Consider the following 133,100-nt stretch of genomic DNA (forward strand, 5'->3'; position numbering starts at 1 on the left):
CTGATCTTTCTTATAACAGAATCAGGACTACAGGAAGAAAGATGTATGCCAGGCTGAAATCCCACGGAATCAGGACAGCGTCTACCAGTAGGGGATCTTCCTTGGGGACAGGGGACACAACTCTTTCACCTGTTTATCTTGCTGGCAAACAGGTCTATGTCTAGGACACCCTACATCTGAACTATCTGGTCAAAGATGTCCCGACTTAGCTACCACTCCCCTTGTTTTAGCTGATTGTGGCTTAGGAAGTCCGCATTGAGGCTTTCCTTTCCTTTTATATGTAGAGCTGTCAAAGAAAGGAGATGACCTTCCGCTAGCTATTATAAGTGATCTGCCACCTCTATCTAAGGTTTAGACCGAGTCTCCCCTGGTGATTTATGAAAGCCACTGACATTTGATTGTCGAGTGAATCCGGACATGCTGACCCTGTAGGGATACAAGGAATTTACTTACAGCTAGTAGTCCTTTACATAGTAACATAGTAACATAGTTAGTAAGGCCGAAAAAAGACATTTGTCCATCCAGTTCAGCCTATATTCCATCATAATAAATCCCCAGATCTACGTCCTTCTACAGAACCTAATTGTATGATACAATATTGTTCTGCTCCAGGAAGACATCCAGGCCTCTCTTGAACCCCTTGACTGAGTTCGCCATCACCACCTCCTCAGGCAAGCAATTCCAGATTCTCACTGCCCTAACAGTAAAGAATCCTCTTCTATGTTGGTGGAAAAACCTTCTCTCCTCCAGACGCAAAGAATGCCCCCTTGTGCCCGTCACCTTCCTTGGTATAAACAGATCCTCAGCGAGATATTTGTATTGTCCCCTTATATACTTATACATGGTTATTAGATCGCCCCTCAGTCGTCTTTTTTCTAGACTAAATAATCCTAATTTCGCTAATCTATCTGGGTATTGTAGTTCTCCCATCCCCTTTATTAATTTTGTTGCCCTCCTTTGTACTCTCTCTAGTTCCATTATATCCTTCCTGAGCACCGGTGCCCAAAACTGGACACAGTACTCCATGTGCGGTCTAACTAGGGATTTGTACAGAGGCAGTATAATGCTCTCATCATGTGTATCCAGACCTCTTTTAATGCACCCCATGATCCGGTTTGCCTTGGCAGCTGCTGCCTGGCACTGGCTGCTCCAGGTAAGTTTATCATTAACTAGGATCCCCAAGTCCTTCTCCCTGTCAGATTTACCCAGTGGTTTCCCATTCAGTGTGTAATGGTGACATTGATTCCTTCTTCCCATGTGTATAACCTTACATTTATCATTGTTAAACCTCATCTGCCACCTTTCAGCCCAAGTTTCCAACTTATCCAGATCCATCTGTAGCAGAATACTATCTTCTCTTGTATTAACTGCTTTACATAGTTTTGTATCATCTGCAAATATCGATATTTTACTGTGTAAACCTTCTACCAGATCATTAATGAATATGTTGAAGAGAACAGGTCTCAATACCGACCCCTGCGGTACCCCACTGGTCACAGCGACCCAGTTAGAGACTATACCATTTATAACCACCCTCTGCTTTCTATCACTAAGCCAGTTACTAACCCATTTACACACAATTTCCCCCAGACCAAGCATTCTCATTTTGTGTACCAACCTCTTGTGCGGCACGGTATCAAACGCTTTGGAAAAATCGAGATATACCACGTCCAATGACTCACCGTGGTCCAGCCTATAGCTTACCTCTTCATAAAAACTGATTAGATTGGTTTGACAGGAGCGATTTCTCATAAACCCATGCTGATATGGAGTTAAACAGTTATTCTCATTGAGATAATCCAGAATAACATCCCTTTAGAATTAGACAACAGTGCTCTTTCACTCTTAGTCCAGACCCCCTGGACTAAATCCCTAAGAAAGCTTCTCTGCCCCTTGAGGATATGGGGGCATTGAGGGATCCTCTCGATAGGAAAGTGGACATCTTTCTTAGGGGTACATGAGAGACATCAGCTGGGGTCCTGAAACCTGCAATAGCAGTAACATGTACTGCTAGATCCTTAATTATCTGGCTGGATTGCCTGGAATCCCAGTTAAAAGGACAGAGTGGCAAGGGATAACATCTTGCCCACTATTCCGCTTATGCGGGTAGCAGCAGCTTTCTTATCAGATGCTTCTACAGACTATACGGCTGGTGGCAAGGTCAGCTGCCCATTCCAATGCAGCCCATAAGGTCTTGTGGTTGCAGTGCTGGCCAGGGGATAATTAGGCCAGAACAAGATAGTGTACCCTTCCAGATACTGTGAGGAGGAGTATCTGTGTGGCCCAGTCTTGGATGATGTTCTGGATAAAGTGGGGGATGCAAAAAAAGGATTTCCTAGTCTATCCATTTCTTCCTACAGACAATCTTTTCAAAAGACGAAGTTTGTCTGAAGAAAGACCCCCAGGAAACAAGATAAATGGGAAGATTGCATAAGGAAAGGTAGAGGCTTCATGTTCGAAACTCCTTTCCAAGATGCCAGAAAATTGGGTCAATGACTCTCGTTCTGGGAGGGGGTAAAAGTCTTTCCTCCTTTTAACCTGCCTGGGAGGGAATTTCAGGCAGTAGCTGGATCCTTATCCTGATAAAAATTGGGCTGAAGTTCGAATTCCAGTCAGTCTCACAAGAAAGATTTGTTTGGACTCCCCCATAATCCTCACCAAGAGAGCAGTTGACCCTAGAGACAGATCTTGGACCGTTTTTCAGAAAGCCTTCCTCCTGGAAGTCCCTATCTTTCTAATAAACAAGCCAGATGGTTCCTTCAGGACTATAATAAATCTGAATGCTTTGAACCAATTCCTGAGCATTCAATCTTTTAAAATGGAATCCATTAAGTCAGCAATAAAGCAACTTTCTCAGTTGTTTCATGGCAGTCTTGGATTTGAAAGATGCTTACTATCATGTGCCCATACACATGGAACATCTGAAATACCTCAAAGTAGCAATAGCCATCGAGGGAGTAGGCAGGCACTATTAATTCAGGGCCCTCCCATTTGGGCTAGCTGTACCTCCTCCTATCTTCACAAAGGTGATTGCAGAGGCGATAGCCCATCTCAGGGAAAAGAATGTGTTGAATATCCCGTATCTAGATGACATCCTGGTAGTATTTAAGTCATCCTACCATTGTACAAGTCAACTAAAGGAGGTGATGACTACCCTAAAGGGACTAGGCTGGCTACAGAATCTGAAGAAGATCAGATTAAAGCCCCCCAAAATCCAAGAGTTTCTAGGGCTCCTGTTGAACTCGGAGGTACAGGAATGTCACCTCCCAGTAGATAAAATAGAAAAAAATCCAGAACCAAGTGTTGAAAGCCATGGAAGTCCTCTCCGTGTTCCTTAGGGGTGCAATGTCCCTCCTGGGTTATTTAACATCATGCTTTCCCTCTGTTCTGTGGGCCCTGTGGCATTCCAGAGTCTTACAATGGGACATTCTACAGAACAAGATCTCCCGTAGGTGGCACCTGGAAGGTAGGATGACTATCACTACACAAGGTGCAATCCCTCCAGTGGTGGCTAGATAGATCAAACCTGTCCAGGGTGGTTCCCTTGGTTAATGAACCAACCTTTACACCGGTTGTCACCACAGATGCAAGCCCCGGGTGGTGGTGTGCTCATCTTGAGAGGCTTTGTTATTGCCACATCCAGGTTAGGGACTTTGTCTCATAATGATGGAGAGGACTCGTCAAAAGCATATTTCCTTTTGAAAGGATGGGGGAAGAGGGCCACTCTTTTCCGGCTTTCTCCACTACTTCCAGACTTAAGACTGGATCCTTTCGTTTAACAGAAAGGCTTGACATTTTTTCTGATCTAGACCCCGGAACATAATGTCCTGCACTGATCTTTCCGGTCTAGAGTCCACTACACCCATCGTGGATCTGACTGCTTTAATTAGCCTATCCACTTCTTCAAGCGGAAAACAATGATGCCCTAAGCTGCTGTCTGAAGAGGAGGCAGACGCAGAGGTATTGACAGAGTCGTCCTCATAATCTGATGATGGACCTCAGGTCAGTGGTGAAGTTAGGAGTCACCTCTGCAACGGTCTGCCCTATGCAGGACTGGCAAAGCCTCTTTTGATATTTATCGGGTAATAACATCTTACAAGGTGCACATTCCTTGTGCTTAGATTTAGCCACACATTTCTTTCCCTGGCAATAAATGGCAAGAAAGGAACAAAAAAAAACCATTACCAAGTGAGCTTTCATAAAGATCACTTACCACCGTAACGCAATCAAATGGTATCGGTTTAAAGGGAGGACACATCTCAGCTGGAAGATGGTCTCTGGAGGCTGCAGATTCGTCCACTTTCCTGGAACTTCACTGACTGGATCTGCTACCTTTTGCAGAACCCCGTCTCGCTGTGGCCCGGCTACCGCCTCCATTGCCACCCACTCGTAGGGCTTCCTATCAGTCTCCTGTGGCTACCACTGCACAAGCAGCTATTGCTCAGAATCTGTCTCCATTCTCCTAAAGGGGACAGGTGAGCTTGGAAGCATCTGAACAGTGGGGCCAGCATATTTTTATACCGGCTTAGGTGTTCCTCACTGGTACTACCCAAATTTTTCTGGGATATGTGGCTCCTGCGTGGGCAACAGTGCACCTGCGTCATCCGGGCACATCTCGTTCTACAGACACGCCTCCTGGCTTGCGCCTGTCCATCATACGGAGCGTGCCTCCGGCCGCATCACAGGCCTGCATCATCACACATGCCCTGTAGCATGTGTCCCTTCCAGCCACCCCGTCCCGGTTTTGGCCACGCTACAGCCGACTTCTAAGCTGCGGGAAGGGTGGGACAGCACTGGAGCAGGATCACATCGTAGTCCGCCTGCCACATTATGAGCCATGCCAGAGAAGGTCATCACCTTCCTGGGGAGGCCACTCACCTACACATCTGTGAAAGTCCGCTTGAACCCACCGTGGCGCCTCCAGGAACCCTGCACCGGCAGAGGAGCCTTGAACCAACCGGCCAGCCCTGGGACAGGAATACTCCATTTTCTATCTTCTAACTCAGGTATGCCTCCACGAAATTCCCTTATCAAGGAAAGGAAACTGACTGAAGCAAGGAAGAAGTGCCACATTTTAAGTGTGTAGGCTTCTTGTCCTCGGTGGGCGGATCCCCTCTCTTGTGGTACTGTCATGGGTGATCGATAAATATTCCCTTATTTCCATTAAAGGTAGTCTGCCACTAAATTCATGCTGCCCGAACCACAGCTGGCAAAAATCAGAGCCTGGGCACATGATTTCAGCCAGATATGTTTTATTCTGAAACACTGCGACAGAGAGGAAACATAAATTGAAAAGCTGGCTGAGAACTATATGAAGTGAGTAGGAAAAATGCTGAATAAGCTGCAGAGGGAACCCCGGCTTCCTGGATCGCACCGGCCGATCAGTGCCGCAGCTGCATGTGTCGCGGCTGTGTGACAGGCACAACACATTCATGGAGAGCCTGTTTGTTGGGATTAAACTGTGGTAACCAACTTTTTTCCTCTCATCCACTTGCTCATGCAATGCTTGTCCTAAAAGGGACTTAAGAGCTGCCGTCAAATCTCCTCTGCCTTTCCTAATGAATATTTACCATACATTATGGGCTCACTGTCCTGTCCTAGTCACTGCACAGATGGCAGCACATAAGGCAAAGTGTGTTGCAGTAAAGGAGGCTTGTCGGGATTAGAGTGGCGCAATTATGGTAAAGGACTAGTTGGCAGGAGATATACATTGAGCGGACTACTTGCCTCATCAATGAACAATCTCTTTAGAGGATTGCAACCGGAGCTTCGTCAACTATGGGCATGTTAATCCAGACCGCCTCCATAACTGACATAGTGGGCAAAGACCTGCTGACACATAGTGAGGTCAACTACAAGACTTGGGTACCATTCCGATTCGTTACACCTTGTCACGGTGGGATGGCTACTACTCAGTAGTCACCAAAAAGTAGTGGACAGTCTCTAAAGATTTAAGCTGACATTCTGCTGGGCTGAAAGTCTTATACAGGTTATTAAAATCTATCTGGGAAAGAATGGAACATATATTGTGATAGTGAAGCATTTATTATACATTCAAATCCCATCTTTCCATGGGAAAAATACATTAGGAATGAGTTCATAACACACAGATACTGAAATAAAGCATATTACAAAGAACATATAAACCGTAATACTACATCATGCCAGATGTAATACATCCACTGTTACATTGTAAGGATGAGACAGAGGTATAAATGTATAGAAGAGTATTTAACCCTTACTTATGTCGGTACATAGGAAAGGGGGACATCTGTTACCACGTATGCTGATCTAGTATCGTAAAAAAATAGGTTTAAATTCACAATAATATCAACTTGTCGATTTAGGAGGAGGGTAAAAGTGTAGCAGCTACTTCTAAGGCTGCGATCTCATGAGCGTTTCCAGGAGATGTGCAAAGTTAGTTCATGGGAAGGTATGAAGTCCCCACTCACACACAGCTCCAGCAGCTACTGAAGACGTCAGCCAGGACACCACAATTGCTGTTTTTCTTTTTCAAGGCCTCATGCACATGGCAAGGAGGTTGGACGACCACGCAGACTCCTTTATGGCTATGTACTATGGAGCGGTGTGACCTCAATGACGTGAATAAAGGTTGTGTGTTATAGGGTAAAGATCACACTTGATCTAGAAGTATAAAACAGCAATGTATACACTTAAAGGAACCTTCAAAAGTCAGTTTTTCCACCCAATCTGCAACATTTCATATACAATGACAGGAAAAAAAAAAGGTTCTACAATAGTAATATTCTGAAGGTCTTCTTTACATTTTCTATAATCTATACCAAACGCTTCCGTGCCACAAGCAAATGAGTTGTTAGGAGTCCAGTGGGTGTTCCCAGTCTTCTGAAGAGTCTGGTATATTCAGGAGCTTTTGCAGCAACTTTTTCTCCCTGGAGTCGATTGACCCTACTGCCTCCACGATGCGCTCATCCCATGCGTGCACACCAGCCTGGCCCCAAGCCCCTGCAGTACGTTACCTAGCTCACTACACTTGCAGGCACCTCCCTTCTCAGGTTTTTTCCCATCCTAGCCCTCAGGAAGCACAAGTAGTGAAATAAACACTAGTGAACAATTACACACTTAGAACGCCAGCAGGAGAATTCTACTGTATGGGTTAGCCTTCTATATAACGGATACAGGGGGACTGTGCCTACTGTATACTCCATGGAAGAGCAATTTGGGTCTGCAAATGGACCTGAAAGGTTCTCCGTATAGGCCGACTACATACCAACATTGTGTCTTTTTAGCCGCCATACATTGCGATTGCACAGCATCCCCTATGCTTTCTATATAGCGGTGTGGATTTGCTATAGGCACACAATTGCATATACCTGGCCGTCTGCTCAGCACGACTATTTGGAATGGTCCTAGCAAACATTGGACACAGGATGGATTTATCCACGTTACATCACAACACAGAGGCAGTAAGGCTTCACAGGAAAGAAAATAGGAGAAAACAAATCACGCATCAATTCATTTTTCGTGTTACCCATTAACTAGTAGGAAGAGGACTATAATCCGGTTCTGCATTTTGTTGGCTCACACATCGTACATGACAGCCATAACTGGGTGCGTGCCCACAATCAGGAATTGCTGCGGGTTTGACGCTGCTTACTCGTAAATACACAGTCAAACCCGCGGCAGCCAAAATGTTACAGCATAGTGGATGGGATTTCTAGAAAAGTGTGCACAAACACCTGCAGATCGCCCACGGAGACGGACATGCGGCGTGTCTTTCCAGACTGCAGCACGTTAATGTCTCTTGCTGAGATGCTCAGTCTCCCCAACAGAAATTTAATCAATAAAAATGTATTGAATGCAGTAAATCTGCACGGTTCAGTGATCACATGGGGAATTACCTGCGATCAAGAGATGACAGCCAACATACACTGCGTCCAAAGCGCTGCCAATTCCTGATTGTAGGCACGTAGCCTCACTGAGTCACACAAGGTTTCAGATGGATGGATCCTATGTAACCGTTCTCACAGCGGCGCTACGCTGTCACATCACTGCAATGAACATCTGGTACGCCATGCTGGATTTGGCACAGATCTCAAATACATTTTTAAAGAACTTCAGCATGAGAATATGGCATTGTTAAAGTGGTTGTCTCCATTTAGAAAAACTTTTCCTATACGCTCCCGATGTCTATGGCACAGGCATCATCTTGAAAGCGCTGACGCCAATAATGGAGCTCAGTGTCTGCGCCGATGCTACGAGTACAGTACAGTTTGTTTTTTTCACTACTAATGGAGCTTATAGGAAAAGCTTTTCTGAAAGGAGACAACCCCTATAAGCTCAGCTTCTTCTTTGACATCAACTTTATTTTTAAATTGTACATTTTCCACCTTCAGAGTCAGTATTTTCTCATCTATCATAGCAGGTGACAACAAATGAACTTCTATTTCAACCCCAACTAGAGATGGTCACACAGCTCCCATAGATTCCTACATGGCACATCTGTCTAGATGTGAAGAAATACATTTTCCTAGTCTAACTAACCCAACCTGTCATTAGGAAATCTTCCAAAACTCAGCTGACAAACTTTGTGGATGGAAAGTTGTCTGACCAAATCTGTCATGGACGTGTACGCTGAATGATATGTATTGGCCACAAGTCAGCCCATGGCTGCCGGACGGGACTGAAGACTGGCCCATCAGGGTACAATAGTCGGTTGCATAAATTGCTCTCTAACATCAGTTTCTTAACATTAGCCACAAAGCAGCTAGGCCTTTTCGCCTGGAATCTGAACAATCAGGATCTTATTTCCTGACAACAATGTAGCATACTGAAACGGTCACGGTATAAAAGATTCTCAGACCTGGAATTTATTTTGTAATGAAGGCCGTTTATGCCAAATTGCATAATTCCTTTGTATGCAGAATATGAGGGATTACGAGTTTCCATCTGACACTAGGTTTCTGGGGCGACTACATTACAGTCCCCAAAATGCATTATAAGTGGGCTATACAGTGCTATAGAGGACTTAGCCCCTATAACAATCACACTATCACGGTGCTAGCTACTGGCACAAATCCTGAGAAAGTACGTTCATATGTAAATGAGGAGGCTTTGGTGCACCCATGGTGTGGCCAAGAGTTTGGCGTACTGTTACGCCTCCTCGTTTACATATTGGGGCCCTTCCTCTGCTTCTGATTGACAGTGGCCACTTCCCACAGCGAGCACTGGTTGAATGCTGCCAGTGTGTGTGAGCGGCCGTGTGTGCATGTAGTGGCCGGGTGCGTTGTCCTCCAAATCCTTTCTTCTGATGCTACACTTCCAGGTGTATTAGTGTACGACACCAGAAGAAAGGAGACAGGAGGAGAATGCGCTTGGCAGCACACACACACACACACGGGCAATGCTCACTCTGGGAAGCAAACAGGAGTGGGGGAACGACCGAATATGCAAATGAGGAGATATAACCCTACACCAAACTCTTGGCCACACCAGGGGTGCACTGAACCCTCCTCATCTGCATATGACTTAAGGTTTTTTTTTTTTTTTCTTAGGCTCAGTAACAAGTACAGTGCTAGTATGGTTGCTATATGGGACAAATCCCCTATAACACCGTATAACCTACCGTATTTAAAATGAATTTTGGGTGCGATGGGCTCCTTTTAAAATTATAGGAAAAACGGGTGTCAAGTTGTCAAACTTTCTGGCTTCTTTACTACTTAGAAAATTGTCTGACAACAAACTAAACATCCGCACCATCAAGATGACCAACACAACACACGTGATACATAGTGGTGTACTATGTGCCAGTATGAGGGAGTGTAGCATGGAGGTCGTGTAGTAACAAAATGCCAATAAATGTGAATAATAAAATGAGAGATAACTTACATTAAAAATTAACTTTCAGAAAAACAACTGCTCTGTAAATGTGGAAAAAAAACACTGAAGGACGATTTTACTGCACTTCATCATCCTGTCTTTACTGAACAATGAAGGAGCAAAGTTCAAATACTCAACGTTCAAGATGAAAAATTGCCCTCGCAGCTCGGAAAACACTGAACGCCATGGATTGTTTGTGTGCACATCGGCCCCAGGCTCCGGTTTATGGCCGTGTGACATAACCTGAACTAGTATACTGTATGGCCTAGGATCCCGAATGAAAGCTTACATCCTATAGCATCTGTGGGAACAACCATTCTCCCGGTGCAATGCTGTAAAAAAACACATTCTCCCCTTCTTACTCACTCAAGAATATCAACCTCGCGTACAAACTCAACAAGCTCTGATCCTTCATCTAGTAAGTTTTATAGGAAAAATAAAATTGAGGGGAATATAAAAGGTGGCAAAACCAAGGACTTTGTAGGCAGTCTATTTTACCTCTAAGGTTCTGTAGGACACCACAATGAACATCTAGACCAATAGACCCCGGCGGCGCCCAATGAACCACATTGACATAAAATAGGGTTTGTCACATTCTGCCAAGGTGTCAGTCATTTTAGTGGGAAAACTAGCGCTGTATGCATCACTGAACTTTTGAGAACCCGCATTAGTGGACATGGCCTGACCGGGTTCTGCCCCATACACGTAGTTCTGTTTCCATATAATGTTGGGTTAATGATGCCACTTAAACAACGAAGAACATTCAGAATATATTCTAATGTCCTACTGCAAAGGGTGAATCTAATAAAACAAAGAAAAATTAGGGTCAGAATTAAATAATTAAAAGTACATTAAGTTAAAAAGCAGGTCATTGCCCATGTTGGAGAGCTGCGTATTCTGGTTAGCTTGGTCCATTGTGCCTGTTAAAGCTGTTCCCCCCAGGTGGTTGAATTTGAACAGAATCCAAGAGAGGACGGAGGGCTTGTCCGAAAGGTCTGGAAGGGAAAAAATAAATAAATAAAATCAGTGATTAATTTCATAATAAAGGTTTTCCTTCCAAGCTAAAGTGGAGGTCTGAAGCTGCGGGGAGCCTACGAAATGTCCCTTTAAAGACAAAACAGAACAAGTAATTATGATCTGCAAAACGTACCCGAAAATAAAAAAATTTAATATATATTTTAAAGTATTAAGTTAAAGGGGCCGAATAATATTGCACGCCCCACTTTTCAGCTTTAGAATTTTCACAAAAATTTAACCCCTTCACCCCAAAGCCTGTTTTCACCTAAGTGACAGGGCCAATTTTTACAATTCTGACCACTGTCACTTTATGAGGTCATAACTCTGAAACGCTTCAACGGATCCTGGTGATTCTGACATTGTTTTCTCGTGACATATTGTACTTCATGATAGTGGTAAAACTTCTTCGATATGACTTGCATTTATTTGTGAAAAAAACAAAAATTTGTTGGAAATTATGAAAATTTAGCAATTTTCAAACTTAGTTTTTATGCCCTTAAATTAGAGAGTTATATCACATAATATAGTTAATAAATAACATTTCCCACATGTCTGCTTTACATCAGCACAATTTTGGAAACATAATTTTTTTTTGTTAGGACGTTATAAGGGTTAAAAGTTGACCAGCGATTTCTCATTTTTGCAACAAAATTTGCAAAACCATTTTTTTACGGACCACCTCACACTTGAAGTGACTTTGAGGGGTCTATATGACAGAAAATGCCCAAAAGTGACACCATTCTAAAAACTGCACCCCTCAAGGTACTCAAAACCACATTCAAAAAGTTTATTAACCCTTCACAGGTGCTTCACAGGAATTTTTTGAATGTTTAAAAAAATTGAACATTTAACTTTTTTTTCACAAAATTTTTACTTCAGGTCCAATTTGTTTCATTTTACCAAGGGTAACAGGAGAAATTGGACCACAAAAGTCGTTGTACAATTTGTCCTGAGTACGCCGATACCCCATATGTGGGGGTAAACCACTGTTTGGGCACATGGCAGAGCTCGGAAGGGAAGGAGCGCCATTTGACTTTTCAATGCAAGATTTGCTGGAATTGAGATCGGAGCCCATGTCACGATTGGAGAGCCCCTGATGTGCCTAAACAGTGGAAACCCCCCACAAGTGACACCATTTTGGAAAGTAGACCCCCTAAGGAACTAATCTAGATGTGTGGTGAGCACTTTGAACCTCCAAGTGCTTCACAGAAGTTTATAATGTAGAGCCGTAAAAAAAATTTTATATTAATTTTCACAAAAAATGATCTTTTTGCCCCAAATTTTTTATTTTCCCAAGGGTAACAGGATAAATTGGACCCCAAAAGTTGTTGTGCAATTTGTCCTGAGTACGCCGATACTTCATATATGGGGATAAACCACTGTTTGAGCGCATGGCAGAGCTCGGAAGGGAAGGAGTGCCATTTGACTTTTCAATGCAAAATTGGCTGGAATTGAGATCGGACGCCATGTCGCATTTGGAGAGCCCCTGACGTGCCTTAACAGTGGAAACCCCCCACAAGTGACCCCATTTTGGAAAGTAGACCCCCTAAGGAACTTATCTAGATGTGTGGTGAGCACTTTTAACCCCCAATTGTTTCACTAAAGTTTAGAATGTAGCATTGTGAAAATTAAAAAAAACATTTTTTCTTTCCACAAAATGATGTTTTAGCCCGCAATTTTTTTTTCCCCAAGGGTAACAGGAGAAATTGGACCACAAATGTTATTGTCCAATTTGTCCTGAGTACGCTGATACCCCACATGTGGGGGGGAACCACCGTTTGAGTGCATGGCAGAGCTCGGAAGGGAAGGAGCACCGTTTGAAATGCAGACTTAGATGGATTGGTCTGCAGGCGTCACGTTGCATTTGCAGAGCCCCTGATGTACCTAAACAGTAGAAACCCCACACAAGTGACCCCATATTGGAAACTAGACCCCCCAAGGAACTTATCTAGATGTGTTGTGAAAGCTTTGAACCAACAAGTGTTTCACTACAGTTTATAACGCAGAGCCGTGAAAATAAAAAATATTTTTTTTCCACGAAAATGATATTTTATCCCCTATGTTTTTATTTTCCCAAGGGTAACAGGACAAATTGGACCCCAAAAGTTGTTGTCCAACTTGTCCTGAGAACGCTGATATCCCATATGTTGGGGGGAACCACTGTTTGGGCACACAGGAGAACGCGGAAGGGAAGTAGCACTGTTTTAGTTTTTCAAAGCAGAATTGGCTGGAATTGAGATCGGACGCCATGTTGCGTTTGGAGAGCCCCTGATGTGCCTAAACAGTGGAAACCCCCAATTATAACTGAAACCCTAACCCCAACCCTAGCCCTAACTCTAGCCCTAGCCCTAACCCTAATGGGAAAATGGAAATACATTTTTTTACATTTAATTATTTTTCCCTAACTAAGGGGGTGATGAAGGGGGGGTTTGATGTACTTTTATAGCGTTTTTTTTGGCGGATTTTTATGATTGGCAGCTGTCACACACTAAAAGACGCTTTTTAATGCAAAAAATAGTTTTTGCATCACCACATTTTGAGAGCTATAATTTATCCATATTTTGGTCCACAGTCATGTGAGATCTTGTTTTTTGCGGGACGAGTTGACGTTTTTATTGGTAACATTTTCGGGCAGATGACATTTTTTGATCGCTTTTTATTCCGATTTTTGGGAGGCGGAATGAACAAAAACCAGCAATTCCTGAATTTCTTTTAGGGGGGGCGTTTATACCGTTCCACGATTGGTAAAATGGATAAAGCAGTTTTATTCTTCAGGTCAGTACGATTACAGCGACACCTCATTTATGTAATTTTTTTTATGTTTTGGCGCTTTTACACAATAAAAACTATTTTATATAAAAAAATAATTGTTTTTGCATCGCATTATTCTGAGAGCTATAACTTTTTTATTTTTCTGCTGATGATGCTGTATGGCGGCTTTTTTTTTGCGGGACAAGATGACGTTTTCAGCGGTACCATGGTTATTTATATCCGTCGTTTTGATCGCGTGTTTTTTTTTTTTTTTTGTTCGCCTGTATGATAATAAAGCAATGTTTTTTGCCTGGTTTTTTTATTTATTTTTTTTGCGGTGTTCACTGAAGGGATTAACTAGTGGGATAGTTTTATAGAGCGGGTCTTTACGGACACGGCGATACCAAATATGTGTACATTTATTGTTTTTTTTTTTATTTACATAAATAAATGGATTTATTGGGAAATGTTTTGTTTTTTTTTATTTGGGGATTTTTTTTTTTTTTTTACACATTCTATTTTTTTTATTTTTTTTAACTTTCTAACATTGTCCCAGGGTGGGATATCTCTGTATTAGATCAGATCGTTGATCTGACAGTGTGCATAGCACACTGTCAGATCAACGATCTGACAGGCAGCTTAGCCGGCTTTCCAGCGCCTGCTCTCAGCAGGCGCCGGCTAGCCAGGTCATTTCATGACCCGGAAGGAGTCCGGCGGCCATCTTGGATCCGGGGACTCCTTCCAGGTCACTGGAGCAACGCGATCTCATTGCGTTGCTCCGGTGGGAGAGCGCAGGGAGCCCCCGTCCCTGCGCGATCCCCCTCTATGCCGCTGTCACTACTGACAGCGGCATCAGAGGGGTTAAATGCCCGCGATCGGCGATAGCGCCGATCGTGGGCATTGCTGCGAGGTGTCAGCTGTCATATACAGCTGACACCCGCACCCGATCACCGCGGCACTCAGCGCGAGACCGCGGTGATCGGTGCGCCGTACTTGTACTGCTGCTGGCACAAATGCAGTGCCGGCAGCGCAGTACTAGTACAGCGAGTGGCGCGAAGGGGTTAAAATAGCCAATAAATTTAGTTCAACTTCACAATTGTATTCCACTTGTTGTTGATTCTTCACCAAAAATGTACATTTGGTATCTTTATGTTTGAAGCATGATATGTGGGAAAAGAATGCAAAGTTCCAGGGAGGCGAATACTTTAGCAAGGCACGGTATACACTGCTCAAAAAAAATAAAGGGAACACTGAAATCCCACATCCTAGAAATCAGTTCATGAAATATTTCTGTTGTAACTCTTAATTCATTACATAGTGGAATGTGTTGAGAGCAATAAAACATAAAAATGATCAATGTAAATCAAAATGAATATCCCATGGAGGTCTGGAATTTAAATGATACTCAAAATCAAAGTGGAAAATCAAATTACTGGCTGATCCAACTTCAGTGGAAATGCTTCAAGACAAGGAAATGATGCTCAGTAGTGTGTGCGGCCTCCACGTGCCAACGCCTGGGCATTCTCCTGATGAGGCGGCGGATGGTCTCCTGAGGGATCTCCTCCCAGACCTGGACTAAAGCATCCGCCAACTCCTGGACAGTCTGTGGTGCAATGTGACGTTGGTGGATGGTGAGGGACATAATGTCTGTTGTGAATTCTGTTGTCGGGCTCCCTCCTGTGGTCATGAATGGTACTTCGGCTGGTTGTCCATGGACTTCCTCTGGTGGGTGTTTCTGAGTTTCCTTCCACAGGTGACGAGGTTAATTCGTTAGCTGGCTGCTCTATTTAACTCCACTTAGATCTTTGCTCCATGCCACCTGTCAATGTTCCAGTATTGGTCTAGTTCACTCCTGGATCGTTCTTGTGACCTGTCTTCCCAGCAGAAGCTAAGTTCCAGCTTGCATTTCTTTGGTTTGCTATTTTTCTGTCCAGCTTGCTATTTTTATTGTTGTCTTGCTTGCTGGAAGCTCTGGGACGCAGAGGGAGCGCCTCCGCACCGTGAGTCGGTGCGGAGGGTCTTTTTGCACCCTCTGCGTGGTCTTTTTGTAGGTTTTTGTGCTGACCGCAAAGTAACCTTTCCTATCCTCGGTCTGTTCAGTAAGTCGGGCCTCACTTTGCTAAATCTATTTCATCTCTGTGTTTGTATTTTCATCTTTACTCACAGTCATATGTGGGGGGGCTGCCTTTTCCTTTGGGGAATGTCTCTGAGGCAAGGTAGGCTTTATTTTTCTATCTTCAGGGCTAGCTAGTTCCTTAGGCTGTGCCGAGTTGCATAGGGAGCGTTAGGCGCAATCCACGGCTATTTCTAGTGTGTTTGATAGGATTAGGGATTGCGGTCAGCAGAGTTCCCACGTCCCAGAGCTCGTCCTTTATTATCAGTAACTATCAGGTCATTCCGTGTGCTCTTAACCACCAGGTCCATTATTGTCCTGACCACCAGGTCATAACAGATGTCCCAGATGTGCTCAATAGGATTCTGGTCTGAGGAATGGGTGCGCCAGTACATAGCTTCAATGCCTTAATCTTGCAGGAACTGCTGACACACTCCAGCCACATGAGATCTGGCATTGTCCTGCATTAGGAGGAACCCAGGGCCAACCGCACCAGCATATGGTCTCACAAAGGGTCTGAGGATCTCATCTTGGTACCTAATGGCAGTCCGGCTACCTCTGGCAAGCACATGGAGGGCTGTACGGCCCTCCAAAGGAATGCCACCCCACATCATTACTGACCTCACATGTGCTCAGTGTGAACCTGCTTTCATCTATGAAGAGCACAGTGCGCCAGTGGCGAATTTGTCAATCCTGGTGTTCTGTGGCAAATGCCAAGCATCCTGCACGGTGTTGGGCTGTGAGCACAACCCAAATCTGTGGACGTCGGGCGCGCAGACCATCCTCATGGAGTCGGTTTCTAACTCTTTGTGCAGACACATGCACATTTGTGGCCTGCTGGAGGTCATTTTGCAGGGCTCTGGCAGTGCTCCTCATGTTCCTCCTTGCACAAAGGAGGTTGTTGCCCTCCTACGGCCCCCTCCATATCTCCTGGTGTACTCGCCTGTCTCCTGGTAGCGCCTCCAGCCTGTGGACACTACACTGTAGAAAAAGATAGCGTGAGCATAACTAGCAGGGGGTGCAAAGGTTAGGTTCCCAAACCATACAGACAGTAAGTAAAAAACCTAGCACTCAACTTAAATGTATTTAGCCTTGAAGAAACTCGTTAATCAGCAAGTAATAGCTGTAGATACTACATAAATAGTAGTGGACTAGCGGTGGACTCCGCATCTGGAAGCACGACTGCTCAAGGAACTACTATTCTGTATCTAGTATCTACAGCTATTACTTGCTGATTAACGAGTTTCTCCAAGGCTAAATACCTACAGAATAACAGATGTATATCTACCTTCTGCACATTAGTTATACGTAACTGATGAAGGTCGCTACGGACCGAAACGTTTTGTGTATACTACAATAAATATTACAGCAAATACATTTAAGTTGAGTTCTAGGTTTTTTACTTACTGTGGACACTACGCTGACAGACACAGCAAACCTTCTTGCCACAGCTCGCATTGATGTGCCATCCTGGATGAGCTGCACTACCTGAGCCACTTGTGTGGGCTGTAGAGTCCGTCTCATGCTACCACGAGTGTGAAAGCACAACCAACAGTCAAAAGTGACCAAAACATCAGCCGGAAAGCATTGGTACTGAGATGTGGTCTGTGGTCCCCACCTGCAGGACCACTCCTTTATTGAGTGTGTCTTGATAATTGCCAATCATTTCCATCTGTTTTCTATTCCATTTACCACAACAGCATGTGAAATTGATTGTTAAACAGTGTTGCTTCCTAAGTGGATAGTTTGATTTCACAGAAGTTTGATTTACCTGGAGTGATATTCTGTTTAAGTGTTCCCTTTACTTTTTTGAGCAACGTGTGTGTGTGTGTGTGTGTGTGTGTGTGTATATAGTTGCTAACTACCTGCCTGCTCTACCCAGTGTCGGCACGGTGGTTATTCACTGTTCCTGACGGCGATTCAGCTGCTCTACTTCAACAGAGCTGCTCTTCTTAAGGGCTGATGACGACAGGGTGTGACGGCTGATGTCAGACTGATAGGCAGCAGTGAGTTAGCTTTCCATCTTCATGACGTCAGCAGTCACTCCCCGTCAACAGAGCTGAGTGGAGGAGAAGACTCTGCTGTCAACGTGATGTCAGCGGAAGCTGCTGAATCAAATTCAGGAATGGTCAGTGACTGCCTTGTACCGGCAGAGATCGGCACAATACACAGATAGATAACTACCTGCCTTTTAGTTCTGAGACCATCTCACCCAACAAATGGGCGTTTTGCTCATGTTTTCACAATAAAGCCATATGAAGTAGTGGTTCAGCTCACACAGAGTTACCGGGGAAAATACTGGCTATTTGAAATATATGTTAAAATGCTCATTAGTCTATCAGGTTGTCAATGGCCACTCTGTAAATATCAAGTTATCATGTTAATAAATTGCTAAAAAGCAAACAAAAAACCCCACAGACAACATATATACTCACGTAGACAGGACTTCAGAAGGCAGCTCGGTGATATATGAGGGAATCTTCCTCCCCGTTAGAAACTGAGCGACTTCATTGCTAAAGGTGTTGCAGTTGTGATCAAACAAATGGTAGGACTCCCCACTGTGGTGACACAGAATATAACAGCGGCTATAAAAACTAGCATGGCTTAAGATATTAGGACCATCCATAATTTGCATAGTTTTAGGCGCTCGCTCAAAACACATTTGTTCAGAGCGGCCTATCACGTTCACTAATCAAAGTCATGTTATGTTTGTGTGTGTGTAGCCCATTCACTATCCCCATCTATTCCCCAACCCCTGAAGATGGCTGGACCATCATTGTAAATACATCATTGTAAATACACACCTGTACTTTGTATCTCCCCCACCTCATTGTAGATTGTAAGCTCTCACGAGCAGGGTCGTCTTATTTTGCTTTAATTATTGTATTGTTAACGTTGTTACTTATGACTTTTGTGTTTGAAACTGTTAAACTGTAAAGCGCTGCGGAATATGTTGGCGCTATATAAATAAAGATTATTATTATTATTTATGAATGACAAACACGACAATAGGAGCAGCAAAAGTGAACACACCCCGAAAAGGGATCAGACCTGGAGGAGTTTTCCAGTAAATTTCTTTTGTAGTAGGCGAGACTGAAACTTCCACAGGTTTAGAAAAAACAAGATCTGTAAGCTCTGCCTGCTCTGTATAGTGATCAGCTGAGCCACGCAGTGCCAAAGGGCACCCGAGCCACGCAGTGCCCGAGGGAGCCCGAGCCACGCAGTGCCAAGGGGCGCCACAGCCACGCAGTGCCAAGGGGCGCCACAGCCACGCAGTGCCAAGGGGCGCCACAGCCACGCAGTGCCAAGGGGCGCCACAGCCACGCAGTGCCAAGGGGCGCCACAGCCACGCAGTGCCAAGGGGCGCCACAGCCACGCAGTGCCAAAGGGCGCCACAGCCACGCAGTGCCAAAGGGCGCCACAGCCACGCAGTGCCAAAGGGCGCCACAGCCACGCAGTGCCTGAGGACGCCTGATGCGGTCCTGAAGGGAACGTCTGCACAGAACGGGTGCAAGTTTATGGCAAACTTCTCAGACATTACATTTAAGGATTTCCTCCTGAATACGAATGTTGTGATCACAACCAATAGTTTTGTTACTGTAGATGCCAATACCATTTTTTTATGGTGCGCAATATCTGTAAACCTTTAAAGGGAACCTGTTATTAGGTTTTTTTTACCCCACACTGACGCCATGTATGTACAGGAGCGGTGACTCAGATTACATCCTTAAGGTACCGTCACATTTAGCGACACTGCAGCGATATAGACAACAATGCCGATTGCTGCAGCATCGTTGTTTAGGTCGTTGTGTGGTCGCTGGAGAGCTGTCACACAGACAGCTCTCCAGCGACCAACGATGCCGAAGTCCCCGGGTAACCAGGGTAAACATCGGGTTACTAAGCGCAGGGCCGCGCTTAGTAACCCGATGTTTACTCTGGTTACCATTGTAAAAGTTAAAAAACAAAAACACACAGTACATACTCACATTCCGGTGTCTGTCACGTTCCCCGGCGTCAGCTTCCCGCACTGACTGTGTCAGCGCCGGTCGGCCGTAAAGCAGAGCACAGCGGTGATGTCACCGCTCTGCTTTACGGCCAGCCGGCGCTGACACAGTCAGTGCGGGAAGCTGACGCCGGGGAACGTGACAGACACCGGTATGTGAGTATGTACTGTTTGTTTTTTTAACTTTTACAATGGTAACCAGGGTAAACATCGGGTTACTAAGCGCGGCCCTGCGCTTAGTAACCCAATATTTACCCTGGTTACCAGTGAACACAACGCTGGATCGGCGTCACACACGCCGATCCAGCGATGACAACGACCAAAAAAAAAGGTCCTGATCATTCCCAGCGACCAACGATCTCCCAGCAGGGGCCTGATCGTTGGTCGCTGTCACGCATAACGATTTAGTTAACGATATCGTTGCTACGTCACAAAAAGCAACGATATCGTTAATGAAATCCTTATGTGTGAAGGTACCTTTATCTGTAGTAGTGAATATAGGTCGCTGTAATTTATGTATTATTTTGTGGAAAACTATTAGTCTGCTCTAAAGGTTCCGTTACACTAAATGACTTACCAACGATCACGACCAGCGATACGACCTGGCCATGATCGTTGGTAAGTCGTTATGTGGTTGCTGGGGAGCTGTCACACAGACAGCTCTCTCCAGCGACCAACGATCCGGGGAACAACTTCAACATCGTTGAAACTGTCTTCAACGATGCCGAAGTCCCCGGGTAACCAGGGTAAATATCGGGTTACTAAGCGCAGGGCCGCGCTTAGTAACCCGATATTTACCCTGGTTACCATTGTAAAAGTTAAAAAAACAAAACAAAAACAGTACATACTCTCATTCTAATGTCTGTCATGTCCCCCGGCGTCCACAGGGTTAAAACTGCTTTCGGCAGGAGCGCTGCTAATGCACGCGCTGCTGCCGAGAGCTTTCCATGCACTGTGTCATCACCGGCCGTAAAGCAGAGCGGTGACGTCACCGCTGTACTCTGCTTTACGGCCGGCGCTGACACAGTGCAGGGAAAGCTCTCGGCAGCAGCGCGTGCATTAGCAGCGCTCCTGCCGAAAGCAGTTTTAACCCTGTGGACGCCGGGGGACGTGACAGACATCGGAATGTATGTACTGTTTTTTTTTTTTTTTTTTAACTTTTACAATGGTAACCAGGGTAAATATCGGGTTACTAAGCGCGGCCCTGCGCTTAGTAACCCGATATTTACCCTGGTTACCAGTGAACACATTGCGGGATCGGCGTCACACACGCCGATTCAGCGATGACAGCGGGTGATCAGCGACCAAAAAAAGGTCCTGATCATTCCCCAGCGACCAACGATCTCCCAGCAGGGGCCTGATCGTTGGTCGCTATCACGCTTAACAATTTCATTAACGATATCGTTGCTACGTCACAAAAAGCAACGATATCGTTAACGAAATCGTTATGTGTGAAGGTACCTTAAGTCCCCATATCTTATATAGACTCCCGAACGTCTAAGGATCCATGTGAAATAAAGGTCTCCCTCGTCCGGCTTTGTGGGAACACAATTAGCACATGATGGCCACCTCTGACACCTCACACACCATCTTTACTATGGTAACGCAGAGAGTAATGTAGTGGAAGCAAAGGGCTGCTACCTCAAATGAGTGCCATCCTGTGACCGTAACATCTCTCACACAAAGTTGATATCCATTCATATTGCATCTCACATTTGATGGATGAAGGGGGTAAGGTGTGGTGTGCATGTACAATGAAGAAACCTCCCCACGGGGGGGACCCAGGAAATAACGTCCCACCCCATCCCCAATGCTGCACTGTGTCTCTGTCGTTGTTAAAGCCTAAAACTTTACTAGCTTAGCCTCGTTACCCTACAGAATCTAAGAGTCTACATAGAGCAGGGTGGGGAATCTTTTATCTGCCAAGGGCCATTTGGATATTTGTACCATCCTTCGGGGGCCGTACAAACTCTGCCCACAAACTACATCCTGACTCTGGCACTGGTGTCAGGACGTAATCTTTCATTGCATGCCCTTCAGTTTTCAGTAGTGAACACTGTGTGTGTGCTAACAGAGCAAGAGGAAATGAATGAGCTTGTGGCAATCAAAATACAGCTCCTTGCCCAAGAATGCGGTCCCTGAGAATCTGCCCGGGGGCCTGATAAAAGGTCATCGAGGGCTGTAAATGGCCCTGGGGTTCCCCACCCCTGACATAAAGACTAAGTGATACTTGCACATGAGACCTATGTGGCCTGCGGGCAGGGAGGACATTGTGTGCGTGACATTGGACCTTTTGGTAAGTGGCGGCAGCATTGAGCGTCCTGGGTGTGTGGACTGGTTTGGGGTACGTGTTGTGCTCAATCTTTAGCCTGAGTGAGGGGAAAATGCGAGATTGAGCTGCAAAGGACATCATGGAGGCTGAGAGAGGACCCCAGTTGTGGCACCTTTATATTAGGAATCTAGGCTTACGCTACAGCTCTGCTGCCTTTCTGCCCTGTTCCCCACCCTCCACCAATCTCATCAGTGACTGACAGGTCCCTCTTCTTTCTCTTCTGCTGCTCATTCCTGCGCTGGTTGTCCTGGTGAAGACTGTCCGGTACAATCTGTAAACTATGGCCGCCTAACAGGGATTGAGAATCTTCATCAGGACCTTACTGTACATGCACCGCGCCAGGGAACGATGGCACCTGCACTAGATCTCAGGCAGGGGAGGAAGGTGAGTGTAGTGTCCGACCGCCGCACTTGTGCATCACAATTCAACAATCGCTTTATCTAAACCGTAAACCCGGATGTCTACAATAAAGGTATAGATGCAATAGGCATTACAGAGTCTTTACACACATGGCATTAGTTTGGGATAGGAAAAACAAAATGTTAGGTTCCCTTTATCTAAATTCTTTAAAAGTATAATAATAATAAATAATACCCACAGCAATAAATGTTACGAACAAACAACACTGCTGATATTTTCTTTCCTCTGGTGACCAAACTACTGATCTAGTAGTCCTCCTAGTCTTTGTACTGCAAAACTCAGCATGTGACCGCTGCAGCCAATCAGTAGCCACTTGCTGTACTATCGGCGTTACGGTCCAGTGCTGGGGAGTGGATACCAGTGACGTGCAGCATGAGACTGCTGGGAGCACTGAATTGCTGGGGAGAGATTAGGTCATTTTTATTTTATAACATTTGGCGCCGTTTTATTCTTCGGAGATCCTACAAAAATGTGTCCTCCGTGAAGGAATTTCATGCAATGGCTAAGGAGCCTGTACTAACCTGCTGCCCCCTGTGTGATAGTAAGAGTCCGTCACAAATAAACCGCAACCTGGATTATCTGAACGTCATACCACTTCATGGCACAGGCTGCAGGTCATGACCAGAAAGGGTAGAACTCCTTACGCCAATTTTACTGCCGCCCCAGTGCCCCTAGTTTGTCTTGGTTTCCTCGGTGCTGGAGTGGCGGTGATTACACAGGAGAGCACCCATTAATGGTAATTTATACCCTCCTTCCTGTTACGTTTTGTAGAATCTCTGAAAAACCCTTCTCCAGGATCTCTGGGGAATGTGGGCAACAGTCGGCATACTAGGATAAGGTGTTATCTGAGCATGCTCCGGTGCTATTCGAGTGACATGTCGGGGTTTTCTGCTTGTAAGACAATCCCTGCATGTGATGTGGCTAACAGACATGAGATATGCAGCCGTGGGGACTTGAACATATTATTCGAGCGCACTGAAGAAACTAGACTAGCAGCCCAGATAACACTTTATCCAAGCACGCTCGTTCATCACTAATAATTATATAATTCTATAAAAGCAGTCTTTTATGGTCAGACATTACAATAAGTATTACAGAAATCTGGAACATGAGGGGGGCACTCAACACACCGAGGTGGAACGTACAGCCTTCAAAATCAAATGTCTATTAACCACCCCTTTAAAAATGGACTCTAAATTAAATCCACAGGATCACTTTCAAACTGATCAACTTTAAACCTAATCCATCCACATAGATTTCAATGATTTAACAAATGCATTCTGGAGAAATTATTTTTTTGTTGGACTAAAATGTTACGACGATACAACAATTTTTTTTTTTGCTAGCTAAAAAAGGATTGCCCCTGGATGCCTTTATTAAAGCACCACTCCAGCATTTTTTTACGTCACCGCTAGAGTGGCATCACTAATATGTTCCCTGCCACTAGTACTATACCCCCCAGCTACCGTCTTCTGTTATCAGTTCCAGTAGTCCTCTGCAGGTTGCGACCTGTCGGATCGCTGCAGTGCTTCTTTGCTGGGCGAGTCGGACATCATAACGCAATCTAAGACTATGAGAGCCGCAATGAGGGTCCCATATACTTACACTGAGAGCTTGTTACCGGTCAGTCAGGAGCTGCAGTTACAAGATGGCAGAACGGCGCCGCAGCAGCGCCAGGAAGAGCTGAAGACAGCGGCTGGTAAGTATATTACTAGGGACAGGGAACATACATTAGTGATACCACTCTGGCAGTGAAAGTAACAAATGAATTCCGAAGTGGCGCTGTAAATCATTGAAGTAAATGTGAATGTATAACTTATTAGAGGGATCAGTTTGAAAGTGATCCGGTCATCTTATTTACTGGATCCATTTCACAAAGATGAGATGACTGGACATGTGAACTCAGCTTCAGCAATGCAGAGTGTCATAGAAAATATTTAAAAAAAAAAAAAATCTCTGGAGGTCCCTTACATCCCCCCTCCCTTTTTTCCCCTCTTCTCTTTGCAATAAGGAAACAGGAGCTAGCCCTCAGCTCCTGTCATATAAAATGAAATATACAAAGAGATGTGAACCATCTTAACTAAAATGCAAGGAGTCCTCGTTATGCCCAGGTCACTAAACGAGGAGGTGTATTATGCAGAGACAGGAAAAGGCTTATTAGGTTTTGAGCGGCTTAAAGGAAAATTTCATACCCATTAGAAACAGCCATAGTCACTGAGCTTACCCATAAACAGGACAGTGGATCCCTTTTGTCTACAAGAATTGCATGTTGAATTCAGGTGACGCTAAGTCACTGCAGTTACAATAAGCAGCTCAGACAGTATGTCTCCGAAAAAAAATATATGAATATGGGAATCTCTATACATCCGATATTAATGAGGTGTAAAGTGTCTGCATCGGGGTTAACCAAGGAAACAGATATAGATTTTCTCATAAATATAATCCCCACCAAAAGGCCCCAAAGCCATAAGGGCCATATATCCACCAGCAGCTAGGCCATGTTTGGTCTCTAAGTATAGATAAAATCCCCAAAAATATAAAATCCCAAAAAACTATGACATCACTCTCAAGCTTCTGCGGCCGTCCGGAGAGGAGTTATGGCATACGTTGGGATTTCCTAAAGCCATGAAGGGCTGAGACCGGCCTACAACGTGGCCCATGTGAGGTAATCACAGGGGGGTGCAGGTGGGATTCAGGGTCTGATAAAAGACCAAGCTCGGTTATGATCTGTGTTCCTGTAGAGAGTTACACACCCCTGTATGCATGAATCCCGTTTACTGACGGCCTCTAGCGAAGCGCTCTCCTTCGGCTACACTAAACCGTCTCTGCGATTGGTGTGGTAAGTTCTCCTGATAATCCCTTTTAGTTTATGTACCTGTTTATGCTGTATTGTTTTCTCTCCCTTGCAACATTTTTGGTATATTTAAGGCCGGTTTCACATTCGCGTTTCCCTGATCTGCGGCGGGCTGCGGACTTCCTCCGTGAAGCCCCGCCCTCGGCCGCACCTCCGCCGCTAGCTCCGCCTACTTCTGCATGCGGCCCGCGTACCCATATTTAACATTAGGTACGTAGGTCGCGCGGCTGCATGCGGATGGTGCCACATGCGTCGTTTTGACGATGCGGCGACCAGCGTAGACGCAGCCTGTAGCTTTTTTTCCCCCCCACATCGCCAAAACGACGCATGCAGCACCATCCGCATACAGCCGCACGACCTGTGTACCTAATGTTAAACATAGGTACGCAAGGCCGCATACAGAAGTATGCGGAGCTAGCGGCGGAGCTTCACGGAGGAAGTCCGCAGCCCGCCGCAGATCAGGTAAACACTAGTGTGAAACTAGACTTACACAAACACGGCCTCCCTATGGATTAATATAACATTTAATAGTTCTGCTCCTTCTGTTCTGTAAATTACGGGCCATCGTGGAGTTAGCGGTGACCATACGGGGGTATATACACATTCTGAATGCCAGAATCTGGAGGTGTATATACACCGTACGCTCACCGTCAGTTTTCTGATAACCTACTGGTGTGACCGGCCTGGGGCCTTCTCCATTGATTGTCAGCCAATTCTGTCCGGACTATAGGGGGCAGCAGAGAGCGGGTGGTACTCGCGACCTTCCCGGCCTGGGGGGATTTGTGCGATTAAGAAATTCTTGGCAAATTCGCATAGTGGGCATCCCTGAAAAAGCTGAAGGGAGGAATCCAACGGAATATATTGAAAAATGGCTGTTAGAGACATTTGGAGATATGGCGCTAACAAAAGTGTTCGCGGTAGAAAGAGCGCATAGGGTCCCGCCGAAACCACCTGTCCCTGGAGCGAATCCCCGTACCATGCTCGCCAAAATTCTAAACTATAGAGACAGAGACATTATCCTGAGGAAGGCCAGAGACATGACGGATCTGACAGTTGAAGGTCAAAAGATTGCTATCTACCCAGACTATTCTACTCTGGTGCAGAAACAACGGATGATGTTCACGGGTATCAAGAGACGGCTGAGGGAATTGGGTGTGCAGTATTCCATGATGTTCCCAGCAAGACTGAGGGTGGTGGCGTTTGATAAAATTCATTTTTTCCAGAAGCCGGAGGACGCTACCCAGTGGATCGATATTAATGCTAAAAAGCTTAAAGGAAAAGGAGACTGAAACTGTGGGAAGAGTCTGAAGTTGTTTACTTATCTGTCAGTTGGAAAAGAGTCATGTGATTGACAAGCCAAGGGGTATGGGGGGGGAAGAAGGGAGCTGGATTATATCCAGTTAAAGTTAAAGGGATGATGTAATGGTTGCTGGGAAAGGGGGAGGAAGGGTTTGCAACATATTTTAAGTGTATGCAGGCTTCTTGTGTGTGCAAATAATTCTAAGTTAAAATGTTTTGAGAACGTTATTTTTCAAAATGTCTGAAATCCTGTTATGTACAGTGGTGGGAGGAGGGTTGGGAAGGTAATGCCAAACGGAGTGTTCGCTATGGGCGATGATGCCCCACTCTTGGAAAGAGGTGGAATGGTTAGATGTGAGGGGGGAAGGGTGGGAGGGGGAGTTGGGAGGGGGGGGGGGGGGGGGAGGGTAGTTAGACAGCCTGAGCTCAAAATTGATGATACTTATAGTGAAGATGAGCCAAGTGATGGGGACCCGTTTTAAGATTTTGTGCTGGAATGTGAGAGGCCTAGGGGAGAAATCTAGACGTGCTGCGTGTTTGCAATATGCAAGAGACCAAAGGGCCTCAATGATATGCTTGCTGGAGACGCATTTGGTAAGGGAAAAAGTGGATGTTTTGAATAGACGATGGATCCAGAGGGGATATCATTCTACCTTCTCCACGTATGCAAGAGGAGTCTCAATCTTGGTTCCAGCGGGAGTTCAGTATGAGAAGGTGAAGGTATATGTGGACGTGGAGGGACAGTATGTACTATTACGGTGTATACTGTATGGAGTGATGCTGTGTGTTGCCGCGATGTATATTCCGCCTCCCTACTCTAGCAGGAAGATTAGAGAAGTAATGGAGCGAGTGGAAAAATGGGGACCGACACCGTTAATAATTATCGGAGATCTAAATAACATCTGTGATGAATATTGGGATAAAAATAAAAATACTCAGAATAGGTCGGAGGGACACATAACAACATTTGGCACCTATATACAGGAGATAGGTTTGATTGATCTGTGGAGGGTTAGACATGTGGGGGAGAGAGGGTACTCATGTTATTCACCGGCACATGCCACACTCTCTAGAATCGATATGGCTCTGGGTAACAGGATCTTGGACACACTGGTTGGGGAGGTGAGATATCTGCCAAGGGCCTTGTCGGACCATAGTCCAATTGAAGTAGAGGTTAGATTGGAGGGGGCTCGCTCGCTAAGTGGGAGAGAATGGAAGATTCATCCTAATTGGTTACAGAGTATTGAGTTGGAAAGTATAGGACGGGAGGTGGCGGAATTCTTTCTCTTAAATGATGGAAGCGCCGACGCTCTTACAATTTGGGATGCAATGAAGGCGTACCTGAGGGGACTACTATTTAGGGACATTAGTAGGTGTAAGCGGAGGACGAGAGAGGTAGAAAAAGCGGCAGTTGAGGAGTTGAAGGAAGCAGAGGATGGGATGGCCACACTGGGAACCCCTGAGGCAGAGAGAAGAATGAAAAACGCACAAAATCATTTGGAAAAAATTCTGCTAGGCAAAGCTGAGAGGAAACGAGATTTCCAAAGGGTATTGTTCTATCAGGAGGGAGAAACAGTGGGACATATGCTGTCGGTAGTGGCTGCTGCTCAGAGAGGTTCTTCATATATACACTCTTTGGATTCTGCTAGTGGAGGTAAAATAACGGAAACACCTGAAATTTTGAGAGCCTTTGCGGACTTCTATGCAGATTTGTATTCCTCTCGGGTTGGTGAATCGGTCGAGGATGCACTGACTTTCTTGGAAGGTCTGGATTTGCCGAGACTGAGTGAGGCAGATAGGGAGAGCCTTGAGGCCCCTATCACTGAGGAGGAATTGAGTCGGGCATTGATGTCTATGGCCAATGGGAAGGCGCCTGGGGTCGATGGGTTACCCGCTGAGATCTATAAAGGGTTGGCAGAAGTGTTGATTCCTAGATTAAAAATGGTATTGGAGGAAGCTAGGTCTTGTGGGCGCTTGCCAGCCTCTATGAGAGAGGCCATAATAGTGGTCATTCCAAAGGAGGATAAGGACTTGGGGAAACCGGAGTCGTACCGCCCAATTTCTTTACTAACAATTGATGTCAAGCTTCTGGCCAAGGTGTTGGCTCTCCGCCTCTCTAGTGTTATTGCGAGTCTGGTGCATTCGGACCAATCTGGCTTTATGCCGGATAGATCAACGGCGATCAATTTGCGGAGGTTATATGTAAATTTGCAGGTAGAGTCTGATAACTGTGGTCGAAGAGTGATTGTATCGCTAGATGCACACAAGGCGTTTGACAGCGTCGAATGGGGGTACCTCTGGCAGGTGCTGGAATGTATGGGGTTTGGCCCGCAGTTTGTGGCCTGGATACAGCTGTTGTACTCATTACCATCCGCCAGAATTAGAGTAAATGGGGAGCTATCTCGTCCTATAGGGCTGGCTAGGGGTACTAGGCAGGGATGCCCGCTGTCACCCCTCCTGTTCGCGTTGGCTGTAGAACCTCTTGCTGCTAAGATTCGGCAGTCGGATGGGGTCCCTGGGTTTAGGTATGGCAAAGTAGAGGAAAAAATAGCGTTCTATGCGGATGATGTTTTGCTGTTCCTGGAGGATCCAGACAATTCACTAAGAGGGGCCGTTGAAATTGTTGAGAGATTTGGTACTGTGTCGGGACTAACAATTAATTGGGATAAGACGGTTCTTTTTAGAGTGGATGACGTAGGAGAGAATGTGAGTGAGGATGTTGGGGATGAGAGGCTGAAGGTGGTTTCCCAATTTAAATATCTTGGAATATGGATTTCGGTGCCGGTGGCGGAGTTTCTGCAAAGAAATTTGACTCCTGTTATGGGGGTACTCAAGGCAAAGGTAGAAGCCTGGAATAAGCTACATCTATCGGTCGTCGGTAGGGTAAACCTTATTAAAATGGTCCTTATGCCCAAAATTCTTTATGTTCTGCATAACGCACCAATTTGGATCCCTCGGGGGAAGTTCAGGCAGATTAATGCCCTCTTTAGAAGTTTGATATGGGGTAGACAATATCCACGTATTAGCTTGGAGACGCTTCAACGACCCAAGGAAGATGGTGGTTTGGCTTTGCCCAACCCGGAAATATACTTCCTTGCGGCCCAGGGCCAGCATTTGAAGGGCTGGGCGCGAGGGGCGTCATCCAGTGCAGTACAACAGCTATTGGAAGAGGTGACGGACCGACGACCGATGGCCAGGTGTTTGGAGGATGGCTCATTGGGCGCGCTGGGGAAAATATACCCAACCCTGTTCCTGATTCGTAAATTATGGAATAGACTAAGGCAGATTCGTGGGGTTACAGGGTTGACTAAATTCACACCGATATGGTCTAACCACAACTTAAAGGATTTTGAGGCCCTGGGAGGATTGATGGAATGGCAGAATAAGGGAATTTGCTTTGTTCACCAGATAATCCAGCAGCAGGAGCTGAAGTCCTTTTCCCAATTGCAGGAAGAATTTGGTTTGCGATCCACAGGGGAATATCAGTATGCGCAGATGAGACATGCCTTTAGAGCTCAGAATAAGAAGGCTGATATCAGGGTTCAAGATGATATAGTGTTGGAGTATGTGTGTGGTGAGGGTACTACAAGGGGAGTTATTTCCACTCTGTATAAGGACCTTATGCACACATTTCTGCTAGATTTCCCTATAAAGGCGAGAGCTAAGTGGGAGAGAGAAGTGGGGCCGATGGAAAATGAAACCTGGGAATCGGTGATGGAGTGGGTTCCGCGACTATCCTTGAGTGAACCATATAGGCTCTCGCAGCTATACATTTTGCATAGGGTATATAAATCTCCAGAAGTGCTATACAAAGCAGGATTGCGTGCCAATTCTGGGTGTCCGAGGTGTGCGAGTGAGAAGGCAGGAATATATCACATGATGTGGACGTGTCCGAGACTGGCTGCCTTTTGGGTGGTGGTTTTGAGCCGAGTTGAAGCAGCGTATAAGTGCAGAGTTGTTAGAGACCCGATAGTATGTGTGCTGGGATATGTGGAAGAAATTGGAGTTGACAATACTTGGAAGATTGCAATTGCTAGGCTACTCTACATGGCCAGGAAAGTAATAGCACGAAACTGGATAAACGCGGAACCACCTGTGAGAAGGGAATTTCTCCAATATGTTCAACATGGTCTAAAATTGGAAAAGGGGGTGTACAGTAAAAGGGGGAAAATAGAACTCTTTAATAAAATATGGTCTCCTTGGCTTGATTTGGATTGAGGAGTATAGGCGTCGTGTTTCCTAAGACCTGGAAGAGGATAAATTACAAGAGGCAGATAATGCCTCGTTGGGGTGGAGATTGAGACTGAGCTGTCTTATGGGGGAGGGGGGTAGTTGGGGTAATGTTGGGGTTTATTAAAGTAAGAAAATGTGTATCTGATATAATGCAATGTAAATGGCATTCTGTTGTTCTCCTTTTTTTATATTGTTAATAAAAATCTATTTAAATTAAAAAAAAAAAAGAAATTCTTGGCAACTTAAGTCCTGACACAGAGACATGGCGGCGGGGATACAGGGACAAACAGCGCTGCCCACCTGAAGCCAGACTCTGCCAGAGACGACAGGTACTCTAGAAAGATCTCCTCCGTCACTTCAGTGGTCCCCAGCTCTATGACATTGTCTGGTTCCCCCAGCATGGTTCCCCCCTAAGGAGAAAGAATTAAAAAGTAACAAGAAAGAAAAATTAATTTCACCAGTTCAATGACCAGCAAACTTTAGAAGCAGTGACAATGTTTTCTGCAGTTCTGTAAGACGATGATTCAGGATGCAGTCAGCCATCACGAGAAGGGAGAAGCCATTCACACTATTGTTAAAGGGATCCTGACACAGATACATACTGCACGGTCCGCGTGTATCACGGGGCGATGATCTCAGCCAGGTACGTCCGACTCTGAAACGCTGCAACGGTGGAGATGACAAAGCCTCCGGGGCCCGAGCCGCACAGCGGACAAGTAGATGGGCCCCCGGCGGCTCCTGCCCATCCGCTGCCCTGGAGTCACAGGCATCTGGACCCATCAATCACTGGCAGGGATCGGCCTGCCAGCTAGTTTCTTGGATGGCTTGTAAAGTACGTTTTTTCTTTCACAGTGAAATATACATGGCTGACGTCACACAGCCAGGGAGATGTACATTTCCTGATTTACAGGCAGCATGTATCAGCCGTCAGGGCCACTTTAAATTAGACTAAGACTGTCTAAAAGCGCAAAAAATAAGGTCGAAGGCCACTAATTGCAATAGTAAATGTGTAAAAATGTTTCCATGTACTAGATTTTTTGGAAAAGGGAATGTGTCAGCAGATTTTTCCTATGTAATCTGAGAGCAGCAGAATGTAGGGACAGAGACTCTGATTCCAGCAACGTGTCAATGTGTTACTAGTCCGCGTGTTGCAGTTTCAATAAACTCAGCGTTGTCAGCAGTAAATCACTACAGGACTAGTTGTCTCGTGCCATGTAGTCATCTCGCTATGTATAACCCCACTCACACCACTGATTGGCAGCTTTCTGCCTACGCACAGTGTACACAGGAAGCTGCCAATCACTGGTGTGGGTGGGGTTATACATAGTTTAGCACAGATAGCTCCTCTTATTCTTTACGGCAATACGTGTTTGCTATCATCCACCCGTCACTTGCCTACAACTGTGCACTAAGCTGCCCTAGCGCCCACAGAGAATAGCGACCATGCAAGTGGTTAGGCAGAAGGTGGTGGCCCTCTAACACCCCATCAATCCACCAGGGGGCGCAATAGGGAACCATAACACAGAGCTACAGAAGGAGTGCAGAGGTCTGGACCAGCGATCACACAATGGGACTAAGCTCTAGGAAAGACACAACAAATGGAGAGGAAAACTAAAAGTTATTGCTCCTGAAAGGCAGCGATTACAAATGAGTGTGGTGAGAAGAGATTACCGATCAGTGTAAAGATTCAGCAGAACCAGAATGGATGGGAAATCATTAGACGGTTTACTTAGGTCAGAATATTACAGGAGTATTTGTAGATCCAAGCCAGTGATGGGTCAAACATAAGAAGGGCACAACGCTCCATTACAATTTATCTTTTGACGGTCTTGGCTTGCAACAGAGAAAAACTGCAAGTGTGAATGAGGCCTTAGGGTGTACTTACTTATTGGATGTGATGTGCATAAGCAACACAAGACTGATATATAGATTATAGAAAATATATATATATATATATATATATATATATATATATATATATATATATATATATATATATATATATATATATATATATATATATATATATATATATATATATAATTGTCTAAGGGTTTTTGCGTCTGTCTGTCTGTCCTGGAAATCCCGCGTCTCTGATTGGTCGAGGCCGCCAGGCCTCGGCTAATCAGCAACGGGCACAGCGACGATGATGTCATAAAGGATGTAGAAATCCCACGTTTCTGATTCAGCGACGGGCACAGTATCGACGTAGATGTCATAATGGTTGCCATGGCGATGATGATGTCATAAAGGTTGCCTTGACCAATCAGCCACGGGCACAGTCTGCCGCGAATTATGGAATCATCATTGTCCATATACTACGGGGACATGCATATTCTAGAATACCCGATGCGTTAGAATTGGGCCACAGTCTAGTCTATATATATAATTGTCTAAGGGTTTTTCCGTCTGTCTGTCTGTCCTGGAAATCCCTGCTCTCTGATTGGTCGAGGCCGCCAGGCCTCGACCAATCAGAGACCGGCACAGCATCGACGTAGAAATCCCGCGTCTCTGATTGGTCGAGGCCGCCAGGCCTCGACCAATCAGCGACCGGCACAGCGACGATGATGTCATAAAGGACGTAGACATCCCGCGTCTCTGATTTGGTCGAGGCCGCCAGGCCTCGACCAATCAGCAACGGGCACAGCGACGATGATGTCATAATGGTTGCCATGGCGACGATGATGTCATAAAGGTTGCCTCGACCAATCAGCGAGGGGCACAGTCTGCCGCGAATTCTGGAATCATCATTGTCCATATACTACGGGGACATATACTACGGGGACATCCATATTCCGCCAGGCCTCGACCAATCAGCGACGGGCACAGCGACGATGATGTCATAAAGGACGTAGACATCTCACGTTTCTGATTCAGCGACGGGCACAGCATCGACGTAGATGTCATAATGGTTGCCATGGCGAAGATGATGTCATAAAGGTTGCCTCGACCAATCAGCGACGGGCACAGTCTGCCGCGAATTCTGGAATCATCATTGTCCATATACTACGGGGACATGCATATTCTAGAATACCCGATGCGTTAGAATCGGGCCACAATCTAGTCTATATATATAATTGTCTAAGGGTTTTTCTGTCTGTCTGTCTGTCCTAGAAATCCCACGTCCCTGATTGGTCGATGCCGCCAGGCCTCGACCAATCAGCGACGGGCACAGTATCGACGTAGAAATCCCGCGTCTCTGATTGGTCGAGGCCGCCAGGCCTCGACCAATCAGCGACGGGCACAGCGACGATGTCATAAAGGACGTAGACATCCCGCGTCTCTGATTGGTCGAGGCCGCCAGGCCTCGACCAATCAGCAACGGGCACAGCGACGATGATGTCATAATGGTTGTCATGGCGACGATGATGTCATAAAGGTTGCCTCGATCAATCAGCGACGGACACAGTCTGCCGCGAATTCTGGAATCATCATTGTCCATATACTACGGGGACATGCATATTCTAGAATACCCGATGCGTTGGAATCGGGCCACAATCTAGTATATGTGTATATATATATATATATATATATATATATATATATATATATATATATATATATGTATATGTATATGTATATGTATATGTATATGTATATGTATATGTATATGTATATATATATATATATATATATATATATATATATATATATATATATAAAATTGTGACTTTTTGACGATTATTAAAAGCTGCCCATCAGCCCTTACCGGCACACAGCTCGTGATGCCTCCTCCACCATAGAAGAATTCTTCTTTAAATGCGATAACAGATGTGTGCCTGCAAAACACAAAACAATCATTCATTTCCTATTTCTCCGATTTCCTGGAAGTCTCAGCTTGTATGGAGGACTATGTCAGCGCGGTCATGATCTGCCTCGTCACCGTACACTGACAAATACTCCCCCTGCTGGACACTGGGCTTATAGCAGGAAGCCTACTCATGATGACAACTCTTTTTAGGTCACAAACTACTTCCTGTGTGACTAGACAAATTCCTAAATGATTTTAATCCGAGAAGGAAAAAATCCCAAAGTTATAATAAGTAAACTTCAAGTAGGTACCACACTTTTTACCAATCAAGAAACTACTTGAAAATAAATAATTAAAGAGAAAATATCTAATATCTAAAGTTCAAAATGCTTTATTTGACACCACTAGAACAATACACAAACAACAAATTAAAAAAAACAACACTCTGGAGTGTGAGGAGGCAGCTTGGGCACATTCATCATGAGCACTGGTTAGTATATATATATATACTTATTTGCACTATGCACTGTCTAATACTTGCTAAAAGCTACCTTATGTGGAGGATATGTGCAATATATGAAAGGCCATTTATATTGTTTTTTTTGTTAGGCATATATATTGGTCTGCTCTTTTCCTCATTTACGTCCCACTGTGGATATAGGCCGATGCGGTGTTGTAGCTATAAATGACTTTTTTCCTTCTTGCTACCAGTACCTAAATATTATAAAAGGAAATATTTCTTTATATGCATTTAGTGATATTATGAATGTCCAAGACTGCCCCTCTTGTTTTTTTAATTTGTTTTTTTTGTGTATTGTTCAAGTGGTGTCAAATAAAGCATTTTGAACTTTTAGATAATTTCTCTTTAATTATTTATTTTCAAGTAGTTTCTTGATTGGTAAAAAATTCCTAAATGATGATGATGGCCACACTGCAGGTATTAGTCCACCGCCTCCGAGGGTATCTGGCTGAGGGCCCTATCTAATAAATCCCCCAAATCTATTTTTTCCCCGCTTGCACTGAATGGCTGCGCAGAAACTTAACAGAAGAAGTGCTGCCGACTACAGAGACAGTTCAGTTCTAAAGGGGATCTGTCAGCAGGATTTTATTATGTTATAGCACGGCATGATGTATGGGCCAGAGACCCTGATTCCAGTGATGTGTCACTTACTGGGCTATGTGGTGGTGTTTCAATAGTATTTTATCAGCAGGAGATTATCACTAGAGACTTGGTTGTCGTATGCCATGTAGTGCGCCTGCTCTGTGTAACCCTGCCCCCACCACCGACTGACAGCTTTCTGGGCAGTGAGAGAAAGCAGCCACAGTGGTGTTGGTGGGGTTATACAGGGCTTAGCTAGATCTGCAGCAGGGAAAACAGGGATTTTATAAGAACAACAAGCAGGCAAGTGACACATCGCTGGAATTAGGGTCTCTACAACATGCTGAAAAGTCTTGTGAATGGCAGCTAGTAATAAGAGGACTAGGAGCTGTAATCTGACGCTTCAGTGAGTGCTGTTACCAGTCCAGAACACTGCCACCTGGTGGCTACACTAAATACTGCCAGTCAGAAGCTCATCACCCTGTCATTGCTGATGGACAGTCATGGCTACAAGGCCTGGCACTAGCAGGGAGAGCGGGGGCTGCACAGGGCCCCCTGACCCGGCACCGCCACAGGGCCCCCTGACCCGGCACCGCCACAGGGGGCCCCTGACCCGGCACCACCACAGAGAGTGGGGGCTGAACAGGACCCCCTGACCCGGCGCCGCCACAGGGCCCCCTGACCCGGCGCCGCCACAGGGCCCCCTGACCCGGCGCCGCCACAGGGCCCCCTGACCCGGCGCCGCCACAGGGCCCCCTGACCCGGCACCGCCACAGAGAGTGGGGGCTGAACAGGGCCCCCTGACCCGGCACCGCCACAGAGAGTGGGGGCTGAACAGGACCCCCTGACCCGGCACCGCCACAGGGCCCCCTGACCCGGCACTACCACAGAGAGTGGGGGCTGAACAGGACCCCCTGACCCGGCGCCGCCACAGGTCCCCCTGACCCGGCATCGCCACAGGGCCCCCTGACCCGGCACCGCTACAGAGAGTGGGGGCTGAACAGGACCCCCTGACCCGGCACCGCCACAGGGCCCCCTGACCCGGCACTACCACAGAGAGTGGGGGCTGAACAGGACCCCCTGACCCGGCACCGCCACAGGGCCCCCTGACCCCGCACGTGTGGGTGCACACTAAATACATCAATGTAGTGAACCAGCAGCCGGCTGCCATGCAGCACAGGCCAGAGCCGCGCACAGTGATGCAGACACTCACCAGATGCCTTCCAGCTGTTTACCTAGAAGAAGCAGAACACAAGATGTCAGATCCGGGCTCACACCGCACAGTACCGGCCCCGAAGGACGAATTCTAGGATTCCCCACACCTGACTGCCAAGGACACATTCCACCAGCAGGTGGCAGCACCGAGCAGCACGACCGCGCTAATCACATCACCTGTCGCCGGACAGATCCATTCAGATGACATTTCTACAAGCGCACGACTTACCGAGCATGACCGGGCTGAGGCGGCGAGCCAGGCCCCGCGACAGGTCGTACACGTAGAGCTGCACAGGCTGTGGACTGAGGGTGTCTTCCATGGTGGCGCTACGAATCCTCACAGTCACCGCGGTCCGGGAGAACCGTCTGTCTGACAGCCCGGTAACACAAGGCGAGCTTACTCTTTGTTGGACACGCCCACTGCGGTGAGCCCAGCCAATCACAGTAGCCAGCAAGGATGCCAGTGCACGCAAACCGGAGGATGCCGGACACTTTCCTGTAGGACACGCCTATTTGCTATGTCATGACCAATCAGGGCAGCGATGTGTCAGGAGCCAAACGTGCTGAAGCATCATACCACGCCCCCTAGTGCTGTCGCCGGGTAGTGACGTACTCTGGTGGAGAGTCCAGGAAGAGACCAGCGCGTCCAGGAGGCGGTGAGTCCTTCCTGAGATACTGTGCCACTGCCCAGCACGGAACGCGACCGCAGTGTTACCTGGGAGCGGCGGCTGCAGCCTGTGTAGCCACCCACTCGGTCAGGCGCGCGCGTGCGCGGTTTGTTTAGAAATAACTTTGTGATCTGCTGAGTTCCATGTGACCAGTGCACCCGCTACCGGTGCACCCACTACCGGTGCTCACTGCTGGTAGCGGTGCACTCCCTACTGGGGGCCCTCCCTACCGGTGCTCTCACTGCTGGTGGCGGTGCACTCCCTACCGTTGCTCTCACTGCTGGTGGCGGTGCACTCCCTACCGGTGCTCTCACTGCTGGTGGCGGTGCACTCCCTACTGGTGCTCTCACTGCTGGTGGCGGTGCACTCCCTACCTGTGCTCTGACTGCTGGTGGCGGTGCACTCCCTACCGGTGCTCTGACTGCTGGTGGCGGTGCACTCCCTACCGGTGCTCTCACTGCTGGTGGCGGTGCACTCCCTACCGATGCTCTCAGTGCCGCTGCACTCGCTACTGGTGCTTTCGGTGATGGTCCTCTTGCTACTGGTGCTTCCACTGCCGGTGCACCCACTACCGATGCTCACTGCTGGTAGCGGTGCACTCCCTACCGGTGCTCTCACTGCTGGTGGCGGTGCACTCCCTACCGGTACTCTCACTGCTGGTGGCGGTGCACTCCCTACCAGTGCTCACTGCTGGTAGCGGTGCACTCCCTACTGGTGCTCTCGATGGCGGTGCTCTCGCAGTCTACAGTTGCTCTGGAGTCGGCAATCTGCGCCCAACACAAAAGGGATAAATAAAAAAAAATCTGCTACATAATTTGTCCTGAGCTTCCTGAGAGGCATCCACATGGAATAACATGGGAAGGCGCATGTTATAGCAGGAGGGACAGATAACAGGTGTATGCTGCCTCCATATGTGGGGGATACAGAGACTGTGTGCACATTATACAGGGACGCTCACACACCGCACAGTGATGATCTGTTCGTGCACTGGGTTTCCTTGTTCTTATTGGAAAGTGCACACTGTAGATTCAGACTTCAGGCTGCAAAACCAGGAAGGAAATGTGGCAATAAAGAAACGTGGTAACAAGGCAGAGTACGTGTTGCACCTTATATTTACTCTCGCGACGGCTTTACACCCTCCTGGCATTCTCTCAAGCATCTTCTCCTGGTAATCTTCCCCAGTGGCCTCCAGGGAGTAGGAATAGCTCCTCAGAGTCCGAGTGTAGGAGTCTGCAGCCTTCAGGTGTATTGCAGAGGCGGTGTTGGTGCGCAGGTCCATACAGCGCCCAGCCTTATTCCACACCTGGTCTGCGCAAGAATATGGCAACGACCACTCAGCTAAGTAGTGGGAAACAGGCCATCATTACTTTAAAACATGAATATCAGTCAATTTGGAAGAATTGCTAGAACATCGAAGGTATTCTTAAGTCAGGAAAATAGAGCTTTGGTAATGAATGATCTTTACAAACTCTATTGGAAAATTTCAATAAAAATACGTTATTAAAAAAAAAAGTATAGTCATGAAAACCATCAGTCACCTTGATGAAATTGGCAGGCATGAGGACCACTCCAGGAAAAGAAGACCAAGAATTACCTCTGCAGCAGAGGACAAGTTAATCAGAGTTGCCAGCCTCAGAAATGGCAGACTGACAGCACTCAGATAACAGTCCTCATAAATGATGCACCGCCATTCAGTAGTAGACTTCTCAGCATGAATTGGCCAGAGGAGGCTGCGAGAAGCGAGCCATTATGGTCACAGCTACAGAGGACTGCAAGCAAGAAGACCCTTGTTTGGGCAAGTAACACCAGGACTGGACGTTCTGATCAGTGGAAAGCTGTACTCTGGTCGCATGAGTCAAAATTTCATTTTTTTTTTGTGCCGACCACCATGTCTTTGTGAGATGCAGAATAGGTGAGTGGATGGTTTTTATATGTGGGGAGGTGTGATGGTATAGGAGTGTTTAACTCACATCGACGGGGGGTTATTCCGAACTGAAAATAGCCACCTGCCATCCCACCTGGTCTGCACCTAATGGTTTGTGTTGCAACACGACAGTGGCTCAAAACACCTGCAGGCTATGTAAGGGCTATGTGACCAAGGAATGGGGAGCTGGAAGCTTCCTCAGATGGCACGGCCTACGCCATCGTCCAACCTCAGCCCAGATGAGATGGGTGCAGAGTGACGGCAGAGCAGCCAACAAGTGCTCTGCGCCTCTGGGAACAAGGTCACAAGTGCTGGGAGCCATTCCAGGTGAAGCCGATTGAGACATTTCCAAGGGGGTGTAGAGCTGTCATCGGAGTAACCGGGGGGATACAACGAGGAATTAAGGTGTAACGCATGCTGCTTTATTTCACCTGTTTTTTTTTACTCCTTGACCCTTAGTGGTTTTGCTGCCTTCAGTTTAAATGTACAAAGTGCACATTCCAAAAAGGACGAGGTGCAGAGACAGGATTGTCCAATGGTTTGAATATTGTATATAAAAAAATGTAATTTGAGTATCCTTTCCCTGTTAGATGGGGACGGAACATGAAAAAGTATGACAATTGGGGAAGAAGCACTTACCTCATATACATGGACACTCACTTCCTTGGGCTTGATAGTAAGGGAATGTGCATAGACTCTGCAGTCTGTAGTGATGTACACGTGTTCTATGGTATGTCTGCCAGCCAATGGCATATCTTGAATAATGGTGGATTCAAGCACTATTGGCAGGGGCACTATGAAATACAGATAGCTACAGGGCCTGTGTGTGCTAATCATTAGGCACAATACTAGTGAGAGCCCCGAGGCCTGGGCTGGTCGTCCTCAGTACACACAGCGGGGATCATACTCCATTAGCAAAGGTAGATTAATAATTCAAATGGAAAGCACGTTTCTGAGGGCGCCACCTGGTGGCATGTATATGGCCGTGTGCAGCAGCAGACTTTCCTCCAGGTGCCCCTGTATTCTTTGCGGTACTCATCCATATCTACAGGACCGGGTGGTGCTCCACTTGTTTTTTCCTCTATCATTATTTCCTCTGGCTAAGTAACTCCTGAGCCCCCTCCCCACACGAAGACCCCCATCCCTGACGCGTAGAGACGTCTTTTTGTGTTAATTACTGAGTTTGTAGGTGAGTATGGTCCGCACACGTACAGCATCTGATAGAGCATAATAGTATTTTGTTTTACTGTAGGGTTTGCATGGAGTCAGTGAAACAAAAATTGAGATTGGAGCCATAAAGAGGGGCGATAAATGCTAAATGCCCTTGTCTATGGTTCCTTATTATCTCTCCATACTAAACAGAGCTGAAATATGTCCGTGTGCATGAGAGCAATTAAAACCTGATCTTTACTGTCCCATGGGACCGGACAGCTTCCGAAAACAAAAAACGTCCAAAACTCTTTTTACCACCACTTTTTCACGCAGACTCTGTTCAGAAACACCAATAAGGAAAAAATTATGGATAGATATATAGTGTATAGCCAAAATAATGATTAGCTCACAGTATTACCATATAAAAAAATCCATACAAAGAGAGGGGTTTATTGAATAAGTGCAAAATATTTTATTTCTAATAATATCTACATATATAAATTCATGAAGACACAAAAGAGCACAGTGAGGTCAAAAATACTCTTGTTGTAAAAAAATCACAGTAATAAGCAAGTGCTAGTCAAAAGATGGAAAAAACAGGGTATTTAGTTGATACGGTTTTTTTTGCAAAAAAATGTATACTAAGCTGCTCCACCAATCGTCAAGGTATACCTATATAGAGCAGTCCTAACTAATGTATATAATCCCTATCTGATGCATTTAAAAACCTGATCATCTGTATAGTACCTGTATAAGCAGGGTTCAGAGAGGGAATATCCATGTGGACATGCTGGATGGAACAGCTTTGATGCAAATGACCCATAAGGAGTGGTGGACTCCTTAGTCTTGTAGAAATAAGAGAACAATTGTAGAACCAGAAAAACACGGGCTACTTGCACAATGAACAAGTCTGTAGGAACCTGTTCACGCACCACCAAGAAACTTGAAGACACAAAAGAGCACAGTGAGGTCAAAAAATACTCTTGTTGTAAAAAAATCACAGTAATAAGCAAGTGCTAGTCAAAAGATGGAAAAAACAGGGTATTTAGTTGATACGTTTTTTTTGCAAAAAAATGTATACTAAGCTGCTCCACCAATCGTCAAGGTATACCCATATAGAGCAGTCCTAACTAATGTATATAATCCCTATCTGCTGTATTTAAAAACCTGATCATCTGTATAGTACCTGTATAAGCAGGGTTCAGAGAGGGAATATCCATGTGGACATGCTGGATGGAACAGCTTTGATGCAAATGACCCATAAGGAGTGGTTTTTGAAAAAAAAAATGTATCAACTAAATACCCTGTTTTTTCCATCTTTTGACTAGCACTTGCTTATTACTGTGATTTTTTTTTTACAACAGAGTATTTTTTGACCTCGCTGTGCTCTTTTGTGTCTTCAAGTTTCTTGGTGGTGGGTGAACAGGTTCCTACAGACTTGTTCAATGTGCAAGTAGCCCATGTGTTTCTGGTTATATATAAATTCATATAGACAAGGTGAGAGGTGGTACAAAAAATGACAGTCAAAAAACAGTGTGGATAGCTGAAAAAAGACAACCACACTCCTGAGAAGCACACCTGTCTTGGGGAACACGCCTGCAGCATGTAATAAAGTAGAGCGATCAGTGCTGCGCTCAGGGGGCCAAAAAGGGCCAAATTAAAAGACTAGATGGATATATAGCAGCCCGGCAAAGTACATCCTCTAAGCGTCATGATCACAAATTATCATAAATGTCAATAAGTCTTAAGTGAGATGGTGGTGAAGCAATGTTAGTAGAAACTAAGAAATCCTACCTTGAGACATTATGGTGGCAAGATCCAGGCGTGTCAGCAAGACAGGAGAAAGCCTCGACGCGCTTTTTACCGGCTTGGCTTCGTCAGGAGGCGCCTTGTCTCAAGGTATGATTTCTGTGTTTTAACTGTCATTTTTTGTACCACCTCTCACCTTGTCTATATGAATTTATATATGTAGATATTATTAGAAATAAAATATTTTGTACTTACTCAATAAACCCCTATCTTTGTATGGATTTTTTATATGGTAACATTGTGTGAGCTAATCATTATTTTGGCTATACACTATATATCCATAATTTTTTCCTTATTGGTGTTTCTGGTTATGGCTTAGGGGTATGTCCCCCCCCCCTTGGCCTTGGGGACATTTTTTGTAGGTTTTCAGACTCCGTTCAGAAGCCTCCTGAAAATCGCTAAGAAAGCGCAATAGAATGAACATGCGCATTTCTAGGTGAAGATGACTTCAGGCTTTTGAGAATTGTTTAATCTCTTCAGATTTAATGAGACACCAATCTGTTAAATGAAGTGATCTGACCATTCTTCCAATATTTTCTGCACAGAAAACGCTCGGTACTTTATAGTAGAAGTCAGTATGAAGGTTCAAAAGACGCCCAAAAGATGTCCAGGCTTCTTTTTTAGGCTATGTGCACATGGTGCGGATTTAACTCGGTATGTTCTCCCAGCAAAATATTAAATCGTTTCTACAAAAAAACGCAAAAAAAAATAGTTTTTGATTGTCTTTAAAAAAAAAAAAAAAAAGACCTAGCCTTACTATTAGCCCTCACACATGTCAGTATTTGAAAACCAACATCAGCCGTGAAAGCTATATAGAGAAACTATAGCAATTGACTTATTCATATCTTTTCTGTACTTTGGAGCCATTGCTGGCTTTGACTTATAAATACATAGTAACATAGTTAGTAAGGCCGAAAAAAGACATTTGTCCATCCAGTTCAGCCTATATTCCATCATAATGAATCCCCTGGCCAATTTTATGTGTACCTGGTAGCCTCTTTACGGCATCTCTCTTATACCAGGTCCTACGCTTGCCCTACCTCGCTGAGAATAAACGTCTCCATCTGAATGGGTGCATGTGAAATTGGCCATTTTTATGCGCTAAAAGCTCTCATTTTTCATATTTCTAGTGCAGTAATGTAGTTCAAATTTCGTGTTTTCAAGTTTGCATGTTCTAGCGCTGCAGTGTGCTGCCCTATTTACTTAAATATATACGAGTTGGCGACTCTGGGTTCAGCACCTGTTCACACTCAGTCTATGTTTGGATGTGCAGGTCACGTTTTTGAAATGTAAACTCCAGAACATAGACCTAGAAAAGGAGGAAAAAAGCAAAGACAAAAACCTCTTTTTTTCACCTGTTTCTGGTTTTGGCTTACAAAATACTGCAGTGTGAATGAAGCCGTAGTGTTAAGGAGACATCTGCCCTTGTATGACTGAATGTGAAGGCTACGTACCCAGAATTGCATTCAAGTGTTTGCATGCTTTACGCTTTTTTGGTTAAGCATACGTTTCATACTCATTCCTTACAGTAATCTGAAATAATGGCTCAATGGGGATCTTACTACGTTAAAGAAGAAGGTGATGAGGATGACGATCGGGAAGATGGAGAAGCGGAGTCTAGTGGTGAGAGGCCTTAATTCCACTTGTACTGAAACCGAGACAACTCTTTAACATTTGCTTCATGCGAAACTTTACATCTAGCATTTTTATGTTTATCACAATATTTGTGATCTATTTGCATTTGCTCAGTCGGCTTCTATGTAAAATGGTAAATATTTCTACTTTTTTTTTTCTATGTTTGAATAGAGTTTCGCTTCGGAGGAAGGGACAGTCTGATCTTCCTTGTTGATGCTTCTAAACAAATGTTTAAGAGCACGGCTGATGATGGGTTAACACCGTTTGATATCGCTCTACAGGTAATTTATTGTAATGGTTTTTTCACCTGAGATATATAAGGATCTGTCTTTTAAATTAATCAGTTTTACTTCCATGTTTTTGTAGGTAATACAATGTCACATTGGTGTGTAAAACACGTGCAATAGTAAGCTCTACGTTTACCTGTTGTGTGTATAGAAAACCCATTGAAGTCTATGAAAAGTTCATAAGGTGTGAATTCAGAATTCTGGGCCTGTAATACTGATTCCGTTCTGATGCCTTTTTATAACCCATCATATTGCTGTGTTGTACACCTGCATATAATAAACATTACAAATAGGAGGGGTGAAAAAGGCGCTAATAATCTGAAAATGATAATAATTTTATATCTATAGCCCCAACATATTCCGCAGCACTTTCCATTACAGAGGGAACATGTACACTTAATAAAGACATTACAGAATAACACATAATGCAACAGGTACAAGAGGAGTGAGGATCCTGCATGCAATCTTACGGCCGGAGGCAATAGGGGAGACACGAAAGGTGGATGGTAACAATTGCTGGTATTGTACGGTCCATCCATCAATATAATGATCTAACTGTTGAACCCGTTCTACAACCGGGTGGGAGCAATTTTATTGGTACATTTTTAATTGTCTTAAAATATTAGCTGAAAACAACATTTTTTTTTTGTACTGCAAAAAACTTCTCTGTAAACTCTGTAGCCTTTCTTTAACCCCTTTCTGACCTCGGACAGGATAGTACGTCCGAGGTCAGAAGCTCCTCTTTGATGCGGGCTCCGGCGGTGAGCCCGCATCAAAGCTGGGACATGTCAGCTGTTTTCAACAGTTTTGCTCAGTCGTCCAAGGTGTTTTCAGATGGAAGTAAATTTTACATTTCATTTGGAAACCAAGGTCCGAGAATCTCGAGGAAGAGTGAAGAGGCCACAATCCAAGCTGCTTGAGGTCTAGTGTGAAGTTTCCACAATCAGTGATGGTTTGGGAGCCATGTTATCTGCTGGTGTAGGTCCACTGTGTTTTATAAAGACCAAAGTCAGCGCAGCCGTCTACCAGGAAATTTTACAGCACTTCATGCTTCCCTCTGCTGATAAGCTTTTTGGAGATGAAAATTTCATTCTCCAGCAGGACTTGGCACCTGTCCACACTGCCAAAAGTACCAATACCTGGTTTACAAACAAAAGTATCACTGTGCTTGATTGGCCAAGAAACTCGCCTGACCTTAACCCCATAGAGAATCTATGGAGTATTGTCAAGAGGAAGATGAGAGACACCAGACCCAACAATGCAAATGAGCTGAAGGCTGCTATCAAAGCAACCTGGGCTTCCATAACATCTTAGCAGTGCCACAGGCTAATCGCATCCATGACACGCTGCATTGATGCAGTAATTGATGCAAAAGGAGCCCCGACCAAGTATTGAGTGCATTTACTGATCATACATAATAATTAATAATTTTAATAATAATTGTATTTATATAGCGCCAACATATTCCGCAGCACTTTACATTTTAAAGGGACTTGTACAGACAATAGACATTACAGCATAACAATAAACACAGATCAAAACAGATACCAAGAGGAATGAGGGCCCTGCTCGCAATCTTACAAACTATGAGGTAAAAGGGGAGACACGAGAGGTGGATGGTAACAATTACATTTCAGTAGGCCAACATTTTGGATTTTAAAATCATTTTTCAAGCTGGTGTTATAAAGTATTCTAATTTACTGAGATAATGATTTTTGGGTTTTCATTGGCTGTAAGCCATAATCATCAACATTAACAGAAATAAACAATTAAAATAGATCATTCTGTGTGTAATGACTCTATGTAATATGAGTTTCACTTTTTGTATTGAAGAACTGAAATTACTTAACTTTTTGATATTCTAATTTAGTGAGAAGCACTTGTAGAGTCTTTTCTACCTGAGGGAAACATTTGTCTTCCATCAGATTTTTATTGTGACTTTGAAACAATGCTGCTGCCTTAGACGATGATGTACTGTGCAGACGTCACACATTGTGCAAATATGCAATCACGCCCATTGTAAACGTATTTGAGCAAATATTTTACACTTTGTATGGAAATGCAAATCTCTTCATTTACGTGGGCATTGTATTTTAAAGAAAGGTAATGGTTGTAAGGTACATGGCATGGCATCTTGGTAGTCATCTTCTTCAGCTCTTACGGTGCTTTGATTTTTGTGCACCCAATTCGAATGGTTTTCCTCAGCTTTACAACAGGCATCAACCATAAATTGGTGTGTCGGCTTTCCTGCATAAAGGAACTGGTTAGACGTGCCATCACGAATGGTAAAGTGGTATGACTACCATAGAAGTTGTCACATTTCCTTCAACTTTTATTTCTTTAAATCTCTAGTCAAGCCAGAGTCCCCATAAGGGAAAAGCAAAGGGTAGCACATGGGGTCACAGCATCTACTCAGGATAGATATATTTTGTAAAATCCCGCTTTTCGGATGAATTGTGATGTCACAGTTTCCTGGGGGTGCACTATCTGCTCTGTGGAAAACGGCAGCAATGTCGCCTCTGGCAGTTGGACTGTTGATTCTGCCGGGTCGCACAGTATTTACTATTTCTTTCACGAAAGCCATGCTATATTCAATTGGCGTTCAGTTTTCCAGATTTGCCTTTAGCATTTGTCATTGTTCAGATTTCAGCATATTTTTGTATTTTCTGGAGATTGATATCGTGGAGAATTCTTTGGAGATTTTCCATTACATTATGAATGCATCCATTGTTGGCTGGGTTGTGCATTCTTTTATGTAAGGCTTGAGTCAAATCCAGACTCTATAACTGGGCGTATGTTGGTGATTCACTTTGCTAGAGTGCAATGCAGATGTTGCATAGTAAACTCGCCCATGGATTCTGTAACATAAAGGACCTGTGAATTGATTGGTCAGCTTGTGCGCCCATTGATGTAAAGGCGTTTGCACCATTGTATGATCTTATGTTTTCCATACCAATCTTAGAATTTGGCTCCGATCCCTTCATGCAATCAGTAATCCAGGGATGCATTCATGCTTCTTCCAATATGATGGCTCCATTATAGTACATACAGTTTGTTATCCTCTCATTTTTTAAATGGTTGTCATTGCAAAATGATCATTTTTTGTTCGTTGGGCCAAGATATCATGCTTCCATGTCCTCTCCATTGACGTTTTTGGCAAGCAAAGCAGTGTTCCAAGATCTCAAGTTCTTACCCCAGCGGGCAGGTTGGTTAGTACGGGCTACTGCTGAAGCTTACCTTCCTTCATACTCTGATTTGCAGACCTATGCCTTTCAGCGTCAGCTTTGCACATCAGTTGTCGCTCTTTTTGGATGAGATTCTGATGGGCAGCCCTTTTTCAGACATCATTGGCTTCACTCTGCAATTGTAGGTGCTGTTCTGTAACCTTACTTCTATGAACCCTTTGAGCTTCAGCTCTTCTTGATTTTTTTTTTTTGTTGCCCAAACTTCCTTCTCAGGATACTTGCTGGTGTTTGAATGTTATTAGTATAGAATGAATAAGGTTGTAACATTTTATTGTCACTTTTTCAATTACTGTATATACTCGATTATAAGCCGACCCGAATATACCGTAGGCCGAGGCACCTAACTTTACCACAAAAAACTGGGAAAACTTATTGACTCGAGTATAAGCCTGGTATGCATTGTCCCCTCATCCCTATACTGGTATGCATGGTCCCCCTCATCCCTATCCTGGTATGCATGGTCCCCCTCATCACCATCCTGGTATGCATGGACCGCTCATGCCTATCCTGGTATGTATGGTCCCCCTCATCCCTATCCTGGTATACATGGCCCCATCATCCCTACTCTGGTAAGCATGGCCTCCTCATCCCCATCCTGGTAAGCATGGCCTCCTCATCCCCATCCTGGTAAGCATGGCCTCCTCATCCCCATCCTGGTAAGCATGGCCTCCTCATCCCCATCCTGGTAAGCATGGCCTCCTCATCCCCATCCTGGTAAGCATGGCCTCCTCATCCCCATCCTGGTAAGCATGGCCTCCTCATCCCTATCCTGGTATGCATGGCCTCCTCATCCCTATCCTGGTATGCATGGCCTCTTCATCCGTTTCCTGGTATGCATGGCCCCTTCATCCGTTTCCTGGTATGCATGGCCCCTTCATCCGTTTCCTGGTATGCATGACCCCTTCATCCGTTTCCTGGTATGCATGGCCTCTTCATCCGTTTCCTGGTATGCATGACCCCTTCATCTGTTTCCTGGTATGCATGGCCCCTTCATCCGTTTCCTAGTATGCATGGCCCCTTCATCCGTTTCCTAGTATGCATGGCCCCTTCATCCGTTTCCTGGTATGCATGGCCCCTTCATCCGTTTCCTGGTATGCATGGCCCCTTCATCCGTTTCCTGGTATGCATGGCCTCTTCATCTGTTTCCTGGTATGTACGGCCCCTTCATCCGTTTCCTGGTATGCATGGCCTCTTCATCCGTTTCCTGATATGCATGACCCCTTCATCCGTTTCCTGATATGCATGGCCTCTTCATCCGTTTCCTGATATGCATGACCCCTTCATCCGTTTCCTGGTATGCATGGCCTTTTCATCCGTTTCCTGGTATGCATGGCCTCTTCATCCGTTTCCTGGTATGCATGGCCCCTTCATCCATTTCCTGGTATGCATGGCCCCTTCATCCGTTTCCTGGTATGCATGGCCTCTTCATCCGTTTCCTGGTATGCATGGCCCCTTCATCCGTTTCCTGGTATGCATGGCCTTTTCATCCGTTTCCTGGTATGCATGGCCTCTTCATCCGTTTCCTGATATGCATGACCCCTTCATCCGTTTCCTGGTATGTATGGCATTTTCATCCGTTTCCTGGTATGCATGGCCCCTTCATCCGTTTCCTGGTATGCATGGCCCCTTCATCCGTTTCCTGGTATGCATGGCCTTTTCATCCGTTTCCTGGTATGCATGGCCTCTTCATCCGTTTCCTGATATGCATGACCCCTTCATCCGTTTCCTGGTATGTATGGCATTTTCATCCGTTTCCTGGTATGCATGGCCTCTTCATCCGTTTCCTGGTATGCATGGCTCCTTCATCCGTTTCCTGGTATGCATGGCTCCTTCATCCGTTTCCTGGTATGCATGGCCTCTTCATCTGTTTCCTGGTATGCATGGCTCCTTCATCCGTTTCCTGGTATGCATGGCCTCTTCATCCGTTTCCTGGTATGCATGGCTCCTTCATCCGTTTCCTGGTATGCACGGCCCCTTCATCCGTTTCCTGGTATGCACGGCCCCTTCATCCGTTTCCTGGTATGCATGGCCCCAGCGCAGTGAATATTAATTTCTCTTTAGCAGTGGCACAGGCTTTAGCTGCAGCAGCTTGCTCCTGCCTCCTGTGGCCTGCTGCTCTGCCGCTCCCCCTCCATCTTGTGGGGCCCTCACTCGAGTATAAGCCATGGGGTGCTTTTTCGGCATAAAGAAATGTACTGAAAAACTCTGCTTATACTCGAGTATGTGCGGTATAACTGTGTGGTATTTCTTTACGTTGGGATGTTGGTCCGGGAGTTTGTGAGTGGGGTCTTATGTATGTCTTCCTCCCTTGGCTGCTTTCCTACCTTTTAATAATTTATTTTATTTTTTTGCACTGGGCCCAGACTTTTTATTGGGTGTTGTCTATTTATTCCTCGCCGGCTTTTTCCTTCCCTTTATCCTTTAACTTTAACCCCTTAACGAGATTTGACATTTTAATTTTTTGCTCCCCTTCTTCCCAGAGCCATAACTTTTTTTTATTTTTCCGTCAATTTGGCCATGTGATGGCTTGTTTTTTGCAGGATGAGTTGTAACGACATCATTGGTTTTACCATATTGTTTTACTGGAAAACAGGAAAAAAACATCAAGTGCTATGAAATTGCAAAAAAAAAAAGTGCAACCCCACAGTTTTTTTTTTTTTTTTTACCATGTTCACTAAATGCTCAAACTAACCAGTTTTTTATTTAAGTGGCGGAAAAAAATTCCAAAGTTTGTTTACAGAAAGAAAAAAAATTGCACCATTTTCCGATGCCCGTAGCGTTTCGTGATCTCGGGTTGGCTGAGGACTGATGTTTTTAATGATACCATTTTGGTGCAGATATGTTCTTTTGATCACCTGTTATTGCATTTTAATGCAATGTTGCGGCGACAAACCCCCCCCCCCCCCCTCCTCGTAATTCTGGTGTTTTGACTTTTTTTTTATCGTTGAGCCGTTTAGCGATCAGGTTAATCCTTTTTTTAGATTGATAGATCGGGCGATTCTGAACGTGGCGATACCAAATATCTGTATGTTGGATTTTTTTTATTGTTTTATTTTGAAAGGGGCGAAAGATGGGAGATTTGATCTTATATATCTTGTTTATTTTTTAAAAAATTTTTAAAAAATTTTTTTTATATACTTTTTGCATGATTCAATAGTGTCCATGGGAGACTAGAAGCTGCAGTGCTTTGATCAGCTCTTCTACATACAGGCTATGATCAGATCACCTGTATGTAGCAGAAATGCTCAATTGCTATGACCGCCGACCACCGGGTGGCTCTCATATCAATCTGGCTATGACAAAGATGGAGGTCTGCTGGAGACCTCTGGTTGTCATGCCAACTAATCGGTGACCCATGATCACGTGATGGGGTCACCGATGGAAGGGATTTCCGGCATGATTCCCGTAAGTGCGAGTTAAATGGGTTAACAGCTGCTGGTGGATCGTAATTCCACTGCGGCTGTTAGAGGCACATGTCAGCTGTTCAAAACAGCTGACATATGCCAGGAAAGCTGTGGGTTTAGCACCGGAGTCCGACATCAGCGCACTTTTACGCCCAATGTCGGAAAGGGGTTCATTATTTTTATTACTGTTGAAATAATCTCCCTTTTTCCAGAATGAGCAGCGTTTGCATAGTGCCCTACTCACTGTGTATTAGAACTAAAGCGGTGCCGGAGTGTTGGCGTGTGTAGTAGTATGAAGCCGTTCTACACCCAGGTGGCAAGCATTTTTGTTGGTACATTTTGTGCTATATTAATTTAATAGTACAATACTTCAATAAAATGGTGCTGTGGTAATTTTGTAGTGCAATACTTCAATAAAATGGCGCTGTGGTAATTTTGTAGTACGATACTTCAATAAAATGGCTCCGGAATCAGCACGTGCACATACCACGCTATCCGGTGTCATTTTTGTAAAGACACTGTGTCTGCGAATTCGCATATACAGTATATTTAATAAAATGGTGCCAGAGATCGCAATATGCGCACGTGCTGTCTCCAGACCCATTTTATAGAAGTAATGTACTATGTCAACATAGTGCGCATGCGTCATCCATGGGGATAATGACGATGGCCAGCGCGTGTTCACTGCTATGTTGACGTTGTAGTACAATTCTTCGATATCTTTGTGATATCCAATGCCATTTTATTAAAGACACTGTGTCTGCGAATTCGCATACACAGTGTTTTCAATAAAATGGCACTATAGTACGCTATGTGCACCCGCTGTCTCTGGCTGCACCTACGCCGCCCATCCCGGCTTCGGATAGAAGGATGTGTCCAGCGTTATATACCGTATAAGATAGGGTATTCACATAACGCTTCATGAACCGGTTATCATTCAGTATATGTACAAGTACAGACACAAACAGCTATTAAATACATGGAAACAGATGCTACGAGAGACCAGATTTGGAAGAATATTTTGGAAGGGCAAAATGGGAATAGTTGTATAAGTGAACTGAGGCGACAGGCCAGTCTAAAGAAATGCATTTTTTAGGCCATGCTTAAAACTGTGGGTATTATTGAATTGAATATATTGAATTGTCCAGGGTAGTGCATTCCAGACATCTGGCGCAGCACTTGAGAAGTCTTGGAGAGTGGAGTGGGAGATTTGGATTATTGAGTATCTTAGTCTTAGGTCAGTCGCGGAATGGAGGGCATGGGTAAGGTGGTAGATACAGATGAGGGAGTAGGTGTAGGGTGGTGCTGCACTTTGGAGTGCTTTGTGGGTGAGAGTGATGAATTCATATTGGACCTTGCAGTGGATGGGTAACCAGCGCAATGTCTGCACAGGGTAGTGACGTCGGTTTAGTGGTTCAAAGAAATATGATTCTGGCTGCTGCATTCGGGATGGATTAGAGAGGGGAGAATTTAGTAAGAGGGAGACCGATTAGTAGAGAGTTACAAATTCCAGACGAAGGATAATAAGAGCAACAGTCAATTTTTGCAGTCGGAGGTAAGAAAAGGTCGAATTCTACAGTAAAGATGTTTATAGAAACATAAACACCAGAACATTTGGTGGACTGTGCCAATTATAAATGGATAGCAATGTTACCCCTTATTCTTATTTCTGTGGACTTTCATAGTTACATAGGTTGGAAAAAGACAGGGACACAAAGTTCAGCCTTCGTCCATCAGTTATACTTTCTCATTTCACTAGATGATTTATAACTCACAATGCCATTTGTTGTGAGAAAATCATCCAGCCCCTTTTATAAAAGCTGTTATAGTGTCGGCCATTACTACCTGTGCAGTCTTACATTTCACAGTCTGACAGCGGCATAACGCGGTGTAACCCAGTCCGTTAACTGTGCCATTAACTGTTGTGAATTCTGTTATCGAACTCCCTCCTGTGGTCATGAATGGTACTTCGGCGAGTTCTGTCCATGGATTCCCTCTGGTGGCTGTGAGTGGAGCTGCTGCTTCTGAGGTTCCTTCCACAGGTGACGTAGTTTATTCTTTGGCTGGCTGCTCTATTTAACTCCACTCAGATCGTTACTCCATGCCAGCTGTCAATGTTCTTGTACTGGTTCAGTTCGCTCTTGGATCTGTCGGGTGTCCTGTCTACTCCAGCAGAAGCTAAGTCCCTGCTAGTTTATTATTTGTTCTTTGTTTTCTTGTCCAGCTTTGCTATCATGATTTTGCTTTGCTAGCTGGAAGCTCTGGGATGCAGAGTGGCACCTCCGCACCGTGAGTCGGTGCGGAGGTCTTTTTGCACACTCTGCGTGGTCTTTTTGTAGTTTTTTGTGCTGACCGCAAAGTTACCTTTCCTATCCTCTGTCTGTTTAGTAAGTCTGGCCTCCCTTTGCTGAAACCTGTTTCATTTCTGTGTTTGTGACTTTCATCTTAACTCACAGTCAATATATGTGGGGGGCTGCCTTTTTCTTTGGGGAATTTCTCTGAGGCAAGGTAGGCTTTATTTTCTATCTCTAGGGCTAGTTAGCTCTTAGGCTGTGAAGAGGCGTCTAGGGAGTGTCAGGAACGCTCCACGGCTATTTCTAGTGTGTGTGACAGGATTAGGGGTTGCGGTCAGCAGAGCTCCCACTTCCCAGAGCTTGTCCTTTGTTGGTTTAACCATCAGGTCTTTTCGGGTGCTCCTAACCACCAGGTCATAACAGTACAGCTGGCCCAAAGTATTAATGCATCTCAATAGAGGGATAAGAGAAGTTCTGAGACCATTTTTTTTTCTCTGCAGTGTTTTGTCTTTCTTTTCCCCTTAACCTCTGGGTGGTTCAGGACACAGGTGTAGATATGGACATTATTATTATTATTATTATTATTTATTATTATAGCGCCATTTATTCCATGGCGCTTTACATGTGAGGAGGGGTATACATAATAAAACAAGTACAATAATCTTGAAAAATACAAGTCACAACTGGTACAGGAGGAGAGAGGACCCTGCCCGCGAGGGCTCACAATCTACAAGGGATGGGTGAGGATACAGTAGGTGAGGGTAGAGCTGGCCGTGCAGCGGTTTGGTCAATCGGTGGTTACTGCAGGTTGTAGGCTTGTCGGAAGAGGTGAGTCTTCAGGTTCTTTTTGAAGGTTTCGATGGTAGGCGAGAGTCTGATATGTTGTGGTAGAGCATTCCAGAGTAGGGGGGATGCACGAGAGAAATCTTGTATGCGATTGTGGGAAGAGGAGATAATAGGGGAGTAGAGAAGGAGATCTTGTGAGGATCGGAGGTTGCGTGCAGGAAAGTACCGGGAGACGAGGTCACAGATGTATGGAGGAGACAGGTTGTGGATGGCTTTATATGTCATGGTTAGGCTTTTGTACTGGAGTCTCTGGGTGATGGGGAGCCAGTGCAGGGATTGACAGAGGGGAGAGGCCGGGGAATAGCGGGGGGACAGGTGGATTAGTCGGGCAGCAGAGTTTAGAATAGATTGGAGGGGTGCAAGAGTGTTAGAGGGGAGGCCACAGAGCAGGAGGTTACAGTAGTCAAGGCGAGAGATGATGAGGGCATGGACTAGGGTTTTTGCAGATTCTTGGTTTAGGAATGTGCGGATCCGTGAAATATTTTTGAGTTGGAGGCGGCAGGAAGTGGAAAGGGTTTGGATATGTGGTTTAAAGGAGAGATCAGTGTCAAGGATTACCCCAAGACAGCGGGCTTGTGGGACTGGGGAGAGTGGGCAGCCGTTTACTGTAATGGATAGGTTCGTTGGGGAGATCGCGTGAGATGGGGGAAAGATGATGAATTCTGTTTTGTCCATGTTAAGTTTTAGAAATCTAGTGGAGAAGAAGGATGAAATAGCAGACAGACATTGAGGGATTCTGGTTAGTAGGGAGGTGATATCTGGTCCAGAGATGTAGATCTGTGTGTCGTCAGCATAGAGATGATACTGAAAGCCGTGAGATTCTATGAGCTGTCCCAGGCCAAAGGTGTAGATGGAGAAGAGCAGGGGTCGTAGAACTGAACCTTGCGGGACTCCGACAGATAGGGGGCGAGGTGAGGAGGTGGTGTGTGAGTGGGAGACGCTGAATGTACGGTCAGTTAGGTATGATGAGATCCAGGATAGGGCCAATTCTGTGATGCCAAGGGATGAGAGGGTCTGCAGCAGCAGGGAATGGTCCACTGTGTCAAAGGCAGAGGACAGGTCCAGGAGGAGGAGGACAGAGTAGTGTCGCTTGCTCTTGGCGGTTAATAGGTCATTGGTGACCTTAGTTAGGGCAGTTTCAGTGGAGTGGTGTGACCGGAAGCCTGATTGAAAGCGGTCGAAGAAGGAGCAGGAAGATAGATGGGAGGACAGTTCAATATGGACATGTTGTTCCAGTAGTTTTGAGGCAAAGGGGAGAAGTGATATAGGGCGATAGCTAGATACAGAGGATTCAAGAGAGGGCTTTTTGAGGATAGGTGTGATTGTGGCATGTTTAAAGCTTGAGGGGAAAATGCCAGTTGTTAGTGATAGGTTAAAGAGATGGGTTAGGGTTGGGATGAAGACTGTGGTGAGGTTTGGGATGAAGTGGGATGGGAGTGGGTCAAGTGCACAGGTGGTGAGATGCGATCTTGAGAGTAGAGTGGAGAGTCCGTCTTCTGTAATGGTGGAGAAGTTGGTTTTGGAGGTGGAGGGCTGGGTAGTTGGGAGGAAGGGTTCTGGGGGTTGTTTACTAAAATTGTCTCTGATGTTCTCAATTTTCTGCTTGAAAAATGAGGCGAAGTCTTCAGCTGAGATGAGTGGGGAGGGAGGAGGTGCTGGGGGACGGAGGAGAGAGTTGAAGGTGTTGAATAACTGTTTGGGGTTGTGAGACAGGGAGGATATGAGAGATGAGAAGTAGGTTTGTTTTGCTGTGGCGAGCATGGTTTTGAAAGCAGTGAGGGACTGTTTGAATGCGATGAAATGCTCGATGGAGTGGGATCTTTTCCATCTGCGCTCAGCAGCTCTGGAAGCTCGCCTCAGTTCTTTTGTCATGCTGGTGTGCCAGGGTTGTCTGTTGATTTTGCGAGCTTTGGTATGTGTGAGAGGGGCAAGAGATTCCAAAGCTGCAGCTATTGTGGTGTTATATAGAGCGGCAGCATCATCCGCATTGTGTAGGGAGCTTATGTCTGTGAGAGGGAGGAGGGATTCAGAGAGTGAGTGAAGATCAAGGTGTTTAAGATTTCTGCGAGGGTGTGAGAGTTTGTGGGGTGGGGGTTGTAGACAAGGAGTGGAAAGGGAAGAGAATGTAAGTAGGTTGTGGTCAGAAAGAGGAAGAGGTGAGTTTGAGAGGTTAGATAGGGAGCAGAGGCGGGTGAGAATGAGGTCCAGTGTGTGACCATCTTTGTGGGTGGCTGTAGAAGACCATTGAGTGAGGCCAAAGGAGGAAGTGAGAGATAGAAGTTTAGTGGCAGCTGAGAGGGAAGTGTCAATGGGGATGTTGAAGTCGCCCATGATGATAGTGGGGATGTCGGCGGCGAGGAAGTGGAGTAGCCAGGTGGTGAAGTGGTCGAAGAAGGTGGTGGCTGGCCCTGGGGGACGGTAGATGACAGCCAGTTGGAGGTTGGAGGGGGAGTAGATGCGCACAGAGTGCACCTCAAAGGAAGGGAGGATAACAGAGGGTGGCAGTGGGATTGGGGTGAAGGAGCAGTTATCTGACAGGAGAAAACCAACTCCTCCGCCATGCTTGCTGCTGGGGCGGGGTGTGTGAGAAAGGTGGAAGCCACCGTAAGAGAGTGCCGCAGGGGAGGCTGTGTCAGAAGGGGTGAGCCAGGTTTCAGTGATGCCGAGGAAGGAGAGTTTGTTATTGATAAAGAGGTCATGGATAAATGGAAGTTTATTGCAGACAGAGCGTGCGTTCCATAGTGCTCCAGATAGGGAAATTGGGGGAGTGGGGGCAGGATGAATGGGTATGAGGTTACTGTGGTTGCGAGGACGTGTAGAGGATCGTGGCAGGGGATTAGAAATGAGTGTGGGGATGTGATGAGGAGGGCCAGGATTTGGGGATATGTCGCCAGCAATGAGGAGCAGCAGACAGAGCGTTAGAAGGTGTGAGCTGGATAGGTCATGATGTGGCCGTGTGTGCCTGGCGAGAAAGGATTGTATGTGGAGGAATAGTTCTGTGGAGGAGGTGAGATGACTGGGGAGGATGGAGGGAGAAATGACTAGTTCTTTACTGGGTGGAGGGACTACAGGAGATAGGAAGAAATAGAGTAGTATGGGGGTGAATGTGAAAAGAAACCGAAACATTATAGTGGTTTTCTATTCCTTTACCTTCCAGTCAATTCCAGTCCAATTCTAGTCTAATTCATAGCAATTAAAAAACTGCAATTTAAAAATGCAATTTCTAAGATGGTCAGACACGTCTGGTCAGACTCATGGCTATGAATTTATGGGCACCTAAGGGCTCACAGCTGAGAGGGAGGATGTGGGCGTGTGTGTCTAGAGCACATGTTCACAGTTAAGCCAGGTCATAAAGAGGGGGTGGGGTAGATGGCCACTCAGGTATGCAAGCAAGAAGCAAGGGAAGTGAAATACGAATGGATAGAAAACAATGGGTAAGCAAAGCATACCAGGTGGGAAGGTCATTCAAGGTCTGTCCTCTTGTGTGGATCATCTCACTGCAAGAGTACAAAATATTCAAGATTTTGTGGTTCAGAATCCGATGTTAGAGCCTAGAATTCCAATTCCTGATTTGTTTTCTGGGGATAGATCTAAGTTTTTGAATTTCAAGAATAATTTTAAACTGTTTCTTGCTTTGAAACCTCGCTCCTCTGGTGACCCCGTTCAACAAGTAAAAATCATTATTTCTTTGTTGCGTGGTGACCCTCAAGACTGGGCATTTTCCCTTGCGCCAGGAGATCCTGCATTGCGTGATGTAGATGCGTTTTTTCTGGCGCTTGGATTGCTGTATGATGAACCAAATTCAGTGGATCAGGCAGAGAAAATCTTGCTGGCTTTGTGTCAGGGTCAGGATGAAGCGGAGGTATATTGTCAGAAGTTTAGAAAGTGGTCTGTGCTTACTCAGTGGAATGAGTGTGCCCTGGCGGCAATTTTCAGAAAGGGTCTTTCTGAAACCCTTAAGGATGTCATGGTGGGACTTCCCACGCCTGCTGGTCTGAATGAGTCTATGTCCTTGGCCATTCAGATCGATCGGCGCTTGCGGGAGCGCAAAGCTGTGCACCATTTGGCGGTATTCTCTGAGCATAGGCCTGAGCCTATGCAATGTGATAGGACTTTGACCAGAGCTGAGCGGCAAGAACACAGACGTCAGAATGGGCTGTGTTTTTACTGTGGTGACTCCACTCATGCTATCTCCGATTGTCCTAAGCGCACTAAGCGGTTCGCTAGGTCTGCCACCATTGGTACGGTACAGTCTAAATTTCTTTTGTCCGTTACTCTGATTTGCTCTTTGTCGTCCTATTCTGTTATGGCATTTGTGGATTCAGGCGCTGCCCTGAATTTGATGGACTTGGAGTTTGCCAGGCGCTGTGGTTTTTTCTTGGAGCTTTTGCAGTATCCTATTCCATTGAGAGTAATTGATGCTACGCCTTTGGCCAAGAATAAGCCTCAGTACTGGACTCAATTGACCATGTGCATGGCTCCTGCACATCAGGAGGATATTTGCTTTTTGGTGTTGCATAATCTGCATGATGTGGTCGTTTTGGGGTTGCCATGGCTACAGGTCCATAATCCAGTATTGGATTGGAAATCTATGTCTGTGTCCAGCTGGGGTTGTCAAGGGGTACATGGTGATGTTCCATTGCTGTCAATTTCGCCTTCCACTCCTTCTGAAGTCCCTGAATTTTTGTCGGATTACCGGGATGTATTTGATGAGCCCAAATCCAGTGCCCTACCTCATAGGGATTGCGATTGTGCTATTAATTTGATTCCTGGTAGTAAGTTTCCTAAGGGCCGACTGTTCAATTTATCTGTGCCAGAGCACGCCGCTATGCGGAGTTATATAAAGGAATCCTTGGAGAAAGGTCTTATTCGCCCGTCGTCATCACCGTTGGGAGCAGGGTTCTTTTTTTGTGGCCAAGAAGGATGGTTCTTTGAGACCTTGTATTGATTACCGCCTTCTTAATAAGATCACAGTCAAGTTTCAGTACCCTTTGCCGCTGCTGTCTGATTTGTTTGCTCGGATTAAGGGGGCTAGGTGGTTCACAAAGATAGATCTTCGAGGGGCGTATAATCTTGTGCGTATTAAACAGGGCGATGAATGGAAAACAGCATTTAATACGCCCGAGGGCCATTTTGAGTACCTGGTTATGCCATTCGGGCTTTCTAATGCTCCATCTGTATTTCAGTCCTTTATGCATGACATCTTCCGAGAGTACCTGGATAGATTCATGATTGTATATTTGGATGATATTTTGGTCTTTTCGGATGATTGGGAGTCTCATGTAAAGCTGGTCAGAATGGTGTTCCAGGTCCTTCGCGCAAATTCCTTGTTTGTGAAGGGGTCAAAGTGTCTCTTTGGAGTTCAGAAGGTTTCATTTTTGGGTTTCATTTTTTCTCCTTCTACTATCGAGATGGACCCTGTTAAAGTTCAGGCCATTTATGATTGGACTCAGCCGACATCTGTGAAGAGCCTGCAGAAGTTCCTGGGCTTTGCTAATTTTTACCGTCGCTTCATCGCTAATTTTTCTAGTGTGGCTAAACCGTTGACTGATTTGACCAAGAAACGTGCTGATGTGGTCAATTGGTCCTCTGCGGCTGTGGAGGCTTTTCAGGAGTTGAAGCGTCGTTTTTCTTCTGCCACTGTGTTGTGCCAGCCAGATGTTTCGCTCCCGTTTCAGGTCGAGGTTGATGCTTCTGAGATTGGAGCAGGGGCTGTTTTGTCGCAAGAAGTTCTGTTGGCTCGGTGATGAAACCATGTGCCTTCTTTTCTAGAAAGTTCTCGCCTGCTGAGCGCAATTATGATGTTGGCAATCGAGAGTTGTTGGCCATGAAGTGGGCAATCGAGGAATGGCGACATTGGCTTGAAGGAGCCAAGCATCGCGTGGTGGTTTTGACGGATCACAAGAATTTGACTTATCTCGAGTCTGTCAAACGGTTGAATCCTAGACAGGCTCGATGGTCGCTGTTTTTCTCCCGTTTTAATTTTGTGGTTTCGTACCTTCCGGGCTCTAAGAATGTGAAGACTGATGCCCTGTCAAGGAGTTTTGTGCCTGACTCTCCGGGTGTTCCTGAGCCGGCGGGTATTCTCAAAGAGGGGGTAATTTTGTCTGCCATCTCCCCTGATTTGCGGCAGGTGCTGCAGAAGGTTCAGGCTGAGAGACCTGACCGTTGTCCAGCGGAGAAACTGTTTGTCCCTGATAGATGGACTAGTAGAGTTATCTCTGAGGTTCATTGTTCGGTGTTGGCTGGTCATCCTGGAATCTTTGGAACCAGAGATTTGGTGTTCTAGATCCTTTTGGTGGCCTTCTTTGTCACGGGATGTGCGTTCTTTTGTGCAGTCCTGCGGGACTTGTGCTCGGGCTAAGCCCTGTTGTTCTCGTGCCAGTGGGTTGCTTTTGCCCTTGCCGGTCCCGAAGAGGCCCTGGACGCATATTTCCATGGATTTTATTTCAGATCTCCCTGTCTCTCAAAGGATGTCTGTCATTTGGGTGGTTTGTGATCGCTTCTCTAAGATGGTCCATTTGGTACCCTTGTCTAAGTTGCCTTCCTCCTCTGATTTGGTGCCATTGTTTTTCCAGCATGTGGTTCGTTTGCATGGCATTCCGGAGAACATCGTCTCGGACAGAGGTTCCCAGTTTGTTTCGAGGTTTTGGCGGTCCTTTTGTGCTAAGATGGGCATTAATTTGTCTTTTTCTTCGGCTTTCCATCCTCAGACAAATGGCCAAACCGAACGAACTAATCAGACTTTGGAGACATATCTGAGATGCTTTGTTTCTGCTGATCAAGATTATTGGGTGTCCTTCTTGCCTTTGGCTGAGTTCGCCCTTAATAATCGGGCCAGCTCGGCTACTTTGGTTTCGCCGTTTTTCTGTAATTCTGGTTTTCATCCTCGTTTCTCTTCAGGGCAGGTTGAGCCTTCGGACTGTCCTGGTGTGGATACTGTGGTGGACAGGTTGCAGCAGATTTGGACTCGTGGTGGACAATTTGACATTGTCCCAGGAGAAGGCTCAACGTTTCGCTAACCGCCGGCGCTGTGTTGGTCCCCGACTTCGTGTTGGGGATTTGGTTTGGTTGTCGTCTCGTTATGTTCCTATGAAGGTTTCCTCTCCTAAGTTTAAGCCTCGTTTCATTGGTCCGTATAAGATTTCTGAAGTTCTCAACCCTGTGTCATTTCGTTTGGCCCTTCCAGCTTCTTTTGCCATCCATAATGTGTTCCATAGGTCGTTATTGCGGAGATACGTGGCGCCTATGGTTCCCTCCGTTGATCCTCCTGCCCCGGTGTTGGTCGAGGGGGAGTTGGAGTATGTGGTGGAAAAGATTTTGGATTCTCGTATTTCGAGACGGAAACTCCAGTACCTGGTCAAGTGGAAGGGTTATGGTCAGGAAGATAATTCCTGGGTTTTTGCCTCTGATGTTCACGCTGCCGATCTAGTTCGTGCCTTTCATTTGGCTCGTCCAAATCGGCCTGGGGGCTCTGGTGAGGGTTCGGTGACCCCTCCTCAAGGGAGGGGTACTGTTGTGAATTCGGTTATCGAACTCCCTCCTGTGGTCATGAATGGTACTTCGGCGAGTTCTGTCCATGGACTCCCTCTGGTGGCTGTGAGTGGAGCTGCTGCTTCTGAGGTTCCTTCCACAGGTGACGTAGTTTATTCGTTGGCTGGCTGCTCTATTTAACTCCACTCAGATCGTTACTCCATGCCAGCTGTCAATGTTCTTGTACTGGTTCAGTTCGCTCTTGGATCTGTCGGGTGTCCTGTCTACTCCAGCAGAAGCTAAGTCCCTGCTAGTTTATTATTTGTTCTTTGTTTTCTTGTCCAGCTTTGCTATCATGATTTTGCTTTGCTAGCTGGAGGCTCTGGGATGCAGAGTGGCACCTCCGCACCGAGAGTCGGTGCGGAGGTCTTTTTGCACACTCTGCGTGGTCTTTTTGTAGTTTTTTGTGCTGACCGCAAAGTTACCTTTCCTATCCTCTGTCTGTTTAGTAAGTCTGGCCTCCCTTTGCTGAAACCTGTTTCATTTCTGTGTTTGTGACTTTCATCTTAACTCACAGTCAATATATGTGGGGGGCTGCCTTTTTCTTTGGGGAATTTCTCTGAGGCAAGGTAGGCTTTATTTTCTATCTCTAGGGCTAGTTAGCTCTTAGGCTGTGAAGAGGCGTCTAGGGAGTGTCAGGAACGCTCCACGGCTATTTCTAGTGTGTGTGACAGGATTAGGGGTTGCGGTCAGCAGAGCTCCCACTTCCCAGAGCTTGTCCTTTGTTGGTTTAACCATCAGGTCTTTTCGGGTGCTCCTAACCACCAGGTCATAACAGTACAGCTGGCCCAAAGTATTAATGCATCTCAATAGAGGGATAAGAGAAGTTCTGAGACCATTTTTTTTTCTCTGCAGTGTTTTGTCTTTCTTTTCCCCTTAACCTCTGGGTGGTTCAGGACACAGGTGTAGATATGGACATTATTATTATTATTATTATTTATTATTATAGCGCCATTTATTCCATGGCGCTTTACATGTGAGGAGGGGTATACATAATAAAACAAGTACAATAATCTTGAAAAATACAAGTCACAACTGGTACAGGAGGAGAGAGGACCCTGCCCGCGAGGGCTCACAATCTACAAGGGATGGGTGAGGATACAGTAGGTGAGGGTAGAGCTGGCCGTGCAGCGGTTTGGTCAATCGGTGGTTACTGCAGGTTGTAGGCTTGTCGGAAGAGGTGAGTCTTCAGGTTCTTTTTGAAGGTTTCGATGGTAGGCGAGAGTCTGATATGTTGTGGTAGAGCATTCCAGAGTAGGGGGGATGCACGAGAGAAATCTTGTATGCGATTGTGGGAAGAGGAGATAATAGGGGAGTAGAGAAGGAGATCTTGTGAGGATCGGAGGTTGCGTGCAGGAAAGTACCGGGAGACGAGGTCACAGATGTATGGAGGAGACAGGTTGTGGATGGCTTTATATGTCATGGTTAGGCTTTTGTACTGGAGTCTCTGGGTGATGGGGAGCCAGTGCAGGGATTGACAGAGGGGAGAGGCCGGGGAATAGCGGGGGGACAGGTGGATTAGTCGGGCAGCAGAGTTTAGAATAGATTGGAGGGGTGCAAGAGTGTTAGAGGGGAGGCCACAGAGCAGGAGGTTACAGTAGTCAAGGCGAGAGATGATGAGGGCATGGACTAGGGTTTTTGCAGATTCTTGGTTTAGGAATGTGCGGATCCGTGAAATATTTTTGAGTTGGAGGCGGCAGGAAGTGGAAAGGGTTTGGATATGTGGTTTAAAGGAGAGATCAGTGTCAAGGATTACCCCAAGACAGCGGGCTTGTGGGACTGGGGAGAGTGGGCAGCCGTTTACTGTAATGGATAGGTTCGTTGGGGAGATCGCGTGAGATGGGGGAAAGATGATGAATTCTGTTTTGTCCATGTTAAGTTTTAGAAATCTAGTGGAGAAGAAGGATGAAATAGCAGACAGACATTGAGGGATTCTGGTTAGTAGGGAGGTGATATCTGGTCCAGAGATGTAGATCTGTGTGTCGTCAGCATAGAGATGATACTGAAAGCCGTGAGATTCTATGAGCTGTCCCAGGCCAAAGGTGTAGATGGAGAAGAGCAGGGGTCGTAGAACTGAACCTTGCGGGACTCCGACAGATAGGGGGCGAGGTGAGGAGGTGGTGTGTGAGTGGGAGACGCTGAATGTACGGTCAGTTAGGTATGATGAGATCCAGGATAGGGCCAATTCTGTGATGCCAAGGGATGAGAGGGTCTGCAGCAGCAGGGAATGGTCCACTGTGTCAAAGGCAGAGGACAGGTCCAGGAGGAGGAGGACAGAGTAGTGTCGCTTGCTCTTGGCGGTTAATAGGTCATTGGTGACCTTAGTTAGGGCAGTTTCAGTGGAGTGGTGTGACCGGAAGCCTGATTGAAAGCGGTCGAAGAAGGAGCAGGAAGATAGATGGGAGGACAGTTCAATATGGACATGTTGTTCCAGTAGTTTTGAGGCAAAGGGGAGAAGTGATATAGGGCGATAGCTAGATACAGAGGATTCAAGAGAGGGCTTTTTGAGGATAGGTGTGATTGTGGCATGTTTAAAGCTTGAGGGGAAAATGCCAGTTGTTAGTGATAGGTTAAAGAGATGGGTTAGGGTTGGGATGAAGACTGTGGTGAGGTTTGGGATGAAGTGGGATGGGAGTGGGTCAAGTGCACAGGTGGTGAGATGCGATCTTGAGAGTAGAGTGGAGAGTCCGTCTTCTGTAATGGTGGAGAAGTTGGTTTTGGAGGTGGAGGGCTGGGTAGTTGGGAGGAAGGGTTCTGGGGGTTGTTTACTAAAATTGTCTCTGATGTTCTCAATTTTCTGCTTGAAAAATGAGGCGAAGTCTTCAGCTGAGATGAGTGGGGAGGGAGGAGGTGCTGGGGGACGGAGGAGAGAGTTGAAGGTGTTGAATAACTGTTTGGGGTTGTGAGACAGGGAGGATATGAGAGATGAGAAGTAGGTTTGTTTTGCTGTGGCGAGCATGGTTTTGAAAGCAGTGAGGGACTGTTTGAATGCGATGAAATGCTCGATGGAGTGGGATCTTTTCCATCTGCGCTCAGCAGCTCTGGAAGCTCGCCTCAGTTCTTTTGTCATGCTGGTGTGCCAGGGTTGTCTGTTGATTTTGCGAGCTTTGGTATGTGTGAGAGGGGCAAGAGATTCCAAAGCTGCAGCTATTGTGGTGTTATATAGAGCGGCAGCATCATCCGCATTGTGTAGGGAGCTTATGTCTGTGAGAGGGAGGAGGGATTCAGAGAGTGAGTGAAGATCAAGGTGTTTAAGATTTCTGCGAGGGTGTGAGAGTTTGTGGGGTGGGGGTTGTAGACAAGGAGTGGAAAGGGAAGAGAATGTAAGTAGGTTGTGGTCAGAAAGAGGAAGAGGTGAGTTTGAGAGGTTAGATAGGGAGCAGAGGCGGGTGAGAATGAGGTCCAGTGTGTGACCATCTTTGTGGGTGGCTGTAGAAGACCATTGAGTGAGGCCAAAGGAGGAAGTGAGAGATAGAAGTTTAGTGGCAGCTGAGAGGGAAGTGTCAATGGGGATGTTGAAGTCGCCCATGATGATAGTGGGGATGTCGGCGGCGAGGAAGTGGAGTAGCCAGGTGGTGAAGTGGTCGAAGAAGGTGGTGGCTGGCCCTGGGGGACGGTAGATGACAGCCAGTTGGAGGTTGGAGGGGGAGTAGATGCGCACAGAGTGCACCTCAAAGGAAGGGAGGATAACAGAGGGTGGCAGTGGGATTGGGGTGAAGGAGCAGTTATCTGACAGGAGAAAACCAACTCCTCCGCCATGCTTGCTGCTGGGGCGGGGTGTGTGAGAAAGGTGGAAGCCACCGTAAGAGAGTGCCGCAGGGGAGGCTGTGTCAGAAGGGGTGAGCCAGGTTTCAGTGATGCCGAGGAAGGAGAGTTTGTTATTGATAAAGAGGTCATGGATAAATGGAAGTTTATTGCAGACAGAGCGTGCGTTCCATAGTGCTCCAGATAGGGAAATTGGGGGAGTGGGGGCAGGATGAATGGGTATGAGGTTACTGTGGTTGCGAGGACGTGTAGAGGATCGTGGCAGGGGATTAGAAATGAGTGTGGGGATGTGATGAGGAGGGCCAGGATTTGGGGATATGTCGCCAGCAATGAGGAGCAGCAGACAGAGCGTTAGAAGGTGTGAGCTGGATAGGTCATGATGTGGCCGTGTGTGCCTGGCGAGAAAGGATTGTATGTGGAGGAATAGTTCTGTGGAGGAGGTGAGATGACTGGGGAGGATGGAGGGAGAAATGACTAGTTCTTTACTGGGTGGAGGGACTACAGGAGATAGGAAGAAATAGAGTAGTATGGGGGTGAATGTGAAAAGAAACCGAAACATTATAGTGGTTTTCTATTCCTTTACCTTCCAGTCAATTCCAGTCCAATTCTAGTCTAATTCATAGCAATTAAAAAACTGCAATTTAAAAATGCAATTTCTAAGATGGTCAGACACGTCTGGTCAGACTCATGGCTATGAATTTATGGGCACCTAAGGGCTCACAGCTGAGAGGGAGGATGTGGGCGTGTGTGTCTAGAGCACATGTTCACAGTTAAGCCAGGTCATAAAGAGGGGGTGGGGTAGATGGCCACTCAGGTATGCAAGCAAGAAGCAAGGGAAGTGAAATACGAATGGATAGAAAACAATGGGTAAGCAAAGCATACCAGGTGGGAAGGTCATTCAAGGTCTGTCCTCTTGTGTGGATCATCTCACTGCAAGAGTACAAAATATTCAAGATTTTGTGGTTCAGAATCCGATGTTAGAGCCTAGAATTCCAATTCCTGATTTGTTTTCTGGGGATAGATCTAAGTTTTTGAATTTCAAGAATAATTTTAAACTGTTTCTTGCTTTGAAACCTCGCTCCTCTGGTGACCCCGTTCAACAAGTAAAAATCATTATTTCTTTGTTGCGTGGTGACCCTCAAGACTGGGCATTTTCCCTTGCGCCAGGAGATCCTGCATTGCGTGATGTAGATGCGTTTTTTCTGGCGCTTGGATTGCTGTATGATGAACCAAATTCAGTGGATCAGGCAGAGAAAATCTTGCTGGCTTTGTGTCAGGGTCAGGATGAAGCGGAGGTATATTGTCAGAAGTTTAGAAAGTGGTCTGTGCTTACTCAGTGGAATGAGTGTGCCCTGGCGGCAATTTTCAGAAAGGGTCTTTCTGAAACCCTTAAGGATGTCATGGTGGGACTTCCCACGCCTGCTGGTCTGAATGAGTCTATGTCCTTGGCCATTCAGATCGATCGGCGCTTGCGGGAGCGCAAAGCTGTGCACCATTTGGCGGTATTCTCTGAGCATAGGCCTGAGCCTATGCAATGTGATAGGACTTTGACCAGAGCTGAGCGGCAAGAACACAGACGTCAGAATGGGCTGTGTTTTTACTGTGGTGACTCCACTCATGCTATCTCCGATTGTCCTAAGCGCACTAAGCGGTTCGCTAGGTCTGCCACCATTGGTACGGTACAGTCTAAATTTCTTTTGTCCGTTACTCTGATTTGCTCTTTGTCGTCCTATTCTGTTATGGCATTTGTGGATTCAGGCGCTGCCCTGAATTTGATGGACTTGGAGTTTGCCAGGCGCTGTGGTTTTTTCTTGGAGCTTTTGCAGTATCCTATTCCATTGAGAGTAATTGATGCTACGCCTTTGGCCAAGAATAAGCCTCAGTACTGGACTCAATTGACCATGTGCATGGCTCCTGCACATCAGGAGGATATTTGCTTTTTGGTGTTGCATAATCTGCATGATGTGGTCGTTTTGGGGTTGCCATGGCTACAGGTCCATAATCCAGTATTGGATTGGAAATCTATGTCTGTGTCCAGCTGGGGTTGTCAAGGGGTACATGGTGATGTTCCATTGCTGTCAATTTCGCCTTCCACTCCTTCTGAAGTCCCTGAATTTTTGTCGGATTACCGGGATGTATTTGATGAGCCCAAATCCAGTGCCCTACCTCATAGGGATTGCGATTGTGCTATTAATTTGATTCCTGGTAGTAAGTTTCCTAAGGGCCGACTGTTCAATTTATCTGTGCCAGAGCACGCCGCTATGCGGAGTTATATAAAGGAATCCTTGGAGAAAGGTCTTATTCGCCCGTCGTCATCACCGTTGGGAGCAGGGTTCTTTTTTTGTGGCCAAGAAGGATGGTTCTTTGAGACCTTGTATTGATTACCGCCTTCTTAATAAGATCACAGTCAAGTTTCAGTACCCTTTGCCGCTGCTGTCTGATTTGTTTGCTCGGATTAAGGGGGCTAGGTGGTTCACAAAGATAGATCTTCGAGGGGCGTATAATCTTGTGCGTATTAAACAGGGCGATGAATGGAAAACAGCATTTAATACGCCCGAGGGCCATTTTGAGTACCTGGTTATGCCATTCGGGCTTTCTAATGCTCCATCTGTATTTCAGTCCTTTATGCATGACATCTTCCGAGAGTACCTGGATAGATTCATGATTGTATATTTGGATGATATTTTGGTCTTTTCGGATGATTGGGAGTCTCATGTAAAGCTGGTCAGAATGGTGTTCCAGGTCCTTCGCGCAAATTCCTTGTTTGTGAAGGGGTCAAAGTGTCTCTTTGGAGTTCAGAAGGTTTCATTTTTGGGTTTCATTTTTTCTCCTTCTACTATCGAGATGGACCCTGTTAAAGTTCAGGCCATTTATGATTGGACTCAGCCGACATCTGTGAAGAGCCTGCAGAAGTTCCTGGGCTTTGCTAATTTTTACCGTCGCTTCATCGCTAATTTTTCTAGTGTGGCTAAACCGTTGACTGATTTGACCAAGAAACGTGCTGATGTGGTCAATTGGTCCTCTGCGGCTGTGGAGGCTTTTCAGGAGTTGAAGCGTCGTTTTTCTTCTGCCACTGTGTTGTGCCAGCCAGATGTTTCGCTCCCGTTTCAGGTCGAGGTTGATGCTTCTGAGATTGGAGCAGGGGCTGTTTTGTCGCAAGAAGTTCTGTTGGCTCGGTGATGAAACCATGTGCCTTCTTTTCTAGAAAGTTCTCGCCTGCTGAGCGCAATTATGATGTTGGCAATCGAGAGTTGTTGGCCATGAAGTGGGCAATCGAGGAATGGCGACATTGGCTTGAAGGAGCCAAGCATCGCGTGGTGGTTTTGACGGATCACAAGAATTTGACTTATCTCGAGTCTGTCAAACGGTTGAATCCTAGACAGGCTCGATGGTCGCTGTTTTTCTCCCGTTTTAATTTTGTGGTTTCGTACCTTCCGGGCTCTAAGAATGTGAAGACTGATGCCCTGTCAAGGAGTTTTGTGCCTGACTCTCCGGGTGTTCCTGAGCCGGCGGGTATTCTCAAAGAGGGGGTAATTTTGTCTGCCATCTCCCCTGATTTGCGGCAGGTGCTGCAGAAGGTTCAGGCTGAGAGACCTGACCGTTGTCCAGCGGAGAAACTGTTTGTCCCTGATAGATGGACTAGTAGAGTTATCTCTGAGGTTCATTGTTCGGTGTTGGCTGGTCATCCTGGAATCTTTGGAACCAGAGATTTGGTGTTCTAGATCCTTTTGGTGGCCTTCTTTGTCACGGGATGTGCGTTCTTTTGTGCAGTCCTGCGGGACTTGTGCTCGGGCTAAGCCCTGTTGTTCTCGTGCCAGTGGGTTGCTTTTGCCCTTGCCGGTCCCGAAGAGGCCCTGGACGCATATTTCCATGGATTTTATTTCAGATCTCCCTGTCTCTCAAAGGATGTCTGTCATTTGGGTGGTTTGTGATCGCTTCTCTAAGATGGTCCATTTGGTACCCTTGTCTAAGTTGCCTTCCTCCTCTGATTTGGTGCCATTGTTTTTCCAGCATGTGGTTCGTTTGCATGGCATTCCGGAGAACATCGTCTCGGACAGAGGTTCCCAGTTTGTTTCGAGGTTTTGGCGGTCCTTTTGTGCTAAGATGGGCATTAATTTGTCTTTTTCTTCGGCTTTCCATCCTCAGACAAATGGCCAAACCGAACGAACTAATCAGACTTTGGAGACATATCTGAGATGCTTTGTTTCTGCTGATCAAGATTATTGGGTGTCCTTCTTGCCTTTGGCTGAGTTCGCCCTTAATAATCGGGCCAGCTCGGCTACTTTGGTTTCGCCGTTTTTCTGTAATTCTGGTTTTCATCCTCGTTTCTCTTCAGGGCAGGTTGAGCCTTCGGACTGTCCTGGTGTGGATACTGTGGTGGACAGGTTGCAGCAGATTTGGACTCGTGGTGGACAATTTGACATTGTCCCAGGAGAAGGCTCAACGTTTCGCTAACCGCCGGCGCTGTGTTGGTCCCCGACTTCGTGTTGGGGATTTGGTTTGGTTGTCGTCTCGTTATGTTCCTATGAAGGTTTCCTCTCCTAAGTTTAAGCCTCGTTTCATTGGTCCGTATAAGATTTCTGAAGTTCTCAACCCTGTGTCATTTCGTTTGGCCCTTCCAGCTTCTTTTGCCATCCATAATGTGTTCCATAGGTCGTTATTGCGGAGATACGTGGCGCCTATGGTTCCCTCCGTTGATCCTCCTGCCCCGGTGTTGGTCGAGGGGGAGTTGGAGTATGTGGTGGAAAAGATTTTGGATTCTCGTATTTCGAGACGGAAACTCCAGTACCTGGTCAAGTGGAAGGGTTATGGTCAGGAAGATAATTCCTGGGTTTTTGCCTCTGATGTTCACGCTGCCGATCTAGTTCGTGCCTTTCATTTGGCTCGTCCAAATCGGCCTGGGGGCTCTGGTGAGGGTTCGGTGACCCCTCCTCAAGGGAGGGGTACTGTTGTGAATTCGGTTATCGAACTCCCTCCTGTGGTCATGAATGGTACTTCGGCGAGTTCTGTCCATGGACTCCCTCTGGTGGCTGTGAGTGGAGCTGCTGCTTCTGAGGTTCCTTCCACAGGTGACGTAGTTTATTCGTTGGCTGGCTGCTCTATTTAACTCCACTCAGATCGTTACTCCATGCCAGCTGTCAATGTTCTTGTACTGGTTCAGTTCGCTCTTGGATCTGTCGGGTGTCCTGTCTACTCCAGCAGAAGCTAAGTCCCTGCTAGTTTATTATTTGTTCTTTGTTTTCTTGTCCAGCTTTGCTATCATGATTTTGCTTTGCTAGCTGGAGGCTCTGGGATGCAGAGTGGCACCTCCGCACCGAGAGTCGGTGCGGAGGTCTTTTTGCACACTCTGCGTGGTCTTTTTGTAGTTTTTTGTGCTGACCGCAAAGTTACCTTTCCTATCCTCTGTCTGTTTAGTAAGTCTGGCCTCCCTTTGCTGAAACCTGTTTCATTTCTGTGTTTGTGACTTTCATCTTAACTCACAGTCAATATATGTGGGGGGCTGCCTTTTTCTTTGGGGAATTTCTCTAAGGCAAGGTAGGCTTTATTTTCTATCTCTAGGGCTAGTTAGCTCTTAGGCTGTGAAGAGGCGTCTAGGGAGTATCAGGAACGCTCCACGGCTATTTCTAGTGTGTGTGATAGGATTAGGCGTTGCGGTCAGCAGAGCTCCCACTTCCCAGAGCTTGTCCTTTGTTGGTTTAACCATCAGGTCTTTTCGGGTGCTCCTAACCACCAGGTCATAACAATTAACCCTGTAAGTGTGACCAACGTTTTACTATTGATGCTGCATCAATAGTAAAAACATATAATGTTAAAAATAATTAAAAATAAAACATTACATTCTCCCCTTCCGGCGTCCGCGCCAGCCTTTCCCGCTCTTCGCGACGCTCTGGTCCCAAGCATGCATTGCGGCAATGACCCCAGATGACGTAGCGGTCTTGCGAGACCGCTACATCATCAAGGGTTATTGCCGCAAGGCATTACTGGGAAAGGAGCGTCACGAGGAGCATCGCTAAAAGCCTGGGCTGCATCCTGGGGCCGCCGGAAGGTGAGTATATAACTAATTTTTATTTTTATTCTTTTTTAAACAGGGATATGGTGCCCACATTGCTATATACTGCGTGGGCTGTGTTATATACTGCGTGGGCTGTGTTTATATACTGCGTGGGCTGTGTTATATACTGTGTGGGCTGTGTTATATACTTCCTTGCTGTGCTCTATACTATTTGGCCGTGTTATATACTACGTGGGCTGTGTTATATACTGCGTGGGCTATGTTATATACTGCGTGGGCTGTGTTATATACTGCGTGGGCTGTGTTATATACTGCGTGGGCTGTGCTATATACTGCGTGGGCTGTGCTATATACTATGTGGGCTGTGCTATATACTACTTGGGCTGTGCTATATACTACTTGGGCTGTGCTATATACTACTTGGGCTGTGCTATATACTACGTAGCTGTGCTATATACTATGTAGCTGTGCTATATACTATGTGGCCGGCCGCGAACAATCAGCGACTGGCGCAGCCCGGCCGGCCGAATCCTGTGTATTCATTGCATTATTCTGAAATAATAATAATAATCTAGTTGTACATATAAATAAGACAAACATCCAAAGAAAAAGGAAGAAACACCTCTGCACTGCTGCAATACGTGAGACTCTGATTTAAAACCTTTTAAGTTATAGCCGTAATGTGTATCCCCTTAACCCAATGGGGTGCTGCATCCAAAAAGGCATACATAACAGATCATCCAGAAGAAAAAACGAAGATGGAGCGCACTTACCCAGGTAAAAACGTCACAGTTTATTCGGACATACAGCAAAACTAACAGGGAGGGGTGTGGATCAAAGACGGACGACGGCCGTTTCGTGCCCACGGCACTTCAACGGGTCCTAACAACGAAATGAGGAAGGGAGGGCTTTTTTACCTGTGCGGACTCGCCGACTCCTCCCATTCCGAATATGTCCGAATAAACTGTGATGTTTTTACCTGGGTAAGTGCGCTCCATCTTCGTTTTTTCTTCTGTACATATAAATTAGATGGTCTTTTTTCTAAGCTAAACAGGTCACTTAAGGGGAAAAAAGTAAAAAAACACGCAAGCACCTAAATGGTCAGGACATACATTTTGAGATCTGTTTGGGAAATAGAAGCTCCAAAGTCATCAGGGCAAATATTATTACATTTTATTTTATTGTACCAGATCCTCAAAACTGACAACCTTTTCATCATGGTTGAGTTTTTTTAACTTTAATATTGATGCCGTGTCAATATCAGTGGGGTCCAATTCCCAAATCTTTCTACTAATTATTTGAAGCTGCTCTGTTTCCACAAGCTCTGCATTATACACCTGGTTGTAGTTATTATATCTGCAACACTACCATTGAGCACATATGTAGGCTGCTTGGCGAGGCCTAAATCTGCTCTACCATTAAAAACATCCTGTGTATATTTTGCTAAACTTTTGTAAAGTACTTTTGCCTGGACAAAAAATATTGGGATACATCTACTTAGGGCTGATGGGTCTTTCACATACCAGTGCTACCTGTGTTACAGAGAGCACTTGTACCTATTCATACAAATATCAAAGACTGACGTCCCTTCCAAAAAAAAAAACTAGTGTGTACAGGTGCAAACTGGGAGTAGCCATCTCCATACATAGCTAACAAATAAAGTAGCACTCTGTAGCGCTACAGCATGTAGACATGAAATATGTGAAATTTGAATGTAGCCTTCAGCCTAGGAGAGGATTCTCATTAGGGTAGGTTCCCAACAATGTGGGCGCCTTGCCGTGGCTGCTGGGTATACATGAATTGGCCATATTATGAGCTAAGTATCTTTTGTTTTTTCCGATTTTCTAGAGCAGAAGAGCAATTCATATTTCATATATTTCATGTTTGCACGATATAGTGTTAGAGTGCAGCTTTTTTTCTTAGCACTTGTACCTATGACAGTCTATGGAGTTGTTCATGTCTGTAATTTTTTGCGGACCAAGTGGTCCTTGCAAAATCGCGGAGACCGGTCTGATATTGAGCTGAGTGTCTGCTCAAGTCTTTGGATCTGTGAAAAAATTTGACTGTGTTCTCTTGCCACCTCGCAGCTGTCCGTTTTTCATGGACTGTCAGTGGAAGCTGGAGAATCCTCTTTTTATTTCACATACATGAAAATCTGACCAATCTCTGATTAAATTCAGATGACACTGAAGAAAATCTCTGATGAAACGTAAAAAAAAAACCCTGACATCTGAATGACGCCTTACACTGAGGCCTAAAATTTGGACTATATAAATTGTATAGCTGATGTGCCAAATTTATCAGAATGGGATTTATTTTTCGATTCTCAAGGCTGGCATACTTTAGCTTGGTATTTTGCCCTTAAGCTTTCACATCTGGTACATTTTATGACGCATCAAAACTACAGTGGTCCTTGTCCTTGGTTTTGCAAGAAATTGTAGCTGGTCTTAAGTCCTTGTATAGGGCCTCGCTGTGGTTCCTTTTACTGCGGGGGACCCTTGGAAACAGTGCTAAACCACCACTGCTGACTGCTCAGGATTGGTGGGGTCCTAGAGGTCTTGGGGTATCCTGCTGCAGCCAGGCACCTCCTGTGTGATCAGTTTACAGGCGGTCAGCAGATTGCACAGCCTGGGAGAGGCCATATGCACAGGCGTCAGTGCTGCATGCATCGCTGGGCTGTGTGCACACTTGGTCACTTATGCCACCTGGCAGCTACAGGCAACTAATGGGCACCACTGCCAGTTCTCTTATTCCTATTGCTGCTTCTTTTGGCTATTACTTGCCAGCCGGAGAGGTTGGTTGGCTCCAGCAGGGTCAGCAGTGATCTGATTTTTTGCCTCTTCTGTCTAGCATTGTTTCGTCTTTTGACTCGTTTTTCCTTCTTAGTGTATCCGAAACGTCTATACCAGCAAGATCATCAGCAGTGACCGTGATCTCCTGTCTCTGGTATTCTTTGGTACCAGGGAAAGCAAAAGCGCTGATTCTTTCAAACACATTTATGTTCTTCATGACTTGGATACACCAGGTAAAAGTTTTTCTTTAAAAAGTAACGTGATTAAACAGAAAACAGATCCGTGGTTATTTATTTATGTTTTTATTTAGTTATTTTACAATTGCTGTGCTTCAATGAATGTTCAGTAGACGCTTGATTCTGAACTGATGATGTTTTATTCTAATTGCATAACCCTTTACTTTGATACTTAAAGGGGTATAATGGCCGGCCTCGGCTATAATAAAATAAAACAGGGGTGTACTCACCTTCCCCAGAAACATTGGTGAGTTTCCTCCGATACTCCTGGTGTCTGTGCGAATATTAATTGAAAAGGACCACACCTTTAAGGTTGGATGCAGACATTGCGGATTCTGTGAAGATTCTCCATGCTTGTTGGTGACATGCAGAAATGGTGCTGATATACAGCGGAGAATCCGCAACGTTCGCAGCCTTGCAGTATAAATGGCTTATCAGTAAAATCTACCCGTGTATTCTATATTGTAATGTGTTTTAACCCTTTTAACTTTCATTCTTTGAACAGCTTTAGACTGTTTCCATTTTGGATTATTCTGCATACAGAGCATTGCTTGCCTTGGATTAGTGATGATTTACAGTCACAAGGCTGCAGAATATTGGAAGCCGTCCACAAACGTGACGGACCCCGTGCCCTACAGCATCCTCTATAATTTGTGCACGGCACAAAGGGTAATAAGTGTGTCCGACAGCAGATAACAGGCATCAGAAATGGGCACCGTGCATTAAGTGTGGGCCTCAGTGTTCTCCATCAGAATCCTGTGCTCGGTGTAATGGAGGCCTCTCTGATCTGCCGCCATGGTATAGCATCAATAAATGCAATGTTTTTCAGGTTTTATCTTGGCTCGGCTCTGGACCAGTCCTTACTGATGTGTTTGTTTAGGTGCAAGGCGGGTTCTGGACCTGGATAAATACCGGGAGGAGAAAGGAAGGGCGTACTTCACTGACACCATCGGGCATTCATCGGACTTCTCCCTGGGGGAGGCGCTCTGGCACTGCTCCAACCTCTTCAGCAATGTGAAGCAGAAGCTGAGTCACAAGCGTATCATGTTGTTCACTAACGAAGACAATCCGCATGCCAGCGAGTCTGCCAAAATCACACAGGCGGTGACCAAGGCGAAGGACCTCCGCGAGCTGGGTGAGGAACAGGCGTTTTGTCTTTTTACACTATACCTGCACTCAAAAGTTTCTTTTTTACATAGTTAAGACCCTCATTGATCACTTTAGACCCGTTGTCCCCCACCTTTCATACTGTGAGCGCCACAGGTTGCTGTAAGCGTCATGAGCCACAATCTGTGCAAAGAAATGATTGAAGCCATAGTTAGATAAAATAATAACCGCTAACTAGTGATGAAATGGTCATCAGTACAGTAGGAGGTTATTATGGGTCACAGGGCGAGTGTAGCTACTACTTTATGCTATATTTCATATAGCCTGCCATGTCTGCCAATGTGGAGATTGTCCGGCTGTGACCACATAGCGGAAGGGAGCAGGAATGCTGTGCTGTTCGTATGCGTTGTCTGTAACCCGGACCACCCCACACCTACCGTGATACTGAACGTACCTGAGGGCTGACCGGAGATTCCTTCATATCGCGGTTCCACCACGGACTGTGAACATTCAGGCTGACGCTGAACTCCTGGCCTTATAGGAATATATCACACTGTTAAGTTGGAAGGAGGAGACCCACAGTCGTTTCACACCGTGATGTATGAATGAGGCTTTAGGCTACATTCTGAGCACGGACCATGATCCGCAGTAACCGTGGGTCTCCCAAACCTGATGGTCTCATAGGGATATACCGTACATACCTCCCAGCTATGAAAGATAACCATGAGGGACACGGACTGCGACGTGGACATGTTTAATTTACGGTAAGTGAGTTCCCTGACCTCACCCTCCTCTACATCCACCCACTCTGAAATATGCTCCCACACACAGTGTGATGTCCCCACAGTGTACACACAGCTCTGCTACATCCACACACACAATGCCTCTTGCACAGTGTGATGTCCCCACAGTGTACACACAGCCCTGATACATCCACACACACAATGCCTCACGCACAGCGTGATGTCCCCACAGTGTACACACAGCTCTGCTACATCCACACACAATACCTCACGCACAGTGTGTTGTCCCCACAGTGTACACACATCTCTGCTACATCCACACACAATACCTCACGCACAGCGTGATGTCCCCACAGTGTACACACAGCTCTGCTACATCCACACACACAATGCCCCACGCACAGTGTGATGTCCCCACAGTGTACACACAGCTCTGCTACATCCACACACACAATGCCCAACTCAGTGTGATGTCCCCACAGTGTTCACACAGCTCTGCTACATCCACACACTGGTGACCAGAAAAATGCCCACAGGAAAAATGCCCACAGGAAAAATGCCCACAGGAAAAATGCCCACAGGAAAACTGCCCACACGGAAAACTGCCCACACGGAAATTGCCCACATGGAAAATTGCCAACCTGGGTCGCCAAATAGAGCTTTTATTTCTTCTAGATAGCTTATCAGAAAATCATGGACGAACAATATTGTTTATGGACACATTGGAAAACCATCATACATCATTATAAGTGATCCGTGTCTGCAGCCACAATCCTTATATGAATGTAGAAAAGCCGCGGAGACACCATCACGTGTTTCTCAACGCAAACAATAAATAGCCAGGTCTTTCACCGGGAAGGAACAACCACGGGAAGGGCAGCATCCAAAAAGGAAAACCACCTATGCCAAAACATGGTATCCATCCACAGACGGCTGTTTCGGGGTATTTGCCCTTCATCAGTGTGGAGTAGAAAACTGGCTATTAGGAGCAGTGCCTCCTTGTATGAGACCTCAGCTGCATTCACTGTAAACTGTAAAATGATAATTACAGTCAAAATTATCTGTATAAGTTTCTTCAGCTATTAAAAAAAAATCATGGACACCTTACATTTCTTTTAGGGTGCTTCCACATTGCACTCAGGCACCCATTTGGTTGCCCTGTCGGGGCTTATGTCCGAACCCCCCGCAAAACGAGAGTCTGATGTATGCACAGACAGGGCCATAGGCTATAATGGTGCTGACAGAATGAACGTGCGCTCTGTTGTGCACCATTTTGGGGCGTGTAAACCTACTGGACACAGACCCCCAAACATAGAAGACTGTCTGAAAATGATGCACGTTGGCTCTGCCAGCACTTTTATAGTCTGTTGTCCCATCTGCACTTATGTCTGAATCTGGCGAAACATTATTTGTTTTAGGTCACCTTCATAAAAGAGAAATATATTTGCGTGGTCATTATTTGTGGAAACCATGCCTCACCATGAAGAAATGGTATTTGCATCCATCCAAGACTGCGCAGAGAATACGATTTATCAGCGACTGGCTGACTAGAGCAGTGAGGCATTTATGTGACCGATCTAGTCCCAGTACAAGCACCTCAGCTGCGGCAGGACGCTGGCGCTGGACCCCGGGGCATGTGAGGGAGTACAGAGGAGTTCATTTTATGCACCTTTTAGGCTGTGGGCACACGTTCCGGATTTTTCGTGTTTTTTTTTTTTCCGCTATAAAAACCGCATACATATGCATCCCATCATTTATAATGTATTCCGCCATTTTTGTGCATATGTTGCTTTTTTCCGCGGTAAAAAACGCAGCATGTTCATTAATTTTGCGGATTTCCCACTATATTATTGCATTGGGAACCTCGGGAAAAATCTGCAAAAAGCGTGAGAAAAACGTGAATAAAACGTATGTGGATTTCTTGCAGAAAATGTCTGGTTTTGTTCAGGAAATTTCTGCAACAAATCCTGATGTGTGCACATAGCCTTTCACTTCAGGGATTGTGTAACTGAAAGTGGATATTCCCTTTAAAGGCAACCTGTCATGTAAAATAATGGTAATAACCTGCAGATGTGGGGTTAATCTGCAGGTTAATGGCATTCTGACACTGTTTGAGTACTGCACTAGAGCCTCACTACCGGGAGGCGATGAACTTCACCCCCCTCCGGCAGCCGCTTTTTAGTCATGGGAGTTTTGGCGCCGGAGCGCTTTCAGTCACCGCTCTGTGTATAGAGAGTGTCGGCTGTAACAGCGCCCCAGGACTGACTGTCAGCAGCTCCGCATTGTAGCTCAGTATTGTAGCCTGCTGTCAGTCAGGGTCGGGGGCGAGGTTACAGCCGCCACTGAGCAGTGACAGCACCTGGGCCAGTATCGCCCTATGACTGAAAGAGCGGGGCTGCCGGGGGAGGGGGGAATAAAGTTCAATTCTTCCTGGCAGCGGGGCTCTCAGTGTGGTGGCCACATGGTGTCAGAATGCTATTAACCTTCAGATTAACCCTATACCAGCAGGGGCTAACATCATTATTTTACATGGCGGGTTCTCTGTAATATGCTGGGGCTGAGGGCTGTTCAGCATGGTTCTGTGGCTACATGTACTGCTCATCTGAGAGGGAGGAACCATAAATCCCTCAGCTCTCTCTGATTAGCAGCTTTGTATTCTCATACTGTGCAGACACGGGGGACATGAGCAACAGTCTCTCAGGAGTGATGGCGGCGTGGGGGGCCGCGAACCATGGGTTGCCCTGCTCTAGGCTGTTCAGCCACAGAAGCGCGGAGCTGCAGCGTACAGACTGTTGAGCCTGTACATACTGTGTGCACTTATGCGGTAGTTCAGCCCTTCTTGCTGAAATGGACACTTTTCTACAGTCTTTTAATGTGTTTGGCTGTAATATTTTGCCTTACAGAAGGAATATATATTTGTGCCACAGAATCCTATTTTGTTTGTAGAATGATATACTGTATATTCAGGACAAATCTATTTATGCTTTTCTACATTGCATCTAAAGCGGTCCTCCAGTCTTCTGTATTGATGGCCTATTCTAGTGCAGGGGTACTGCAGATTCCGCCATTCTTTTGAATAGTGGCGGATGTTCATAACCCGGCCGCAGCCAGTATACAGTTGACTGATCCGTGCTGTTCGGCTCCGTAACTGAGCACATCCGGCCAGGAACAGCTGATTGGCGAGGGTGCTGGTGGTCGCTCCCACCCATTCTGAAATTCATGGCCTTGCCTAAGGTATAGACCATCATTATAAAAGTACTAAACAATCCGTGTCACCAAACGGATCAGGGATAAATGGCTTAATGCCCAGGTTTATGTAGTTGCAGATCTGTAGCTAAACTTCACAGGCATTGTCGGGTATTTTCAGGGATTTTCTTGGATCTCATGCATCTTGAAAAAGACGGTGGTTTTGACGTCTCCTTATTCTATCGTGATATTGTGAATATTGATGATGATGAAGACCTCGGCGTACAATTTAAAGCTTCCAGAAAGCTGGAAGACCTCATGAGAAAAGTGCGGGCCAAGGAAAATAAGAAGAGATCTTTGTGCAGGTAGGAGACCTACAGTTAACACTATTAACCCCTTCTCGACATAAGTCCAGATTGGGAGTAAGTTCCCACATCAGGATATGGGGATGGTGCGGGCACATATGTAGTTGTGTTATATCCTAGCAGATTACCCCCACACGTGCTGCTGTCAGTGGCGACCACGGCATTTGAGGAGTTTGGCAGAGAAAACGTGCTCCTTCAAACTGCGATTGTGGGTGGGTGATGGGTAGCCCAGGGTTTAACAATGGCCCCGGGGTCTGCCACAGACTATAGCCTATTGTAACTTGCTGTGCATTAGTGCAGTGTATCATTAATGTCCCCTTATGCGAAGAAGAGAAGTCCATTTTCAGCATTTAGCCCCGGTAACTCTCCTCTACGAACCCCAAACGTTAAAGTTTGGATTTGTGCATGTCTATATAAGAGCCTAATATCGATGCAATGCCCGCTCCCTGCCCCATTATGCCATGCGCTTTTGGTGAGACGCATAACAGAAACATTTTTTTTCCCCATAAGAGTTTTTATTTCTTGTAATGTTTTTAATGTTACAAATGGGCGAGAGACTTTCTCATATCATTTATGACCCAATTCCCTGTGCTGACAGTGGATCACTGCGACGACACAGAAGAGCCCACCTAGCCATTGTGACTGTTAAGGACAGTCCATTGCTTTCCAAATCATCTGTTTATCCATTCTTGCATGCCGTGATCAATGTCAGTGCAGGGACCAAGTGTGGTGGGGGCCTTTATCCCTGAAGTCTGAGCCCATAGAATACATAGCCCATAGAATTCAATGGGCCCGCCCAAAAAAATGGGCGGGCCCATTGAAGGCCGCCCACGGTTATTCCCCAGCATGCCCTAATAGGCATATGCCATTTTATATGAGCCCTTTATAATCATAGGGTGTTTGGATAACAATACAAAAATAAAAAATAAGAATATATTTCTGTTTCCAGTCAACCTAAAAATTCAGTTGTGCCCCATTATTACACCTTCAAATATTTTGGGAAATATTGGGATCCCGTGTGTTCATTTTGTTAAAGGACAAGGCAAGGGTATGTTATAAGGATATGTGCACACATTGACTAAAATTTCTGCACCATTTCTCACAGCTGCAAAAACATGTGTTTTTGGTGTGTTTTTGACTAATTTGAGTGAAGTCGATGGTGAAAAACACACAGAGAATTGACATGCGGCAGATTATTTTCTGAATCAAATCTGCAAGTCAAAAATACGCAACGTGTGCGTGACACATTAGGTTTCTCGTTCACTTTGCCGGAATCAGGATTGCTTCAGGTTTATCTAGAAAATCTGCAAGGAAATACCGCACCAAATCTGCTATGTGTGCACAGAGCCTAATAGTGCTTTTACTGTGAATTTAACATCCACAACTAGAATGTCTTTTAATGTGTTCACTCAGATTTTAGTTCTTCCTATGATTATTTTTCTTCTTAATTCAGAATCCCTTTAAAGTTGAATGATGACCTCTATCTTACTGTGGGAGTGTATAACTTGGTCCAAAAGGCTATGAAACCAGCTCCCGTAAGGCTGTACAGAGACAGCAACGAGCCTGTAAAAACGAAGACAAGAACATTCAACAGGGAGACGGGTAGTCTCCTGCTTCCCAGTGATACGAAAAAAGCTCAGGTATTTAGGGTGATGGTGATCTCTGAGTGTAGGGTTAATCCACCATGCTTGATTAGTATGATCAATGAGCGAATCATTTTGCAGGAAACCGGTCCAGTGGCCAAGTCAGAATTTTGTGAGGGCTGGACGGGAGCCCTGTGAACCGCCTCTTCTGGAGCGGCATGTCTGCCTCCTCTTTGATGAGCTGGCACGGTGCAATGTTGTGTTAGTGCGTCATGCCACAACGATGATGTCGCACCAGGCCAGCTAGTCAACAGGGGAGCCAGAGATGCCGTCAGGTAAGAGGCCGTTCGCAGGGTCCTGAAAATAATTTTACCCATATCTAATTAACATCAGGTAAACTGATTGATTTTTTTCTGTTGGTCAGAGTTACGGAAACCGGCAGATTGTACTCGAGAAGGAAGAGACTGAACAGCTGAGGAGGTTTGATGATCCTAGCCTGGTGTTGATTGGTTTTAAACCAATCACATTGCTAAAAAAACATCATTTTATCCGACCTGCCCAATTTGTTTATCCAGAGGAGTCCATCGTCAGTGGTAAGTCTTGTTTTGGCCTGAAGATTAAATAGTGCATTCTCATGTTATTAAAGGGAACCTGTCAGCAGGATTGTGCTCAGTAACCTACAGACAGTGTCAGGTCGGCGCCGTTCTACTGATTACAATGATATCTGGTGATGAAATCCGTCTTGTGGTTGTTGTTTATTCTTTATTTTCAGTTTTGTGTTAATGATATGCTTGTGCTCCGGGGCGGCCTGTGGGGGTCTTCATGTGGTGCTCTGATTGGGTATTCACCAGTATGGCTTCTGACAAGTCACTGACTTGCCCCCTAGTTAACATAATGAATATCAGTACATACTGAAGGAAAAAAAAAAACCCTTCTAGAGGCAGACGCCGGCCGTGGAACCTGTGCTGCAGCATAATCGCATGTTAGTGTCCCAATAAAAAATGTGATGTTACTCAGATAGGGAAAAAAATCCATTTTAAAATGGTGCCTGCGCAGTAGCTGCTATTGGTGTATATAGATGATTCAATTACTGTTATTGTGCATGCGCCAGCAGCGCTATATTGCTGGAGAAGAACAAAAATTCCTCCTCCAAGATGGCGCCTCCTGCACAGTAGCAGCTATCGGAAATAGCCGAGAGCTGCTACTGTGCAGCTGCACTGTTGGCACTGCAATCTTGGAGAAAGAATTTATTTTTCCAGCAATATAGCGCCACTGACGAATGCAGAGTAGCAGCTATCGGATCACCTATATACACCGATAGCAGCTACTGCACAGGTGCGGCGGGCACCATTTTAAAATGGATTTTTTTCTCTACCTGAATAACATCAACCACATTTATTTTTGGGACATAAACATGCGATTATGCTGCAGCACAGGTGACACGGCCGGCGTCTGCCTGCAGAAGTGTTTTTTTTTTCTTCAGTATGTACAGATATTCATTATGCAAACTAGGGGGCAGATCGCTGAGGGATCAGACGCCATACAGATAAATACCTAATCAGAGCGCCACATAAAGACCCCCCCCCACAGGCCGCCCCGGAGCACAAGCATATCATTAACTCAAAATTGAAAATTAAGATTAAACAACAACCACAAGACGGATTTCTTCAGCCAAGGTATCATTTTAATCAGTACAGGGTGGGCCATTTATAAAGTTGCATCCAAAATGGCTGACTTCAAAATGGCCACCATGGTCACCACCCATGTTGAAAAGTTTTCCCCCTCCCATAAAGTAATATGCCACAAACAGGAAGTTGATATCACCAACCATTCCCATTTTATTTAGGTATCCATATACATCACCCACCCAGGTGTATCCATATACATGGCCCACCCTGTATAACGTCACCGACCTGACACTGTGTGTAGGTTACTGGGCACAATCCTGCTGACAGGTTTCCTTTAAACTGCTTTAGTTAGTTAGACAGCATGAAAATCTGTACGCTGTCAACTGACTTAACTTTGCTATCTGCTGTCATTCTCCTGCGAGACGTTTTTGTCTTAATGTAATCATAGGGTACAGCTTGTTTTCTATGGAGCTCCACCACCGGAGTATGTACAGTAGTTACATTCCAGGAGGGGAGTTAGCTCCTAACATGCCAGTCAGCTATTTCCATCCATGGACCTGCAGTTAGGTGCTCTCCTCCCTCCCTTTACTCTCCCTGCTCCTGATAGTGGTTAGTTACTCTGTTGCTTGTTAAAGTAAAAAAAACAACCACTACATACTTACCTACCGCTGTCTGTCCCCGGCGCTCTGCTTCTCTGCTCTGGCTGTGAGCACAGTGGCCGGAAAGCAGAGCGGTGACGTCACCGTTCTGCTTTCCGGCTGCCCGGCGCTCACAGCCAGAGCAGAGAAGCACAGCGCCGGGGACAGACAGCGGTAGGTAAGTATGTGGCGTTTGTTTTTTTTACTTTAACGATGGTAACCAGGGTAAACATCGGGTTACTAAGCGCGGCCCTGCGCTTAGTAACCCGATGTTTACCCTGGTTACCGGGGACCTCGGGATCATTGGTTGCTGGAGAGCTGTCTGTGTGAGAGCTCTCCAGCGACCAAACAGCGACGGTATCGCTACAGCGTCGCTTAGTGTGACTGTACCTTTAGCACTGTGACTGTCCCTCCTGCCTCAGGCCGTGCAGAATGGGCCTCGTGCCAGACATTGCATGATTGCTTAATCCAGTAATTCTGATGGACAACTCCGCAAAACCATCAATAGTCACCGACTGGAACAGCATGATGTTTATTATCAGACTACTTGCCATGGCTTGAAGGGCAGCGGTGGAGTTCTAAGTTCTTTTTGGCTTTTCTTTTCGATTATACGAACATTGCACGCTCACCGAAGCAGTTCTGAAATGAACCTGTAGCTGTTGCAACTATTTCATACTTTCCTAATACATCTGTTTAATTTCACCAAGTGCATGCTTAAAAGGGTTAATTCTGATCCAATTTTTGTAGATTAATTGCTGGGTGATTAATATTGGATGAAAGTTGTCTATTCTACCCCATCAGTACAGGGAGGCAGTATTTAAAGCTAAAATGACAGCAACATGTGTACAAATTACCGTAGTTGATGGATTCTACAGTTTCTTCAGCCATTTCTAGAATCTCTTATATTAAAAGTGATTTGCAAGATAACGATGTTTTCCATGTATGCGTTATATACATTTTCAGGAGTTGTTACCGAAAGTTGCCATATTACCCTTGTTTGCTCCTGGATGTGTCTTGAAGGCTAATAGAAAAGGTGGCACAGTGCCAGGGTACACGTATATTGAGGATTTACAGGGAATGCTCGTGTACACCGATGTAGGCACGACCCTGTTGCTTACTTTACGCTCTTACACTAGCTCCTGAGTTTAACCAGACATCCGAGTACCCCTGTAGAGCCACTATGACCTTATGTCCGCTTGTATAGAGAAACCATTAAAAAATAGACCTTGAAGATCCGTCAGGTGCTGCACCCAGCCAGCTTTTCCCAGCCCTGGTGATTGACAGGTCTCTCAGTATGCACAGGAAGCGACTTGTCAATCACCTGAAGTGGTGCTGTGAAGAGCTGGACTAGGCTCGTCTCCAGGTTTTTTAAAGTATATTTTTTCTGAAATGCCAGAGAGTTTCCACGAAAGACATACCTGGCTGCAATCATACAGCCAGTATCTGATCCAGGCAGTTCGTGGTTTCCGCAGCATTGATCACTTGAGAGCTTCCTTATAAAGCTTATATACAGTGAAAAAATAGAATTATTCTTACCGTTAATTCGGTTTCTAGGAACCTTCCACGACAGCGGTACTGGAGGATGTCTCCCCGCCCTAATAGGGGACAGGAAACACAAAGAGGTTAAATACCCTCCCCTTCCTGCCACCTCCAGTGTTTTTTCTGGACACAGTAGTATGTATAGTTACCACTTAAGTGCAGGAATCATCCAATAAATCATCAGATAGGGAGGGAAATTAGTGCTGTCGTGGAAGGTTCCTAGAAACCGAATTAACGGTAAGAATAATTCAATTTTCTCCAGTCACCTTCCACGACAGCGGTACTGGAGTAGTACCAACAAATAATTTCTAGGGGGGGACAACCGCCTGCAGAACTGTTCTGCCGAAAGTTAAATCCCGGTTGAAATCAAGCCTGTAATGCCTGGTGAACGTATGTACTGATGACCAGGTGGCAGCTCTGCAAATCTGCTCCGTAGAAGCGTCACCTCTCTCTGCCCATGATGTCTGACACCGACCGTGTAGAATGGGCCTTCAGTGATGGAGGAGGTGGTAGATTCTGGGATGAGTATGCCAGAGATATGGCTTGTTTAATCCAGTTGGCGATAGTATTTTTCGTAGCCTTTTTGCCTTTGTTCTTCCCGGAGAGTTGAATAAAGAGATTTTGGTCAATCCTCCAACTCTCTGTTTGTGAGAGATAATGTAAAACCACTCTGCGGACATCCAGAGTGTGGAAGGACTCCTCCTTCACATTAGAAGGATCCGGGTAGAATGAGGGCAACACTATGTCCTGACCTCTATGAAAGTCTGATGTAACTTTAGGTAGGAAAGTAGGGTCTAGACGCAGGATAATACTATCAGATGTTACCCTCAAATAAGGCTCTTGTATGGATAGAGCATGTAGTTCCCCTATCCGTCTGGCAGAAGTAATAGCCACTAAAAAGACCGTTTTTAGGGTAAGAACCTTTAATGAAATCTGAGATAAAGGTTCAAAAGGATCTTGAGTTAGACTTTTAAGGACCAGATTAAGGTCCCAAGGAGAAGTATTGTTGAGAACTCTGGGACGGATTCTAGTTGCTGAAGTAACAAAGCGCCTGATCCACCGATGTTTGGCTAGATCCTGATCGAAATAGGAGCTAAGTGCAGAAATTTGTACCTTTAAAGTGTTAGGCTTAAGACCCAACTCCAGACCCTTTTGCAAAAAGTCCAGAATTTTGGCAATGTTTGGATGAAAAGGGTCAGGAATATCTGGAAGATACCAAGATGAAAACCTCTTCCAGATTTTGGCATAAATAGCATTTGTTATGGGTTTTCTACTGTTCTGGAGAGTATGAATTACTCCATCCGAGAGACCTCTTGCCTTTAGTATCTCGGCCTCAGAAGCCATGCCGAAAGATTCAATCTGTGAAGGTTTGGATGCAGCAATGGACCCTGACAAAGAAGATTTTCCTTCTGGGGTAGATACACTGGATCTTCCTGAGCCATGTCTAACAGGGCGCTGTACCAACTCCTTCCTGGCCATGTTGGCGCAATCAAAATTGCCGTAACTCGTTCCGATCTGATCTTCTGTAGAGTCTTCGATATCAATGGGATCGGAGGGAATGCATAAACAAGGTTGAACCTCCACGGGTGAGAGAACGCATCCATGCCCAGTGCTCTGTCTGTCATATTTACCGAGAAATAAGATCTTAGTTTGGCATTCTGACCGTTGGCAAAAAGGTCCACCTCTGGGATCCCCCATCTGGAAATCAGGGAGAGAAAGACCTCCTGGTCCAGACACCATTCTCCTGGATGCACATCCCTTCTGCTCAAAAAATCTGCTTGGGTATTGGCTGACCCCTTCAGGTGAATTGCTGAGATAGAGAGAACATTTCTCTCCGCCCAGAAAAAAATGTTTGAGGCTACAATCTTTAGTTTCTTGAATCTTGTGCCTCCTTGATGACGCAGGTATGCTACCGTGGTCATGTTGTCGGAATATATTCTGACATGGTGTCCTTGAACAAGGGAGGATGCAGCTCTTAATGCTTCTTCTACCGCTTTCAGTTCTCTGAAGTTTGAGGAGCTTGCTCTGATGTCTGGGCCCCAGGTGCCCTGGAAATGGGATCCCTCGACTATAGCTCCCCATCCCCTTTGACTGGCATCCGATGTTAGCGTCTTTAGTGGGATCTGATCCCAACTGACCCCCTTTTTTAGGTTTCGAACCTGTAGCCACCATGTCAGGGATGTCTTGACATGATTGGGAAGGCAAACTCTCTTGGAGAGAGAACTCTGCTGACCGTTCCAGGATGATAGGACATGAGTCTGGAGAGCTCTCGAGTGGGCTTGTGCCCAAGGTACCATCTGGATACAAGATGTTAGAGATCCCAGCACCGACATAGAATGTCGTATAGTAGGAGCCTTCAGGGTTTTGAATGCCGAAATCTTCTGTACCAGATCGAGTTGACGTTCTCTGGGCAGAAAGGAACTCCTCGACTCTGAGTCCAGAAGGACTCCTAGGAACTTCTTCCTCCTGGAGGGACGAAGGTCCGACTTCTCTAGATTTGGGATCCAACCCAATGATTTTAGGATTTCCAGAGATCTTGTTAAGTCGGCTGTGAGGCGGGAAACTGAGGGAGCGACAATGAGTAGATCGTCCAGATAGGGTACTATGCAGATCCCTTGAAGACGGATGAATATAATGGCTTCTGTCATGATCTTTGTAAAGACTCTGGGAGCTGAGGCAATTCCGAACGGAAGGGAGTTGAACTGGTAGTGTACTATCTCCCGATCCTGAGATATTGCGAATCTTAGGTACTTTCGGAACTCTGGATGGATTGGGACGTGATAATAAGCGTCCCTCAGATCCACTGTAGCCATCTCCCAGTCCTGTCCTATCAGAGGGATCGCTGTTTTGACCGACTCCATCTTGAACCTCCTGTAAGTTATTACTTGATTCAGGGGTTTCAGGTTGATTATAATTCGGTGCTTCCCCGAAGGTTTCTTGATCAGAAACAGGTGGGAATAATGTCCTCTGCCAATTTCTTGCTGAGGTACTGGGGAAATTACTTCCTCCTGGAGTAAGTTCTGGAGGCCGGAAAGGAATGCGCCCTGAGGACTGAGACTCTGTAACGAGGTTATCCTTAAGTGATGAGGGGGAGGGCTCTCGAACTCTATTTTCAGTCCATTTTGGATAGTGTCGAGTACCCACTGGTTCGACGAAATGGACCTCCACTGGTTGATGAAGCTCGAGAGACGCCCCCCGACGCCCTGGGCGTAGTCACTGTTTGTCCGGGGTCTGCTGGGACTGGGGAACCAGGATGTTCCTACCTTTCCCTCCTTTGAATTCCCATTGGAAGGGTTGCTCCTTTGAGGGATGAAAAAAACGTTTCTTCGGATTTCTCTGTTCCGGAAGCGCTTTCTTTTTGTCCGTTGCCTTATCCAGAATATCATCCAGGGCCTGCCCGAATAGATAGCGGCCCTGAAAGGGAATGGCACATAGTTTTGTTTTAGACGTTATATCCCCACTCCAGGACTTGAGCCATAGAGCTCTCCTGGCTGAGTTAGAGAGCACTGCTGATTTGGCAGCCACTCTTACGGACTCTGCCGAAGCATCGGCCAGGAAGCCCGTAGCTTTCTGGAGAAGCGGAAGAGAATCTAATATTATCTCCCTAGATGTTCCCTGGGTAAGGTGGTCTTCCAGCGTGCGGAGCCAACGAAATAGGGATCTAGCCACGCAGGTGGACGCAATGTTTGTTTTCAGGAGATTGATAGAAGTCTCCCACGATCTTCTTAGCAAACTCTCCATTTTGCGGTCCATAGGGTCTCTGAGTTGGGACGAATCCTCGAAAGGGAGGGTTGTCTTTTTGGACACTCTAGAGACCTGCACGTCTACTTTAGGTGTATCCCACAGAGAGACATCTCCATCTAGGGAAAAGCGATTTTTTTAGCTCAGAAGGAACAGAAAGACCTTTTTCAGGAGATTTCCATTCATGAAGGATGAGACTCTGTACATTCTCATGTATAGGGAACCCCTTTAATTTTTTAGGTTTCAACCCACCGAACATCTCATCCTGCACCGATGGCTTCTCCTCCTCCTCCTCAACACCCATTGTCCCCCTGACCATACTGATTAACTCCTGTATGTCTTCTGAGGAAAAATAATATTTTTTACTCTCCTCTCTGGGGGTGGAAGTGGAGCCCTCATTCTCCCACAAATCCTCCGAACCGGAGGAATGAACTTCACCAGAATCTGAGTCAGAGAAAACCGGCGCCGTCTTCCTTTTTTTAGGAGGAGGAGGCGGAGGTAACAGAGACTGGGAAAGGGCCGATACCGAGGATTGCACTTCCTGTTTAATGAGGGATTTAATGCTCTCAAACAAGGATGGCTGTTCTGAGCGAATTATTTCATCGGTGCAGGGCTGGCACAGTCTCTTCTTGTAAGAAGAAGGTAGCTTTGATGCACAAACACCGCATTTACGATCTTCCGTTTTTGTCTTGGAAGATCTGTCCTTCCTAGGGGCAGAGGCCTTGTCTCCCTAGAAAAGAGAGAGAAGGGGGACTAAGTATATGGCACCCTAAGGAATACAAGGATAGAGGGACCTTAACCCACTACTCACGGTAGGAGGGAGGACGCAGGGCTCGGCAGAAGCAGAGATAGACCTGTCACCTTCCATGGTCAGTCAGTACTGAAGTCCAGTCAGTCAGACAGGGGGCCTTACCTGGAGGTGACTACCAGGGTTAAATACCGTGGCAGTTGCGTCCGATGTTGTGCTCCTCCTCCCGGTCCCAGGCGTAGGGGAAAGACCGCTATGCCGCCAACAGAAACTGCAGCCTGACGCGCGTGCGTTCCACCGCTGGAACGCACATGCCGAGAACCGGAAGTTCGGGTACTTCCGGTTCGCGCGTTCACTGCTTCCGGCCAAGAAGCGAGGAGGAAAATGCCGGGGAGCCGCGCGGGGACCCCGACTGCACCACACCGCTCCGCTTTACTCCCGAAGGAGCGCGGGAGGAGCGGAGAAAAGTCCCGAGTCCGCACCATGTGGGGAGACGGAAGCAGCGCTACAGGGAGGAGATACATCCTGACCCAGGCTGCCCGGCTAGGTAAGATGCGAGTGCTCCGATCGCCGGCCACGGCAGCACTACCGCAGGACCTCTTCATGCCCCAAAAGGGGACAGGAAAAACACTGGAGGTGGCAGGAAGGGGAGGGTATTTAACCTCTTTGTGTTTCCTGTCCCCTATTAGGGCGGGGAGACATCCTCCAGTACCGCTGTCGTGGAAGGTGACTGGAGAAATAGAAGATTCACACCGCTCTAAGATCATCTCCAAGTCGTGGAGGACATTTGTGAATTCTTTCCAATTAAATTCTATCCTGATTCTTAAAATTGCAGTAATTAGGTTGTCTTGGTGCCTGTTTGTGCCGGACTGCCAGATCCTCTAGAACTTGCAGCTTCGTCTCTCTCGACTAGCTGCCAAGGCTGCTCTAACCTCAAAACTATATTAACAAGCACATTCCCTCCACAAGCTTAATAGATTATGGTGGCCACTCCAGGCTGGAAGAGCACAGGAAAAACGAAAGGATTCCCATCTTGTAACCTTCAAGAGTCAAACTCTAGCACTTGTGCTGCTAAACAGATGTCTTTACGGAGATCTTGGTCATTAATCCAGCCATAACTTGTATTTTTCTTCAGTCCAGTGTTTTGTTGCAGAACGCAAATTGCCAGAATACTTGAAGAAACCACCAATATTTTGGTCCTTCCAGGACATTAATCACGGCAGTATTCTACAAATGTAACCTAAAAAAGCATTAATCCAAAAATCCAGATGTAATATACACAAAGTGTTACGTATAATGGTATAAATGTGAGAAAACCCGTTAGCTGTATTTCTCCTTTTACGTAATTCCAACTTTCACATCATCTTCTCAGAACTGATGAAGTGAGATGAAACGCCCGTGATAGTTGTGTACTGACCGGCACATGAATTCTGAATTCTTTCTCTTTAGGAAGCAGCACGTTATTTCAGGCCCTGCTCATTAAATGCCTGAAGCGACAGGTCATGGCCATTTGCAGGTACACCCCCCGCAGAAATACACCACCCCGTTTTGTCGCATTGGTCCCACAGGAAGAGAAGCTGGATGATGAAAATGTACCACTTAAACCTCCTGGTGAGAGCATTAAAGATTTATATTATTTACTTCAGGAGACAAGTAGCAAATGATTGCTAATGTGCTATAAAGGTCGGTTATTGATTCATCAAGTCCAATGCAAACATTACCAGGGGTGTCCACTTCATGTGGCACTTACTAATAGAAATGTATTGCAGGTTCAGCTCAGATCTCTTCCTTTATATAGCAATGCCTGCTTGTTGGATCCGTGCAGCGCTCCTGCTGATGGAGGGGCAGTTGATTAGACCGGTCCATCAGTCGCATGCTCCTCCATCAAGCGCCATTTTGTAGACCAGAGAACTTGCAGTCTGTGGAAATACTGGGATCCCTGCCGATTTGTAGAATGGAGCTCTGCCTGAATAGAGCGGAGATCAAGCCTGCACATCTCCACTCCGTTCATTCTCTATGGGACTGTCAGAGATGGCCAACTACCCAGGTCCGTGCAGGCATCATTGACGCCTCTGTAGGCTGTTGTATACTTTTAGAAAAGTTTCATGCATATTGCTACACATGAGACACAGACAAGTAATTTCCACAACTGAAAAGTACTGTGTGTCATTATACCGCCTCTCCTCCTCCCCCGGTGCACTTCATGTAGAATTATACCATAGGCGCACGGGAGCAAAGATTAAGGGCCGGCTCCTTTTCCAGCGAGTTGAAACGTTGTGAGGAGTCGGGTGCTTCAATGCTGAAAACATCCGTGAAGAGAGCGGGCAGGTCACAAGTGCTTGCACCTTTCCCGTCATAAATTCAGGACTAGTGTGTACTCATATGTTCCTATGGCAAGATTGCAGTGACCTGCTTCTTCTATTTGTTGGCACAACCTGAATTTACTGCATAGCAATAAATCTCCCTGCCTGGCAAGGACATCTTGTGGAGGAGAAGCACTTGAGTTTACACTGCAGATTGCTCTATAACCCTTGAAAGTCCTGCGTCCAGAGACTGTGACTAGGTACAAACATACACTACATGACTGCACTTAAAAGAAGTGAGCAAATGAAGGGGTTATCAAAATAGCAAGCTATCCCTCCATTCAGCTGTCCACTAGTTGTGGCATAGAGCATGAATGGGGTGGGGGTTGATTATGCTGCAGTTCTCGGGATCGCTGGAGGTCTCTAGAACTGCTGGAGGTGATTGACAGGTCTCTTGAGGTCATGCACATAGGGAGAGACCTGTCAGTCACCTCTGGGAGCACTGGAATCCTCCAGACCAGTCTGGTCCCCAGCAATGGACCCTGATTGGATCTCCTAAGTATGTTTTCCCACACTTCAGGTGTGGGTTATGGTGGCCGGACCCCTCTAATCAGTGTCATTGTTGAAATTTTGAGATTGTAACACTAATATTTCTGCTTGGCTTTTTGGATTTAGGCTTCAATCTAATTTTCCTCCCATTTGCTGACGACATTCGTACAATTAATAACCATGAGATCATTCCGGCTAGCGAAGAACAAGTGGATAAGATGAAAGAAATTGTCCACAAGCTGAGATTTAACTACAGGTATGTGGGGGTGATGTATGTTATATGGGCAGGGTCCTATGTGTGGCTGAAGACCTCTCCCACCAACGAGATGAATGAGCACACAAGTCTGAAGACATCTGCCCATAAACTTCTCCTCTCACAGGGATCATGCACCTTAGGACAGTACCCCAACATTATTGGAATATGTTTACTCTGGGTTTTTCCTCCTCAGAAGTTTTCAGGAGAAATTCATGTTAGAAATCTGTGCATTTTTTCCCCTTTGATTTGATCAGATCATGATTGTAACGGACTTCACAAGTCATTCCTTTAAAAAAACTGATGTCACGCCTTTTTATTCTCTCAGTAAGGCTTTCAAGGCCTTATTGGAAAAAAATCTCTCTCTGTATGAAAAGCAATGTGGAGGGCCCATTGAAATCCTCTAGTGCTGAAGAGCAAAGCAAAAAGGAGAAAAGATAAGGAGCTCCGTAGTGTAATGAGCTGAAGACTTTTATCTAATCGATCAGTGAGTCTGTTGGAAATACTCATCTGGTAGAGTGGTGCAAATGTAGGTCCGACCCTATGAAGGCCTCTCTGGGCATGCAGACCTTCCCAGGAAGTGAAAAGCTGCTGCCCCATCCAGGGAAGATCAATAGTGAAATATTCAAGCAAAAATGGCCCTCCTTCAGTATGACAGGCGCAGCTTAGATCCTCAGGAAGTGGTACTCCGCCATCAGGATAGCGCAATAAGTCATTTTGTTGAAAATATTAAGTGAACGTGTTTCAGGCCAGCTCCTGCTTCTACAGTTTCTTCCCGCCATATCGTGAGGGACGAGTGGTTTGTTTGAATAAACCATTCAATTCAATTAAAAAGGCTATCTGAAGTGGGTTAGCATGTGGATTGCGGTGGATCTCCTTCAAATTCCCTATAAATAGACTACCATAACCTTAGTGGATGACCTGTATCAGTATGCTGTCAGCTTTGAGGTACACGTATAAACCGGATCAGCCAAAATAATTTACAGTATTGTTCCTGATTCAGTAGTTTTAGTCCCGTGCACCCTCGGCCAGCGCCATGTCACTTTGTCTCCATTTATTATCCCATAGGATGTAAGTCCGCAAGGACAGGGTCCTCTCCCCTCTGTACCAGTCTGTCACTGTAAACCTGTAAACGATATCTGTAACCCTGTACCTAACCCCTTTCTCATGTACAGCACCATGGAATTAATGGCGGTATATAAATAAATAATAATAATTTCTAAAGTTTATGTACAGATGTAACAAACAATGTCAGGTCTTGTAACTGTATCTACATAGCGGAAGCTCTGAAAATATACGATAAAAATAATGTATTAATATTGCCAAATTGGTACAGGGGAATCTGTCATCAGATTCATTCTGCCCAAACTAGCAGGGATCGGAGCCTAATTCTGCGATTACAGCCAGGTACTTTTCACTCTGAAATGCTCGGGTGTTCCAGACAAAACTTACGTCTGAAGGCCTCAGGACTTTGTGTCACAGCTTACTAGTTCAAATCATGATCTAGTCACTACGAGTTTGGGGGGCAGGAGGGTGTCCTGCTGACAGATTCTATTTAACACTTTGTAGACCCAGCAGACCATAGTTTGCAACAGGAAAAGTGGGTGGGATAGTCAAGTAGTATTTTACATAACATTCTATACCGGGGGTGGGCAATTAATTTTCCCAAGGGGCCGCATGAGAGACCGTCACTGTTGTGGAGGGCTGAACCAACAGACTGAAATTAATTGTGCTCAATATTAATATCGAGATATTATAATTATTACCGTATATTATTGATAATTATATTAGTATTAATTGTATCACTTAATATTGAGCAGCCCTTTATATACAGTAAGAGCCCCCACACAGCCTCCCCATATACACTGCATGAGCCCCACACAGCCTCCCCATATACACTGCATGAGCCCCACACAGCCTCCCCATATACAGCATGAGCCCCACACAGCCTCCCCATATACAGCATGAGCCCCACACAGCCTCCCTATATACGGCATGAGCCCCACGCAGCCTCCCTATATACGGCATGAGCCCCACGCAGCCTCCCTATATACGGCATGAGCCCCACACAGCCTCCCTATATATGGCATGAGCCCCACACAGCCTCCTTATATACGGCATGAGCCCCACGCAGCCTCCCTATATACAGCATGAGCCCCACACAGCCTCCCTATATACGGCATGTGCCCCACGCAGCCTCCCCATATACACTGCATGAGCCCCACGCAGCCTCCCCATATACAGCATGAGCCCCACACAGCCTCCCCATATACAGCATGAGCCCCACACAGCCTCCCTATATACGGCATGAGCCCCACACAGCTTCCCTATATACGGCATGAGCCCCACACAGCCTCCCTATATACGGCATGAGCCCCACACAGCCTCCTTATATACGGCATGAGCCCCACGCAGCCTCCCTATATACAGCATGAGCCCCACACAGCCTCCCTATATACAGCATGTGCCCCACGCAGCCTCCCCATATACACTGCATGAGCCCCACACAGCCTCCCCATATACAGCATGAGCCCCACACAGCCTCCCTATATACAGCATGAGCCCCACACAGCCTCCCTATATACTGCATAATCCCCACACAGCCTCCCCATATACAGCATGAGCCCCACACAGCCTCCCTATATACAGCATGAGCCCCACACAGCCTCCCTATATACGGCATGAGCCCCACACAGCCTCCCCATATACAGCATGAGCCCCACACAGCCTCCCCATAAACAGCATGAGCCCCACACCGCCTCCCCCATATACTGCATAAGCCCCACACAGCCTCCCCATATGCAGGTATGCAGGATGACACCCCCCTAGCCTCGACATGCCCACCCAAACATCCCGTACACATGAAAAAAAGAACACCACATACTCACCTCGTCCCGTTCTCCGGCGCTCTGCTTCTCTCCCTGTTTCTGGGGCGCTGACTCTCCGCAGTACACTATATATATATATATATATATATATATATATATATATATATATATATATATATATACAGTTAGGTCCATATATATTTGGACAGAGACAACATTTTTCTAATTTTGGTTATAGACATTACCACAATGAATTTTAAACAAAACAATTCCAATGCAGTTGAAGTTCAGACTTTCAGCTTTCATTTGAGGGTATCCACATTAAAATTGGATGAACGGTTTAGGAGTTTCAGCTCCTTAGCATGTGCCACCCTGTTTTTAAAAGGACCAAAAGTAATTGGACAGATTCAATAATTTTTAAATAAAATGTTCATTTTTAGTACTTGGTTGAAAACCCTTTGTTGGCAATGACTGCCTGAAGTCTTGAACTCATGGACATCACCAGACGCTGTGTTTACTCCTTTTTGATGCTCTGCCAGGCCTTCACTGTGGTGGTTTTCAGCTGCTGTTTGTTTGTGGGCCTTCCTGTCTGAAGTTTAGTCTTTAACAAGTGAAATGCTGCTCAATTGGGTTGAGATCAGGTGACTGACTTGGCCATTCAAGAATATTCCACTTCTTTGCTTTGATAAACTCCTGGGTTGCTTTGGCTTCATGTTTTGGGTCATTGTCCATCTGTAGTATGAAACGACGACCAATCAGTTTTGCTGCATTTGGCTGGATCTGAGCACACAGTATGTCTCTGAATACCTCAGAAGTCATTCGGCTGCTTCTGTCCTGTGTCACATCATCAATAAACACTAGTGACCCAGTGCCACTGGCAGCTATGCATGCCCAAGCCATCACACTGCCTCCGCCGTGTTTTACAGGTGGTGTGGTATGCTTTGGATCATGAGTTGTACCACGCCTTCACCATACTTTTCTCTTTCCATCATTCTGGTAGAGGTTGATCTTGGTTTCATCTGTCCAAAGAATGTTCTTCCAGAACTGTGCTGGCTTTTTTAGATGTTTTTTAGCAGAGTCCAGTCTAGCCTTTTTATTCTTGATGCTTATGAGTGGCTTGCACCGTGCAGTGAACCTCTGTATTTACTTTCATGCAGTCTTCTCTTTATGGTAGATTTGGATATTGATACGCCGACCTCCTGGAGAGTGTTGTTCACTTGGTTGGCTGTTGTGAAGGGGTTTCTGTTCACCATGGAGATTATTTCTGCGATCATCCACCACTGTTGTCTTCCGTGGGCGCCCAGGTCTTTTTGCATTGATGAGTTCACCAGTGCTTTCTTTCTTTCTCAGGATGTACCAAACTGTAGATTTTGCCAATCCTAATATTGTAGCAATTTCTCGGAAGGGTTTTTTCTGTTTTCGCAGCGTAAGGATGGCTTGTTTCACCTGCATGGAGAGCTCCTTTGACCGCATGTTTACTTCACAGCAAAACCTTCCAAATGCAAGCACCACACCTCAAATCAACTCCAGGCCTTTTATATGCTTAATTGAGAATGACATAGCGAAGGGATTGCCCACACCTGTCCATGAAATAGCCTTGGAGTCAATTGTCCAATTACTTTTGGTCCCTTTAAAAACAGGGTGGCACATGTTAAGGAGCTGAAACTCCTAAACCCTTCATCCAATTTTAATGTGGATACCCTCAAATGAAAGCTGAAAGTCTGAACTTCAACTGCATCTGAATTGTTTTGTTTAAAATTCATTGTGGTAATGTCTATAACCAAAATTAGAAAAATGTTGTCTCTGTCCAAATATATATGGACCTAACTGTATATATATATATATATATATATATATATATATATATATATATATATATATACACACACATATATATATATATATATATATATATATATATATATATATATATATATATATATATATATATATATAATATTTTATTTTATTTTTTTTTTGTTTTCATCACTTCAGCTGTTTCACACGCTGATTGGTGGAGGAAGTGGTCGGAGGCTTCTCTACCAAAGAAGTCAGCGCAGATGGAGGCAGCGAGTGGGCAGGCGGCATCGTGCGGCCCTGGGCCTGTTGTTTTCCGGCTCCTCGGCAGGATGTGGCACTTTGCCCAGGTCTGTTCTATACTATTAGGGATAAAACTAAATGCAGGAAAGTTAAAGCGAACCTGTGATCAGATTCATGTCCGAATCACGGACAGTATGAATGCGATTGCAGCTAGGGATGTTTTCCTTTTGAAACGCTGGGAGCCTTAGAGAAAACATACTTTTAATAGTTGGCCGGGGAACGTGTGTGTTGGCCAGGGAACGTGTGTGTTGGCTGGGTTCCTCCTGCCCCAATCTTATTGAATTACAGGTCTCTCTCTAGACTGGGCGGGGAGAAGCCAGCCAGGGACCTTCCTCGGACTGCCGAGACACATAGTCCCAGCCCATCTTATAAATGTGTGCCTTCTCTGAAATACCCCAGCATTTCAAAGGAAAACCTATCTAGCTGCAGCCACAAACCAGTGTCTCTTTCATGCTGTCCATGATTCAGACATGAATCTCGTGACTGATTCCCTTAACTTTTATGTTTTTGTTTTTATCCTATATAGCAGAATATAATATTATGTAGAATACAGCTTGAATATCTCACCAATATTTCCTGATACAAACTCTGGTCTGTTGCTTCATAAAAAGCTTTCAAGGAAGGAATTCACCCCCTGACTAAATAGCTCTTTCAAAGGCAAGTCCAACAATGCATTTACATGGCCGGTCCTTTCCTCCATTACTAATAAATCAGCGTTGGAAATGATATGAAAATGAGTCTGAGTCTGAAGCCTCTGTCACTCCAGCTCTATCCCTCTCAGCACCGCCTGCTCCTGCCTTACTGACAGCCTCTGTGCTGTGTGACTTCAGGCAAAGGAGCCGTCACACCAGCAGAAGGCAGTGCTGGGCGAGGAATAGAGCTGGAGTGACAGAGGCTTCAGATTCTGCCTCATTTGCATATCAATCCCTAATGTCTCAGTAAGTGTCTAAGGGACTGGCCATGTATAGGTATTGCTGGACTTATGTTTGACACTACATGTGAGTATAGTTTAGGGGGTGAATTCCTGCTGACAGGTGGATATAGCAATGTCTAGTTGCATCGATGTAAAACCCCCATTAGCTATTTTTATAAAAGTCAGCAGATCCCTCTGATCTCCATTCCCAGTACTGTACACTGTCACAGTGAGGCTTGGAAGATTAATGTTTCGTTTTCTGTAAGTTTTCTTCTCTGAGGGGGGGAGGTATACACAATGTATTTTAACATTTGCCATTAAATATTTAAGTCCCATTTTTAAAAAGAACTGGATATCCCTAGCAGTTCTCATGAACCCATCCTGTTCTTCTAGGAGTGACTCATTCGAGAACCCCGTACTACAACAACACTTCCGAAACCTGGAAGCCCTCGCCCTTGACTTGATGGAGCCTGAACCCATTGAAGATCTCACATGTAAGATAGTTCGGTCTTTACTCCTTTTTGTCTATTATTATTATGGACTAGAAACATGTTAACAATGTTTGACTGTCCTTTCATAATGGAAAAGCATCAAAGGGGGTTTCCTAGTAACCCATGTTGTTGCAGTGTCATGTACATATGTGATATATGTATATATCATAATCAAGCTGGTGCAAATTAGTAATTGAAAAAAATATATATTTTGCCAGTTTGCCTAGACACCTTGACATCCCGACATTTCTGCCTCTCTGAAAAGTAGGTGGGTGAAGGCATAAGCAGCCGCTATACTCAGGACTGTGCATAGCAGTATCAATGCTGCATGTGCTAAGGTTTAGTGATGAGCCAACGTGCTCTGATAAGGTGTTATCTAAGCATGCTCGGTTAGCACACAAGCACGCTTGGATAGCACCTTATCTGAGCATGTTCGCTCATCACTCCTAAGGTTACTATTATTTCTTTGTCTGCAGCACTGAAGTTCTGCTTTTGTAGTTAGTGGAAGCGGGCAGGAAGTGTTCCTGAAAAAGTACATGGCGTCTCTAGTGTTTTCAGACAGTTATATAATGGTAAATAATACATTCTACAACTAATGTACATATGACATCACATTAAAGTATATGTATATATAAATACCGAGAAAATACCAAACACATGGGGGTAAGGGTAAAATAAAATACTTGATCATGTAGGCAATGTGTTATAAATTATGCAGAAATCTGCTAAATATGATATATATGAACATACTGACTACAGAGCTAGTTGTTAAACTGCACTGAATCAAGAAGTGTCATTCTTTTGATTAAAAATTATGACTTTATTAACATATATACAATACACACAATTTAAAATTAGTGCCTCAAAACCAAAACAATTCATCAATAAGAGGTAAGCGATGGCACATACAGGTATCCAGAAAAAGTCAATCTAATATATTCCCTTTAATACAATATCACTTCTTTCAGCGTCTTGCTGCGTTTTTTCACCCATTGACTTGAATGGGTGTTGAAAAAAACGCAGCAAAAACACAGCAAAAATGCAGGTATCATTATTTGCTGCGTTTTTGCTGCTGAAAATCCAAGGACATTAGCATGGACAAAGATAAAAAAAACGCACCAAATACGCAACAAAAAACGCATCTAAACCTGCGTTTTTGACGCAGCTTCATTCCTGCCAAGATGATCAGGTTTTGCTGCAGAAAAAAAAAGCAAAAACGTCCTGTGTGAACTTACCTTTACCATATGGTGAACAAAAAAAACCCACATAACACTTGTGGAATTTCACTTTTTTTTCCCCACACGTGGATTTTTTTCCCCCCATTTTCCAGTATACTAAATGGTAAAATCAATGGTGTCATTCAAAAGTACAACTCGTCCTGCAAAAAAAAAACAACAGTCCTCACATAGCCATATTGACAGAAAAATGAAAAAAAAAGTTACGGCTCTTGGAAGAAGGGGGAGGGAAACACAGAAAATAGAAAATCACACGGTAATGAAGGGGTTAAAGTGCATATGCAATTGTGCACAATATACATGGCAATATATAAAGTAAAGCATGATCCATGATCCATGTAATGACCAATAGTTACCCAAACTTCGCAATAGATAACTGCACCCCGACGCACGTTTCGCACACTATTTACGGTAATCCCTTGAGAAAGTAATGTAGAGTGCGAAACCACATTCTCCATTGAGCAGATTTGTTTTCGTTGTAAAGTGTGCTTTAGAACTGTTCCAAGGAAATCTAATCCTAAAACATAAAGTACAGCCCAGAAACAGATGGGCACACGGTTGATTTTGAGCAGTTATACGCATTTTGATAGAAAAAAAAATGAGCAATTTTTTTACCCAAGATGATTGTTTTCCCTTGCTGGTAGCTGGATAATATGCTGCAGAAGTTATGTGGTGGATTCCATGGATAGAGACGGACCGAGGCCCAGTGTTACTGACAAGCTGTTCAGTAACCCTGGAAATAACCCTCTGGCCATTGGCATTGGGCATCAACAACTACTCAACATGTTGTTCCAATGAAGGCTCCAGAGGACCATTCCAGGGGATGTTCAGGTGCTGTTTCTACATTGTTCCACATTTTTCTGGAACCCAAGATGGTTCTGCCGACTGTTTGATGCATATGGGGATCCCGAACAGCTAACTGTCGGGGGAGATAAGGATCCAGCATGTCTGGTTTTGGACTGCCGATCGTTTTCTCTCTTAGATAAGTCACCATCAGAGATGTCTGGTAGCAGCTGTCTTACAGAGAGCACTTGGCTGAATAAGCGCTCCTGTGTATGAGCGAGCCGGCCGAGATGGCTACCAGCTAAAGATTCATACAAAGCCTTCTTAAGCCAACCGCCATCTTCTGTGTAGGTCAGGCTTCAAAGGGCTTGACAGTGTTTGGCTGCAGTGGTCACATGCCCTTCCAGGGGACTAAAGCAGTGTTGGAACTGGAGCCGTGGAGGAACGGGGAGGTAAGTGGTTTCACGTTATTATTTTGTAGCATTCTGGGTCTTTTTCAAATAAACTTTTAAGGAATAGACAACACTATTAAAACCATAAGGTGACAAGGAAGAAGAATCATCACCATTACAAGATGGCAGGCTGTGTTGGTAAAATTAAGCCATTTGATTGTATTGTAAATCACTTCCTGACTTTCTCAGCCTGAAACTGTTGCGTTTCGGGCAGGAAAAAGGTTGATTGGACTGCGTGACTCCTGAGAATAGTACAAGTGTTTCCTTGAATACTCCCATAATGAAGATAACTGATCGTAGCTAAGAATAAAACACCCAGGTGAACATTAAGGGGACAGTGGAGGGGTAAGACTTGTGTGTGACTTGAGATGTCAGTAACACCTACACGTTTTGTTTTTTCAATTCTAGTACCAAAGACCAACATGATAGATAATCGATTGGGTTCTCTGTCAGAAGAATTTAAAGAACTGGTGTATCCACCCGGGTATAACCCAGAAAGCAAAGCTGGAAAACGGAAACAGGGTAAGATAAGCTGATTTGGTATTGCATTTGGCAATAATATTAATTTTGTATTTAATGCAACAAGCAGGAATCTATTTAGAGGGGTATTGCAGTAAGGTTAGGTTGGCATATACATAGGATATGCGAGGATTCAGGGGCCAGGACCCTACTAATCCTAAAGGGGTTGTCAGTTGTAAGGTTACAAGTCTGCAATCACCCTGTGTCTACAGACTTATACATTTTCACATCGTGTGCACTGCCCACTGTGAGGATTTTCCATTGCTGTGAGCAGCTTGCAGGTAACCACAACTATGTGATTTGCATACATGCGGTCACATGCTGACTAGATGGGCGCGACCTTTCTCAATGCAATGTCTAGTCGTAATGTGGCCAGGAGTATGCAAATCACAAGCTGTTACATTGTTAGAATGTAAATGGTCTCTCTCTGCTTGCTGATTGTTTTTCATTGATATTCGGATGGATTTCTATCCATTCAACTATCAAAGCAAGCCGAGGACAATTTCAGTCAGCACAGAGAAAGTGTTAACTCCCATCTGAATATCAAAGAAAGAAAATCACGGTGTCTGCAAATTGAGATTCTGGTTTGACTTTTATTCGAAGTCATGTGACAAGGCTCGTTATAGGGTCATCATTGACTTGTAGGATTGCTACTTCCAATAGGTGGCACTAGAGTTCTAGTCCTCTTCCTCTCTGAAAAAGACAATTTGCATATTTAATTTCCCAGAGGAGCATGGAAAGGCTTATAAGCCTCCTCACATTGGAATGGCAGGTCTGGCATGTCACTCTCCACAAGGAGAGACGTTACTCCTTAGATCCCAATATTTGCACTTAAGACTCTCAGTACTACACATGGTACCAGCGCCTTTATCTATTGTCTGATAGTTTCAGTAGTGCACTCACACCATTATGTGTCTGTATTGAATTCAGCCTGCTTAGTAGAGACTGCTGACATTACTGTGCATGGCATCTCCTAGCTGTATGCCCTCACATTATGACATTGGGATATCAGATAATGGGAACCTATCATCAGGGGCAGATGCCTTTCCAGTGTCGGGGCAGGGTGTAGCACCGAGCTGTTCTCCGGTCATGCCCAGCACATGGGGCATGATTGGAGAACAGCCAGGACTGCTCAGTGCTGTGCGTCTCCCCCGAGCCGGGCACAGTATGGTTAGAACTTGGTTTTCTTTTTTCATTGATCACTTGTTGCCTATGACGAAAAAATGATTTATGTATTTCTTATTGTAACGTTTCGGCTCTTCTCGAGCCTTGAATTCACTGTCATAGAATGCAGAGGAAAAATGGTCAAAAAACGGAATAACGACTGCTGGTAAAACTCAGTGGAGCGATGAGCTTTGGTGAAGAGACGGCCAGAGATGAGCACATGGCTCCACTGAGATTGCCAGCAGCTCTTCTGCATTCTGTGCCAGTGAGATCAAGGCTCGGGAAGAGCCGAAATATCACAGTAAGTAAAGCATCAATCAGTATTTCTCATCTTGCCTCATTACAATGAATCCTGATGTATTCCTAACATATTCTCAGAGTTATTCTCCTTAGGACTTATTCACATGACTGTGTTGTCAGTCCAAGTGCTGTCTGTGAAAACACCAACAGCACCCGGACCGATGTTATTCATTCGGGCAGCACAGATGAGCAGCTTGATCTTCGGGGAATCCGGACCGGACTATTTCCCTTTCAAGACTTGTTTTTGCCTTTTTGTAGGAGATGACAGCGGCCAGGCTGGAAAGAAGGCCAAGACAGAAACCACCATTTCTGAAGCCGACCTAAGAGCGTATGTGGAGAAGGGAACGCTGGGAAAACTGACCGTGCCGGTTTTGAAGGAATTTTGTCGTAATTATGGACTAAAGGGCGGGAAAAAGCAGGAGCTCGTGGATGCACTGGTTGATTACTTTAGTAAAAACTGAATCTTTATTCGCCATAATGGGAACAAGTGTAGATCTAAACATAATTTGACTTTCCACTGTTTTGTTACTAATGTTATCTGCTAATGATAGAAGCCTTTATAATTCTGCATATTAATAGCAGAAAAGTCCAGTCTATATTCAGATGTAAATTCTTAGTTACAAAGATGGAATAAAGTTTTTCCTTTTTGTTAACAGCCGGGTGCCGTGTCACGTTACCTTCCTATTTTCGGCTGTTTTGATGTTACGGAGATTCCTGCACGGATCATTATTTCAATGGTAAAACACGCCTGCCTGTTGTGCACATGGTGCTGGTTTTTCCCCACGAGTTAATAATGAAAAAGCAGCATGTAATTCTTGGAGTTTCTCCCAGAAAAAAAGCTTTAGATTTGGATACTGACTGAATTAAAAGCAGAAAAAATAACCCTTGAAAAGCACAAAAAAACAACTTTTTATGTGGACTTTTTCAGTAAAAAAAAAAATCTGCTAAAAAAAACTGAACATGCACCAACACATACTGTTAGAGTTTTTTTTTTTTTTCACTTCATAAATTTGTATACACCCAAAAACCTTTTAAAGATCCTGCGCAAACAAATCACCGGCTCGCGCCTGTGCACTGTGCTCTACCCTACTGTGGGCAGAGCCGAAAACATCAGTGCGCATGCACACAGCAGTGTCGGCGAAACAGTTCCAGTACATGAGCCGGAAAGACGTGTGCCGGCGCATGCGCACTGATGCAGTAGGGCAGAGCAGAACTATGGGAGTGGAGAGTAGTGAATATTCATCTTCTTTAATAGCAGGCACACTTTTAGTCGCAGCGGCCAGCTTCCTGCAGCGATTTGGCGATAACATGTGCCCACTATTAAACAGAATGAAAAATTCACTGCTCTCCATTCTTATGAGCATGGGCTCCTGTCTCCTGTGACCTGCTCCTCCTCTTTTTTGAGACATCTTCATACCCTTCTATGTTCAATGAATTTCTTATTCAGCTTTTACAATTTACTCTGTCCCATAATTTCTTTCTGTTCAAGAGGTCCTTCTTTCTGTAGCTCCAAGGTACAGCCACGGAGGCCTCTTTCACACCAGTGTATGCAAATCTTTTCTTGGGGCTGTGGTAGAGGGACCTCTTCCTGTTGGATTGTTATGCATCAATTGAATGTGTCCCCATTTGGACACAGTCCATTGATAACATATTCTTGACCTAGCAGGATTCCACTGAATCATTGCATTCTTTTATAGCTTGCTATTATTACGACAGGAACTCCATTGAATTCCTGGACGTCTTAGTGAAAAGAGGCACCAGTAATTGCTTACAAAAAGATCTTCATCAGAAAGCTACGTCTGTCAATGCTCTGTTACATGCATCTTCATCCCATCCACAGGCTATGATAAGATCCATTCCAACTGGGCAATTTATCCATCTTCGCAGGATTTGTTTAACTAACGATGACTTTGAGCGACAAGCCTTGGACTTGAAACAAAGATTCGTTGACAGGTGATATAGTCATCACTCAGTCAATGTGATGCGGACATCACAGGAGGCATTGGGGCTGGTGTGGACATCACAGGAGGCATTGGGGCTGGTGTGGACATCACAGGAGGCATTTGGGCTGATGCGGAAGTCACAGGAGGCATTTGGGCTGATGCGGACATCACAGGAGGCATTGGGGCTGGTGTGGATGTCACAAGAAACATTGCTGCTGGTGTGGTCATCAAAGGAGGTAGTGGGGCTGGTGCAGACATCACAGGAGGCATTGGGGCTGGTGTGGATGTCACAAGAAACATTGCTGCTGTGTGGTCATCAAAGGAGGCAGTGGGGCTGGTGCAGACATCACAAGAGGCAGTGGGGCTGGTGCTGAGATCGCAGGAGACAGTGGGGCGGTGTGGACATCACAAGAGACAGAGGGGCCGCTGTGGATATCGCAGGAGACAGTGTGGCTGGTGTGGACATCGCAGAAGACGTGCAAAATACCCCCCAACACACACACACTGCCCTTCTGCAAAATATACACGCAGTGCTTTTCTGCAAAATTCCTCACACACACACATTCTGCTTCTTTTCAAAACCTCTCACACACACAGCTTCTCTGCAAAATGCTGAACCCCAACCACACACACACTGCCCCTCTGAAACACGCAATATCTCACACACACACTGCCTCTTTGCAAAATATGCACACACTACCCCTGTGCGAAATACACCAACTTAAACACACTGCCCTGTGCATATTAAATACACACACAGCCCCTCTGCAAAATACACACACTGCCCCCTCTGAATAGAAAATGCCTCATCCCCACACAATTTACTCTAGTAAAACTGTACCTTCTTTCACAATTCCCCCATCCATCCATGATACATTTAACGTTCAGCTCCTCCTGGAGCTCTTACCAGTGCCCGCGCTGTCTCTGCTTCTCTGCGACTTTGGCTGACAAATGCCCCTCTGCCCCAGTCCTGGCACAGCACTGTTCAGATCCAAAAGACCTGAATACGTTTGAACATGGGAAGAAGGGAGCGGCGTCTCCCGTGCCTGGCGTGTGCATGCCATAGGTTCGCCACCACGGTTCTTAAGTGTTCAAAATTACACATGCTATCACCTGCACAACTAAGGCAACGTTCACATTAGCGTTTCCCGACGCTGCGGCAACGCATGCGTCATGTGCCCCTATATTTAACATGGGGGCGCATGGACATGCGTTGTGCTGCGTTGTGCGACGCATGCGTGTTTTTTTTTGCCGCAAGCGTTGGGCGCAGAAAATGCAAAAAGTGCGTCCAAATTTCGGCAAAAAAGGACGCATGCGTCGCAAAACGCAGCGTTTTTGTGTGCGTTTTTATTTGCGTTGTCGCCGACGCAGCGGCGCACAACGCAAATGTGAACGTTGCCTAAGGCGGTGATTTATCATGCCACGTGCCCCTGCCCATTGGTATACGTCGGACTCGCAACGCAACAACTAAAGGTATGTGCAAGTGAACACATCAATGGTATTCTACCAGCAAGAGAGATGACGGAGATATGATCCGTCAAAACAATCCCAAGGCATTTTAGGAAATTTCTTAATTGTAATGCCACACAGCTGTTAGAGGTATTGACATGGTACTACCACAAATGATGGGTGGCAACATCCTGGCCAAACTCGAGTCCAAATGGATTGGACTCTTGATGCTGTATGTCCCCGGGGTGTGAATGAGAATCTTAGTTTCGTTATGTTCTTGTAAATCATTTTTTGCTCGTCATCTGGGTCCATATTCTCATTCTTCTTGTCGTCTTTTACATCGCAGCCTTATAACATTCTAAATATGTCGTTTCGGGACTTATTGGCATTTCCATGTGGAATTCTTATCTTTGCAGCATTGGACGGACATCCCCATACAATATTATAGATTTGTAATTTCTTTCCATTAATAACTTGTGAGTTCAATCAGTTGTGCCTTTTGAATTGGATATATAATTCCTCTTATAGACTATATATATATTAGTACAGAACAAAAGTTTGGACACAAGATTTAAAGATTTTTCTGTATTTTCATGACTATGAAAATTGTACATTCACACTGAAGGCATCAAAACTATGAATTAACACATGTGGAATTATATACTTAACAAAAAAGTGTGAAACAACTGAAAATATGTCTTATATTCTAGGTTCTTCAAAGTAGCCACCTTTTGCTTTGATGACTGCTTTGCACACTCTTGATGAGCTTCAATAGGTAGTCACCGGGAATGTTTTTCACTTCACAGGTGTGCCCTGTCAGGTTTAATAAGTGGGATTTCTTCCCTTATAAATGGGGTTGGGACCATCAGTTGTGGTGAGCAGAAGTCTGGTGCATACACAGCTGATAGTCCTACTGAATAGACTGTTAGCTGCTTTTTTCTTGCCATAATACAAATTCTAAGTAAAGAAAAACAAGTGGCCACCATTACTTTAAAAAATGAAGGTCAGTCAGTCTGAAAAATTGGGAAAACTTTGAAAGTGCCCCAAGTGCAGTGGCAAAAACCATCAAGCGCTACAAAGAAACTGGCTCACATGAGGACCACCCCAGGAAAGGAAGACCAAGAGTCACCTCTGCTTCTGAGAAGTTTACCCGAGTCACCAGCCTCAGAAATCGCAGGTTAACAGCAGCTCAGATTAGTGACCAGGTCAATGCCACACAGAGTTCTAGCAGCAGACACATCTCTACAACTGTTGCCATCACACTAGCAGTATTTTACATCAGTATTTGTAAGCCAAAACCAGGAGTGGGTGATAAATGCAGAAGTGGTGCATATGTTTGTTATACTTTTCCTCTATTTGTTCCACTCCTGGTTTTGGCTTACAAATACTGACCAAATGCTGCTAGTGTGATGGCAACCTTAAGAGAACACTTCGTGCAGCAGGCCTTCATGGTAAAATAGCTGCTAGGAAACCACTGCTAAGGACAGGCAACAAGCAGAAGAGACTTGTTTGGGCTTAAGAACACAAGGAATGGACATTAGACCAGTGGAAATCTGTACTTTGGTCTGACGAGTCCAAATTTGAGATCTTTGGTTCCAACCACCGTGTCTTTGTGCGATGCAGAAAAGGTGAACGGATGGACTCTACATGCTGGTTCCCACTGTGAAGCATGGAGGAGGTGGTGTGGGGGTGCTTTGCTGGTGACACTGTTGGGGATTTATTCAGAATTGAAGGCATACGGAACCAGCGTGGCTACCACAGCATCTTGCAGCGGCATGCTATTCCATCCGGTTTGCGTTTAGTTGGACCATGATTTATTTTTCAACAGGACAATGACCCCAAACACACCTCCAGGCTGTGTAAGGGCTATTTTACCAAGGAGAGTGATGGGGTGCTACGCCAGATGACCTGGCCTCCAGTCACCAGACCTGAACCCAATCGAGATGTTTGGGGTGAGCTGGACCGCAGAGTGAAGGCAAAAGGGCCAACAAGTGCTAAGCATCTCTGGGAACTCCTTCAAGATTGTCAGAAGACCATTCCCGGTGACTACCTCTTGAAGATCATCAAGAGAATGCCAAGAGTGTGCAAAGCAGTTATCAAAGCAAAAGGTGGCTACTTTAAAGAACCTAGAATATAAGACATAAAGTGTGAAACAACTGAAAGTAAGTATAATTCCACATATTAATTTATAGTTTTGATGCCTTCAGTGTGAATGTACAATTTTGATAGTGATGAAAATACAGAAAAATCTTTAAATGAGGTGTGTCCAAACTTTTGGTCTGTACTATATATATTTATTAAGTGTAAAACTCCCCCCTCATTTTTAAAAACAGAAACCAGAATTGTGGGTTATATTTGAATTTGTGACAAAATGTAGTTGGTGGAGAAAGGTTGAACTTGATGGACCTAGGTTTTTTCAATCTACGTAACCAATGTCTGTGCAGATAACTGAGAACAAATCGTTGTTGCACTTTGTTCCTTTGAATAAAAACAAGCGTTCACCGTATACATTTTTAATTTAAAAAAAATAAAATACACAGAAAATAAAGTAATATGGCAGATTATTTCTGGTTAAAAATATTCTTGCAACTGAAGAATTTATTAACACAGGTACAGTTTGGAGGAATATGGTTCAATCTGAAGACTCAAATGAAGATTTCAAATATTCAGAAAAGGTCATTAAAGGGGTACATCCGGGAGTTTGTGAAAAACAAAAAAAAAAAAGTGCCTAAGCACTAACAGGCAGATGGTTGCTACCTACCTGTCTGTTGCATCCAGTGCCGCTCTCCACTGCCACCACTGATGTCATGTAGACAGCAGCATATTCCTTTCTGCTCTGTTGACAGGGCAGGATTTCCAATGTCATTCTGATTGACAGCCACTGATTAATTGGGGAGCTGATTGTCAATCAGAATGATGTTGGAAGTCACGCCCCATAAACAGAGCACAGAGGAAGAGAAGCTGACGCTCTGTCGATGTGGCATCAGCAGAGGTAGCTGAATTGCTGGCAGGAGCACTCTGTGGCGGGCACAACAGGTAGGTAGTAACTACATGTCAGTTTGTGAAAAACAAAATATGCCTGAGCATTAAGTCCTGGATATACCATTTAGCACTGTTACATTAATAAAATGAACATTAGAGCATGAAAATGGAAGTGTAGACTTCTGCCATAAATGCAAAGTGTGATTCACACCAGTAGTCTCTCAATGGCTTGCTGCACAGACTGGATCTGGGGCTTCAGTTGAGAGCCTTCCTTGATGGTGACTGCACAAGCAATAACTGGTCTGGAAACTCCACAGGCTCTCCCTAAAGCCTGCTTGGATCGCACAAACACATAAGGGACATTCTTGTCTTCACACAGAAGAGGAAGATGAAGGATGATCTCCAGAGGTTCTGCATCAGCTGCCATAGCAATGAACTCCGCAATGCCTCTATTTAGGGTCTTTGTGGCTGTGAATAGAAGAGCACCATAGTAATGTATTTATGATGATCACATCAGCGGCATAAACAGTAAAAATTATAAAGGAGGTAATAGAGCACAATTTTCAGCTTGTATAAAGCAAAACAGACAAGGTAAGTCTGTCCAAAGCATGTCAGGATTTTTTTTGCAGACTAGTTAATGCTTTGCTATAATTTTGACTCCCATGGAATTTATACATATTAAAATAGACGGATGAGCCTTTAAACTTTTATTTCAGCAACTTTTCCCATTCCCATAAAGCTTAGGGTGGATTCGGGCAGCATGGATCAGGTGGCTGGTTGGGTCTATGGCCAGTTTAAAAAGGAGAAACTGAACATTTATTTTTTTTTTCTTTGCCACCACCATTAATGTATGCTGCTCTGGTCCTATATCATGTCACCGGGCTGTGACTACCAACACACAGCTTCCTCTAAGTCAGGGGTCCCCAACTCCAGGCCTCGAGGGCCGCCAACAGTGCAGGTTTTCAGGATTTCTTTAGTATTGCATTGGTGGTAATGTGATCATCTGCACAGGTGATGATTCCAACCCCTGTGCAATACTAAGGAAATCCTGAAAACATGGACTGTTGGCGGCCCTCGAGGCCTGGAGTTGGGGACCACTGCTCTAAGTGAACTGGCACTTTCAATACAAGTCTGAGACTCAGAGCAAGGTTCTCATATACTTACATTGAGAGCTAGTGACAGTTACCTCTGACTTCTGGTTAGTCAAAATCTGTGGTCACAAGATGGCAGAAGTAGGATCAGAGCAGCGCTGGGAAGAGCAGAAGATGGCAGCTGGGGAGTATTAGGCTAGGGTCACATTGCGTTAAGGCAGTCCGTTTAACCAATCAAGAAAAAGACATGTTGTATGGAAGATCAACAGGACACAATAGTAACTAGATATCAAAAATATTTATTTTAATTGAACAGTCTAATAAGCAAAAAACACACAACACAATTAAAAACAACTAAAAGCACAAAACATGCCCATAATGACAAGGAATACAAGACATAGCCCACAGACAGAAAGGTAATTGCTAGTTTTTGGCACCTGAGGGGGCTGAGACAATTATGAGGGCGTACCCCCCCCAAAAAAAAGGAGTCAAAGTATTACATCCATTTATCTAAAGAATATAATATAATAATTGAACAATACTAGATACCTGTCCCAGCTAAAAGATAGACTAGCACCACATACGGAGATATGGGAGACTGCTGACCTATAAGCAGTAAAGGCAAAACTGCCAAGATACTATCCCCCAAAAAATAAGGACCACTGCAGGTTAGGTAAAGTAGCCAAACCAAAATAAGGGTAATCTCATGAAAAAAACATATGCATACCCAAAAAAAGAGAGATATCCAAGGCCCAACAGAACAATGGCAGGGAAGTCATCAGTCCGAGTCACAGGTCCAGTCCGTGCTGTCAGTCAGGATACCAGTCTGAATGTCAAAGCCAGTCCGTGGGACTATGTTGCCCTACGCGTGTCGCTGCATAGAGGCAGCTTCATCAGGGGCGAGTGACAGCACGGACTGGACCTGTGACTCGGACTGATGACTTCCCTGCCATTGTTCTGTTGGGCCTTGGATATCTCTTTTTTTGGGTATGCATATATATGCTTTTTTTTCATGATATTACCCTTATTTTGGTTTGGCTACTTTACCTAACCTGCAGTGGTCCTTATTTTTTTGGGGATAGTATCTTGGCAGTTTTGCCTTTACTGCTTATAGGTCAGCAGTCTCCCATATCTCCGTATGTGGTGCTAGTCTATCTTTTAGCTGGGACAGGTATCTAGTATTGTTCAATTATTATATTATTATATTCTTTAGATAAATGGATGTAATACTTTGACTCCTTTTTTTGGGGGGGGGTACGCCCTCATAATTGTCTCAGCCCCCTCAGGTGCCAAAAACTAGCAATTACCTTTGTCTGTGGGCTATGTCTTGTATTCCTTGTCATTATGGGCATGTTTTGTGCTTTTAATTGTTTTTAATTGTGTTGTGTGTTTTTTGCTTATTAGACTGTTCAATTAAAATAAATATTTTTGATATCTAGTTACTATTGCGTCCTGTTGATCTCCCATACAACATGTCTTTTTCTTGATTGGTTCTATGGTGTTTGCTTACTTGTTGAGGGGGATTCAGGATCTTTTTACTTCTATAGGTTATTTTTCTTTTGGTGGTGCCCTCCATTTTCTCTTTTTTACAAGGCAGTCCGTTTAGCGCATAGCGCTACGGACTGCGCTAACGCAATGTCCCAAGTGATCGAGTTAGCCGATCCCGCAAGCGCAGATCCCCGATCTGCGCTAGCAAGGAACGGACCGCGAACACTGCAAGCAGCGTTCGAGGTGGTCACTCAAATGACGGCACATCGCTAGCGCACGCCCAATGTGAGCGTGCGCTAGCGATGCGTTCGCCATTACAGGCAATGGCAGCGTTAACAGACTACGTTACACCGCGTTATAACGTAGTCCGTTAAACGCGGTCACACAACGCAATGTGACCCTAGCCTTAGAGTTGAGCAAATTTCTTCGGGTCCCAGCTTATTCAGCAAGCTGTAGCGCTTACCTAATAGACTGCAGAGAGAACAAGGAAACATGGAGTGTGCCGGCCGATCAGCGCTGCAGCTGCATGTGTCACAGCTGTGTGCTCTTCATGCATGTGCTGCGACAAAGCTGCGACACATGCAGCCCCAGCACCAATCAGCCAGCACGCTCCAAGTATCCAGGTTCTCTCTGCAGCTTATTTGCCAAGCGCTATAGCTTGCCGAATAAGAGGTGACGCAAGGAAATTTGCTCAACTCTGGTGAGTATATTACTAGGGGCAGGGAACATGCAATAGAGACTGCTGACTTGTGAATGTTCACATTGCATGCTGAAAGGATTCTCTGGTGCAGCAGTAAGACTGAGTGGTTGTGACCGCAAAGTATGACACCTGCATCCTCCTGATGACATTCCAACTATGTGTGAGGCCTCATTCAACACAAGTGAATTGAGTGAACCCACGCACAACTATCAGGAACGTGACGGAGTATGCAGATCACATACTGTGGTCACATGATCACTTGGTCTCGCTACCACCACTAGAGAATCCTTGCCGTGCACACGATGTAAGGATTCACAAGTGTGCAGTCTGAGTGACTGCAGACTGTCATGGTAAGACTGGGCAGCCCCTTTAAAGGGAACCTGTCAGCAGGATTGGCCAATAAGGTAAAGCCACCATCTTTCAGGCCTGATACAGTATCCAGTAATGCTGTATATCTGTCCCCAACCTGTAAGAACAAAAATAACTTATACTCACCTGTGGGGCAGTCGGGTCCAAGGGTGTCAGTGTTCTCGGTCCAGAGCCTCCCTTCTTACTATCACTGTCCTTCCTGCGACAGCCACAGTCTCCCTGGCATCGCGCTCCTGCACAGGCGTACTTCTCTGCTCTGTTGAGGGCAGAGCAAAGTACTGCAGTGCAACAGGGCTCTTCAACCTTTCCTGATGCCTGCGCACTGCAGTACATGTGCGCAGGAGAACCATGGCGGAGAAGCACATGAAGCAAGAAGGACGGTGAGAGCAACACCTCTCAGACTGGACCATGGGGCGGGGTTGTATAAGAAGCTTTTATTGTCTAGCAGGTTGAGGGCAGATATAGTGTTACAGAATGCTGCGCATCAGGCCTGAAAGGCTTTGGCAGGACCTCATGACCGGCTCCATTAAACTCAGTCACATTACAGTTTAGGCTTCTTTCACACTTCCGTCTTCCAAATCTGCACAGAATCCGTCAAGACGTTGAAATGACGTTAAGATTGTGGAAAACGTGTGCACTGGGCACATCTTTCTGACAGACCCGTCGAGGCTATGTGCACCTGTTGTGTAGGCGTCTTTGCAGCGGTTTTCGTCACACACACACGTCCCACACACACACACACACACGTCCCACACACACACGTCCCCCACACACACACACGTCCCCCACACACACACACGTCCCCCACACACACACACGTCCCCCACACACACACACGTCCCCCACACACACACACACGTCCCCCACACACACACACACGTCCCCCACACACACACACACGTCCCCCACACACACACACACGTCCCCCACACACACACACACGTCCCCCACACACACACACACGTCCCCCACACACACACACACGTCCCCCACACACACACACACGTCCCCCACACACACACACACGTCCCCCACACACACACACACGTCCCCCACACACACACACACGTCCCCCACACACACACACACGTCCCCCACACACACACACACGTCCCCCACACACACACACGTCCCCCACACACACACACACGTCCCCCCCACACACACACACACCAGACCCACACACACTCCCCCAGCTCTTACCTTCGTTAGCCCCTTTGCGGAGCTGCTTGTAGTTGGAGCCCTGCTGCACCAGGTCCAGGATGGTCTTGGTCAGCTGGGCATCCGCCAGTGGGTAGGCCTTAGGGTTCACCTCGCAATCAGTCTGTAAAACAACATGGACAGGAATGAGCACAAAGCGCGGGTCCACGCCACACATGCGCAACACGTGCCGGCACCGGCCACACGCGGCCGCATCCCCCAGGCGCAGTGACACCGGCGGGCGGCTCTTACCATGGTTATTCTCAGGTACGGTCTCCCCTCGGCTCGGAAGCTTCACGGAGGAAAACTGAGACGCAGCGTCCGCAACGCGTTCACAACGTGCTCTTAACTTCCGACCAGTAAAGCGGAAAGGGCGGGGCTTCCTACAATCCGCCCACGTGTCTCAAAGTCTGCCTGACGTCATGCGGGGCGGGGCTTCTGTGCTATGTGGGCAGTCTCTGGTCTGATGTCATAGTTCCCTGCTCTCTGCGGGACGTGACAGATGAGATCACAGTTCTACTCCTCCTCCTTCTCTCTGAAAACCATAGAGCATAAATGTTAGGGTGGAGAATGTACGAGGCGTGGCTGCAGTTTTCACAGCGACCTCAGGTGGAGATCTGGAGTAATGCAGGCAGTGAGGAAGAAAAACAGCTTCACGTTCACGTGTTAACTTTCCAGGGATTTTTAATCTCCGTAAGGAGAAACGCTACTTCTTGGCTCTCCAGGGATTTCGGTAGCGCTCAGACCCGGGTGTCACTAGGACCGGGAGATTTACTTACACATCTATTAGGTTACGTTCCCAGTTCCCAATATGAGTTTTTGGTGATTTTTTACACTACGTATTGTTTTTTTAAAATGCAAGAAACTCATTTTAATGGGTTCAGAAAATCTGCAGCATCGAACACTCTGCAAAGCTCATAGTGGGACAGTAGGCTTACACTTGTACTTTTAGGGCGCAGGACACATAATGTAAGAAATGTCAGCACTCCCTGCAGACATTGGACAATGTTGTGAACACACCTGCGCCATGTTAATCCTCTCTGTGGATTTCTACTGTTGATCTCACTGCAGAGGGTGAAATCCGCACCAAGACCCTCAGATAAAAAGCCAGCATGGGTTTCTGGCCCCACATAACTATAAGGACTTGTCCACTACTGGGCAACCTACAGCATAATCAACTCAGGACCCTAATTAAAATACAATCTACGTTTACCTCCTGGAATGGCGCCGTCCCAGTGATGTCAGTGCTGCTGGTACCGTAGAGTAATGTGACGTGTGACAGTGGCGGCTGAACGCAATCTGTGGCTGCTCTCTGCCTTCTACACGTCAATGTTTCAGCACCGGACGTTTTGTCCTGATGAAATAGTAAAGGCGACGGCTGATGAGCCGTCACTCATTATCTGCAGTCATCATGTGACAATAATGTCACATCACTCTCTGGACCAGCAGCACTGACATCGCCGGAACAGCGCCTCTCTAGGAAGTGAGTATTGGTTGATTTTATTTTAATTAGGATCCTGAATTGATGAAGCTAGGTTTGTCTGATCACTGAGGGCACTGGATCACCACAAGGTGGGTCTGTAACGCCCTCTAAGGCCGGGGTCACGCTTGTGAGTGCAATGCGAGAAACTCGCGCTAGTGTCTCGCATCAATACCCGGCACTCAGGACCGGAGCGTGCAGCTGTATGTATTTCTATGCAGCTGAACTCTCTGTTCCTGAGTGCTGGCGGCAGTGCCGGGTATTGATGCGAGAGACTCATGTGAGTTTCACGCATTGCACTCGCAAGTGTGACCCGGTCAAAGAATGAAGCCGAGGTGTGTGTGCATGACCAGAGCACAATTCATTGTGTATGTACAGCACTCGGCTATTGCCAGAAGTCCCATAACCAATGAATGAAGTAGAAGTTGAGCATGCATGCCTGTACTCCATTCAGATAGACTCCTGCAGAAAACCTGGTCTCTGGTTGTTGGGCCTCTGGCAATCAGTAAGGATATGTGCACACGCTGCGGATCCGCAGCATTTCCGCAGCTGCGGGTCCGCAGCAGTTTCCCATGAGTTTACAGTACAATGTAAACCTATGGGAAACGCAATCCGCAGTGCACATGTTGCGGAAAAAAATGCACGGAAATGCAGCGGTTTACATTCCGCAGCATGTCAATTCTTTGTGCGGAATCCCCAGCGGTTTTACACCTGCTCCTTAATAGAAAACCACAGGTGTAAAACCACAGTGGAATCTGCACAAAAACCGCAGTAAAAACGCAGCGTTTTTGCCCTGCAGATTTATCAAATCCGCTACGGTAAAATCTGCAGAGGACCATTCTACGTGTGCACATAGCCTTAATGATTTCCTTGACTGTGATTCACTGGCAACTTAAGGCTATATTCACACTTTGCGGATTTTGCTGCGGATCCGCAGCGGATTTGACCGCTGCGGATCTGCAGCAGTTTTCCATGAGTTTACAGTCCAATGTAAACCTATGGGAAACAAAAAACGCAGTGCACACGCTGCGGAAAAAAACGCGCGGAAACGCTGCGGATTACATTCCGCAGCATGTCACTTCTTTTCTGCGGATTTTCACCTGCTCCAATAGGAAACTGCAGATGAAAATCCGCAGAAGAAACCGCAGTAAAAACCGCGATAAATCCGCAGTAAAAACCGCAACGGGTTTTCACTGCGGATTTTGGAATTCCACTGCGGAAAAATCCGCAGTGGAATCTGCAAAGTGTGCACATAGCCTTAAAGATAGGATAGTCTAAAAACATAGAAAAATGCTCAGTCAAGAGTTCTCTCTGCTTAAAGGAAACCTTTCACACTATACATACAGTCTATCTTGCTGTGGTATAGTCAGAGAAGGTGGAAGCTTAGCAGAATGATACATAGGTTTATTAGAAAATATTTAGTATATATGTTCACACGTTGCGTTTTTGCAGCTTTTGTTGTGCAAATTTTCAACTGCGTTTCACATTACCAGCAAAGTCTGAAATTTCAGAATTCTCATGGACACACATTGTTTTTTTTTCTTGACAGTTTTGTCAAAGAGCTGCGTTTTTGCAAAATGCAGCATGTCACTTCTTTCGGCGTTTTTGCAATGAATTTCACCCATTGAAAGCAATGGGTGAGTGTGAAAACGCACATATCAGGTTCTGCTGCGTTTTTGGTGCCAAAACTTCAAGAACTTGAATCAAATGGGTTTTTTTTATGCACCAAATTTTATCAGCATGCATAAGAGACACATGTACCCTAACAAAAACACAGCAAAAACTAAGCAAAACCTGCTTGTTGTAAGCAGCTTAAAGAGAATCTGTCACCACTAGTGATGAGCGAGTGTGCTCGTTACTAGGTTTTTCCCAGCATGCTCAGGTGTTTTTCTAGTATTTTTGGCGTGCTCATAGATTATGTTTGTGTTGCTGTAGCTCCATGATTTGCGGCTGCGAGACAGCCTGAATAGATGTGGGGATTCCCTGTTTGTTTGTTAGGCTGCCGTCACACTAGCAGTATTTGGTCAGTATTTTACATCAGTATTTGTAAACCAAAACCAGGAGTGCAACAAATAGAGGAAAAGTATAACAGAAACATATGCACCACTTCTGTATTTATCACCCACTCCTGGTTTTGGCTTATAAATACTGATGTAAAATACTGACCAAATACTGCTAGTGTGACGGCAGCCTTAGGGAATCCCCACATTGTATTCAGGCTGTCTAGCAGCTGCAAATCATGCAGATGCGGCGACACAAACATAATCTACGAGCATGCCAAAAATACTTATAAGAACACCCTAGCATGCTGGGAACTCTCGAGTAACGAGCACACTCATCACTAGTCACCACATTTGATCTGGGCATACAGGCTATGGACTGCTGAAAACAGGTGTTCCCTGTGTGTCTCATATTATCTGTGTTGTTGTTGGGAGGTTGAGTCGCCCACCAGGGCAATGGGGATACTCGGTACTGGGTCCGGTCACACTTAAAGGGGATGTCATGGTGGCTGCGACCCGGTCCGTGGCCCTGGGACTCAATTTAAGGGGAAAGGTCTTTCAAGAGAATTGTGAAAGTCTATTTTCGTGACGCCACCTGTGGTTCTCGGTCAATAGGGACTGACGCTGCTTAAAGGGGTTTTCTGGGGTGATGTTGCGGCAGCAAGATGGTGACGCTTACCACAGGTGAAGCGGGGTCCCCAGGTCTCCCAATGTGTATGGCAGGGATGATGTGTTGCCGGTAAATAATGGGAGACACAGGGTTGCAGTCTTTACCTGGTTTACTAGTGGTAGCGGGCCACAGTCCAGGGTACCGGCAACAGGTACAGAAGGAGTCCAGGCAGCCTGGAAACAAGCAGAAATGTCCCCTTGGCAGGTTGGGAGCCTTCCACTATATGCTGCTTTCCTGGTCCCTTGCTCCCTGTAGTTTGCTGGCAAGGTACCCCTTTTCTTTCCTGTCCTGGGACAGTACCTGCACGGTAGGCAGCTTGAGCCATTTTCTTGGGGTCTCTGACAGGGTGGCTCCAGGCTCTAACTGCTGCTGTACCTTAGGTGTTGTATGGGCAGTTTACATATAGTCCTATACCCTCCGGTTCTGCTGTGGACCTTGCAGTTACCACAACCTCGGGCTCCCGGTGCCTGATTTCTGCGCTTTGGCTCCTAGGAGGCCCAATCGTAGCCTCCTTTAGCCCTCAATCTCTCCTCTGCTCCTTTCCTGTCTCTCTTCACTCTCAGACTCTCTCAGACTGACTCAACTCCTCCTCCAGACCAGGATCTATATATCTCAGGGAAGCTCCCTTAAAACAGGGTTTTGAGCTCCCCCTCCTGGCCTGGAGTTATAATGTGTTGTGTGTGGGATAACCTGCCAAAGGGATCTCTCTTGTCTCCAGGCATTGCGTTACCCTCCATGAGTGAAAGGCAGCACTACTGTGGTACCCGAATTCCTGGGGTGCCACAAAATCATCTTTTATCACTTTATATAATTGACCTCTTCCAGGTTCCATCGTGAATAGTGCCTGGAGATAACTCTGCCTCCAGAACAAAGTTTTGTGATGGAAAAAGATTATTAAATTTCAGCTCACTACTGTGACGGCCGTTTAAGACGCTCCAGCACGGATGTAGTTCAGTCCAAACTTAGCACTGCTGTATCCAAACAAGAAGGGTATGTGCACACGTTGCGGAATCTTGTGCGGATTTTTCCGCACTGATTTTGGTAAATCCGCATGAAATCCACACTGCGGATTTACTGTGGAATTACCACTGATTTATCTCTGTTTTTCCGCGTTTTTTGTGAGGATTCCACCTGCGGTTTTACACATGCGGATTCCTATTATGGAGCAGGTGTAAACCGCTGCGGAATCCGCACAAAGAATTGACATGCTGCAGAATAAACAATGCAGCGTTTCCGCGTGTTTTTTTCCGCAGCATGTGCAGTGCGGATTTTGTTTTCCATAGGTTTACATGGTACTGTAAACTCATGGAAAACTGCTGCGAATCCACAGTGGCCAATCCGCTGCGGATGCGCAGCAAAATCCGCAGCATGTGCACATACCCGAAGATTTTATCCAGCGAGCGTTGGAGGAACAGTAGTAGACATTTTGGCACAAACCTCTTGATATTTAATGAATCAAAACGTTACTAATAAAGACAAAAAATTCACCCCTCAACCCCCTAAAACTACATTTTTCGGCGGATGCCTTTATCAAGTTGTTGATAGAGGCATCTGCCGAATTCATTATACTGTATATCAAGAGTTTTTTGCAAAAACGTCTACTACTGTTCCTCCAACGCTCGCTGGATAAACTCTTCTTGTTTGGTTATCAGTGTGATGTGACATGGTTAGCATTGTGATATGTAATGGCCGCTCTCTGCTTTCCTGATAACTGACATCTTAGGCCGGGTGCACACGATCTGGAAGTAGCAGCGCTTTGGATGCAGCGTATGTTCACTGTGTCCAAAGCGCTGCCGTCTATTGAACACAGGTGAATCCACATATGTTTACTGAACCGTGCGGATTCACCGCATCCAATAAATTCTATTGGTGAAATTAGTGTTGAGGAGACTTGCAACTCCACAAGAGAAATTGACATGCTGCGGTCTGGAGAGACGCCGCATGTCCGTCTCTGGTGGTGATCCGCAGGCAGAACAAAGTGCTTGTTCAAATCTGAAAGGGAATTCCCATGTAACGATGGCCGTGATGTCAAAGGCAGTATTACAAGCTGATTGTGAAGTGGATTTTGGCAAAGAACCTGAAAATATTCAAACAATCTGAGCAGAATTTGCCTGTACCCTGCGCTGAATTATGCAGCAATGTATTTCTTTTACATCTCTGCAAAAGTAGGTGATAAGTGTCTGATATCCTTGTGGATCGTCCATGAGAACAGAGGAGTGATGATTGTCCATACAAGGTGCCATTGCAGTCATTGGCATTGACAAGTAGCACTTTTGCTACCTCTATCAATCCCTTTTGCTTTGAATTGTGCGGCAGGGCTGTCCTACAACTACAAACTAGCACTTAAACTAATGCCGGCTCGAGACCCCAGGTCTTGTGATGGAAGGGGACCATACGGTGGGCAGCCTGGGACCCCCAATGATCAGACTCGTCACCTATTCTGCAGATAGGTAAACATTTGTGACTCTGAGACCACTGCTTTTATCCTCCCCTGCTGCCAAAACTGAATACAATAATGTAGTGCCAGTTTACAGGCAGTAAGTGTACAGGTTTAATGGGAAGAGGAGTGAATCTGCAGAAAGTATAACCCCAATTATAAATTACTAGCTATTGAACCCGTTCTACGCCCGGGTGGCGAGCATTTATATTGGTATATGGTCTCCATCCTGTCATGTGCTGCTCCATCCTGCGTCCCCATCCTGTCATGTACTGCTCCATCCTGCGTCCCCATCCTGTCATGTGCTGCTCCATCCTGTGTCCCCATCCTGTCATGAGCTGCTCCATCCTGCGTCCCCATCCTGTCATAAGCTGCTCCATCCTGCGTCCCCATCCTGTCATGTGCTGCTCCATCCTGTGTCCCCATCCTGTCATGAGCTGCTCCATCCTGCGTCCCCATCCTGTCATAAGCTGCTCCATCCTGCGCCCCCATTCTGTCATGTGCTGCTCCCATCCTGCACCCCCATTCTGACATGCGCTGCTCCCATCCTGCGCCCCCATTCTGACGTGCTGCTCTCATCCTGCGCCCCCATTCTGACATGCGCTGCTCCCATCCTGCGCCTCCATCCTGTCATGTGCTGCTCCCATCCTGCGCCCCCGTTCTGTCACGTGCTGCTCCCATCCTGCACCCCCGTTCTGTCATGTGCTGCTGCCATCCTGCACCCCCGTTCTGTCATCCTGCGTCCCCATCCTGTCATAAGCTGCTCCATCCTGCGTCCCCATCCTGTCATGTGCTGCTCCATCCTGCGTCCCCATCCTGTCATAAGCTGCTCCATCCTGCGTCCCCATCCTGTCATGTGCTGCTCCATCCTGTGTCCCCATCCTGTCATGAGCTGCTCCATCCTGCGTCCCCATCCTGTCATAAGCTGCTCCATCCTGCGCCCCCATTCTGTCATGTGCTGCTCCCATCCTGCGCCCCCATTCTGACATGCGCTGCTCCCATCCTGCGCCCCCATTCTGACGTGCTGCTCTCATCCTGCGCCCCCATTCTGACATGCGCTGCTCCCATCCTGCGCCTCCATCCTGTCATGTGCTGCTCCCATCCTGCGCCCCCGTTCTGTCACGTGCTGCTCCCATCCTGCACCCCCGTTCTGTCATGTGCTGCTGCCATCCTGCACCCCCGTTCTGTCATGTGCTGCTCCCATCCTGTGCCCCCGTTCTGTCATGTGCTGCTCCCATCCTGCGCCCTCGTTCTGTAATTTGCTGCTCCCATCCATATGCCCCGTACACTGCTCCATAAAGGTTTATGGCCCCCATAAGATGCTCCATAGTATATGCGCCGTACACTGCTCCATTATGGTTTATGGCCCCCATAAGATGCTCCATAGTATATGCGCCGTACACTGCTCCATAAATGTTTATGGCCCCCATAACATGCTCCATAGTATTATATGCCCCATACACTGCTCCATAAAGGTTTATGGCCCCCATAACATGCTCCATGGTATTATATGCCCCGTATGCTGCTGCGATATATATAAAAAAATAACATGCTCACCTATCGTCGCTGTGGGGGTCAGGTGCCGGTATCGCCGCTAGCTCAGGCCCCCGACACTTGCTATATTCACCTGGCCCTGATCCAGCGCTGCGTCCGCTCCGTGTTCCGGGTCCTGTGGCTGTGACTGTTCAGTCAGAGGGCGGCACGCATTAAGCGCGTCATCGCGCCCTCTGAACTGTGAACGTCACAGGCAGAGGACCTGGGAGACGGAGCCGCACGCAGCGCTGGAATGGGGGACAGGTGAATATAGCTTATACTCACCCTCCTGGCGCGTCCCTGCCTCTCCGTTGGAGATCACGGTGTGCGTTCAGTGTTTACGCATACCGCAATCTCCTGGGAGCGTCACTCTGTGGGGCCCAGACTGCGCCGGCGCTTGCGCAGTCTATAAAGACTTCGGACAGAGTGACGCTCCCAGCGTCATATTATAGATGTAACTGGCCTCTCAGTTTTACTCAAGAAACTATAGGTGTCACCAAATTACATGGTCTGAAGGACAAAAAATGAGGTCTGAATTTGTGTACAGGTCGGCTGTGCACAGATGCCCCTCACGCCATACATTCATGTCTCTAGCACTTTGCACTGACTGGATTGCCCAACCAAACATGTCTTCATGTTGCAGGCAAAGCGCAACCTAATGTACTGTGTAGTTGGTCCCTGTGCAGTGATTGGCTGAGGCACCAGAGAATTGAGAGAACAGCCTCTGAGGTGTCTGGTGTTGGCGCTATGGCCGTCACACAGCTGTACGAGCGTGTCCACTATCGCCATGACACTTGCTGGCTGCTGGAAGACGCTGATAGCTTTCTATGCTTGGCCTGTGTGATAGAGATGATGGAGGATGAAAGTATTTCAGTAAGTAGATTTGTAATGTTGTGGGCTCATTAACATTGTGAAATATTCCTGTCAGACACCATGGTGTCCAACTCTGACTGCATCTGTCCCCTCAGCTGCAAAGGTGGAGGCCAAAGAATGGGGACAGCATTTACAATACTTTAGCTTTACCTAACAATACTGTAACTGCATTTGAATAAAGCCACGTTCACATGTTCAGTATTTGATCAGTATTTTACCTCAGTATCTGTAAGCCTAAACCAGGAGTGGGTGGTAAATACAGAAGTGGTGACGTGTTTCTATTAGACTTTTCCTCTGATTGTTCCTCTCCTGGTTTTGGCTTACAAATACTGAGGTAAAATACTGACGTGTGAATGTGGCCTAAGACTACATTCAGCTATGTGCACACTTTGCGGATTTTGCTGCGGATCTGGAGCTGTTTTCCATGTGTTGTACAGTACCATGTAAACGTATGGAAAACTAAATCTGCAGTGCACATGGTGTGGAAAAAACAACACGGAAACGCAGCGTTGTTTTTTCCGCAGCATCTCAATTCTTTGTGCAGATTCCGCAGCGGTTTACACCTGCTCCTCAACAGGAATCCACATGTGTAAAACCGCAGGTGGAATCCGCACAAAAACAGCACAAAAAACGCAGTAAATCCGCAGCAAATCCACGGGTAATCCGCAGTGTGGTTTACCTGCGGATTTTGCAAAAACAGTGTGGAAAAATCCGCACACCAATCCGCAACATGTGCACATAGCCTAACTCTTCCGTGTGACACGTTCGTGTTGTGTCTGTTTTTTCTCAGACTGTACATGGACCCATAGGCTATGTGCACACGATGCGGATTTGCTGCGGATCCGCAGCTGATTTTTTCGCGCAGAAACACTGCAGATCCGCACTGTGATGTACAGTATAATGTTATTCAATGGGGAAAAAAAAGCTGTGCAGATGGTGCGGAAAAATCAGTGCGGAATTGCTGCGGATTTCAAAGAAGTGCATGTCACTTCTTTTGTGCGGATCTGCAGTGTTTCTGCACCGCTCCATGTTAAAATTCCGCAGTGACAAAAACCGCAGAAAATCCGCACAAAATCCGCATCAATTCAGCATAAAAACCGCACAAATTCCGCATAAAAACCGCGGCAAATCCGCAGCTGCGGATTCTGCCAGGAGATGTGAATTTTGTGCAGAAACTTCTGCACCTCTTTTCCTACCCGTGCACATAGCCATTGAGTTTCACTGATTCATACACACATCACACATCGGTTTTATAAGAGCAGCCGTGTATCCGGACCATGAGGCTCACAGCAGGTCTTTATCTCGTCCGCTTTGTGAATCAGACACGGCCATTAAAGTCTATGGGGATCCGTATAAAACAGATGACACAGAAAACAGACTGTTACTTCAGAGTTACATCAGAAGTTTCATGTGTTTTCCTCTGATACATTGTATAGAGTTAATGGATAAAAAAGGTGCAGAGTTCAGGCCGTCAAACGAGCGTGATGGATGGCATTGAAGTTGTGAGATGTCTGTTCGGAAAATACTAAAACCCTATGTGTCATTTGTCTATACCTATGCCTATGGTAGATTTTGCCTATGGTAGATTTTTTTAGTCATATTTGTCTATACCTATGGTAGATTTTTTACAGTGTGCGGGAAATCAGCGATTCCGCAGAATTAATGAACATGTTGCTTTTTTTCCCGCGATTTGTTTTTTTTCGCGGAAAATAATCGCAACATTTGCACAAGTTTTGCGGATTACATTGAAATGATTGGGAACCATATGTAAGCGTTTTTTTCACGTTTTTATCGCATTTTTATAGAAAAAAACCGCGAAAAATACGGAACGTGTGCACATAGCCTTACAACTCCCTTCTCTGTGTACCTGAACTGAGAGAGGGAGGGGGATGTTTTGAGTGAGATAATATTAAGGCTAGGTTCTCATTTCGTTTTCGGGTGAGCGCTAACAGACAGCGTTGCACGGCGAAATTAACGCCGTGCAACGTGTCCGTTAACGCTCCCATTGCCAGCAATGTTAAAGCGCATTGCTAGTGCGTGCCATTTTCGGCACGCGCTAGCGATGTGCCGTTCTTTTGTGGCGCGCCTCGGACGCTGCTTGCAGCTAGCGCTAGCGGGGACATTTAACGCGACCCCTAAAAAGACATTGCGTTAGCGCAATCCACTAGCGCTTAGCGCTAAACGGATTGCCCTGACGCAATGAGAACCTAGCCTAATATTGTTTACCTTGAGATAGTTTATAAACCCTCCTCTCACACATCCAGTACCCAGCAACCACAGAATGCAGAGTAAGTGGACATGCTAGCTGGGGCATATCTTAAGGTACCGTCACACTCAGCAACTTTGCAACGAGAACGACAACAATCTGTGACGTTGCAGCGTCCTGGATAGCGATCTCTTTGAGTTTGACACGCAGCAGCGATCTGGATCCCGCTGTGCCATCGCTGGTCGGAGCTAGAAGTCCGGAACTTCATTTGGTCGCTAGATCGGCGTGTATCGTCATGTCTGACATCAAAAGCAACGACGCCAGCAACGTTTTACATGGAGCGAGAACAATAAGCGAGTCGCCGTTACGTCACTGGATCGCTCCTGCATCGTTCTGTTTGACGTCTCTACAGCGACATAAACAGCGACGCTCCAGTGATCGGCTCGTTGTCTATATCGCTGCAGCGTCGCTATGTGTGACTGTACCTTACTGAAGTCAAGCATCAACACCAGGCTCTCCCATCATCACTTTGGTAAGAATTACGAATAACGGTTTTAAGCTCCGTTTTTTTTATTGGAATAAGTTCATATTAGTACAACAACGTTATCTTCCAAGTTTCATTAAGATCATTTTAGGGATTCAGTCTTTATGCGCCATATTCTGCCATACCTATGCCTACAGTGTTATCACGGTTGGAAACGGAAAAACGATTTTGAGCTCCGTTTTTTTTTATTGGAATTAGTTCATATTAGTACAATGACGTTATCTTCCAAGTTTCATTAAGATCATTTTAGGGATTCAGTCTTTATGCGCCATTTTCTGCCATACCTATGCCTAGTGTGTTATCACGGTTGGAAACGGAAAAACGATTTTGAGCTCCGTTTTTTTTATTGGAATATGTTCATATTAGTACAACAACGTTATCTTCCAAGTTTCATTAAGATCTTTTTAGGGATTCAGTCGTTATGCGCCATTTTCTGCCATACCTATACCTACAGTGTTATCATGGTTGGAAACGGAAAAACGGTTTTGAGCTCCGTTTTTTTATTGGAATATGTTCATATTAGTACAACAACGTTATCTTCCAAGTTTCATTAAGATCTTTTTAGGGATTCAGTCGTTATGCGCCATTTTCTGCCATACCTATGCCTAGTGTGTTATCACGGTTGGAAACAGAAAAACGGTTTTGAGCTCCGTTTTTTTTATTGGAATTAGTTCATATTAGTACAATGACGTTATCTTCCAAGTTTCATTAAGATCTTTTTAGGGATTCAGTCGTTATGCGCCATTTTCTGCCATACCTATGCCTACAGTGTTATCATGGTTGGAAACGGAAAAACGGTTTTGAGCTCCGTTTTTTTTATTGGAATTAGTTCATATTAGTACAACAACGTTATCTTCCAAGTTTCATTAAGATCTTTTTAGGGATTCAGTCTTTATGCGCCATTTTCTGCCATACCTATGCCTACAGTGTTATCACGGTTGGAAACGGAAAAACGGTTTTGAGCTCCGTTTTTTTTATTGGAATTAGTTCATATTAGTACAACAACGTTATCTTCCAAGTTTCATTAAGATCTTTTTAGGGATTCAGTCGTTATGCGCCATTTTCTGCCATACCTATGCCTACAGTGTTATCACGGTTGGAAACGGAAAAACGGTTTTGAGCTCCGTTTTTTTTATTGGAATATGTTCATATTAGTACAACAACGTTATCTTCCAAGTTTCATTAAGATCTTTTTAGGGATTCAGTCGTTATGCGCCATTTTCTGCCATACCTATGCCTAGTGTGTTATCACGGTTGGAAACGGAAAAACGGTTTTGAGCTCCGTTTTTTTTATTGGAATTAGTTCATATTAGTACAACAACGTTATCTTCCAAGTTTCATTAAGATCTTTTTAGGGATTCAGTCTTTATGCGCCATATTCTGCCATACCTATGCCTAGTGTGTTATCACGGTTGGAAACGGAAAAACGGTTTTGAGCTCCGTTTTTTTTATTGGAATTAGTTCATATTAGTACAATGACGTTATCTTCCAAGTTTCATTAAGATCTTTTTAGGGATTCAGTCGTTATGCGCCATTTTCTGCCATACCTATGCCTAGTGTGTTATCACGGTTGGAAACGGAAAAACGGTTTTGAGCTCCGTTTTTTTTATTGGAATTAGTTCATATTAGTACAATGACGTTATCTTCCAAGTTTCATTAAGATCTTTTTAGGGATTCAGTCGTTATGCGCCATTTTCTGCCATATCTATGCCTAGTGTGTTATCATGGTTGGAAACGGAAAAAACGGTTTTGAGCTCCGTTTTTTTTATTGGAATATGTTCATATTAGTACAATGACGTTATCTTCCAAGTTTCATTAAGATCTTTTTAGGGATTCAGTCGTTATGCGCCATTTTCTGCCATACCTATGCCTACAGTGTTATCACGGTTGGAAACGGAAAAACGGTTTTGAGCTCCGTTTTTTTTATTGGAATATGTTCATATTAGTACAACAACGTTATCTTCCAAGTTTCATTAGGATCTTTTTAGGGATTCAGTCTTTATGCGCCATATTCTGCCACACCTATGCCTAGTGTGTTATCACGGTTGGAAACGGAAAAACGGTTTTGAGCTCCGTTTTTTTATTGGAATATGTTCATATTAGTACAATGACGTTATCTTCCAAGTTTCATTAAGATCTTTTTAGGGATTCAGTCGTTATGCGCCATTTTCTGCCATACCTATGCCTAGTGTGTTATCACGGTTGGAAACGGAAAAACGGTTTTGAGCTCCGTTTTTTTTATTGGAATTAGTTCATATTAGTACAATGACGTTATCTTCCAAGTTTCATTAAGATCTTTTTAGGGATTCAGTCGTTATGCGCCATTTTCTGCCATACCTATGCCTAGTGTGTTATCATGGTTGGAAACGGAAAAACGGTTTTGAGCTCCGTTTTTTTTATTGGAATATGTTCATATTAGTACAATGACGTTATCTTCCAAGTTTCATTAAGATCTTTTTAGGGATTCAGTCGTTATGCGCCATTTTCTGCCATACCTATGCCTACAGTGTTATCACGGTTGGAAACGGAAAAAACGGTTTTGAGCTCCGTTTTTTTTATTGGAATATGTTCATATTAGTACAACAACGTTATCTTCCAAGTTTCATTAAGATCTTTTTAGGGATTCAGTCGTTATGCGCCATTTTCTGCCATACCTATGCCTAGTGTGTTATCACGGTTGGAAACGGAAAAACGGTTTTGAGCTCCATTTTTTTTATTGGAATTAGTTCATATTAGTACAACAACGTTATCTTCCAAGTTTCATTAAGATCTTTTTAGGGATTCAGTCTTTATGCGCCATATTCTGCCATACCTATGCCTAGTGTGTTATCACGGTTGGAAACGGAAAAACGGTTTTGAGCTCCGTTTTTTTTATTGGAATTAGTTCATATTAGTACAATGACGTTATCTTCCAAGTTTCATTAAGATCTTTTTAGGGATTCAGTCGTTATGCGCCATTTTCTGCCATACCTATGCCTACAGTGTTATCATGGTTGGAAACGGAAAAACGGTTTTGAGCTCCGTTTTTTTAATTGGAATTAGTTCATATTAGTACAACAACGTTATCTTCCAAGTTTCATTAAGATCTTTTTAGGGATTCAGTCTTTATGCGCCATTTTCTGCCATACCTAGCCTACAGTGTTATCACGGTTGGAAACGGAAAAACGGTTTTGAGCTCCGTTTTTTTTATTGGAATTAGTTCATATTAGTACAATGACGTTATCTTCCAAGTTTCATTAAGATCTTTTTAGGGATTCAGTCGTTATGCGCCATTTTCTGCCATACCTATGCCTAGTGTGTTATCATGGTTGGAAACGGAAAAACGGTTTTGAGCTCCGTTTTTTTTATTGGAATATGTTCATATTAGTACAATGACGTTATCTTCCAAGTTTCATTAAGATCTTTTTAGGGATTCAGTCGTTATGCGCCATTTTCTGCCATACCTATGCCTACAGTGTTATCACGGTTGGAAACGGAAAAACGGTTTTGAGCTCCGTTTTTTTTATTGGAATATGTTCATATTAGTACAACAACATTATCTTCCAAGTTTCATTAAGATCTTTTTAGGGATTCAGTCGTTATGCGCCATTTTCTGCCATACCTATGCCTAGTGTGTTATCACGGTTGGAAACGGAAAAACGGTTTTGAGCTCCGTTTTTTTTATTGGAATTAGTTCATATTAGTACAACAACGTTATCTTCCAAGTTTCATTAAGATCTTTTTAGGGATTCAGTCTTTATGCGCCATATTCTGCCATACCTATGCCTAGTGTGTTATCACGGTTGGAAACGGAAAAACGGTTTTGAGCTCCGTTTTTTTTATTGGAATTAGTTCATATTAGTACAATGATGTTATCTTCCAAGTTTCATTAAGATCTTTTTAGGGATTCAGTCGTTATGCGCCATTTTCTGCCATACCTATGCCTACAGTGTTATCATGGTTGGAAACGGAAAAACGGTTTTGAGCTCCGTTTTTTTAATTGGAATTAGTTCATATTAGTACAACAACGTTATCTTCCAAGTTTCATTAAGATCTTTTTAGGGATTCAGTCTTTATGCGCCATTTTCTGCCATACCTAGCCTACAGTGTTATCACGGTTGGAAACGGAAAAACGGTTTTGAGCTCCGTTTTTTTTATTGGAATTAGTTCATATTAGTACAATGACGTTATCTTCCAAGTTTCATTAAGATCTTTTTAGGGATTCAGTCGTTATGCGCCATTTTCTGCCATACCTATGCCTACAGTGTTATCATGGTTGGAAACGGAAAAACGGTTTTGAGCTCCGTTTTTTTTATTGGAATTAGTTCATATTAGTACAACAACGTTATCTTCCAAGTTTCATTAAGATCTTTTTAGGGATTCAGTCTTTATGCGCCATTTTCTGCCATACCTATGCCTACAGTATTATCACGGTTGGAAACGGAAAAACGGTTTTGAGCTCCGTTTTTTTTATTGGAATTAGTTCATATTAGTACAATGACGTTATCTTCCAAGTTTCATTAAGATCTTTTTAGGGATTCAGTCGTTATGCGCCATTTTCTGCCATACCTATGCCTAGTGTGTTATCACGGTTGGAAACGGAAAAACGGTTTTGAGCTCCGTTTTTTTTATTGGAATTAGTTCATATTAGTACAATGACGTTATCTTCCAAGTTTCATTAAGATCTTTTTAGGGATTCAGTCGTTATGCGCCATTTTCTGCCATACCTATGCCTAGTGTGTTATCATGGTTGGAAACGGAAAAACGGTTTTGAGCTCCGTTTTTTTTATTGGAATATGTTCATATTAGTACAATGACGTTATCTTCCAAGTTTCATTAAGATCTTTTTAGGGATTCAGTCGTTATGCGCCATTTTCTGCCATACCTATGCCTACAGTGTTATCACGGTTGGAAACGGAAAAACGGTTTTGAGCTCCGTTTTTTTTATTGGAATATGTTCATATTAGTACAACAACGTTATCTTCCAAGTTTCATTAGGATCTTTTTAGGGATTCAGTCTTTATGCGCCATATTCTGCCACACCTATGCCTAGTGTGTTATCACGGTTGGAAACGGAAAAACGGTTTTGAGCTCCGTTTTTTTATTGGAATATGTTCATATTAGTACAATGACGTTATCTTCCAAGTTTCATTAAGATCTTTTTAGGGATTCAGTCGTTATGCGCCATTTTCTGCCATACCTATGCCTAGTGTGTTATCACGGTTGGAAACGGAAAAACGGTTTTGAGCTCCGTTTTTTTTATTGGAATTAGTTCATATTAGTACAATGACGTTATCTTCCAAGTTTCATTAAGATCTTTTTAGGGATTCAGTCGTTATGCGCCATTTTCTGCCATACCTATGCCTAGTGTGTTATCATGGTTGGAAACGGAAAAACGGTTTTGAGCTCCGTTTTTTTTATTGGAATATGTTCATATTAGTACAATGACGTTATCTTCCAAGTTTCATTAAGATCTTTTTAGGGATTCAGTCGTTATGCGCCATTTTCTGCCATACCTATGCCTACAGTGTTATCACGGTTGGAAACGGAAAAACGGTTTTGAGCTCCGTTTTTTTTATTGGAATATGTTCATATTAGTACAACAACGTTATCTTCCAAGTTTCATTAAGATCTTTTTAGGGATTCAGTCGTTATGCGCCATTTTCTGCCATACCTATGCCTAGTGTGTTATCACGGTTGGAAACGGAAAAACGGTTTTGAGCTCCATTTTTTTTATTGGAATTAGTTCATATTAGTACAACAACGTTATCTTCCAAGTTTCATTAAGATCTTTTTAGGGATTCAGTCTTTATGCGCCATATTCTGCCATACCTATGCCTAGTGTGTTATCACGGTTGGAAACGGAAAAAACGGTTTTGAGCTCCGTTTTTTTTATTGGAATTAGTTCATATTAGTACAATGACGTTATCTTCCAAGTTTCATTAAGATCTTTTTAGGGATTCAGTCGTTATGCGCCATTTTCTGCCATACCTATGCCTACAGTGTTATCATGGTTGGAAACGGAAAAACGGTTTTGAGCTCCGTTTTTTTAATTGGAATTAGTTCATATTAGTACAACAACGTTATCTTCCAAGTTTCATTAAGATCTTTTTAGGGATTCAGTCTTTATGCGCCATTTTCTGCCATACCTAGCCTACAGTGTTATCACGGTTGGAAACGGAAAAACGGTTTTGAGCTCCGTTTTTTTTATTGGAATTAGTTCATATTAGTACAATGACGTTATCTTCCAAGTTTCATTAAGATCTTTTTAGGGATTCAGTCGTTATGCGCCATTTTCTGCCATACCTATGCCTAGTGTGTTATCATGGTTGGAAACGGAAAAAACGGTTTTGAGCTCCGTTTTTTTTATTGGAATATGTTCATATTAGTACAATGACGTTATCTTCCAAGTTTCATTAAGATCTTTTTAGGGATTCAGT

At 45.3% G+C, this 133,100-nt stretch overlaps 3 protein-coding genes across 4 annotated transcripts; 1 reads left to right on the forward strand and 2 right to left on the reverse strand.

Annotated features, from left to right (window-relative positions):
- Positions 1 to 6,026: 6,026 nt before the first annotated feature.
- Positions 6,027 to 37,304, reverse strand: DESI1 (desumoylating isopeptidase 1). The gene is made up of 6 exons (XM_069737037.1): positions 37,175 to 37,304; positions 36,944 to 36,965; positions 34,590 to 34,659; positions 31,181 to 31,290; positions 18,175 to 18,297; positions 6,027 to 10,853 (listed from the first exon to the last, which is right to left on the reverse strand). Exons 1-6 carry the CDS (start codon positions 37,263 to 37,265, stop codon positions 10,760 to 10,762), a joined length of 510 nt encoding a protein of 169 aa, XP_069593138.1. The 5' UTR covers positions 37,266 to 37,304; the 3' UTR covers positions 6,027 to 10,759.
- A 169-nt stretch (positions 37,305 to 37,473) lies between these two features.
- Positions 37,474 to 104,371, forward strand: XRCC6 (X-ray repair cross complementing 6). Of its 2 annotated transcripts, none has more exons than XM_069737035.1 (13): positions 37,474 to 37,601; positions 44,028 to 44,121; positions 44,305 to 44,414; positions 74,407 to 74,545; positions 75,429 to 75,683; positions 79,766 to 79,949; positions 81,403 to 81,589; positions 81,957 to 82,125; positions 91,276 to 91,437; positions 92,805 to 92,934; positions 99,166 to 99,266; positions 102,142 to 102,255; positions 103,975 to 104,371. In XM_069737035.1, the coding sequence occupies exons 2-13, from the start codon at positions 44,040 to 44,042 to the stop codon at positions 104,175 to 104,177; spliced, it is 1,836 nt and encodes a 611-aa protein (XP_069593136.1). In that variant the 5' UTR covers positions 37,474 to 37,601; positions 44,028 to 44,039; the 3' UTR covers positions 104,178 to 104,371. The 2 variants fall into 2 exon arrangements, with proteins under 2 accessions (XP_069593136.1, XP_069593137.1); XM_069737036.1 differs by lacking the exon at positions 37,474 to 37,601 and adding an exon at positions 37,629 to 37,699.
- Positions 104,372 to 109,605: 5,234 nt separating this feature from the next.
- SNU13 (small nuclear ribonucleoprotein 13) lies at positions 109,606 to 115,318 on the reverse strand. The gene is made up of 3 exons (XM_069737038.1): positions 115,191 to 115,318; positions 114,942 to 115,062; positions 109,606 to 110,558 (listed from the first exon to the last, which is right to left on the reverse strand). The coding sequence occupies exons 1-3, from the start codon at positions 115,191 to 115,193 to the stop codon at positions 110,296 to 110,298; spliced, it is 387 nt and encodes a 128-aa protein (XP_069593139.1). The 5' UTR covers positions 115,194 to 115,318; the 3' UTR covers positions 109,606 to 110,295.
- Between the last annotated feature and the right edge of the window lie 17,782 nt (positions 115,319 to 133,100).

The sequence above is a fragment of the Ranitomeya imitator genome, chromosome 8 (genome assembly GCF_032444005.1).
Source record: "Ranitomeya imitator isolate aRanImi1 chromosome 8, aRanImi1.pri, whole genome shotgun sequence".
Taxonomy (NCBI): Eukaryota; Metazoa; Chordata; class Amphibia; order Anura; family Dendrobatidae; genus Ranitomeya; species Ranitomeya imitator.

Coding starts and splice junctions, on each gene's coding strand:
- SNU13 (XM_069737038.1), bottom strand. Junction 110,559..114,941: donor CCGCAAAGGGGCTAACGAAG/GTAAGAGCTGGG, acceptor TTCTATTCACAG/CCACAAAGACCCTAAATAGA.
- DESI1 (XM_069737037.1), bottom strand. CDS start 37,265: ATGGAAGACACCCTCAGTCCACAGCCTGTGCAGCTCTACGTGTACGAC. Junction 34,660..36,943: donor AAACAGCTGGAAGGCATCTG/GTGAGTGTCTGC, acceptor TGTGTTTTGCAG/GCACACATCTGTTATCGCAT. Junction 18,298..31,180: donor CTGGCAGAGTCTGGCTTCAG/GTGGGCAGCGCT, acceptor GTGTCACCACAG/TGGGGAGTCCTACCATTTGT.
- XRCC6 (XM_069737035.1), top strand. CDS start 44,040: ATGGCTCAATGGGGATCTTACTACGTTAAAGAAGAAGGTGATGAGGAT. Junction 79,950..81,402: donor AAGAAGAGATCTTTGTGCAG/GTAGGAGACCTA, acceptor TTCTTAATTCAG/AATCCCTTTAAAGTTGAATG. Junction 92,935..99,165: donor AAGCTGAGATTTAACTACAG/GTATGTGGGGGT, acceptor CTGTTCTTCTAG/GAGTGACTCATTCGAGAACC.